The following is a 144,179-nucleotide window of genomic DNA, read 5'->3' on the forward strand; positions in this document are numbered from 1 at the left end:
GACATTGACATCCCCTAAACTCCGCTGAAGTTGTTACCTAATCTGGTAACAAAACATTCAGAAATCGACCCACAAGCTTGGAGAATGAACCTTCATCCTCATCCCACACCCAAGTACAGATATTTGCCATTATTACAAATATAGCTTCCTTTTTGTTATTCACAACAAGAGTCACTGGGAATCAGACAGTGTAAAAATTAAATAAACCAACAAAATGATTTAGAAAGGAGCATGTGTAGGCTTGCATGTGTGGGCAACCAATATTTGGGGAGACATTAGCATTAGCTGTTGTGCATTTGCCCACAATAGTAACCCCTCTGTTTGGCACTTTAAGGCTCTAAATTGTATCCATGGTATCCTTTTGGGTTTGGAGCTGGTAGTATAGTATTGCACTGGTTCAGCTGCCTTCTTCAAGCCTGGTTGCAATCAGTGTTGAGAGGTCCAACCCCTGGTCACTCCTTTGTGGGTTCCATATTCTCTCTGCTCCTTATTAACATCTACATGAAATGGGCAAGATATTGTTACCATGAAGTGGGATATTATCAGGATGCTGATGATACACAGTTTTATATCTCCATCCCCAGGGATTCAAGCTATGCTGTGACTGCCCTTTCTCAGTGCCTGGGGGCTGAATGGACCTGGAGTCTGGCAAGACAGAGTGGCTGTGGGTGCAAGAGACTTCAGGATCTAGTTGCTTATCATCTTTAGTTATGGATGGAGTTGCACTATTCCAGACAGCCCCAGTGCACAGCCGGAGGTTCTCCTGGACTCACAATTGCTGCTTGAAGAGCAAGTGGCAGTTGTGGCTAGGAGGGCCTCTGCACAACTTTGTGTTATGTGTAGTTGTGCTCTCACCTGGATTGTGAGGCTCTGCACACAGTCACTCATGCCCTAGTTATTTCAGTTGGATTACTGCAGTGCAGTTTACATAGGGAATCCCTTGGATGGTATTCAGAAACTATAGCTGGTGCAGAATACAGTGGTACACACATTTCTTGGGGCCGCTTATATAATATTGCTGTTACACAAGCTGCATTGGTTACCATTTTGCTTCTGAGTCCAATTCAAGATGTTGGTTATTACTTTAAAACCCTTCATGTCATGGGCCCAGGGGTATCTGAGGAGCTGTCTTATCCCACGGGACTAGCCTGCCCCATGCAAACCACTTGGAAGAAATCTTCTATGGATGGTGTCTGCTAAGGAATTTTGGCGGGCAGAGTCTAGGAAAAGAGCCTTTTCCACTGTGATCCCAACCCTGTGGAAAACTCTATCACCAAAGTCAAGAACTGCTCCCATCCTTTTGGCCTTCTGGAAGAGTATTAAAACTTGGCTTTGCTGATTGGCTTGGGACCCCAAGGGAGGCACTAACTGTTGGAGGTGGTTGACGACCTAAGAAGACCTTATCCCTCTACTGTCTGTCTCTTGATTCCTGGTCTTTTGCATAGTTTTTTTTTAAAAAATCTATTTATATTTTTATGATTTGCAAGCTATCCAGAGTTCCCTTATTGGGGAGATGAGTGGCATATAAATTCATTCATTCATTCATTGTTTGTTGTTTATTTAATATTGCTCTATGAAGCTGAGACTTTGCTGGGCACTTTCATTTTATCAGAGGGCCTGAAGAGAGCCCATTTTAGCCCTGACACACTTGGTAGAAATCAAATTGTGAGGAAGATTGCAGCTTTCTTTGGCTGCATGCCTGAATGCAGGACAGCAAAGGATAGAGTAGGCCAGGCCATATGAACACTAAATGAAGGAGAACACTTTGAGAGAAAGGGAGCAACATGAGCTATCAGAGATGGGATGATCGGAATTTTTGTCTAATGGCATTTAGAAAGTAGCAAGTTCCCTATTTTGGCCTCATTCTTTTCATATTTTATAAAATGTGCTCTCTGTTCTTCATCGGCATGCATGTTATTGCTCAATTGTTGCATTCCTGAGTATTGTTGTAAAAACATTCCCAGTAGGGGTGCTCAGATAATGAAATCTCCTTCCTTTGGGCAGGAGATATCACTGCCTCCCACATGTATCTTGTGACAGATCCAAAACAGAACTGTAACCCATTGGGTTATTAATAATTAAATATCCACATTTGATTTAATCTTTTCTTTGACTCTGAGCTGACTTTTGCACCTGACTTAGGTTTGTTTTGGAACGTTGCTTTGACCAAAAAAAAAGGATTAAAATAAAAATATATTATTACTATTGTTTTTTTTATATATATATAAGCATTGCTTGGACATTCTATAACTAAAATGAGCATCAAAATAAAATATGGTATCAAAACAGTGGTGGGATTCAAATATGTGAACAACCGGTTCTCTATGTGGATGCTGCTTCCAGAAGTCCATTCTGGGTCTGGGCAACAAAATATTAGCTACCGGTTCTGCCAAAGTGGTGCGAGCTGGCTAAATCCCACCACTGTACCAAGAGCAATATGAACAGAGTCCTGGTGGATCAAGCCATTTAGCCATGAATCCTATTCTCTCTCAAACAATTACTTATGAGACCAGGAATATTTCTTTCTACTGTTAGCCCATACAAACAGAATTTCACAGTATTCTTCTAGTCAGGAATATGAAGTTTCACTAAATAAGAATATGGTTATTTTACTTCTCTGTTTGTTCAGTCTCAATTGAAATAGGATAGCCATCACTATATCTTGTGGATTGTTTGAATTACAGATTGAGCCTACAGCTTATACCTCTACCCTATTGGAAAGAACTGGTTATGTGGACAGAGGAAATATGACTTTTATTCACCACCATATCTTTGCCTTCTGTGCTAGTTGTGCCCATTCCTGGATTGGCGTGCTCTACTTACTGTCACTCATGCCCTAGTCACCTCCAAACTGGATTACTATAATGTGCTCCACATGGAGCGGCCTTTGAAGAGTATTTGGAAGCTTCAGCTAGTGCAGAATGCAGTAATGTGAGCAGTTAGCCATGCTCCAAGTTACACCTCTGCTCCATAAGCTGCATTGTTTGCCAATTTTGCTTCTGGTTCCAATTCAAAGTAGTAATTTTAACCTTTAAAGTCCCTCATGGCATGGAATTGGGCTATCTAAGGCACTGTAACCAAGTAAAGCAGTCCCTTTGTTCAAATGAGAAGAATATAATATTTTTCCTTATTTAGTTAGAAAGTGGCTGAAGGGTATAAGTGAATATCTTGCCTTCTATTATGTTTTAAAGCAAATTCTTGTTCTTCAGAATGAAAGAGGACTAGTAGAAAAAGAAATGCAGGAAAAATTATGCCAGGGTCTATGTTGAACTTAGGATGGGAGCATGCTTCTCAGAAAAATCCATCAAAGGTACAAGCCCAGTACAGAACCCACCACCATCAAGATCAGAGAGGTGATTGATTGGTTAGTTGATGTGCCATCAGGTTGATGTCAACAATTAGCAACCACATAGCTAGATTTTCTTCAGGAGAAACTATCCACAACCTTCAGAGAATCCAATGGTGACTCCATCACTGCTGTAACTGACTCTGCTCACCTTGCTGCTGGTCATCATCTTTTCTTTCCTTGCATTCTTCTCAGCCAGAGGACTAAATCTTCACATAATGCATCCAAAATATAATCTGAACTTGATCATTTATGCTACAAGATTGATTTCTGCTATCATCAAGTTCCTTATTTTCTTGGGTATTCTCAGGAGTTGTCTCCAGCCTTAAAGTTCAAAAGCATCAAAACAGTATGCCGTTTCTTCACAGTCCAACTTTAACTTCCACAGAACATCCCAGGAAAAAACAATTGTCTGCACAAGTCTAATCTTTGTACTTAAAGATACATCACAGCATTTGAATATCTTTTCCAAGGCCTTCATGACTGTTTTACCAAGTGCCAATCTGTGACATATTTCTAAACTGACTGTGCCTTTCCTATTGATGGTTGATCCTAAAAGGCCAAAGTTATCTACCATTCTGATATCTTCAGTGTCAGTTCTAAAGCTGATTGCTGTCTCTGTTGTCATTTTTTTGATCTTCTTTATATTTAATCTTAGTCACATTTTTTTTTACTAGGCTTCTTGGTTTTCATTAATAGAGCTTGCAGATCAACTGCATCTTCAGTTATCAGAGTTAACAAAGAGCATAATCAAACATTTGTCCTTATAGCAAGAAGGGGTTCCCTGTTTGGAGTTAACAGAAGACAGCAAAGCAAATGACTTATCTTTCCCCAGGCAATACTTCTTTATAGCTGAATTTCAGAGAATAGATGACTAAATGTGAAGTACAATGGAACATATTCATCTCTTTGCGTGCATGCACACATGGATGTGTATACCTCCAAACTTTATAATTCCAGAGGTGACAGGTTTTCCTACCTGTGTGATTGCATTGCAGATTCATCAGACCCCTTTCATATATATATATGAAACTCAATCCAATCCAATCCAATCCAAACTCAATCTCATACTAAGAAAAAAAAATTATATCTGTTTTAATACATTTTATGGTTTCGCCCATTACTCAGGAACCAATGGTAAGGGGTTTTTTTTATCAAAAGGCCAATTATATAATTTCTAGATTAATGAAAATTGTGTGTAAAATGAATATATTATAGTAGGTAAGATTGCTTGCAAAATATATACTTTAGACAAAATTGTGTGCATGATGAAAAATGAGGACACTTTGATGTTCATGACAACGTCAATAAAACCACAAATTGATGGAAATGAAATGTGAATTTCTTAGAAGAAAGCTTGGTGAGAGAAGGGTCCAGGATATTCCATATAATTCCATGTTACCTTTTTTCTTGGCACATAAGCATATTGCCATTCCGATTTGCAGCCAGCCATCATTTTTAGTTCTTAAAAGTACAAACACAGCCTAGACAAAGTTGTTGCTATAAAGATGGCGCAAGAGGTCACTGCTTTGTAGCATACTAGTTTGCTAATTTGCTTTTATTCAAATAATGCAGAATTTTTTAAAAGTCAAGCATTACATTGCTCAACCCTGATCAATGTTTTTCATGTTCTTCGGATGAGAAACAGCTTTACTGTACTTGGAAAAGCCATACAACTTCTGTCATGGAAAACATTTTTCTTCCACATTTATCAATTCTATCTCAAATTTCATATTTTCAGTTTTCAACAAATCTGCTTTTATAGATAAATGGGTTTAAAGCATGCTGACTGTCTCCTGATCGCCTTTTTTAAAAAGTTGGTACCATTCTGGCTTCTTTTTAATGATCTTAAAGTCAATTTTACTGACAAGTCACATATTTGTAATAGAAGACCATCCATTTACATTTGCATTAAGATTCTTGAGCAAATATTCCCCAGACTCAGTGACTTATATTGTTTTAAGACTTTGAAACCCTGGGGATGATGGACCATAACTTCCATCATCCTTGACTATTAACCATGCTGGCCGGGACCACTCTTACTTGGACTGTAATAATATCTAAAAGTTTCCAGGTTCTCTGTCATTGTTTTTGAATTTCACCATTCAGGTTTTTTCCCCATAAAGATATGATTTGGGAGAATATGAGTATGATTTCTATCATTTATGCCATGAGTATAAAGCCAGCATTTCAGTAGATCAAGCATTTTCTACTACAGTATATGCTTCTACTGTATATATTAATCACTACATCTGTTTCACTGTGGTGGTTTTATTTGCCATATTTTTTGCCCTTTCATTTATTTTTTTTAGAGTTCGTGAGAGATGCATTAGCCCGTATATTCTCTTTAACAATTTCTTTATTGTTATATAACTTTTATTATTTTATCAATGTATAAAATACAAAGAAAAATAAAAGTAGGAAATCAAGGGAAGAAAAAAAGAAAGGGGGAAAGAAAATATGAGGTACAAGGGAAGAAAGAAAAAAGTGTTGACTTCAAAATCCTTTTAGCACAGTACAAGGTAACAACATTACACTCTCAACTACACATTAGGGTGTCAAACTGCCGGCCCGCAGGTCGGACACATCACATGGAAGCCGTGCCCACTCCATTGCCGGCAATGGCAAAACCAGCCGGATACATTGCGCGACATCATGTGACGTCATGCGTTTCACATGCCTGCATTAGTATATGACTAGCCATCTCTATAACAACAAATCTATCTAATTAGCAAAACCAAAGTTTCCCTTTTTTCATCACAAGAACAAAATCCAAATAAAAAACATATATTCTCCTCTTTGAATAGAACAATCAGTTTAATCGTTTCTGCTTGACCTTCCTTGCTGTTGAAATAATATGTATTTCTATTTGCACATTTGCATTATTATCTTTATAAACTGTCACCATTTATATTAACCAAATTCACCGTATTCTTTCAGATTCTTTAATCTTAAGGGAAAAATATTTTTTTTCATCCATTTAAAACACTAAGCTTTTCTTTAAAAACATTTCTAAAATTAAAACATCATTTGACAATTTCTTTGATTTGCTATACCTTCTGAACATGTTGATATTTTTTTCCTAATATATTGTCTAATGAAATGTTCAATATTTCTAAAGTAAAATAATCTTTAGACGTGGTGAAAAGATTTGCAACAAGTTGAATGGCCTAAATAATCAAAGAAAAAAGGGATTTAGAAAGGTCAACTGCTGTGTGTATTATTGTGTTTTATACTGTTTTATAATTTTTACATGATGTAAACTGGTCAGAGTTGCTACACGAGATGGACTATATAAATTGAATAAATACATTTTGTAGAGTACAAGATGCACTGTTCTGTTTGTTAATATCACATCATTCTGAAAATTAAGATTGCTATATTGATTCATAAGGAATTAGTGGCCATTAGATACCGATTACTTCCACAAGATTTCCCTTTGTTCCATTTCAATGTCTCATTGATGGAATTAAAATAATAATTATTAAAACTATTACAGCAATTACAATCCAAATAATATATTTCTCAAATGTCTGAAAAATTGGTCAGATTTCATATCAAGATTTGAAAAAGTACTGGCAAATCACAAGAAATGAAATGTTGACACTCTTATTTTTTAAATCTGTTTTCCATGGCACTCATTCCTATTTAATTCCAGGGATATTATCAAAACTAAAATGAGGCCAAGCAGAAAAAAATATTGGAAAATAATTCCCCAACGGCCCATTTTTATTTTGAATGAAGAATCGTTTTGACAAACAAGCAAGATAATTTTGATTGAAAGGATTATTTATTTGTCATTGTTTATTCAATTTTGTTAAGATAATTCAAGACATCTATCGTCTCCATTGAGCAGTATCCTTGCTGTTTGTTTATTGTAAATTGCTTGAATTGCGTTTATAAAATTTTTGCCAAAGTCCATTTCCATCAATTGTTGAAACATAAATTGCCAGGTTAAGTTGTCAAAGGCTTTTTGTGCATAAAGAAATATGAGAGCCATCTGTTTCCCTGGATGGTTTTCATAATATTCCAAAACATTCAAAATGATCCTTAAGTTATTCTTTATCTGTCTTCTAGGCAGAAAGCCATTTTGGTCTGGATGAATAAATTCAGTCAAAAATTTCTTCATTCTTTCTGCCATTATTGAAGTAAAGATTTTATAATCCACATTCAATAACGATATTGGTCTATAGTTTTTGATTTATGTAAGATCAGTATCTTCAGTATCAGTATCAGTATATTATCAAAGTAATATTAGCTTCAGTCCACGAATTTGGTATTTTTCTCTCTGAAAAAAATTTAATTGCACAATTCCTTCAATATTGGACTTTCTACATCTTGTAAAGCTATGTAAAATTCTGCAGGAAGTCCATCAGGCCCCGAAGTCTTATCCTTCTTCTGCCTTTTTATTGCCTCTGTGATCTCTATAATTGTTATCATCTCATTTAAAATATGTCGCATATTCTCTGGCACCTTTGGGAGATCAGCTCCTTTTAAATAATCTTGTATTGCCTCTTTGGAAACCACCTCCAACTTATAAAGTGTCTCATGTCCTTAGTGATTTTTTTCATTACATCGTTGTGGCAGTATACCTCGCCTTTTAAGTCTTGTAGCTTGCTTATCATTCTTTTTTCTCTTTCTTTCTTCAATCTATATGCAAGCCATCTTCCCGGTTTGTTGGCGTTTTCAAAAAAGTTCTGTTAAGATCGTTTAATCTGATGTGCCATTGCATCCATCTCAGTTAAATTTAATTTATGTTTTATTAATTCCATTTGTATCTTCAGCTTTTTCTTTTGTGGATCAATTCGCAACTTGGATTCCAATTTGATAAGTTCTTCTTTCAGCCTGGACTGTACTTGTTTCTTGTTTCTTTTTTTGTTCTTTTTAGCAACATACGTTATAGCCAGACCTCTGAAATATGCTTTAGCCATGTCCCACACATTTTGAAGGGAGGTGTCTTCTTTCTTATTTATTTTAAAGAAGAATTCCATTTCTTTTATTGCTAATTGTAGAAATTCTTTTTCTTTCAAAATAGATTTATTTAGTGACCATCTTAGTTTTTCCTGGTTCCTTTCCAAGTCATTTTGATTGGATTATGGTCTGCCCAAATATTGGGTTCTATTTTAACCTCTTGTATTATAGTCTTCAAGTCGTAGGATGTCCATATCATATCAATTCTTGACCAAGATTTATGCCTATTTGAGTAAAATGTGTATTGTGGTTTTTCTGGGTTCATCTGTCTCCATATATCTTGCATAAGCAATTCATCTTTAATTTTTAAAAAGACCTTGGGTAGGGTGTTTCCTCCTTTTCCCCCTTGTTTATGGCTTTTATAGTCCTGTGTTGTGTCAGCTATTGCATTAAAGTCTCCCAATATACAAAGATTTTGAGGATTTAAGTCCACTAGTTTATCATATAACTGTTGGTAGAACTGATCTTGCTTGTCATTGGGTGCATATATTGCAACCATCAGTATTTCTTTTTGATTCCATGTAATTTCTACCATTAATATTCTCCCCTCTTCATCAGCATAAACTTGTTTTTATGTAAGAGACTATACCTCTTTTCTTTTGAAGTGCCAGAGAGAAATAAAGTTTACCCATTTTTGGGTAAACAGACAGCTTTGATATTTAAAAAGGCACAAGACAGGGATGTCCACTATCTCCTTTGTTATTTATTCTTACATTGGAAATGATGGCTAGAAACATGAGGCAAGATATGGAAATAAAAGGTCTGGAAATAAAAGAACAGAAATATAAATTACAGGCATTTGCAGACGATCTGGTTTTTATTTTGGAGGAGCCATTGGAAACAGCTACCAAACTTTTGCACCAAACAGAAAAATTTGGAGAAGTGGCCGGCTTAAAAATAAATAGGGAAAAGACTAAGGTATTAACAAAAAATTTAACGGACAAACAGAAAACCCAATTTACAAAAAAGACAAATCTTCAAATAGCCAAAAAAGTTAAATACATAGGTATTTACTTAACATCAAAATATACAACATTAAAATAAGAGAATTATGAAAGATTATTGAAACAAATAAAAGTAGATTTGGAAAAGTGGAAAAATCTTCAATTGTCACTGTTAGGAAGAATAGCAATGGTGAAGATGAACATCTTACCGAAACTACTTTTCCTATTCCAAACAGCTCCTGCTAAACTGGGCAAGAAATTCTTTGATGATTTAAATGCAACAATATTGAGATTTATATGGCAAGGGAAGAAAGCATGAATCAAAACTAAATTGTTACAAGAAACCAAAGACAGAGGGGGTTTTGGACTTCTGGATTGGAGACTTTAATTACCAAGTAGCCATCTTGCTTTGGCTTAAAGAATGGATTATACTGAGAAATAAATGACTCCTTTATTTAGAGGGACACGATCTGCACTTGCATTTCTGTGGTATGAGAAAAATAAAGTACACAAATATTTTCAAAATCATGACATAAGGAATGTATTGCTCTCAGAGTGGGAGAGAATTAAACACAAAATCTATACTAAAATATCTGAATGGTTTTCTACAATGGAAGCGTTCGCTTACCCAAATTTAATTAACTACGACAAACTTGTTACTTATAAGGACATTTTAGATAAGGACAGAAAACTTAAAGACATGCAAAATCTCCAACAACAAGGGATCGATTTAACATGGTGGTCTTATTTGCAAATTCAAACAAGGTATGAAAAAGATGTAAAATCAATGGGATTTTACAAAGAACAGATACAACTTGATAAAATACTTTTGAAAACAGATGAAAACCTGATTAAGAAACTTTATAAATTTCTTTTAAACTGGAAGATGGAAGAAGAACAAGTAAAAGAAACAATGATAGTGTGGGCAAAAAAAATTGGATATTCTATAGACTTAGAAGATTGGCAAAAGCTTTGGGATAGAAATATTAAACTTACTAAAGCAGCTTCATACAAAGAGAATTTATATAAAATGTTTTATAGATGACATATGACACCAGTTAGACTAGCGAAAATGTTTTAAAATGTATTGAATATTTGCTGGAAATGTAAACAAAAACCAGGTACTTATTATCATGCCTGGATATGTCCTAATGCAAAGAAATTTTGGTTTAAGATCCACTTATGGCTGGAAAAAATGACTAAAATACAGATAGAATTTAAGCCAGAACTGTTTTTGTTAGGAATATTAGGACTTAATTATGGAAAAGAGAATGAATATTTAATATTACATGTATTGACAGCTGCGAGAATAGTATTTGCCCAATTTTGGAAAAATGAAAATCTATCACCTGACCAGATTATAATCACAAAAATCTTAGAATGTGTAGAAATGGATAGATTAACTTTAGAGATTAAAGAGAAAGAAGATTCAGTTTATTTTAAAACATGGGAAAAAATTTATCAATGGTTAGCAATACGATAGAACGAGAAAGGATGGTGAAGTTTAACAGGATGAATGATATTTATTAACCAAGCTTACTTTTATGATTATTGTTATTACTAGTGATTATAACTGTTTAGTATTCTATTAATTACTGTCATTTAATATTTGTGCCCGGACGATAGTCTGATTGCTAAAGCATTGAATTTTTGTTGGGGGTAACCTCACTATTGTACCTTCCCCTACCCTTATCCCAACCCCATCCCCTAAACCCTATCCAATATCCATACCGATCTTATCCTTTCCCTACCTTTATAAAACTCAATAAAACATTTATAAAAAAAGACATCTATTCAATTTTGTTAAGACAATTCAAGACACATCCCAATATAGAATCTGAAAATAATATTTGTTGGCAGCAGAGCTGGACAATCTGTGGGATTCCATAGCCACAAGCCATCTCCAGACTCTTTATTATGGTCTGTGGAGCTGTCATCCTTCCCAGGCAAACCAGACAGGAAATATGACAAGATGAACTAATTCTATTTTATTGCAAGACCACATTAACAGAATCTTGCAAGTCTGAAACTGCAAACTTCCTGCCACCACTTTTAATTGTTTGATCCAGTAGTCTTTTCTGGATCTCTTTCTCTGACCAATAAGCCATTGGAGGCTCCTGTCTCTTTGGTCTGATTGTTTCCTCTTCCCTTCTTCCCAAAGGTATCCACACATTCCATTACTTCAGCCCTAGTGACCACATTGTCTAATTTCAGTGCACAATTATAGAAAACTGTCAGAACTAAAGTTCATGATCCCTAATGAGATGATAAATTCCAAATACTGTGGATGTAGTTGAGGAAAGGATCCATTTTAATCTGCAACAATTGTTTTAGTAATGTTAACTACCTTAATGATACAATCCAAAACACAGAAATAATATAACAAAGTGCCATTAAATTGATTAGTGTTCTGTGCCGATTAATATCTGCAAAAACAAGGCAGTTATAACTTACCTGCCCTTAAGAAACACACTCTGGGGAACCCATTTTCTTCAAAAGAAACTTGTTTGATGTATTACTGATGCTTTTGAACTTTGGTGTTGGAAAATATCATGGATAGCTGAAAAAACAAACAAATGAATCATTGAATGAATCAATCCATAGTTAATCCACTAAAGGCATAAATAATGAGGCTCACATTATCATATTTTGGACATACTATGTGTGAATATCTACGTATCTGGATAATGTCCACTGTCAGAAGAAGCTACTTAATATTCTATAGATTTCCTTGCAATTTTAAGAAAGAGCTTAACATTATCACCATTGCTGTTCATTCTTCTCATGGATTCTGTCATGAAAGAACTGCAACAAGACAGCCCCTGGACCTTGCTCCATGCTGATGATGTCATGTGTGCAGCAGCCACCAAAGAACTGCAGCAATATGTACAAACATGGAACAACCATTTTAGCCAATTTGGCCTGTGTCTCAACATCAAGAAGACCTGAGCACCTCCATCATGCAAGTCAGCAATGAAGATCTAGTGAAGACCAACGCCTTCCATTACTTAGGATCCCATTTACAAAGTGACGGCAGCATTAATGTTGAAGTGTATGCAAAAGTGAACAAAGCATGGCTAGGATGGAAGCAGAACATTAAAGTCTTCTGCGGTCAATATATACCAACCTATCTAAAATTGAAGGTATATAAAATAATAATACATACCCAGTAGCTTTATATGGTGCTGAGTGCTGGCCAACCACCAAATGCACCGAACATTCTTTACATGCCATGAACATGCACCTGCTTCATTGCTGATTAGGTGTTGCCCTTCTTGATCATGTCAGCAATGGTACAGTATGGCAGCAAATGGGCATTGCACCAATACCTGAGAAAATGCAGGAGAAGTACCTATAGTGGTATGGTCACGTCCTACAAGCAGCACCTTGCCTCATTGCCTGCATTGCCTTCCACTTTAACACATATGGCAAGCACTCACATGGAAAGCCAAGGCAAAGATGGCAAGGAACAATAAATACAGAAATGAAAACTGCCCAGCTGGACCTGGATGCTCCATTTGATCATCCAAGATGGCATCCATCAATGTGAAAAGCAGTCCCTGCATCTGTGGGAACAACGCTAGGAAGATGATGATGATGATGATGATGATGATGATGATGATGGTGGTGGTGGTGGTGGTGATGTTGATGGTGATGGTGATGATGATGATTTGGGACAAATCGTTGTCTTTCAGGACAACCATGACCTCCATAGACATTTAGCTATGCACTTTGGGACGAATACTCTTTGAATGGTGGAGGAGTATGAAAGGATTTCCAGAAAAAAAATGGCAGAGTACAGGATTCATGTGACCCTGAGGGCACAGTGGCCTCAATGACTCTCAGAAAGAGTGCTAACAACCAGATGACTGCAAGAAATATAAATCCTTCCATTCTCCACTATTCAACCAGACCTAAAGAATCTTCCTGGATGAGAAGTGAAACGTCTTCTAGCAAAACAAGAAAGACCAGTTGCCTTCTGAAAGAAAGCACCTTTAGGACAACCGTGACCTGGACAACTGAGAATCACCATAGACATATGATGATGATGATGATGATGATGATGATATTAAACTCAGTGTTAAATTTCTCTCAGATACTGAAAGAAATTGTAACTGACTCTTTACATCTTTGTTCTGTACCCATAGCATCAAACTGAAGCAAGATCGGCTGTTGAAGTGTTACCTTAGTTTGAGGTTGCACTATATAATTGCACAGACTGTTGGAATTAAGACCAAACTGCTATTTTTTTTACCTTGACCAGCAAGCTGATCTCCTCTCTTCCCTGCCTTTTGCTCCAGGTCCATCCCTTAGAGCAGTGTTTCCCAAACTTGACAATTTTAAGGCATGTGGACTTCAACTCCCAGAATTCCACAGCCAGCATTGCTGGCTGTGGAATTCTGGGAGTTGAAGTCCTCATGCCTTAAAATTGTCAAGTTTGGGAAACACTGCCTTAGAGTTTTAAGAGTAAAATTAGATTATCCAAGGAACTGAATAGGAGGAGGAAGGAGTATTAGGTATGTGTTCAGAATAGAGGTAAGTTCAAACTGAGAGTTTCCTGAGAGCTTTAAAGCAAGATAGCAAGAGGTTCGGAACAATTCTATCTCTATTTATGTTACAATTATTACTAATACTGAAAGAAATGAAATCTGATTTACTCTAGCCTCTAATTTGATACGATACCCTTATTAATTAAATTATATTAATTATAGATGTTTCTGATTAATCTATAAATCACAAAAAAATCATCTGCAAAACAAACATATTCTGCCTGCCTTACAATTCCTAATAGCAAGAGGTTCTAATATCAAATTAAACAAAAAAGAGAAATAAGATTTGGCATATACTATGACATGAATTTAACTAAGTCAAAAACATTCCATAAGTAATTATATGTGATTTAGTGTTAAATAAAGCCTGTCAGAAGAAAGTCAACCCAATGAATTAAAATCTACTACCAAGAGAAGCTATCAAAACTTTGTTAAAGTTTGCTAAAATGATATACTACATGCTGAATTCTATCTATGCTGAATTAAAGGAAGCATTTCAATCAAAATGTTAATATTTTCAAAATCTCGATGGCCTCCTATAAATCTACCAGGAGACATTATTTGTGAGACTATTAAAATCCCAGCAACCTCATTTACCAACAAAATAGCATTATAACTGTAACCCATAGTAGGATCTTTACTTGGTTTTGCCTCACTGAAGCTAAGGGTAATGCTTTTTCTCCTCAAATAAAGTGCTTATTTGAATTTTTAAAAAGTTTTAAAAAGAAGGAAACATGAAGATCATTAAAAATGTATGAAATGTACCACAATAGTTGGTTTAGAGAATGTGTATGATAAAGTAAATAAGCTTCAATGTTGGAATGTTTCATGTAAATATGGATTTTAATGTTGATTGATCAATGTGAACAGAGTGGTATATGATGGCACTACAATAGGTGAGCATAAGTGGAATGTTTGGTGAGTGGTTTAACGTTTAGGAAGTAGACCACAATATCCCTTTGGTTATTTAATGTATTCATAAATAAATGTATTTTTATGGATGTGGTGATGTCAGAGGTGTGTAAATAGAGGACATGAATAAGTGTGTACTTTTATAGTGTATTGTGTTGCTGTATGTGAACTCAAAAAAATATAGCGTGTGTTAGATTGGATAATATAATAAGAAATGTACATCTGAAAATTAATATATCAAAAAGCAGGGCAGTTAAATTAGCCAGGTAGAATGGAGTGAATGATTGCAAACTATACCTAAATAGTAGAAAACTGGAACACAATGTATGTACCCTGGAGGAATAAGTACTAAAGATTGAGAAATGGCAGGGGAAATGATAAGATGTGCAAATGTTAATACAAGGTAATGAGTAGTAAGTGGTCTGTTTAAGAAAGGAAAGCTTGTTAAAACAAATGAAAATGGCTAAGCCTAAGAACTGTTTTGGCCAATTTTGCCCTGCAAAAGTGAGAGTTGGCTATGCCAGGACAAGTTGAATGCAATATGAATGGGATTCAGTGTGATAAAACAAGAAAAGTTATCATCCGAGAAAGAAGGAAATGAAGAAAATATACAAAAGAGAATGATTCAGATGACAGAAGTACATTGAGAAGGCTTCAGTATGTCAAAAGAATGAATGAAGATCAAATTGCAAAATAAATATATAAAGGAAAAATGAATGGATCAAGAAGAAGGGAAAGACTTAGTCATGATTAGATGGAGATGATCAAAAAGGAAACAAGTTGAAGAAACAAAAAGAAACTTATGAATCAGTGGAGGAAGAAAAGTTTGTTTGCAAAGACAGAAAGGTATGGCACGTTATATTGAATATGATTATATAACATTGTTTTGGCTATATTTTCATTTCTATTTCTTACATCTTTACTTTCTTTTGATTGCTACTTCTATTTTTCGTGTACTTTTCATAATGCTACCTGCCATGAAATGTGATGGGCATGTTTCCAAATCTCACTGTAGAAAAGTATACACAGCACATTGTGATAAAAGCATAAACATTGGAATATTTAATGTGATGCTTGAAATTTAAATTGTGATGCTTGAAATTTAAATTGTTTTTATTTTAATGCTCTATCCTTAATGACTGCAGATTCTTGATTAAATCTCTTTTCAAAATAACCTGTCCCTTACAGATAGAAGTGATACAGTCATTGCTCCAACAGAGAACTGTGATTCATTTGCTAAATTCTTTCAGGATAAAACTACCCATATTCTGAGATGCTACATGAATATAATCTGGTATGATGATTGAAATACCCATGTTTACCTGGGATTCATTTGAACATATGAAAATCAAGAAAGTGGATTTGATTTCCAATGATATAAAGGCCACTACCGCTGTTTTTAGACCCATCTCCCACTTGGCTCATTCAGGTGGTTCTAGGAGGTATTGATTAATGCTAGTAGGTTTTGATACCCACAATTATTTTGGAAACCCAATTTTAAGATAAAATAAAATTAAGCTTCGATCCAAGTTCTTTTCTCAACCTTTCTTTTTCATGCTGAATTTGCAACCTCTACAACTTACAACTTGCAATGAAAACCCTACTGCTAATAAAGCTACAGAATGGAAAAGAAATTCAGAGCAAATGTAAACCAGACATTTTCTGGAAATCTACTCCCCAAATGTTTATAAGAGATAGCAAAAATGGATTGCTATGACCCTTTGCCATTGATTCAGATAAAAACAAATAAAATTTCCCTTTATTCTTTTAGTTGGAGCATGGGAAAAAATATCCATGATTTCTACCAGTTTCTAGTCAGCAAAGATTTCTGCTCTGATCTAGAAAATATCTAAGTTACTGGGATATTAATTGGGTATTTTCAGAGAGTGATTTATCTGTTCCCAAATAGGTCATTGTCCAAATCATCTTCAGATGATTTAGCTTCAGGAAATACAAAAACTAGAGGTGAAAAAGAACACCCTGTCTCCATGCCTTCCCACTCTGCCAGGAACTAACCATGTGTTCTTTAAGCTCATTTGCATGTCCTGCTTGTGTTTAAATCCTCTGTTAACTGTATTCAGAGAGGGCATGAATTCACATCATCACCCTAATTGCACATGGCCAATCATCTTTCGTTTCATTGTTATGGTTTGTCTCAACATGCAGAATGGTCAATTTTGATATAGGTTTAGGGACCTTACTTATTCCTGGTCATTGCTTTTCAGGGCCATTTGCAGGAATAGAGCTGTTGCCCTCCTTCCCTCTTTCCAAGCCCTAGATCAGGGGTGTCCAACTGGCAGCCCACAGGCTGGATGCAATACACACAGGCCACGCCCACCCCAGCTCGGCAAAGGCAAAAAGCATCACTATATGTTACAAGACACGATCGAGTCTGACACCCGTGCCCTAGATCAGTGTTTCCCAAACTTGACAATTTTAAGGCATGAGGACTTCAACTCCCAGAATTCCACAGCCAGCAATGCTGGCTGTGGAATTCTGGGAGTTGAAGTCCACATGCCTTAAAATTGTCAAGTTTGGGAAACACTGCCCTAGATGATAAGATAAGCAAAGCAAAAAAGAAGGGAAATGGGTATTTGAGATGTTGGCTCTCCTGATACCAAGTAGAGCCATTTCCGCCTATAGAGTGGTAGCAGAAGAGTCCCTGTTCTGGCCCATATAGCTCTATGGCCCATATAGCTCTATGGCCCAGCTCTATGTTGGAAGGTCTGGCAGTTATTGGGTTAAATGCTAGGTATGTGGATGGGTCAGTGGGAGGAGTTCCAAAGGTCTTGGGAGACTTCCTGGACACAAGCCACATGGGAATCTCTTTGTCTGTAAGAAGCATGGGCCATAGAAGGTCTCCCCATAAACATAAAGATGGTGTGAAGAGCAATAACATTTTCTTACCTAAGGAAAGGATCTGAAAGATGAACAAACATGTATTTCCAGCAGCACCAATCTCAACGTGAACGCAAGTAATCTTTCTCATTAAAATACATTTGTTTATTATAAGATCGTTTCTTTTGAGTTAACTATCTGACTGGATTTGAAATATAACGCTTCAAATTTGGGTCAGAATAGTCCCATTCCCTTCCTTTTCTTTTATAGTGAAAGGAAAGTAGGGTTTTCAAAGTAAGGCCATGACAGCTTTACCAGAAAGGAGGCTGCTTTCAGTGGTCTTAACAAACACCATCTTACCAGGCTTAGGTGGTTGGAGCACCATAGAAATTGGAAGCTGGTCAGCTTTGCTTTAAGCCAATATAGTTTTTGGCTGATTCCCAATGAGGAGCAGCATAAAAGTGCGAAAGAAGACCATTGAATTCTACCAGACTTAATTTCAATCGTTCAGACGTAGAAAATGAATTGTAATGAACAGGATTAGACAAAGAATTAAAGAGTTATCCTCAGTTTGGGGTACCGGCAGAGATTCATCAAAAATTCCAAAATTATTACAACAGATTCAAGCTGGCATGGTGGGAAAAATTATAAAACATATATTCAAGGATTACATTTGTGCATTTTGTTCCCTGGTTCTTCTCCCCAGAGGATAAAAATATGTGTCCCCCTCCCCAGTTCCAAGTGATTAGGAGCAGTAGCAATAGGAGTAACATTTAGACTTATATACTGCTTCACAGTGCTTTACAGCACTTTCTGACCAGTTTTCAAGGTCAGCATATTTCCCCCAACAAATTGGCTCCTCAATTTACCGACTTCGGAAGGATGGAAGACTGAGTCAACCTTGAGCCCATCAGGATCGAACTTCAGACTGTGGGCAGAGTTTGCCTGCAATACTGCATTCTAATCACTGTGCCACAGGCTCCAGTAAGTTAGTAGAATCTGTGGAGAAAGAAAGTAGAAGAGACAACAGTGTTCTTCCCCTCTTTGATTTTAACTTTACATTCTTTGCTATGACTTGAACATCTGAAGTTGGCAGTAATAATTAAATGTTTCCCAGTTGTAACCTCTTGCTCTTTCCAAACTGAACAAGGGAAAGCTAGAAGGACCTACAGAACTATCTATCATGGAGGATAGAGCTATCAATAGACATCAATCACAATGGCAATAGATTCATTTAGGACTAGTGTGATGCTATGAAACATTAATGCCTTCCTGTCCTTGTTGGCTACAAGGAACACAATGATTATTTTAATTGGGTGTTGTTTTTAATCCAAGATGTCTCTTCTTACTCTTATAAAATACAGTAGATGGCAAGATCCTGCTGCTATCACAAAATGTGGTTTGTCCCTTTAGCAGTGCAATATTTTAAATGGCAATCATGTTTTCTGTTTTAGCTTTATTTCGTGGCAAACTAATTGGGAATATTCTTTTTCAAGAGAAGTACATTTTCTCTCTGTTTTGGATTTGCAAAGAGCACCACTGGGCAAACTTCCCCATTTCTGTTGGGGAAGTTGTGACCTTAGTGAGCAGAACAACAATGCAACATGGATGGAGACAAGATGTACTTGTAGATTTTCCTGGGATATGGGGGAGACTTTTGCAGATTTTTTTGCTTTATTCTAAAATACCTTAGGTCTGCTTTGAAGAGTGAATTCCACTTTTTGTGTGTTTCCTGCTTCAAAATGGCAGAACATTGTGTTTCCAAATTTCAACAAAAAATATCAAATGGTCTCCAAGCACTACAAAAAAACTAGGACCGTATGCATCCCTCAAATTATAGGATGCTCTCCCCTGCAAAAACTTAATTACCCATATTTTGTAATATTAGGGATGTAAAATACATGTATGGATACTTCTTTGCAAATGAAATTGTGCATGGCCAATTTCATTTAACCAGGCATCCTGATTATTCTGCTCCAATCTTTTGAAAGATGTCCTGCTTTTCTTTGCGGATTGCTTCCCAGGGATATTGCAATTAAGCTCCAACTACTGGAAAACGCCTTTTCAAGATTCACTCTTCCCTCCTGAGTAGCTCTGCCTTGGATCTAAGGAAAATAGTGCAGCTCTTCTTCTACAGATATATGGAAATCCAATAGCTTTGGGTTAATATTAGCAATATTGTGTTGTGTGAGGTAACAGAGAGAATATTGAAGGTTCTCAATCTCTCTTTTACTTTCTCCTTTTACTACTGCAATTATTACTTCACAAGCTGGCAATTGATATACTGTATGCTGATCTATAATATTCTAACAGTATTTAAGATGTTCTTTTCATTGTTATGGTAAAACAATATTTTAATCTGCTAGGTAAATATTTAGACAAGTCATTTTTTAATTCTGATTGGAGGGCCTTTATTTTTTTTAAAAAAAATTGACCATAAAAGCATAGTGATATTGCACAATTATCTTTGGAATGAATAGTTTTGACCTATTTTGGATGGTGGGGAGTTTCCTGAGAGTAAAATCAATCAAAATCAAGTTTTATTCAGTCACAGATCAGCAGACTGAGGGTTAAAAAAATCTCTCTGACTGCCTAGAATCCTTGGACAATAGATTACCCTCTCTTTCCCCTCCCCCCATTAACATTTCAACATAGTTTATTTACTAAAGTGAAAATAATAAATATAAAGGAATTAAAATAGGGCTTTGATTTGTATGTCCAGGGCAACTTGGCTGGGAAGGGGACCGTGATCACATTAACTGTAACCAGGATCCCTGAATAGGATCACATCATATTATACTCGTGTCAGAAGCACCTAGGTACTTCTACGTTGAAAGATTAGCCAGTGACATCACTGTTGCCTGGGGGAAGCCCAGTTGAGGACTCCTTTCATGTCCCCAGCAGCAGCTGGAGCCAAGGATGAGAGCTCTCCCTGCCCCATAGCAACACTTGGGTCTCAAACACAGGCTTGTTAACTTCCCACCCAGCATCCTAACTACAGTCCTGGCCACTGTGCTCCTTTCCTGAAAAGGATGTAAGATTGGATTACTAAAGTCTCTGAGCAGCCTTAGTTAATGTTTTTTACTGTTTTGCCCAAATCAAAACTTGTGCCATAATATAAATCATATTTTTAACTTTGTTACAAAGAAAGCTTGTAACAATGAATTAAAAATATTACCAACATTTTATTGCACATTTTTCATCTCTCAAGATAATACTGTTTTCACATTTAAATGATTAGTAAGTGACCAGAGGAATGTGTCTGAATCATAACTTTTGATTAATGAAGTGATTTATGTATGGAGCAGCTGCAAATGTCTTTAAATATAATAAAATCTGAAATCATGTCAGGTTCCTCTTTTTTGAAATACATTTTATTTTCTTTCAGTGCACAGTGAAAACAGAATGGCCAAATTAACTATTTGCAAAATGGAATCTGAATAGCTTGGCTACATTTAGATAAAGTTAATGTAGTCATGGTATTCAGGTTCCATTTTGCAGATACAGATGGTCCTTGACTTACGACCACAATTGAGTCTAAAATTTATGTCATTAAGTGAGACATTTTTGTTTAGTGAGTCTTGCCCCATTTTATGACCTTTTTTGGCACAGTTGTTAGAATAGAATAGAATAGAATAGAATAGAATAGAATAGAATAGAATAGAATAGAATCTTTATTGTCACTTTAAATATACACTAATCAGCATGCTTTAAAATGAAATTTCATTGCATTCAGCTCTCAAAAAAATACCATTTTGCATATACACGCATACAGTCTAGTTTGAATGTATACATACACATGGCAAAAAAAAAAAAGAATCCTGAGAATTTTCAAGACGTATGGCATAAGAAACAAATCTGTTACAGAATCTAGTAGTTCTGCTACTAGTCCGGCCATGAAGTGGGTGGGTGAGGTCTCTAAGAATGCTTCAAGCACTAAGTAAGTAAGTAAGCAAGCAAGTAAGTGCTTATAAGCAGCATCTACCAGGAAGCGAGCTTCCTATGATCTTCTCGGCTGTCCTTACCATTCTCTGTATGGACCTTCTATCTGAGTCACTGCTACCATCAAACCAAATAGTGATGCAATTGTTAAAACACTCTCAATTGTGCCTCTGTAAAAAAATGGCCAGGACAGAAGGAGAAAGATGTGCTCTCCTCATCCGATACAAGAAATGCAAATGCTGGTTTGCATGCTTGACTAAAGTTGATGTGTGAGAGACCAATTCAGATTGTTAGTTATCTGCACCCCCAGGTACTTAATACTATTGGCCACCTCCTCAGCTGCAGCCTTGATACAAAGTGGAGTATGACTGTGCCGGCTCTTTCTAAAATCAACAATAATCTCCTTTGTTTTATTAACATTCAAAACCAGGTTGCTTTTATTGCACCAGTCCACCAAAGCCTTCACCATCTCCTTATGAGAATCTTCATTATCATCCTGGATAAGACCCACCACTACCTTATCATCCGCATACCTCAAATAGGATTCATAGCAGACTTGGCAAGCAGACATTAAGAATAATTGCATATTACTTCTCAACCTTTCGGTCAATGGCATCTGCAGGGCTGGTAAAAAATGTCAAAAATGGCAGTCCCCAAAGAACGGGGGTTGAGAAAGAAGGACTGGCCCACAGCCACCAGATGGCTTTATGCCTCATTGTCTCCTTATTTCTAGCCACTACACCACACTGGCTTTTCATATACTTGGGGACATTATCAAATAATGTGTTTTTATTCATAAATATGTTGTGGCCCTGCATAATTTCTATAATTGAAAGAGGGAGGACTTTTTTTTCTTCCTTTCTTCTTTAGCTGCTGAAATAGATTTTGGCTTGCAGGCTAGAGAGGATCAATGAAAATTCTCCCCTTCCACCCATTAAGAACAATTGCTGAATAAGACATTACAGCAGTGTTTCCCAAACTTGACAATTTTAAGGCATGTGGACTTCAACTCCCAGAATTCCACAGCCAGCGTTGCTGGCTGTGGAATTCTGGGAGTTGAAGTCCTCATGCCTTAAAATTGTCAAGTTTGGGAAACACTGCATTACAGTATGCAAGTCACTGACATAAACTCAATCAGCCCAGTGGCTTTGAATTTTTTTTACTAAAACACCATTCTTGAAAAATGGGAAATAGACTACAGCACTTCTATTTTTTTTTTTTAAAAAAAAAAAAGAGTGGTGATTTAATATAATGTTGATGATGATGATTGGAAACATATTTTGAAGATTAAAAGAAATTTGAGAAAGTTCACAGATTAATGAAATTAAAACAAAGTATATTTCGGAAGGGTGTTTTTTTTTAAGTGAATCATATGAATAGCCAAGTGCAGTAATAAAGTAAATGAAATCTGAGAAAATCCAAGTTGACACATTTTTCTTGTATTTATTCATCTCTCTCTGTACTCTCCCCAGAATTAAAGGTGCTGAAACATGCTCATATCACGTTAAATTATAGTAAAAATTAGGAAAAGAATGCCAAAGAAAATGAATTCATCCTATCCAGAACAATATAATTACAATGATCAATTCTGAAGAAATGTTAAAGTTGGCTTCAGCTGCTTCACTAACTATGCTGGTAGGAACAACAGTTCTATAATTAAAAAAATTCTTTTATGTCTGTTAGTTAACCCATTAACTTAACTATTTCTGGGCTAACTTGAAATTTTTGAAGAATTATTCCAACAATCCCTGGGACTTCTTTTAAATATAAAATATGCAGCCAGTTTTGGTCACCATACTACAAAAAAGATATTGAGCTTTGGAAAAAGTTCAGAGAAGAGCAACTAAGATGATCAAAAGCCTGGAGACTAAAACAGGCAGGACTTGGGTTTGGCTAGTCTAAAGAAAAGAAAAAACAGGGGTGACATGATAGCAATATTCCAGTATTTGAGGGGTAGCCTCAAAGAAGAGGGGGTCAGTTTATTCACCAGAGGGCAGGACAAGAAACAATGGTTGGAAACTGACCAAAAAGAGAAGCAACTTAGAATTAAGGAGAAACTTCCTAACAGTGAGGAACAGTGGAACAGCTTGCCTTCAGAAATCGTGGGCGCTCCATCACAGGAGATTTTTAAGAAGAGACTAGACAGTCATTTATCTGAGATGGTATAGGTTCTCCTGCTTGAGCAGGGGGCTGGACTAGAAGACCTCCAAGGTCCCTTCAAGTTCTATTCTATTCTATTCTATTCTATTCTATTCTATTCTATTCTATTCTATTCTATTCTATTCTATTCTATTCTTTAAATCATTTTACAGGCAAAAAGGAACTTTCTTTTTACTAAATATTAATTCTATTATAAGTTAAAACAGTCAAAAATCATGTCAAAGATTACAAAGCTACCATAGCGTGGTGTCACTTTCAAGTAACAATGTCAAAAGCTTGTAAAGTACCCTGACAAACAAGTTGTATCTGCATCATACAGAGATAAGAACTATCAAGCAGTTCCTTTTAAATGAACTAAATTGGTTTCAACATGAATTCTTCTTTTAATCCAACATTTAATTAATTGTTCATTGATCATGTTTGTATACTGTATAAACAATATTATTTTCTTGCCCAAGTTGTTATATACATTTTTGTCCAACATTTTATCAGCATATATTTTCTTGAGCTAGTTTTACATTGCTTCAGTCATACAGTACATCTAATATCTGTGCAAAGTAAATTCTAATACATATTCAGTTTCTTAGTTGGTCTTGAGTGGCTGCTTTAAACCAGATGACTATGTAATACAACAGGTATATATACTGTATAATAGATTGTCAAGACCAGGATCCTGGTTGATATCAGCTACTACTGGAAAAGCTTTAGAGTTATGTATTCAATGTTTTAGCTCAGACTGCGTTCAAAAGCAAATCAGGCTGATTCCTTTTTTTAAAAAAATGACCAGAAAATAAAACGAACAGCCCATTCCAACTGTAGTTACATGTAAATAAATCTTCATGTTATTCGCTCAAAGATCCCCTTTTGGTCAGACACTGTTTGATGAGCAAGAAATACAATGTACCATCATGCAACCACAGGCAAATGACTTTGCTCACAATTGCAATGGGTGCATCTCCTCACCTTCCTCTGGATCACTCAGCACAAAATAGGGGTTCTACATTGCCAGTCAAGCCAATAGGCACTGCTCTTATCACTGGCCCTGACAATGCATCAAGCATACTACCCTGAATTGAGATTGATGCACTTAAGTTATCAAGGAGACTCTCATGACGGAATGGAGGCTCTAAATCAGTGGTTCTCAACTTTTTTAATGCCGCGACCCCCAACTGGTCGTAAGTCGAGGACTACTCAACCGGTCGTAAGTCGAGGACTACTCAACAGGTGCAGCACCGTTTGCAGAATGGGACTTTTGGCGGGCTCAGCAGGGCAGAGACAGCCTGGACAATTTTGAAAGCCAATAGAATTAGACTCTATTCAAGAGAGTCTATTCTATTGGCTTTCAGAATAAAAGGGAGTAGCACAGCTAAGGAAAAGGGGGAAAAAATGGCAGACTGCGTTGTTTGGCGACCCCCGTGAAATGGTCGTTCGACCCCAAATGGGGTCCCAACCCACAGGTTGAGAACCACTGCTCTAAATTGTGGTAGGAGAGCAGCTTTCACTGGATGGGCCAACCCTTCCTCATGGCTATGGCTTAAACTTCACTTGAGCAAACTTCTACAATTAAGAGTTCTCTTATCCTTGGACCAATATGGTCTGGTAAGCATGAATGTCTTCACCTTTTGCAAGATCCTAATGCCAAGTTGGGCTGTTTTCCTCAGAGTCCAACTTCTCTTGGAGAAGGAATTTTCTAAGAAAAAAATCAAGAGTGAAATTGGGTTCACAGTGACTATCTCTGCACGTGAGAAATTCATTATAAAGAAGAGTGACTCGTGCAAATCCTGCCTCAAGTATCCTCACTTCTGTGGGTTAAAGGAACACACAGTTAAATATCTTACCATCCCACACATAGCTATTTGGTATTTGAGCAGCTGCACCATTGTTTATCATCCCAAATCTATTGCTGACACATCATGGTTTGCAAAACAAAAAGATAAGATCCATATTTTCTATGACCCAATTTTTAAGTAGATCATGTTCCTTTAGTTGTACATGTGAGGCTGGTCATCATTCTAGCTCAATTTATTAGATGCAGTCTCATCTGCTTTAATTGTCTTCTCTGCCACAGCCATCCACCATACCATTGTTAAACTATTCTGGAGAACTGTGAGGTTTTAGAGCAGGAGCGTCAAACTGCCGGCCCACAGGCCAGTTACATCATATGGAGGCTGCACCCACCCCAGCTCCGGCAATGCAAAAAAAGTCATGATACATCGTGACATGTCACGTGATGCAGCGAGTTTGATACCCGTGCTTTAGAGCAAAGCAATGTGGCTGTAAGAGTTTATTTTGATATCCCTCCATTTTTTTCCATAGGTCAATGGTAACCTAATACCTGCTTCGTAGATTCCTAACCAAATTCTTTGTGTATCCCACTTCTGAACTAATGTGATATTTCATGTTCCAGACAAGGGGATCCAGTCAACCAGTTGTAAGTGACTGAAGGCAAAACACAGCAATGGAGATAACATCAATTTATTCACACCTGCCCCTTCAACGACAAAGCTGTAACTTAAGCATAGATTCCCTTGATACTTCAGTCCGTCAGCTAAGGCACCTTGGTTGAGTAGGCTGACATCCTTTGATCTTTTGCTTTTAAAGATGCAAACCTGGAATGCCAGCATCATAGTTTCAGCTTCACTTTACTGTTATCAGCCTTCCTCTGCATTCCTGTTTGAATCAGTGGACGGGATCTCTTTCAAGGCCAGGTCTCATGGACAGGCTGGGGAAGTTCTGCAGCACAGTTTCTTCCATCCTTCACTTTTTCTCCCCATCATCTCATCTCATCTCATCCCATCATATTTCCTCCTTCCTTCCTTCCTTCCTTCCTTCCTTCCTTCCTTCCTTCCTTCCTTCCTTCCTTCCTTCCTTTTCCTCACCTAAAAAAACCTCTCCCCTTTTCAGTTTTTAAGCACTCACTCTGAACATTCTTAACGTCTGGTGATATGGCTTATTTGCAAGGAAGTTAAGGTTTTTCCTTTACCAGAACTGTACCAAAAAAACCCCAAAGATTTTGCACTAATGTCATTGTGTTTACTCATACTCCTGTCCCATAGTATCTTTATGTTCTAATCTAGGATATTTCTTCCTAAATTTTTAAAACAGAAAAGTGATACTTCTACAAGGGATATTTCCGCTACCATAATACAACATAACTTTTAGGTTTAAAGGTTTATCTCCAAAATATTCTTATCTGCTTATGTTAATTCCAAGCTGCTTATAAGAGATTATTAGGAATCTGAGAAAATAGCAGAAAGAACCTTAAACAGAACTTAGCAGCAGACGGGATAAGACACCATCAGTAACTTATCTCATAAATGGCAAGTTAGTCCAAGTTACCAAAAAAAAGGTCATACATTAAATAAATAAACAAAAGAAAGTATGAGGAAGACATTCAAACAGTTCTAACAGACTTCACCTTAATGAGCTTGGTAGTTAAAGAGGGATGACAATTTCAGTTGTAGTTTTCAAGATTCTGTAGTTTTCAGGATTAATGTTTCCAACGGTTGCATTAAAGTTTTATGCTAAAGTCTCTGTAATTCTTGTTTCCTTCCTTGATTGCGGCCAGCTATAAAGATTTTAACTTTGCTATACCCGGACTTGGATTCTAAACATTTGATTCTGAGGACTGTTCTTACTGGTGGTAATGAGTAGTAGATAATTTTTGACTAATGTTTCTCTCTTTGCAAGTCCCCTCCTTCCCAATTTGGCCTGATGAAGCAACTGTTCCATTTTCAGAAAATGGAAATCAACATGTTTTGTTTTTTTTCTGTCTACAGGATCAGAACTCATTACAGGTGGCCACACAAAATTTTGGATAAATTCCTACAGCTGTACTACAATTAAAAAAAAAAAAAAACTTCTTAGTTTCTGTAGAACTGAATTGTCAGCTATTTTGCAGCACAAAATTAACTTACCAATATGCAATTTCTAAATGAAGAACATGAGGCCACACATTAATTTGAAAAGATGTGTATTTTTTAGAACAGCAGTCTGATTAAATGTGCCAATTTCTCTGATTCATCTCTGGCTAATACTGGGGTTGCAAACAAACAGGACCCCACCCTGCTTATTTCTCTGTGTCCCAGGGGTCAAGAATATGTATTCTTACCAAAAGCACTTCCAAGTGCAACTTTTTTTTCCTGCAGATCAGTGATTGCTGGTCTTCTTTGGTTAATCCATTTACAGTCATAAGCTGGCTGTGCTTTAGGAGCCGTTACAGCTGTGTTGGACACTAAAGTCCAAAGCATGAATCAGATGAATAACCGCATTCCATATTATCTTCATTCCCATCTTTTTTCACTTCTTCTCAAATGCCAGTTTTTAAAATTGCCAAGTTTTGGCCCAGAAGTTTAAGAATCGGTGACACCATTGTCCTTCTTGTGGGTGCAAAGTGAAGGATTCCTGTCAGAAGAAGCTGAGCTGATTTCCGTCATTGCTTCAAGAATACACACGCAGGCACTGTGCCAAGCTATTATAGAGGGACAAGAGTCCTAACAACATTTTCCCCATCAAGTCCGTGGTCTCCCCCTGGTCCATGAAACTCTGGCTCTCATTCTTTGACCAAGTGAAGAATAGGAAGATCAGGCCAAAAAAATGTATCTGATATGAAAATTCCCAAGTACAGTTTTACATATTGACTGAAAAATTCAAAGGCATTTGCCAGTTATCTGCTGGCATTTTTTCCAGAATGTTAATTTGCAAGACCTGCCTGGAAAGACATATCCATGAAAAGTATTATTTTTGATTGTTGTTTAGGCTTCGTGTACAATTTTTTAATTCAAGTGCAGTGAACATATTTGCATGCGTGACATGAACCTGAAATGTATTATAGAAACAAACTAAATATCATTTATTAAATCTTTAAGATTCTATTATGCATTGGATGCAAACATTCCCATTCAGAGAGGAGGCAAACTTAGTCAAGCATAAAAGAGGTTCATTGCATGTATTCTGTGCCTGACTATCCTTGAATCCAACTATATATCAACATCGATAGGTATGTCATAAAACATTTTAAGGATGTCATCGTAAAGGAATAAGTCACTAGTTGAGGTGGCTTCTATAGAAATTAAATAAATGAATAAAATTCCTTCCGTTGGGCTTTTTCAGACTAAGAAGTAAAGGGATTTAAGATGCAGAGCAATAGGAAAGATTCTCAGCATTCTCTTTAGTTTATCCTATACAACAATATGATAAATTCAAGAAAATGAAATTCTAATGAAGTTCACCAGTATCTTGAGAATGAGGTCAAGAAACAGAAATCTTTTTCATCCAGTTTATGGAAACTGGAAAAGACATTTTGATCCAGAATTAATTTATCGATGTCCATCTCACTTTATGACTAGAATATATATTTTACAGGGAATATTATTTTGGCTAAATTATGGAACCTCAGGGATTCATGAGCCATTATTGGATTTAAATGTGCTCAGGTCATATGAGTCTTGCAAGCCGAAAGTATTAAATCTAAAAGGGTTCCATACTATCAGTAATAGCATGTTGCTATGATTGGCTATTTTTGCTGACACATTTTTATGTAAGCAGTGCTTACAGTGGGAGTCAAGGTCAATTGCAACCAAGCAATCAATCATATAAAAAGAAATAGGAAGAGAGAACTGATGGAATTCCATTAAGGATGAGTAATCCAGCATTTCCAAGTAAATCTGAGCTAAATCATCCACCCTCCAATTTATCCCTCTAAAAGGGGAGAACAATTTGGTGATTTTCCTGGGAGTGAGCCATTTATATATATATAAAATCACTTTATCTGGAATGCAAGGTAGCCATGGAACACAATGATCACTAGCCAAAGTGGGCCTCTATGGCCAAGAGTCCATAAGCTCCCAGTCTTTCCTTGGCAAATCTTGTTTTTCCTGCCTCCCACCCAACCTAAATTCGGTGATATAGTTTTTCAGTATTTTTTTTAAAGCAAACTGCGTTCTCTGCTACGATAAATATTTAAAACAAACCAATCAACAACACACACACTCTTACCCTGAAAGTGGGAGAGTGCAGAAGAAAGAAATTATCTTCTTCAATTGGCCCTACCTTCTCCAGTGACATCACCTAATCACCATTGTAGCCTTGTGGCCCACAAAGGTCCTTTTTTTCTTAGCGTTAGAATTGAGTTAGGAGAACTCAAGGGAGGATGGGTGCCCATATTATTAAAATAGTTGCAGCATTGTTTATAAGCACTGGAAACCCTACAAAAATATAGCATACTGTCAAGTCGGAAGGATGGGATTGAACTTGCTTGATCTCATCAACTCTCTGAGGGAAGTATTTCTCTTCTTCTACATAGTTGCCCTGATCCTCATGGACATACACTAGAATGTAACTGCTGCCATCATCATCATCATCATCATCATCATCATCCTCACAAATAAAGCCATAAAGATAACATCCTTAGCATGATACTAAGGATCTCATTGCTGGGCTAATTTTCCCTTGCAGGAAGGTAAGAATCTTTCATTAGATCCTTTATTTGATTAGGTATTCTTCCACCTTGTCATCTGAAGAAAAGTAGCGTATTCAATTGCACTAAGGCTTGGAAACTCCAGGTCATAAATCTCTGGAAGTAGGAATCTCACCTACTCAGCTATCATAAGATATGATCAGAACCGTAGTTCAGCACAAGATAAGGTTGCTGCTTCAATCACTCATTGTCTTGCTCTCTGGGTTCTTGTTTGAGCGAGATGGCCCCGAAGGCTGGCTGTTTTCTGGGATCAGTCAGTACATTTTCTAAACTAGCCAACAAAACTCACTCTGCTTATCAATGCTGTACCTATTCTAGAAGGTCCCCTTCCCCATCTTTTATGTGGCTTCCCATCATTACTCGTATTCCTCTTACAATATGTGGGTCAGAGAGAGGAATCTTTTATACGTTGGATATTGCTGAACTACAGTTCCCAGCAGCACCAGTCAAATGACCATCTGGGAAGCCTATAGGAAGCTGTAGTTCAGCAACATCTTCAAGGACCACCTAGTTCTCCTAGTGATCCTGCTTGTTGTATTTGGAAAACAAACAGAAATACGGTACTGTGCGTATAAATACCAGATCTTATTACAAAGGAAAAAAAAGTTAAATCCCACATTCCACATTCATTTTTTCCCCATCTGCAGGCAGCAAAAACTCCCAAAACACCTCCACTTCAGCAGTTTAGAGTCTTCATCTCCTATCTGAACATGCACAGGCTAAAAAGCCTTGCAGACTCAGGCACTCCAGATGTGTTATGTATCTACTTCATTTTGGCTGCTCCTTCTGCAAGGCCAAAAGAAATATTAATCACTTGATTTCATGTGAAAGGGATGGGACCTCCTCTCAGATTTCAGAAAGGGGCTGGCAAGTAGAGGAAGCCAAAGCTTTCCCTATTTAAGGGCAAGACACAGGAATGCATGTGGCCGAGTTCTCTGCAGGCCCAGTGGTTGATCAGGGCAGGAAGCAATTGATGGTGATCTTTTGATTTTTTTTTCCTCCCCCCTTTTTTCTCCCTCTCATTCTCTTTTGCACATAGAGTCTCATGTTTGAAATTATTTAAACATGATGAGCTGTGTGCAGAGAGCCGTTTTGTTCTTCTTTACTGTGTCACAATTCTCCGTCATTTTGGCACAACAACAAGAGGGTAAGTAATCCCACTTATTGAGAATTGTCATATATTCCCTTCTGTGCAACTTTGCCAGATATTGAGCATTTATCAAGTTACTTTCCCCCCTCCTTTGCTTTGATCTGGGTTAGGATCCTGCATTTGAAGTAAGAAAGCTAACCTTTAAAAAGGAATTTTTAGGGGCTTAACCATATTCTGTGCCTTTTTCTAAACTCTCTCTCTCTTGATGTTTCTAGACTCATTTTGTCTAACCAGCACTGGAAACATGTTACTCTTCTTTTCTTTTTGCTTTTTGAGTGCAGAGTTCAGGAAAGTCTGAACTTCATTTGCAATGTAAAAGAAGGATTGTATTTAGGGTGGGGTTTGTAAGAAATACTGCTTTGGGGTCTTGCTGGCATATGTTTCTTTTTAAATATAGGCTTGTATATAAAGTCGTTTATACCATTTAAGAAAATTATTTTGTGAACTAGGATGGTTGGCTGAGCTCTGGGGAAAGATTTTTCCAGATGTGGATATGAGTGTGTTCTTTTGAGATATAAATGGGAGAGGAATATATAACATCTCAAACTTCATTCCATCACTCATCAGAGAATTATTTCAAGCCCATTGCTCTCCTAACAGTAAATAACCTTAGGCTATGCATGCTTCCTGGAGAGTAAGTCTGATTCTGAACAGTCAAAGGATTTGCAGGAAACGATCACTTGGAAGCACATTAATTGAAATTCAGGATATTTTAATAAGGGACATTTTTGGAACCTGGTGTGTGTGATGGTGATGTGCACTGTGTTGAATTGCCAGAATTGTTGAACTGTATGATCTGTATCTTGGATGCACAGCTGTACTGATACAATTAATTAATAACAAGCTTTACATCATAATTTACCCCAACCAAATGTACTCACATAGTTGATATGTATATCGGAAATTAGATGTTTCTTCATCAGTTTATCTAATAGACAAGCCTTTCTTACAAATGATCCTATGAAAACAAGGATATTCTATGTATTTATAAAAAAAAGCCTCAAGGAAATGAACCTTTTCATTCATTCATTCATTCATCACAATTGATTTAGTGAGTAAGGAGAAAGGGCAATCGTTTTCTGTAAAGTTGCTTTATATAATTGATTCTGTATGTTTGATTTAAACTATACTGACATTGCTTGTAGGAATTTTCTAGATTTTGTCTGTTTTCCACATTCCACTGGCTCCAGTTGCTTATCTCCAGCAGATTTAAGGAATATGAAGCATTTATGGCTACGCATTTAGTGCATTCAAACAGATGCAGTACTTGTTTCTTGTTGTAACATGCATTTTAGATAGATATAACAAAGAAGTCAAACGCATGTTCAGAAATACTTCTGTGTTCTACTGTGTTACATTTTCTGTTATCACTATTTGGTAGACTCTGTAAAATTCAAGAAAAAGAAAGAGAAAGTGAGAGAATACAAAATCACGTAACATTAACCTGAATTTTTTAAAGCCTGCAAATGACAGAGAATGCTGGAATGGCTTATGTTTCCCTCCCTCCCCCCCTCCCCTTCCATTCACTTGTGTCAGATTCTTGGAGACTGCTTGAACAAGTCCCTGCAGTTTTTTTGGCATGGTTTATCAAAAGTGGTTTGTCATGGCCTCCTTCCTAGGTTGAAAGAAAGTGACTGGCCCAAAGTCAGCCAGCTAGTTTTGTGCCAAAGGTGCCTAAACTAGAACTCAGTCTCTTGGTTCCCCTTAATTTTACACCATGTTTACCTACACAGTTTTAAAACAGGAGAGATTTCCAGAAATCTATATTACTTTTTTTCTTTTATTTTTTCTTTTAACATTTTACCAACGAACATGGGTGTGTTATAGATGACTTCCTTCCCTCCTTCCTTCCTTTCTTCCTTCCTTTCTTCCTTCCTTCCTCCCTTCCTTTCTCCCTCCCTCCCTCCCTCCCAGAATAAAAGTTATTCAGATTGGTGCAAGCTATAACCCATAGATGAAACAAAACAGTAACCATCTGGGAAATTAATATTTACATACATAGGAAAATATTTTCTAGATATGGTAAATTGTTCTGTATTTGCTGAAAGTAATATTTAAATAGGAAGGAAGGAAGGAAGGAAGGGAGGGAGGGAGGGAGGGAGGGAGGGAGGGAGGAAGGAAGGAAGGAAGGAAGGAAGGAAGGAAGGAAGGAAGGAAGGAAGGAAGGAAGGAAGGAAGGAAGGAAGGAAGGAAGGGAGATTATTATTGTTAAAGTGTGCCAAAATATTCTGGTAAAGAAGCTGGTGATTGTACACTGAGCATCAAATAATCACACTGTAAAACTCAATTATGAATTCCTTTTTTGCTATAATGGCTAGAAAAGGAGAATGAGGACAGATTTGTATCATAATTATGTTAAGCATTGAAGTCAATGTGGATAAAACTTCACTATAGTGCACTTTTAGTATACGCTGACTGTTTAGGTGTCCTATACTAAAGTCAGAGAACTTATGGCTGTTCAGAACTTGTGGCCCAGAGTTTCTCCCCATTGGTCACGTTGGGGGGGGGGAGTTAATTCAGCATCATTTGGAGGACCACCAGTTCCCTCTCTCTGCCCTGGACCTATGTTAATGCAATTCATCTTACAGTAGAGTTCTGATTTCTTTTTTTTCTTCCTGATTCCTAGTTATGAATATTAGAAAATATTTTAGTATGCCATGGGTCTTTCTTCCTTGCAAACATCATTCAGTTCTCTGAGTATTAATTTATGTCCTTTTGAATTAAGTATTTTCTCTTAGTACTCCACAATCTGACTTCATCTCCTGGAAGGGCTGGAGATAATGAAAGGCTGTGGATAATAATGCTCCTATTTATTTTTTGTTTTTATGATTGGTGTGTCATACTATCTGATCCCCATCTTATATTACTAGAAATTATTAACATTTCCATTATTAGAGAAATCCATAAGGTCTTTACTCAAGTGCATAACCCTTCTTAAGTTGATGAATAAATGACTTTATAACTTGTTTTCCTTGCTACCTCATAAGAATTTGAAAGAACAATCACTACAAGTCTTAACCAAAATTAAGACTTAAGGTTTTCACATTTATTTGTTGGATTGTAGCCATGATAAATGGGCACTGGGATTTGTTGCACTCTTGCCTCTTCATGTTTTATTCCTAAGTTTTCATGTATAATGAAAACATGAAGTGATTTGAAATGGATTATATACAAAGGCTTTGCTTTCAAAATGATGCATTTTCATGTAAAAACATTCTAAACAGAATGAACAGCTTGAGGAATGCCAGCAGTTTTGTGTGTTTTTTCTAAAAGGGAGACAATCAGATCTGGAACATACCGAGCATGTAGAAGCATAATACAAGTACAGTCTTTAGGAAAGCAATCTGTTAAAATAACTTTTAACATTAAACTAGAAATGTTTTTTCTCCATTTATTGACTTGTCCTTCCAAATAGGTCCCACTATATAAGAGGAAAGTTCAAATTTGATAACCTTGTGGTATTAACCAAGCATATAGTTCTCTTTGGGGTTAAAAACAGCAGATTCCATTCCATTCTTCTCAGGTTTATTAAACTGAGATGTTGAAACTGGGATCTATCCATGTTGAAACAGCAACCTCACACAGTGTAGATAATGTATGAATCAACTTTAGATGTCCACCCTCCAAGTATCAACTGCAATGAGGTTTTTGGCCAAAGAAAAAGACTATAAAACGATATTCTGGTTTTCCAATTACAGTGTATGTTTTGTGCTTACTGTGCAAAAAGCAAACCCTGCTTACATTTCCTGGCATTTGAACATTAATTTGAAATTAGTGGATTGCAAGATAAGCCAAGCCAAAATTTCCAGTCAGGATGCATGTAAATGGCAGAAAAGATGCAGCATGAAATGGAATTATGGGTTATGTTACAGAATATTTTGACAAGACTAATTCATACCCTTACTGTTGAGCTCAGCTAATTCCATTCTTCCCCAAAGGACTGGGGAAGATATCCCTCTAAACCAGGGATGTCCAAAATTTTGACTTGCCTGGGTGATATTGAGTGAAGACATATTGTCTTGGGCCAAATATAAAATATATAATATAATTAATGTATATAAATAAAACAATATGGGGTGGGTAGATCTTATGGGGCCACATTTCTAGCTATCTAGAGCTGCATGTGGCCCAGAGGCTGTGCATTGGACATTGCTGCTCTAAACCATAGTTTATTGAAATTATATTAAACAACCCATAGTTTAGAAGGCACAATAGCTTGGTGCACAGAACCCACTAAGCAAATACTAAACACATTACATTATGACTTAATATAATGTGTACACACACATACACACACACACACACACACACATACATCAGAGCTTATTTGTAGTGACAATTAAGAATGGGGTCCTATCTCTGCAGAGACATGGATGAGGTTAGGATATGCCCCTCTCAAAGTAAACAAATAACTAAAATGAATTGTTTTAACATGATCCTTCCATACCTAGTTTTCATGTTGTGAAATAGTTCTGACCAAGAAGTAAGACTTGCCCCAACTCTTTTGAACTTTCAGAAAGTAGCTGAAGTGAAATACCTCTAGCAGAACCTTTTTTAACTAATTAGTTGGGATATTATTGTTCAGACATGATCCTGTGCCTATATAACCTTTGTTTGGCTTTAGCTTCCATGTTACATTTCAATGTTACACTTGAAATAGTTGTTGCCTCTGCCAATCTGCTTATGTTACATTCCAAAGTAGTCAAAAGGTTTTCATAGAAGTTGTCTGGATGTCATTCACCACTTTCTTTCTATAAAACCTTACTGAAACTATACCTCCAGTTTCAGTTTAACTCTTAATGGTCAAAGTTAAATAAAGCCAGGAGAAAGGAACAATGTTCAGATGTATGGTGTGTGTTTCTTCATCACCACATCAATTAAGGCTCAATGTGCTTTCACTTTTAGGATGTTGGTTTTCCGGGGGTCAAGAATAGGCAACTGGCAGGCCCTGAGCCCTCTTTGATTGCAAATCCTAAAAGTTGATGGCTGTTTTGAGACAAGCAACCAGCAAAAACTTTCATGTGGATTATAAAATAGGCTTCACCCAGTTACTGAAGGTTGGTTGGGGTAGAGAAATCTCTTAAAATCTATTCCAAGAGGAGGCAGGGGAATCCTGGCCTTCCCCAATTGGATCCACCAGTTTCTAACTCACGCTCTCTCACTTTGGTCTGGGAACATTAAGTGAGTTCATTCCTTAGCTATCAAAAAGTTGCCACCATGGCTGTCCAACCCTGTTTAAACTGTTGTAGAATATAAACTTCATAGGGTACTTAATTTGCAATTCCCTGGAATTAAGGAAAGTCCAAATCTTAATTAAGTTTTAAGAACTCCACGTCCTTTAAGTGAGTAGGTGTTACTGAAGTTAGGCCAGTTCCATAAGCCTGAGGAGACTTGTGGTTTGATGAAAGCTAAATGGTTACCTCTGCCTTGTCTGCACTTTCCATGTGTGTGTTTTGACTTCAGACCAAGAGTCATCAAATGATTTCTGGGGGGGGGAGGGGAGCAGAACTGCAGAGATGAGGATGGAGGGAGGAGAAACACTGCTTTACTCCAGGGAGAAAGGAACAAAGATGATGTTTCTTTTTCTCAGTGTTATGTCACTGACTTTTAACAATGTTGAATTGATGCCATTTGCCAAGAAAGTCAAAAGCAGTCAACTTTAATCACTGCCATTTGAATTCAGTGGTTAATGCTGAACATGAAAAACAATCGGTCTGGGATTTTTATTTTTTATGAGTCCCACTTGTGGGGTCACTCAAGATTTTTATTCTAATCTAGATCAGCCTCCCTCAAGTTAATGTTGGTCTTTGGCCATGGTGGAATTTCTGGGAGTTGCAGTCACAAGACATTTGAAGAGCACCACATTTCAGGAAGATTTATTTAGATCATTGATGTATTCATGACCCAAGTTAGGGCATGTAACTTGTACAATGCTGACACAAGTCAGGAGCCCCACAACCACAGTTTGCAAGGTGGGAATAGAATGGTGAATATGAAAAAAATACCTCTAAACAGATGGTGCTAGAAATATTTTTTTTAAGACAGTTGTAAGTAGCTCTTGGCAAAGTTTTGAATCTCTGGGGACCCAATCTGGATAATACATCAATCTTTAAGCATTGCTGTTCAGGCTGCAAATTCTTGATCCCTGCAAAATATAATTTAACAACCCCTACTTCTCCAACTTGTTTGTGTTTGAGCTGGCTGGTTTGTGCCAGCTATAAACCAATGTGAAAGATGGAAAGCTCCTGGGGCCAAAGTGTCACCAAGTGACTCTGAGCAGAATACAGGCAAGTTTAGATGACAGGGCTCAATAACAAGGCCTTTTAAGACTTAGGTTCACCGTCTCCTTATCCAGAGTAGGCTCATTCTGTCTGAGAGATCTGTGAAGAACTGGAAGGACTTAGGCATTGCAGCCATACAGTCTCTTCCAAACAAGACCTGAAAAACCTATTATGGTCAACTGGGTTCATTTCCAAATGTGTGTGACTATGATTGATTGAGTGAGTGAGGGAGGGAGGGAGGGAGGGAGGGAGGGAGGGAGTGAATTGCTATGCTGATCAATGAATGATAATTTCGATCTAGGTAAAAAAACCCACTCACTTATTCCTCCTCGTGATCCTATTAAATGGCCTTTTGTACTTTTTCAAACCAGCTAATAATAAATTTCTTTACATATATTTTACTTAAAAGACTTTGAACAACTATTTTATCTAATGAAACCTCTTGACCTATTTTTACAATCTTTGATGCTGCCATTTTGAACATTGAGTGTAACAGTGTGATGAGCCAGTGTAGTTTCTTCCATATCTATGGGAAATCAATTCAAGATGATAGATAGATAGATAGATAGATAGATAGATAGATAGATAGATAGATAGATAGATAGATAGATAGATAGATAGATAGGCAGGCAGGCAGGCAGGCAGGCAGGCAGGCAGGCAGGCAGGCAGGCAGGCAGGCAGGCAGACAGACAGGCAGACAGGCAGGAAGAGAGAGAGAAAAAGAAAAATCAAAGTTACTAGAAAATCCTCTCAATATTTTTCATTATAAGATATAGATTTTTTTTCTTTTAATAGATCTGCTTCACTTATCACATTTTGTTGCCTTCATTATTAAGCAATTGTTCCAAGAAAGTTGGGTGAAAGTTAGATTTCGCAAAAATTTTGCAAGCTCGGCTATTCTAAGGGATCATGATAAAATTAAGCAGGGCTTCTAAATTAGTTTTTCCTCCACATTTGACTCTCTTCCTCTCTAACCCTCCTCCTAAAAGTGGATGTACTGGATTAAAACTGACTCTAAAATGACTGAAATTAAATTTGAATTAATTACATATAATTAAGAAGCTTACTCCTTTTGCATATTTTTTTCTTCTTCTGCTAAGATAAAAACTGCCATTCACCAGCAACTGAACAAATACAGATATAATCTCATAATGTAATTCACTTCTTTCTCTCCTAAAAGAATACTGCTAATAAAAAAGTTTATTTTACTTGTTTTAAACACCTGTTCTATAGAACAGTTCTCCCATTGTATCTGTAAATAAATCTGACATCTTCTGCATTCTACATCTAGCTTAAAAAAAAAGTAAGGTCAATTGTTTACATGTCATAATTCTTTCCAGATTTTTTTTTTTTTTTTAAAAAGCTATATTTAGCTCCATGTATATTGCTAACATCCAGTTAGCTCCATTTTCCAAGTTTTGTAAACTTTGCCTGTTTCATATTAGGATGACAATGGAAAACATTAAACTTTTCTTTCAACAACAGTCACTTGTTAGTTTATTTTGGACATGCATCAACCAATGGGGATTTTGGCTGCATTTATTGAAATACAACGAAGGAGATGCCTTTCGCATTAGCTAACAATCTACACTTCCATTTTCCAACATTTCATGCGGAATGAGTCCTATAATACTGTTTGGATATATCTAACAGAGAACCAATTGGTGCGGTGGTTAAGACACCAGGCTAAAAACCAGGAGACTGTGAGTTCTAGCCTCATCTAAGGCACAAAACCTCTGGGTGACCTTGGATAAGTCGCTCATTTCCTCAGCCTGGAAAGCATGCAAGAGCAAACCACTTCTGAAATCTTTGCCAAGAAAACCGTAGGGACAGGTCCAGGCAATCACCAGGAATCACCAATAATTCAAAGGCAGGCACACGTACAGACAAATACTGTCTCATTATTTTCTCCTTAGATGTGTAAACAGTTATCTCCATAAAACAGATAATGTCATCCTGCTAGAAGATTACAGGTGTTTACAAATACATTTTCCTGCTATTATATTTCAATGTTTCTCTGGTTAGTTGCAATGGTGCATCTCAAAGGGATCCTTGCCAGGTGCATGGGGGGGGGCAAGGCGGGGCAGGGAGGAAAACAAATCAAGTTGACAGTCCTGACCTTACCCTTGAAGCCACATGCCTTTAAAATATGGATTAAAAAGCAGCCAGGTTTGAATTACACAGTCAAAGCTCTTAACACAAAAAAATTGAAAAAGAATGAAAAGAAAGAAAGCAATACAAAGGGCTAAAGGGGTCACAGCTATTACACTGATTCTTTTGACCTCTCCATGGAGGATCTTATGCACTGCCCAGCATAGAGCTAATTAAACTGTCTCACATCAGGCACAAATAGCATCCAAAAGGGAGGGAAACTTTGCAAGGGAAGAAAAATCAAAACATTATCCTCAAAATAATGGGGATAGCATAGTATATTCAGGGGTAGGCCACCTTGGCTCTTTTATAACTTGTGGACTTCAGCTCCCAGAATTCCTGAGCCAGCCATGCTGGCTCAGGAATTCTGGGAGTTGAAGTCCATGAGTCATAAAAGAGCCAAGGTTGCCTACCCCTGGTATATTATACTATACAATATAGTATTCTTCTAGGAACACTGGACCACACTCTTTTTCTGAATATTTCCATATCTTCTGGGTTTGGGAGCTGAGCATTTTTTTATTTTTTATTTTAGATTTGTGTTATTAGTATATAAACATTTCTATAGCTTGTATCTCTATATTGCCAAGTTTCTGGTGATCATGAAGAGTTCCTGATCAGTTGAAGACCAACCCTAGAAATCAACAGAAAAGGCTGATTCGGGATATTCAGAAGGCATGAACTATTAATGTTCATGTCTTAAGAGAGATTGTTTAACTTTAGAATCTTTAGTTTCTTGATTGTGAAAAGAAAACTTAAGGAACAAATCTCTATATGATACATTTTGGCAGTACTAAAGATGTCAGTGCATCATTTGACCAATTTACTTGAAGAAGTCATGAAATACCATGCTATATTAAATGGGGTTCAACATTGTTTCTTTGATGTCTTTGTTGTGGCATGTAGTTTAGGGTAATCAACAAATAAAAAAACCTGAAGTGTAATTTTCAACAGTATTAAATGTAATGGAGAAACTCTTTAGGAAAGCGTTTGAAATACTTTTCTTGCTAGTACTGTCTGCTCTCAAAGTGTGGTGGTTCTAATGTGAAGAATTTAAAAAAAATGCATCTCGTCTTTTAGGAAAGCAACAGAGTTAGTGTGGCAGAATATCTGTGAACAGAAGATTCTAGGTTCAAATCCTGCCATTTCCAGTTTTAGAAGAAGGAGATAGGCTGGGATCCTAATAAAGGTCTCTTACATGGAGATAAAAATACTGGATTGTGAGGGCAGATAGATCCGTGAGTATTCCACTTGGACCAGAAGCCAAGTTAAGACATTGTGCACACATATATAGGCCAGGCAGCTGAGATCAGCCTTCAAAACAGCCTTACAATTCCTCAAAAGGATGGTGCTATTTTAAAGCTTCAAAAAGTAATCCTTCACTCCCCTAATATATTTTGCAAAATCCCTTTCTTTAATGCTTTGCATAGCCCTAAGGAACATGACTATATATATATATATATATATATATATATATATATATATATATATATATATATCTTTGGTTATTCGGGTTTTCTCCCACGTAAAAATGCTCCCACGTAAAAATGCTCCTTGAAGCACGAAGCTGAAAACACCAGCCTGAAGATGACGAATGGGACTTCATCGAAATGTTGCCAAGATACTTCCATTTACGCGGGGGAGAAAACCCGAATAACCAAAGACCTACATACAAAACCCGCGAAAACCTCAGAATATATATATATATATATATATATATATATATATAATTATATATAATATATATATATAATATATATATATATATAGGTCTTTGGTTGTTCGGTTGGACAACCGAAGATGTTGGACCAGGGAAGATGTTGGTTCCTCTTTTTTGACTGAGTTCTTATGTTCTTCAATGCGTGCACTTATTTAAGCCACACCTTAAAGCCACAGGACATGAAATTGACTTTAAAAATACCAGAACCATTGCCAAAAGTGAACATTTTAATAACAGAATAATCAGAGAAGCCATCGAGATAGAAAAACGCCCACACAGCATGAACAAGCGAGATGATACCTCCCGCCTACCAGCCATTTGGAAACCCGCCCTTATTGACAAACGACTCCCTAACACAAAAAATGATACCAGACCCACACTCACAAAAACCACACAGGATGTCACCACCACACATCCACGCAAAAAACAAACCCAAAGCCACACCGATGATGAGGCACGACCACAAACCAGAAGCCAGACCACAGCTGCATCATTAGCCACTTTAAACCCCTCCAATCCATACATGAAGCAAACTGACACCCTCCATGAAAATGAGGCACGACCACAAACGTGAAGCCAAAAAATAGCAAGGCAGCCCAAAATCTTAAACCCCTCTGCAACTCAGACTAACCTGAGCACAACCAAACAGAACACTCCCCCAGCCAATCAGAGCACAGCCAACCCCCCAGCCAATCAGAGCACAGCCAACCCCCCAGCCAATCAGAGCACAGCCACGCCCCTAACCAATCAGAACACACCTCCACCCAATCAGAACACAGCCAAGCTCCCACCCAATCAGTTCATACCCCCACTGGCAGTTAAAAGGAAGAAACAGCTAAGACCACACATTGCTGCTCGAAGCACGAAGCTGAAAACACCAGCCTGAAGATGACGAATGGGACTTCGTCGAAACGTCGCCAAGACACTTCCAATTTTACGCGGGAGAAAACCCGAACAACCAAAGACCTACATACAAACACCCGCGAAAACCCTCAGAAAACAAATATATATATATATATATATATATATATATATATATATATATATATATATATATATATATATATATGTAGGTCTTTGGCTGTTCGGGTTTTCTCCCGCGTAAAATTGGAAGTGTCTTGGTGACGTTTCGACGAAGTCCCATTCGTCATCTTCAGGCTGGTGTTTTCAGCTTCGTGCTTTGAGCAGCAATGTGTGGTCTTAGCTGTTTCTTCACCAGCCTGAAGATGACGAATGGGACTTCGTTGAAACGTCGCCAAGACAGTTCCAATTTTACGCGGGAGAAAACCCGAACAAAGACATATATATATATATATATATATATATATATATATATATATATATATATAAAGTAGCTTTTTCCTGACTGGCCAGCAATGTATATTTACGTTCTAATCCTGCTTTCCACATAGCATTCACTTTCACCTAGTTCTCCATTAAGGGATACCATAATAAATATGTGAAGGTTTATGGGTCAGCTAATATGTCCAAGCTCAGGAAATGACTATATACTTCATTTTATTTTGTAAACAATAATTTTAGATTACTAGAGAGAGCCGTGGTTAGAATGCAATATTGCAGGCTAATTCTGCTGATGGCCAGGAATTCAATCCTGACTGGCTGAAAATTGACTCAGCCTTCCATCTTCCAAAGTTGGTAAAATGAGGACCCAAATTGCTGGGGGAAATATGTTGACTCTGTAAACTACTTAGGGAGGACTGTAAAGCGGTATATAAGTCTAAGTGCTATTGCTATTGTTATATAGCAGACATAATTACCTGAGTTTTTTCACTGATATATGTGGAATCATTAGGACCATTTATACATTAGCCAGAATTAGTCTTGGGTCACTGATAAAGTAGTATTGTGGCAGTCCGAGGAATGAATTTCTTCCCTATCTGAAGATATAGAGATAGACAATGGTATGGAATAAAGTAAAGCAGCTCCATAAAACTCCACTCCATAAAAATGTGTAAGTTTTTTCTTCTTGGCAGAGAAAAATATCATTCCCCCACTCTTCAGATATTTCCTATAGTTTTTCCTGCTGATTGGAAAATGTATCTGGCCAAACCAGACATCAAGTAGGTCGTATTTCTTACATGAGCCTTCAGATTTGAGTTTCTAGAGCCCCAAGTTGGAAAAACATAAATCAATTCAGATTGGAAAGATATATCCCACATTACACCGGCAATTTTCTTCCAAACTTTCTTTCCTCTGTAACTTCTGAAAAAATTCCCCCAAATATATTTCTGGAGCATCCCCAGACAAGATTTAGACATTGCTCAGGAGAAAGAAGGAGAGTTTTTCATCCCAGGGGCTGCCAGCCAGCCAGAATGCAATGCAGAACCGTACAAACATGCTTGCCTGGCTGCACTGAATCCAATCTCACGTAGTCCAATATTTTGGTTTGAGCAATGATCGTAAGATATTCCTGGGAAATTGACAAGCAGAAATGTAAAATAGAGCTTCCTTATACACTTCTTCCTAGATTTGGCATTCACTGATCAACTACCTCTAAGTATGGTTTAGGAGGCTAACCTTTACAGTTGCATGTGATGAGGGTAATTAAGCGAGACAGTTTTGCTTAATGACCCCCTACCCTCTGCTTTCCCTAATGCGGTCATTAAATGAATGTCCTGGACTCCCAAGGCCTCCCCCAATCACTGAGGCACCCCATCTCTGCTTCCTGCTCCTTGTGGTCCCCCTCCATCCTTGGCTTTCTTCCCATCCAGCTACTCAGCCACCCAAGGAAGCCACCTGCCCTGGTAGCATCTGCAATAGTAACATGTTCTGCCCAGATTTAGGTTCCCTTAGGTGGCTGAAGGAAATAGGCCAAGATTTCCAGGGATCCAATGGGATGTGGGGGATAGGTGGGGGGCAGATCATAAGTAGCTTTGAGGGGAGGGTGTTGTAACTTCAAACGGTTGTTAAGTGACCAGTCACACATCAAGGGCTACCTATACTAAAGCGCCTAATATTATTATTACCTTTTAAAGTAATTCTGAATCATTCTTTTGGTTTTTGGCAAATGAAGGAAAGGCTCAGTTTGTTTTCTAAGGGAATTCCATTACTACTGTAGCAATGTTGAATGCACTTGTGCATCCTGATCTCCTCAGATATGCATGTATATCTCACTAAAAAGTTGCTCTGTCTGGCATTTTATTGCCAATTTTTACAAATCTGCTTCCTTGGGGTGGTGTTCTATTAACGTTTCTGTATTTTTCCTAAACTGCAAAGTGGAGGCAGGTAGAAAATAATCATTTGGCTTAATGTATAGTCCTCTGGTAATCAGTCCAATCAATTTGTCAAGTTTTCAAGCAATCAGGTGTCATCTGAAAGATACATGTTCTTTCTTAGTGTAAAAAATAACCATGATTGCCGTCCTGACATTCATAGTTGCGTGAGAGTATTTACTTGACTTCATCAAGGTTAATTACAGGTAAACAAGCATAGGGCTGGTGATTCAGAGTGCTGAAATTGAGTCTATTTATTCCAGACAATACAATGCATCAGAATCTCCAGGTCCCAGTGATCACAGACTAATGATTCAAGCCACCTTCACATATTGGAAATGCATATAAATGCGAGAATTGCACTGCCATAGCAGGCTGTGGATATCTATGCTTGTTTCAGCCGCAGAAGGAAACCATTGTTTTCACAAGTAGGCTCCTGTTCACATGGAGAGATCCCTCCCAAGGTGTACTTCAAAAGCAAATTGATTAGGAAACAATCCACATTTACCCCCACATCACTCCTCCGCAATGTTTATTGCAATTGCTTGAAGTGTTGGGAAAAAGCTGAGAAAAGAAATTGTCTCACTTGCATGATACACTTTCCTTGAATCAAACCATAGAGTAGAAGGACTTGGACTTTCTACTTGTAGAAAGTCTAAGCTTCATCAGAGTGACTGATTGGAGGAAGGAGATATTTTCACAGATTCCTCCCACCTCATTCCTCTGGGCCCACCTCTTCAGTAAAACTGTTCCAGTGGGTTGGGTGACCCTGTGGAAGGTTATGAAAGGCAATGCTGGGGAGAAGTAGAAAATTGTTCTTCCTTTTTGGAGTGGAGTGCCTCCTGACCTGAACTTCACCCATGGAAAATTTGAATAACTCTGCATGTTCTTATGTTCTCAGACGTCTTTGTTGGTCCTTGGGCACCACTATAATCACTATAAAATGTATGTTGATGTTAAGTATCCTTTGGATAAGAGCCTAGGGCCACCTTTTTTGTTTCTTTCCCATAAAAGACAAATTTCTTTTTTATGTCATTAGCCTTTCAAACTTTTTGTAAGCACTAATTATTTCATTTGCTTTTACAAGCATGAAGCTAAGCAGTATGAGAGTTGGAAGGATATAATTCTGTGAGCAGCCTACTAGAAAACTGATGTTGCTCATATTCAGTCTAAATAATAAATCAAGCATAGAGCTGCATAACAATATCTTTAGATATATGTTACTGAAAGCATCATTTGTGACTTCCATAGAACAAGTTTCTGGCACAAATACTTGACGAATTGTTCTCAAAACAAGAAAGATCTAATGTGTATAAAATGAATTCTGGATCATGCCCATAACTAAAATGTGTGAAGAACCAATTTAGTGTTAAGATTAAACTGTTTATTACTTTCACTTTTACATTTTGATCAGCAGAAAGTGTTTCTTAAATAATTCAATTATTTAATTTATTTGTTCTTCTTTACCTTTGTGACCAGTCAGTGCTAGGTAAAAATGCTTTTTTTAAACTAACAAAATAAACAGATTCTGCATCATGATTGTGTTGTTCTTATGCTGACAGATTAAGTATGATAAATCAGAATCAGAAGATTTCAGTCAACCATGCTGGGAAAAATAACCCCTTGCCATAATTTCCCATATGGAAGTAAATTTCACTGAAATCAACAGAATTTCTAGTTGAAATGTTTATCCAAGTGCTGGGCAGAAATCCAAGTGCCAGGATTTGTTTGAATTCTGGTATGCAGGCATAGCCTAACCATAATGGAAAGAATGATGTACAGCTGTGGAGGAAATGCCAGGAAGAAAATCTGAGATGTAAAATGCTTTATTAGAAATCTTGCAAACACCCTACAATGATTTCTAAAAGATGAAACTTCCTTCTCAGTAAACATAGGTAGAATTTTAAAATAAACTCCCCAGAGATCCCAAGTTCTGTCTTTTAACCTCAGCAAACCTTACTAAACTGGCGTGCATCTAATCAGGAATATCACAACAGCCTTTTGGGTCAAAGGCTAGCTGACCCAACCTCCTGTATCTTGCAGGTGCCAATCATACTCTATATGCAGATGCCCAAGAGGGCAAGATCTATTATTGGTCCCATTATTACTGTCTTGTGATATTTATTTATTTATCATATTTGCATGCTGCCCAACTCCAGCAACTCTGTAGAGATATGCTGGGTATAATTTAGAGACATCAGGACTAGGAATCCTTGCAAATTCTTATCTAAGTTACTGGTTATCATGACATTTTATAATGTGCATTTCTTGGCTATTTATTCATTGTGTAAAATATCTCATTTTGATCAGTCTACTAGTTATATTAATGAAGCTTAGAGTAATCCAAAATGAAACATTTGAAACAGATCTTAAATAAGCATTTACTCTACTTTCATCTATTCTTTCTGATCCTTAATTCTTACACAGAGGCTACAGAAGGCTTTAAGAATATTGATTAATCTAATCAGCATCAGGCTGAGGGGTTGCAGATAGCATATTCACCTACAGTTCTAAACTTGTGCTTATATTCTAGCAAAAATAACCACTGAAAGTTTTGGGCTTGCTATGCCATGAGTTTTTAATCAAGCCATTTAAAATATATTTTAAAAAAGATTTAAAATTTGAGATTTGATCATTAGAGATTTGTGCTTCTGTCAAATTATGCTCCATCTTGGCATTGAGGAAAAGAGATAGATAATTTAATAAAGATACTAGGTAAAGTTAATCTCTGATTATTCTTCCCACTTACTTGATATCCCAGGTCTTAGTCGTGATTGAATCAAGATAATTATATATATATATATATATATAAATGGGATATGGGAATCTGTAAATGTCCAAGAAAGGACATTAAGATGGATCAGAGGATAACTTACCCAAGTATATCAGAGGCAGAATTAACACTGCAATATTGCAGCACCTGTTTGATTCTTGTTCCTCCCTTTCTGGATGCCAGAGGGTTCCATTAACATACAGTCCATGCATAGGGAATAGTATTAGTCCATGTATTCTCCCACCTCTTTTTCATATTCATTACCACAGTTAAATTAAGTTGGTGGGCCAGCCATAAATATCCTGACTTCCATTTTGCCTTGCCCTCTTATGCTGTCTTCAGCTTTCCAAAAGATTCTACCCCAAGCAAGGTACTAACTACAGTTCCAAATAATACCAGAATTTGTGAGTCACTTTGGAAGAACTAGTTTTTCTGTCTTTTGTTAAACTGAAAGATTCTAGGAAATACAAATTGAAGCCAGACAGAAGAGTGTCTGGTAGGTGCCAAAAGAGACTCCACATTGACTAGTCAGTACTTAACTGATAAGTTCAATAAAATGAGAATGACTTCTTGCCTGTTTTCTGACAGCTACTGTGATTTGCTGAATTTTTTGTTGTGTCTAAAATTTCTCATTTGCTAGCTATCACTTTCACTTATCTGTTGGCAGCTCAGAAGGATGAAAAATCCTATCATGTATAAGTTACCTATAGAATGGTAAAGAAGCATCTATGTGTCATTACCTCTTCATGTCTCCTACTAAGTCAGTATGAACAAAATGTTTCCAGTTTCCTGCACTCAGCACTTATCTAATTGCCCCCAAATTGAAAACACTCTGTATTTTTGGCTCAGCAATTCAGTGAGTTCATTTTCAGAGTATGCACTGCTCTGTTTTGACTCTTAATATGGAACAAATGCATTAGTTTTACTTGTAAACATTGCCATAATAACTAACATAGGTCTTACGCGGCAAACTCTGAAGACTCATATATATTAATCTGGTTGTTTTGCTTCATACATTAAAAATTCCGCCATTAATAATACACACACTTCCAAGATTCAATGGCAACTGACGTAAATTCATGGGCAAATTTGAGATAGTTTCCAGATATCCCAAAACTATAGATCCCTCTGTCCACACAATTCAGCTAATTTACAAGTCCTCCTACCTCACATATGGTACATAAAATAATACTGATGCTTGCCAAAGAAAACATACTTAACTTATTTAAGCTTCAATGCCACTCAATTCCAAATAGCTTTGACTATAATAAGCAACAAAAACATTACAATGAAATTGTAATACTAAAAATAACTGCCCCTAACTGTTTCAGGACCCCCTAATCGTCATTGTCCTATAAAGCTGTGGCTTCATGATTTTTTTGGAAACCAAGAAAACGTTGGACAAGCTTATCAGTGGACAAGCTATTCCACAAAAAGGCAGCACTAAGAAGGCTCAACTGTGGAGGGCATTATCTTGAGTGGGGAACTTTTAACATGTTTTATTTGCCACCTCATACCAGACAGACAAGTTCAACCAGAGAAGACTTCTTGAAGCTCTCTAAGCCAGGCACGCTGGCTGAGGAATTCTGGGAGTTAAAGTCCACAAGTCATAAAAGGGCCAAGTTTGAAGACCCCTGCTCTAAGCTTTGAGCCTTCAGAGTTGACTACAGCACCTTCAACTGTACCCAGAATTCTGTTTAGTTACTCTACTCTACACAGAGAAGTATTTGATGAGGCAGCATATTTTTCCTCCAGCTTTTACCCAAACCACTTCCATTTTTCCTTCCAAAAAGGAAAAACATTGAAGGAGACCCTAGGGATCAGTGTGTGACTTTCCAAGACTTGATGCAAAAGCTTTGGCTAAGATCAAATCTAGTATCTGTTCTTATCAGTTTCATGCTTCATAAGTCCTTTATTTTCCTGCTCCTTCCTGCTGATATCCCAGTTGTTGCTACTTATTTCAATTATCTTGTTTTTGCAAAGCCCAGCAGCTGGTAGGTACTCTAGCTTCCAAACAGACATAAGCAAATCTAAGAGTAATTGCAGTACCTTAAATGGAAACCCCCTGATTGGTATGGAACCTGTCAGCTGCCTTTGGCTGCTCCCCAGAAACTCCCTTTTAATGGAAAACTTCCAGACTCTGATTTTCCATCTTAGGGTTTTTGATCTTTTTTGAACTGGGCAGGCCTTCAGATAGAGAAATGCAAGGCAGATGTGTGATTTCTCTGCATGAAATTGTCAAATTGATTTTGATCCAGTCATTTCCCTCGAGATCAATGTGGTGGTATTTGGGAAAAACCTGGGAAACAGAGTAAAGAGATGTGCCTAGGGAACGGTCAGATAAGAAAGACTATAGCCCACAGCTGCACAGTGGAAAGAACAAGAGGCTCTCTAGGGATCCTCCTTATGTTCACCGGATGTAAAAGTGAGGGCAAAGGTAAGATTCTATTCATGTAGTCTTACAGTAAAGTAGAATTCATTTATCTGGTCATGTTTCCAGGAACAACATTGCTGTTGTTTCATTAATGAACAAGCTAAAATATGGCTTCTCAAAGACAAACGTCGCTTTGTCCCACTGTAAATATTTTGTCACACTGTAAAATTCCTTTAGTGGCATACATAAAAGTGTTGGCACTAAATCAAACATTACTCATCAGGCAGGAAAGTATATTTCAGTTCTGATTTCCTTTTGTTTGATGCAAGGACAGCAAATCTTCCCTGGAGAAAACTGTCATTAAATCTTCTGAAAACTTAGGAAATGCAATTTTAATATGCTACATAATTCTTCTGATGCTAAAAAAAAGCAAAAAACCACCCTCCCCCTTCTTTATGTTTTGTGAAATGTCTTCCAGATGTTCAATAAGATATAATTTATTTATACAAATGCTGGCAAGCAATTCCCATCATTATTTAAAAAGAAAATTATATGCAGTACAACAACTTGGGTGATACGCACTGTGCCAGGAATAAAGCCATTCATCCTTGATTTCTCCAAAATTTCCAAGTTAGAGCACACAAGGGCTCTGCTCCAGGCCCCAAACTGGAAATTATGACCCTGAGATAAATTAGTATAAATATACCAGACTCCATACTGGTTTGTGGACAATGATTTTTTTTTATTTGTTTTGTTGATATTTATACTTCCCTCCGTAGGTGACTTGTACCATCTAGGTCGGATGATGAGAAAATGACTAAACATGTGTCCTGACATTACAGTGCAGGATCTACCCCTCATTTGTGTATGATATGGTGACACAAGTGTGAAAAGGATGGAATTTCACAAAGATAGTACACATTTTATTATCTGCTCCCCCACTCACCCTATCCGTATGCCTGGGCCAGGGGTAGGCAACCTTGGCTTTTTTATGACTTGTGGACTTCAACTCCCAGAATTCCTGAGCCAGCATGGCTCAGCTTGGAAACCTCTCCCTTTCCCCTCAGCATGGCTGGCTTAGGAATTCTGGGAGCTGAAGTCCACGAGTCATAAACGAGCCAAGGTTGCTTACCCCTGGCCTGGGCTGTCTCTTTCCTTATACTGTGCAATAATCATGGTTGATAAATCAAGTCTGCAGGAAGAACCCATCACCAGTTAGGCTCCTGATTCCTTCCTTCACTCCCTCTGGGAATCTACTAAATCAGTCTCAGTAGGAAACTTAGATGGCCATCCAGATCTTGCTGATCTACAACTTCTAGAAGCCCACCAACATGGTTAATAGGAAGGGAAATTTGTAGTTAATGAGAAGAGATTTGTAGTTCGATAACATGAAAAAAGTTCCTCATCTCTCATGGTTCATCTTTACAACCTGAAGAATTTCTAGATTTCTGATCCCACAGCCATTCCTCACAGAATTTATCAGCCTCTGATTTAATCCTTCTTCCATTGGTGCATAATAAGGTAGCCATTAAATACCAAGTAGTTTCCTGTTATCTGAATACACTTTGAAGTTGCTACCCTCTTGAGGTGACAAGTCTGGAAACTCAAACAGGAAACTCAGGCTGCAGGATTGACTACCCATTGTTTTAAAAACTTTGTTAGCTTACTTTGTATCCAGTAAAGAACTTTAGATATATATAATAGACAGGCCATTATGTGATACTGCATCAACATAAAGATGCACATTTTAACCTAGCAGGGGTTTGTTTCTTCAATTGTCAAATTAATCAAGATGGAAGATTCTCCTGGAAAAAAAAGTACTCAATAAGTTACTTCTGCTAAAAGTTTCAAAGATTTGTAGATCAGCACTTCCAGTTAAGTTCTTAACTAATTTAACAATATCCAGCCAGTTTGAAGCAAAGCTGTAAGTCATTACAACCAGATGTTTCTACAATGTTGCTCTCTATCTAGTCAATACTGCCACCTCCTGGGCAGTAAGAGAATGACATAAAGTATTATTGGATTCCTTCTTTTTCAGTAACAGTAATTTTTATTTAACTTTTTTTTAGTTGACAGAAATAAATACATTCTCTGAGTCTGAAGGTCTGATTCTTCCAACTGTTTATTACTTCAACATTCCTAAAGCTTTTATATCTAGGCTCCACAAAAATCTAAGAGCATTAGAATTAGAGTTTTCTATATCTACTGCTGTCATCCCAAAGATGCTTTTCCATGAGGCAACTGGACTTTCTTGTTTTTTCTTTGAAAATATTTGCTTCTCATCCAAGAAGCTTCTTCAGTTCTGACTAGATGGTGGGGAATGGAAAGGTTTATAGTCCTTGCAGACAGATGCTCATTTGCATTCTTTTAGGAAGTCGTTAATGCTACCTGGAGGCTTATCTGTGTCTTTAGGGTCATCTGAATAGTGCAAATGGGTGTGGAGCCTTCTTGGAACTGTTGAAAGGACTATGTTGTAGACTGGAGATGGAAGATGTCATATCCCTCCTCCTCTGTTGAGAGAGGGCTGTTCAATTTTGACATAGATGGCCTCTTTGAAACACCTACAAAGAAAAACAAGAAAATCCAGTTGCCTCATGAAAAAGCATCTTTGGGATAACTATGACCTGGATGACTGAGAATCTCCATAGACATTACTGCTGTCGTCTGACATTTGTCTGGATTTTATATAGGCCAGTTCTGGTAACATTATTTTCTTCCTTACCACCATGAAAAGAACTGGCAATATTTGTATGATCACAGGACCTAACTTTGTTTGGAGAATCTTGTTTATTTCAGACCTATTTTTAAATAAGGATTTAGGAAGTATTCCTTATTTCCATGCCCCTTTTAACTTTTTATATTAAAATTCTACCTACTGAGTTCCAGTGACTTCTGTTATGGGAGCCAATGTAGTTTTGAGCTGCATCAACAGAGGGTCCTCCTCATGGCTTAGCTTTTCTTTTCTTTCTTTTTCATCTCTCCTGTTATTATTTTTTTCCTCTCATTCCCTTTTACAATAAAAAATGGAAGTTATGAAAGACTACTTTAGTCATTTTCTGATTGGGGTCAAGTGTTCAAGTTCAATATTCCCTCTGCCAGATAACTTGGACTATAATAGAATTTAATCATAAATTTTTAAGTGCTCCCTTGCTGATCACAGAGAAAATAATCTGTTGTTCTTATTTTAAAGGTCATAAAATTGTTGGAATAAGTTAAATATAAATCTTGGACCTTATATATTAACTATAGTGACAATAAAGGGTATATGTTGGATATAAGTATAATTAAATGTTAATCTAAGAAGTTATATTTTATACTACTTTCATTCTTCAGTGAACATCTACATTTTAGTGTTAAGACATTTTATTAACTCAAGCTCTGCGTCTTTAACCACTGAGCCATCATGCCCCTTATTAGCATTTTTAACAATGTCAAAATGACTAAAATGATTTGTGTCAAGATGGTTGAGCTGAAGCCCTTTTATCTTTCCTGAGGAGTCACACACAAGATTAGTGCACTATTTTTGTGTAAAAGTATTAAAGGAATAGTGTTAAAATCTGTGCATATGCATGTAGGTCAGTATTCATAGCTTTTCCCAGGCAAGGTTATAAATTTGATTTTTGATATTTAATCTTTCAAACATCTTTTTTTATATTTGATCTTCTCAGCTGTGTAATAGCTTTGTTATCTGATCATTTCCAGCAGCAAAGGTCAGGCAAAGCTTATGATGAGGCAGCCATTGCAATCCACCTCAGATAAAGTTTATTTATTTTGTGGATGTTTTTATGGTTTTCGTGCTTTTGTTTTATAATTTTAGAATTGTAAGCTGTCTAGCTGTCTATCATCTATCATCTATCTACCTAATTTAGAGACCACCCATCTAACTGATAGAACAACATTTGGAATACTGCAGCCAATTTTGGTCACCATATCACAAAAAATATGTTGAGAGTTTGGAAAAAATTCAGAGAAGAGCAACTAAGAGGATCAAAGGCCTGGAGACTAAAACATACAAAGAATGGCTGTGGGACTTGGGTTTGGCTAGTCTAAAGAAAGAAGAAATAGGGGAGACATGATCTCAGTATTCCAGTATAGGGAAGGCTGCCACAAAGAAGAAGGGGGTCACTTTGTTCACCAGAGCACCAGAGGGCAAGTGCTGATCAAAGAGAGAAGCAACCTGGAATTAAGGAGAAACTTCCTGGCAGTGAGGACAATCAACCAATGGCATAGCTTGCCTCCAGAAATCGTGGGCGCTCCATCACTGGAGATTTTTAAGTAGAGATTAGACCAGTGGTTCTCAACCTGTGGGTCGGGACCCCATTTGGGGTTGAACAACCATTTCATGGGGGTCGCCAAACAAGGCTGTCCGCCATTTTTTCCCCTTTTCTTTGGCCACATCCCTGGCACTCGGTGATGTATAAGTGATTGGGGGGGGTCACCACAACATGGGGAACTGTATTATGGGGTCGCGGCATTAGAAAGGTTGAGAACCACTGGATTAGACAATCACCAGTCTGAGATTGTATAGGTTCTCCTGCCTGAGCAAGGGGCTGGACTAGAAGACCTCCAAGGTCCCTTCCAGTTCTATTCTATTCTATTCTATTCTATTCTATTCTATTCTATTCTATGGGTGGTGTGAATCTTGAATGATCTGGTTCTATTGAGCTAATGGTATGTGTGCCACTTTCATAATAGCACACAATAAGATAAGCAAGTCTAGCTCCAGACAAACCTTCATCTTCTCTAGGAGTATAATTACTACCAGGGAGCCTGGCTGGCTCTCATAGCAATGACTAATAAAATCTCCCTAGAATCAAGCTGAATTCCTGGTGACTTCATACATGCTCATGTAGTTTTCTTGGCAATGTGGTAAACATGATTTGCCTTTGCCTACTTCCAATCCCTTTTTGTATTCCCCAGTGTATCCCACAGCTCTGGCATTCTCTGGTGGTCTATCTTCCAAGTACTAACCAGGCCCAGGCCTATTTCTTCTTCCAAGCCCAGGGTCAGCCAGGAGCTGCCACTAGCTTGAGCATTATAAAAAACAATGTATTTAATTTTATTCTCAGGGACTGATAGGTTGAACACATTATAAATAGAGCATTTAGCAATGTCATAATTATAATTTGCTTGTGTTATATTAGGACTTGCTGTTATTTTTTTTTACTTTGATCAATTTAGTGAACACCAAGTACTAATATTTCCCCTTTCTTCCTTTTTCCCCCCCTCTCCTATCTATGTTTTTTCTAGTTGAGTTCGGAGAATGCAGTCACCTTGGCCAACTGTATGCTGACCGAGATGTGTGGAAACCAGAACCATGTCAAATTTGTGTGTGCGACTCAGGGTCTGTTCTTTGTGATGACATTCGTTGTATAGAGGAAGAGTTACCATGCGCAAATCCAGAGATTCCATTTGGAGAATGTTGCCCTGTTTGTCCAACAGCAACAGACTCACCTGTAAGTTCGACATTTGGATTTAATGCTATTTTCATACCGTTTCATATCAACATTGATTCTGCCTCAGCGCTTAGATGTAAAAAGGGTTCCATTCTCTTGGTTTCACAAGGTATACTCAACTTTAAGAGTCAAATCTTTGGGGTTTGGACAAGGACCTGCTGAAGCAGAGTGCTATTGTTTTTGAGTTTACCTTCCCCAAATATTTTGGTGCTATTTACAAAGGATTTGGTCACTGGTTTAAAGAATGAGATATTAATGTTGGAAAGGGCTAAATAATCTGAGCTATAGGATAACAAAATCCCAGGGTACTTTCTTTTCCATAGGTCTACATTCTATTATCTGTCAGGGAACAAATATTGTCAATAGGAAGAGTTACAACAAAAAGGGTTGCTCTTCCCCTTTCTGTTGTTCTCCCCCTCCCTGTCTCTCCCCATCCCAACATCCTTATCTTTATCTCTGTCTCTCTTCCAGTTAAGCAGGTCGCCAAGGGCGGGACACATTGATTTTGCCAAAAATCTGAGCTGCTGGGACACTTTTCAGATTAGACCAACATCTGCATATAATCTGTTTAAAGGCTGCAGGTTACCCATCCCTGCTCTAAACCACTCCTCACACTCCAGCAGACCGTTTCATGGGGGCCCAGGAAGGTTCACATCCTTCCTTTTTGTATATAACAGAGACCTCTGTCCTTCCTGGGGCGATAGAAGAGAATTTAAAAGTGCCAAAACATCCTGCAGAATATTGTTTTTGCAATCCTTTCCAATCAGGGATCAAGTAAGGAAGTCTCACAGCAATCTCCCAAGAATTGCTCTTCCCACTTTCCCAATGGAAAGATGCTGCTAATGGTTAAGCATTTCAGATCTGGCCTGGACTTGTTATTTAGTTGAATGCCTGGCAAAGATTATGAGTATTTGCTTCCAGCCAAAAGACGTGGATCCAAAGAACACTAAACTCAGTCCCAAGAGAAGGCCCAGCTTGTCCGCAAGTAATTTGCCAAGAGTGAAATTCAACTGGAACTCTCCCATAATGCCTGGATGGTTGGAAAGAAGTTCACACAGAGCACTTGGTTTCTGCTAGTTAAATATGTTCAAAATGTTTGAGTCAGACTTGAGTCAAGATGGAAACTTTTGTAAAATGGAGTATCTCTGTCCATTTTAGGTTTACATGCATACTTTTAACCTTTTACATGCATATTTTTAAATGGAAATTATTTCTTAACTACTATCTCTTTCTTTTATATATCCAGATGTCCCATTGTTTCTTTCCTCACAAAAGTTTGAAAGTCCTGTGGTAACTTTATTCAACTAATAAAATAAAAGTGCTATGCTCAGGTTAACATAAATGGGAATAGGTTTCATTGAATATATGCATCTTACTTCTCAATAAATATATAGAGAATTGAACTATAAAGAGCTCCCCAACCAAGTCTTTCTCTTTTTTAAAGTTTCAGTATAAAATAAAAATACAGAAAAAAGTTAGAAAACCAAGAAAAAAGAAAGTGAAAAAAGCAAAAGTGAGGGAGAAAAAAGTGATGGTTTTTTCAGCACAGCAAAATAAAAAAGCTCAAGCTTTTGTTTTATATTTCACAATATTTCAAACTATTTCTGTAACAAAATTATCAAAACCTAAACTCAAAGTTTTATCCTTTTTATTTCTGAAGAAAATCATTTCCAAATACAAACAAAACTAGGTAATTTGTTCTCTTTAATTAAAACAATTAAAACAATCAGTTTTGCCATTTCTACTAATTTCGTCATCTTTACCATCCATTTTTTCACTGTGGGAAGTAGTATGTCTTTTCATCTTTGTGCATATAAGATTGTCAACATATATAATAACAAAGTCCCTTTTTCTTTTCAAGTGTCAATTTTATATTTATTTGAATGATCTTCTGAATTAAAGTAAAAATCTGGTCCCCGTATTTTTTTTCTTTTTCTTTTGTTTTGTCAGAAGTCCACCAAATATGGTTAAAAGAAATACTTCTTTTGTGGGTGCATTTCCAACATATATTTAAAACTCTTTTATACATTTTTGACAATTAACAACCAGTGTTTCTCAACCTTGCAATTTTTAAGAATCCCAGAATGCCTCAGTTACTGCCCCAACTGTCCATTGCCCAGAGGAATGGATTTCAATTCCCAGAATCCTCAGCAGAGGGAATATAGAAATGGAAGGCTATCACATTTCATAGTGTCCAGTTTGAAGGAAGTCCACATTCTTCAGAAAAGACATTATAAATTAGATTTCACTTGTTAACTTCTATAAATTGACATAATACACTGTTGTTTGTCATTCTTTGCATATGTTCATGAATTTTTCACATAAAAGTGCCCTGAAAGAAGTATAATGCTGTTTATAAAAGTGCCGGTTCACTGTATAATCAATCTTTCATTTGAATGCAAATAATGGAAGTCCACGTGTGAGGAAGACTTTTACAAAGTTTTTTAACAGGCCTGTGTCAGTGGGTAGAGGAAAAGCTTCAAACTACACATAAATGGCTGAGGCCATTTCTCTTCCCATCAGTGCCTATGAGAAAGCATCACACTAAGACAATGGGAGAAAATAACATTTTAGCTGCCCAGCTACTCATAAGGGAGAGTTCTGGATGTCTAGCCTCTGATTAAAGACACTGTGGGTGATACCAAACCTTTAACCAAGGCCATGCCTGCTTGGTAAAGCTGACAACAGCTTCATATATTCCAGGGGCCACGTTAGTTCGTGTGTGCTATATTAGTAATTTCTGGATTAAGACAGCAAAGTCTGCCTTGACTTTTTGGTATGAACTCACTCTGCATGCACATAGACTGTGGACATGTCTGCAAAATTATGGATTTGGACAGTTTTCACATATATAAGACCGCTTGTGTGTAGATCTATAGCAGGATTGGCAATTGCAATCTTGCTACATATGTAGGACTTCAACCTGAAGAGAGAAGAGAGCAGTGCATGCAGTCTGGCCCTTAGCCTCCTAGCTTCCCACTCACCCTAATCTCCAGATATTCAGCCAAGGATCTGGAATGAAGATTAATTCATGGTTGCTTGAACTTGAGTATAGCTTTTCACACAATTGGTGATCTTTATAAATCAGGGTCCTGGATCACATGGAAAGTTTTAACTTTTCCTCATGCAAATACACTCAAGTTCAAATCACCTTCAGACCTCCAGTCATGTGTTGTTGGGGAAAGAACAGATTGGGACTGTGTGTATTGCCTTATGCTCTCTTCACTCTTTTGCTATAAATTATTCAGATCAAGATAAGGAAATTAAAATAAAAGCTTAGACATTTTCAACTTGATTAAGTATGGGTAAACTCTCACCCCTTAGGATCCATCAGGTATACCACAATCTGCTCTCCCAGAGGTTGTGTATGGGGGAATAGTTTTCTCTTGTTCTGTGCACCAGATACCCAACCAAACTATTACAAATTATTCCTGAACTTCTAGAAAATGACATTCCATACTCATGGATTATATTGGAGTTGAAACATATATTTCACCCAAAATGCTATCAATCCCAGTGGCCAAAGCAATGGAAATATTGAGCAGAAAGTGAGAAGGAAAAGGAAAGTCAGCACAAAATTGAAAAAGATGATAACCTTCAATACCGGTTCATTATATTCCTGGGATTAAATTTACATTCTTTATAAAATACAAATTTCTAAGGTAATGTAATATTAGTAGCTGGCAACAGCTATTGAGTTTGTAAGCCATACATGAAACCTATGGTCTTCCCTATGTGGGTGTATTCCAAATCTCATCATGCCCAGCCACCATGGCCAAATGATTGGCATGATGGGAGGTGTAGCCCATGAGGGGTCCTTGAGTTTGCTTGTTTTCTTACAAATGTTTCATTACCCAGACTAGGTAACAGCATGAGGAGTAGCCCAGTTCTGGAGGGTGAGACTTATCCCTGCTTACCCTCAGTCATGTACCAATATATCCATACGATTTCACTCATTTGTTTACATCTTTTGCTTTATTTGAAATTCTAGTTGATTGTTTCAGTTTGCATTTATTTTATATTTAATGCTCAGTCTGACAGTGTTTTGTTTTCCTTTCTAGCCTGATGGAACACGAGTCCAGGGCCCCCAAGGCCCCAGGGGAGAACCCGTAAGTTCAATTAATGTGTTCCTTTGCTTGAACATTGAAATGTTTGAAAATACAATAAGGATGGATAGCTCAATTTACTCTGTTTAGGCAAGATATATTTGTAACATTCCATTAAAACAACATGCATTCGGTTTTTTAGGATTTTTTTTTTTTCATCCCAGAAAATGCATGTTTCAATATGTGTTTCAATCCAATATGCTCATTTGTCTGGGCATTTTGGTCCCTACTTGTATTTTAACAATACAAGAAGGCTAAGTTTTATTTGCCCAACTATCAGTTTGTTGTGAAGAATTTTTCCATATCATGCTATCTTTGTCACACGGCATTTTCTTAGATGGTTTGATGTGAAATAAGGCAATTGGTATGGCCATAAAATAAACTGCAGTTGAAGTAGAAGGTTTGATAAAAGAATATACCAATTCCAAAGACAGAAGTTAATGACATGCCTCTCTTTTCTACTCTATGCTACTCAAGGAATTGTAATTTAAAGGAAGCACTACTCTTGATCTTTCATTGCAGCCAGTACATCTCTGTTGCAAGATTGTAACCATCATGGTGCAAGTTACCCAGTTTTCTGTCTCTCCTGATAACATAAAGTTTGAATTACCACTACACTGTAAGCTGATACCATTCACCATGAAATCATTTTTTCTATGATTCTTAAATTGTCTTGGGTGGAGGATGCTTTTGGCCTTCCTTACAGTCCTGAAGAAGAATGCTTTTATAGGCCCCAGTTTATTGGTCCCATTGAGTACATTAACTGAGCCAAGCACTGATTCTACTTCTTCACCAGACCCTCTTGAGAAAGAGCTAGATGTCATCAGCATTCAGTTGACATTTATTCTAAACTCTAAATGTTATCAGATCAAGGAAAAGTCTCCTAGCGCCACCTGATTTGTTGATCAGGTATGAGTAGAATGACTTTAAGGTTGTTCTGCAGAGAGTAAAGAAGTAGATGGAAACAGAAAGGCTCCATTGTCTAGGCAGAGGGGCACTTTTTAAGTCCAGAATGTCCAGGTAATATTAGGAAGTAGCTCAGGAATATACCTGCCTAATTTACTGACCTATCTGGAGGAGGAGGACAAGATGCAGCACAATCATACTTGAATGATGTATTATCAATTTTAATAAAAAAGTTTTAGCCATCTTGAGGAACTGAATTCAGTCCACTTAATGCTGCTGTCCAGACTAATCTGAACAACATCTTTGGAAGGACACTATAGTGTTTCTCAACCTGTGGTCCATGGACCTCTGGGGGTGTGTGTGACGTTGGCCATGGTCTGTGGCCACAAAAGTTATTTAAAGGGGGTCTATAGTGAAGAAAAGGTTGAGAATCACTGCCCTGTAGCATTGATATCAAAGTTGCTGAAACTTTCAGGATAATTAACAGGATTACACTCCTCCTTTACCATTCCCAATAAGATCACCCAAATGACCAAGGCAATTCCAGTGCCAAAACCAATCCTAAACCCAATTGAAATATATCCAGAAAATAAGTGGATCTAATTAGCCAGCACGTATGATCCAGTACGTATGACAGGGCAGCTGTAGCATCCTATTATTAAAATGATTGCATCAATCCACTGTCAAGGATCCTAGCTCCCCAATTACCTATAGTTAATATAATTACTGTATATTGCTGGGTGTGTTTGCACATATGCATATAAATAGGACTTCAGTATCACAAAGCTCCTTTTGTTTTAGCATTCCATGCATTGCCTAAATAAGAAACCATTTGAGTATTTGTGCACGATATTCATTTTTTCCCACTTTTCTCCTAAAATTATATTTAGGGCACACCTGGTACTCCTGGAAGAAATGGATCCCCTGGTACCCCTGGCCTGCCAGGAGACCCTGGTCAACCTGGCCCCCCTGGAGTCTGCCAAAATTGCCCAAGTTTTACTGGAAATGTAAGTAACATTCTCTCCATCATCTTTTCTTTTGCTAGTGTGTAAAAGTTAATATGCAATGTTTAGCATGCCACTGGTTCAGAAGCACAAAGGGTTTTAAGAAGAATTAGATCGAAGTTTCTCAATCTCAGCAACCTTAAGATGCTGAACTCCCCAGCCAGCATGGCATGGAGAATAATTAGATGAATTATTTTTACAGAAACCCTGCAAAAATTGATATGGACAAGGCAAGAATCATTCTGGATGGCAAAATCTAAATGTTACAGTACATGTTTGCAGTACGTAACTTGGCAACCAGGTTTATTCTCACACGATCTGTAATAATACCATATGTTAACGATAATTGTCTGTAGTTTACTGAAGAGCTAGTTAATATATGATACAAATAACTTTCCAAATTTATGAAGAGGTTGAAAGAGGTGTTCACAGCAAATCTAAATTAAAGGAGATTGTCAAAGAGATATTGCTGTGGCGAATTGGAGAAGCAGTCAATCTGCATGAACCCTGTACTTCCAACCTTGGGAGATCCATGCTTTTGGCCCCTCAGTGATTGCGTGACAGTGGATGATTACTGTTGAAATTCAGAATGCATGAAGTCAGTGGTGGGATTCAAATATGTGAACAACAGGTTCTCTGTGTGGATGCCACTTCCGGAAGTCCATTCTGGGCCTGGGCAACAAAAAAATTAGCTACTGGTTTTGCCAAAGTGGTGTGAACTGGCTAGTGCCCTTACAATAAACTGTGGTTCCTAGACTTCCGTTTTCTTGTCTGTTGACAAGCCCATTTAAAAATGGTAATTGTCTAGCTGTTTCTTCCTCCATGGTGAACTGTATGTCTGGGAAGATGGAGTTCAGTATGGTAACTTTAGGCATAAACAACCAATGAATGGGAGAGGAATTAATTAGCAACTTACCTCAGTCTATGTTGTAAAAGGTTTAGGAAGATTTTAAAATATTGAAATAGAACCGACCTGAATGAACTCACTAATAAATGGGTGGGAATTCCTATTGCAATTTCCAGCATTCTGTATCCCACCACAATTCTTACATTAAAACTCCATGCTGAGGTTCATATGACTTTTGCTTTCTAGAACATGTCCTATGTTACAGAGCTTGACACAGACTGAGTTCTTGGAAAAATTCTACCTCTCCCGATGACTTTCTCTAAACTGGTATCCTGTAGACCTTTCCAGCCAATCAACTTTTCACATTTCTTCTCATTGTACATTTGGACCTCCTCAAACATTGAAATTATTTTTCTCAACAAAGCTTGATCTCATTCCTGGAGGAATGTGAGTGGAAAACTTTGGTCATCCCGATGCAACAATTTCCAGCATCCCCAACCACTGTGTCTAATGGTGGCGATGCTTTGGTTCAGCAATAACTAGAATTATTGCTCATGGATTTTCCACCCGTTGTTCTGTCACTTCTGTCACTTTCCAAGCTGTTGGGATGTAAGGTGATGGGGTTATGTTCCCTAATATAAGCCCTTAAAATAATTGGGGTTTGATTTACCCACCAGCACATGAAGGTGTGGCCTACGATTCCAGACCAATGGAATATCTGATTAAGGGATGGGTATATGTATAAATGTTCCCAGTGTATCAATTGCTGACCTATTCATTTATAACAACTACTTCTCTTTTCAATTTGTTTTCTGCTGCAGAACTTTTCTCCTCAGTATGACTATGATGTCAAGGCTGGACCAGGCCCAGGCGTTATAACTGTAAGATAGTAGCACGATCTTTATGCTACTTAAATGGCTTTTGAAAAAATGTTTTTTCTTTTCTTGCACAGGTTATCTAGCAAACAAATACTGATTTCTGATTGCCTAAAACCAGACTGGATTAAAGCAGTGTTTTCCTTCGGAATCCTGATTAGAAACATGTTGAAACCTCTTATCAAACCAGAGGCTTCCTTGATATTGCTGCCTCACACTTTTGTTTCTTTTCCTTTCTACATTTTACAGCACCCCTCAACTATTTTCATCACCTCCTTTTTTTTTTTGTTCCTGCAATTGTTCCTTTTGTGTTTCTGACAATGTTTGCTCTTCCAATTCTTTTTGTCTAGATGTTTCTCCTCCTTTTTTTCCCCTACAACAGTTTTCCAGGCTATTAATTGTACAGTGTTTGCTATTTCCAGAATGCAGATATCAGTGGGTAATAAATCAACTTGCTAATTGTTTAGCATTCTTTTCACATAGATGAGCTTCTTCTGAAGTTTTAAATTTGCAGCCTCTCTTAATAAATATACGTAGATCAATAATTCCACATGATGTTCCAAAATAAAGCTATGCTCTAACTCGGTTGCAAATGCAGCATCAAGATTAAATGAGGCAATTTGGGATTTGTTAAAAATTCAGTTAACTTGGGATGGTGCTGTTTCTTACATGTTGGTCAATCCAGTCCCAGGCTTTGAGTTGGATTGGGATGTTATAGAGGGCAAAGGGAAGGATCGTGCGAAGGAGTTTTGATTTTTAGAAAAATCGCACAACTCGTCTTCAGATAAATGCCTAAAAAGTAGAGAGATCGTAAGTTTATATCAATGGGCTTTAGGTGCCTACAGTTTTCCATGGTGGTACATTTTAGTCACCTGGGCCTTGAGTAAGCTGCTGAGTTTTTCTACAAAAATAGAAAGCAGCATATAAAAACATTAAAGAAAGCAAACATCAGGACAAAACCTAACTCTGTGTGTGTGTGAGAGTGTGTGTGTGTGTGTGTGTGTGTGTGTGTGTGTGTGTGTGTGTGTGATATCTGCATAATCTGTGAAAAGGGCAACTCACACTGGGCTATTAAAAGTGCTCTCAACAGACTTTCCTGATTGTCTACTTCTCTCCTATGTTGTCCATTTACTGCTGTGTTGTGAATCATGAAATGTATTTGTCTTCTGTTCCTCACAGAGTTTTTCTACTTTCAGTCCATCCATTTATCCATCCATCCATCCGTCTGTCCATCCATCATAATTCATTCATCTGTTTCAAGTTGCTCATCATTTTTTCCTTCTCACAGCTTCTGTTGTTTGTAATCTGCTGCTGGCTTTTACATCTGAGATGTATGAACCAAAAATGCCTTCTTCTTTCATGTCTTTGGGTCCTAAGAGTTCCTGGTTTTTCCTGGAAGGGGGTTTGGGGAATGCATGGCCGGAAGGACCACGGCAACTAGATGCCTTCCAGATATGTTGGATATATAACTTCAGGATGGCAGTGAAGTTATTGAATTTGATATTAAATATCATTGGTAAGCATCTAGCAGAAGAAGACATCTAAGTCATCATATACTACCAGAGGGACTGTACTTAAAAAGAAAAAAAAAATCAGTGCCCCAATATTGAGTCCTCTTTATATTTTCTATAGCATTGTTTTAATGGATCCAAGAATGTGTGATTGCAATCAGAGGTCGTTTCCCTGCATTTCCCCCTTTATAAATCACTTCCATTGGGATTAATGGAGCTGTTTGCAAAATCTCTCACTACCTGAGTTGTTGGGCATATAGGACTCTGCATGGGTATATCAGTCCTGTACATCAGGGGTCTCCAACCTTGGCAAATTTGTGGACTTCAACTCCCAGAATTCCTCAGCCAGCTATGGCTGGTGAGGAATTCTGGGAGTTGAATTCCACAAGTCTTACAGTTGTCAAGTTTGGGGAACCCTGCCATAGATGGTTCAACAGAGTTATACCAAAATTCTGGGACAAGCAATGACTCTTTAATATTTCATTGCTTACCAAGATACAATTGCACACTTCCTGCTTAACAAGAACATATGATAGCCCGAATGAGTTATAAAGCCACCTTATGAAATGAAACCACAATAGCAGTTCACTGGAAGAAATATTTCTATGCTCACACATCTCTTATGTCACTTCTTTATTTATTATTTTTAACTAAGCTGTAATTCATAGAAATTATTTCTAGCTCTCAAAAATATATATTTCTTGTACATTAATTTAAGAAGCCAACAGGTTTTAATCTTTTTTCCCCCTGAAACAATTATAAATAATGAATTATCTTTTAGTAGACTACCTTAAAATATAACTACGTAAGCATTTGGTGACAAGATGTAGGTTTAGGGCTAAATATCATGTATCTGGCATACACATCCCAATTTCCATAAAAATTGCATGCTTTCAATAAAGGTGAAGAGAGTTGGATATTTATTTAATGAACAAGAGTGAACATCTTGCAATCTTATTCAGCAAACTATACAGCAACCTTGGATATGCATTTTTAAAACAAGATAAAGAGAAATAATATGTAGAGAAAACAAAATGGCTAGGTTACTACTCTTTAGAGAGGGAGAGAGAGAGAGATGTCAAATAATTCATGTACCTTTTTCCTAGCGCTCAAAGTTCATAGCCTTATACCTTTCCCAAGTTTTCCCATGAGACAAGCACAGTCCCCAGCTGAGGAACTGATAACTCTATTCAGTTCAATCCGGGATGTGGTACCCATGTCTCACTTCCCAGAATCCATAATTAATCACAGGCAGTGCACAAATGAACTTGGCTTACTAAACAGAATGTTTATCTTATCCTAATGACTGGTGCTGCCTTGTTCATTGCTTTGTGTGTAGTGACTTATTTTTGCCTAACACCAGCCTAGGAAGTGAAACAAATTGAAACTGAACTGAACACTGATTTAATACTAGCATGGTTCAAGTTAATGCATTTCCACTTTTTGCATAACTAGCTTTTGTTACAGTATACACACCGTCCTTTGCACTCTATTTCATTAGAGAATTAAATTTTCATTTTATCTACAATTCATTGTATTATTTTTCAATCTTCCCCATAGGGTGGTACTGGCTTTCCTGGCCCACCGGGTCCTAGTGGTCCTCCTGGTCCTGTTGGTCAGCCAGGTTCACCTGTAAGTATTTGTCATTTCTTTTTCTGCTTCCAGTTATATTTTATACTGTTGGTTAGTTGTGCTAACCATAAGGGCAAAAATGTGCATTAAACTCTAAGGAGCATAGTTTGAGCATGGCAAAGAACAATTAAAAAAAAGTCTGTAGCCTTCTCCTATTTAACAGGGTTGCCAATACATTTTCTTAAAGGATGTCTTCTAGCATAGCTATTAAAGCACCACCCTTTTCCAGAAATAATGCAGAAAAATACAATACAAGGTTTGAGATTTTAAAAAATGTCTGATCTTCCAAGTTTTCAAAAATGCTTAATACCAAGTTGCAAATGATCTTTTCCTCAACTGAGCTGTGTCAAAGGAGGAACTCTTTGTGATAGAGGGCTAGAAAACAGCACTACACAAATTAGTAAACATTGATCCATTGACCTCCTTAACAGAGAAGTAAAGTAGATGCATTGGCTTCCATTTTTAAATGAAGTCCTCTCTACTAAATTTAAGCTTAGGAATGTTGAGTATTTAAAACAAAACAAGGTATTACATCTGGCTCACTGCCAAACTATAGACTTTATTTTAAGACAAGCAGAATTGAGGGGGGGGACTACCTTTGAATCAATCTTGACTCCTAGCAAATGCCTGAACAACTTTCTGAAGTTTTCTTGGCAAGATTTCAGAAGGATTCGCCTGCTTGCTAGGCCCAAGAGAAAGTGAGTGGCCCAAGCTGTCTTTTTTGTGCATAAGCCAGGACTCCTGGTTTCTAGCCTGTTGCTACATCAAACTGGATCTCATCATATTCAATTCCAATATAGTAAGAAGGATTTTAATGCAGCCTACAAGACAGGGATATCAGAGGAAGGTTGATTGCATAGTTGTGGCTACTATCTTGAGTTTTACTGCTCCCCCTGTGGACACTACTGCCATAGAAGGAGGAAGGAGGACAAAAGAAGCATAGAAAACCAACATTCATTTATGTAGTGCTTTATACAAAAAGCAATTACTTATAAATTAAATTATTAATAATTAATAATCCAGAAGCGGTGAATGCTCCAACACTGGAAGTTTTTAAGAAGAGACTGGACAGCCATTTGTGTGAAATGGTATAGGGTTTCATACCTGAGCAGGGGGTTGGACTAGATGACCTCCAAGGTCCCAACTTTTTATTTATTATTATTATTATTATTGTTATTTAATTAAATGAAAATGAAATAGAATAAATTTCTATGGATTCATAGAATGGATTCATCTGGTCCATTTCCCTCTAGTTCCTAAGGATCTAATTAATCAAATAGTGAAAATTTGTTCCATCTGATTATGGATCTAATGAAAGCAACTCACCTTTTCTTCATTAGGGACCTCATGGATACCAAGGTCAACCTGGTGAACCTGGACAAGCTGGAGCTCCTGTAAGTATCAATATTCATTTCTGCAGATCTCATACTATACAGTATATTATATTGTGAGATAGGCTTGTTTGTGTTACAAGTTATCCAGTCTGAAAAGTAGTTTGCTTTGTGAGTTAATGAAATCATATGCCTCTTTGATTGTTGTGTTGTTTAGAGGTCATGGACAATCACATACACATATACACAAATGTGTTTTAAAGCTACAGTTGTGTGTTTACCAGGAAACTTTCTAACAACATGCAAGAGCTTTTTAGAGCTAGAGTTTTAGAGGTAGTCTAGAGTGAAAGCAGAAGTGGCTTACAACGGATTGGATCTAAATGTGATAGGGCAAATGTGATAGGATTGGATCTAAATGTGATTGTAAACTTAATGATTCCAGGAAAGAATGGAATGAGCAGCTAGTTCCATCCTCTCTACAATCATGTTTCTGAAAATATGTCCTGGTAGATTAGAGGGTTTTCCAAAAGGCTGAGTACAACTGGAAGGATAATTTGGTGAAAATCCATTCCTCCATAAGGAGAAGATTCTGTGGATATCAACTTTTTATCTGGAGCGGATCAGATCAGGAATAAACCAAGTTACTATCTTTTTTTAGAAAATGTAACATATGTGCTTTTAAATATATGTCCCCTTAAGAAAAGGAATCATTATGTAACAGAATAGTGTGTTATTCTATACTTAATTAAATGGAACTATAATCAAACAAAGGTTACTCCCCAGCAGGGCCCGCAGCATTGTGATGCTAAACTTCCTTCATATTCAGTGGCTAAACCAATTTATTTTCAAGAATCTGAACTCACTAGAACCACATGAATTTATTTCCAGTATCTGGCTATTGCAAAGGTAGCTTCTCTTCTGAGATAGTTTAATTCTTCACGGCTTATGGGTATGCCATGAATACCATTAATGGGTATTCTTGCTTCACTCTACCACCTAAACCACAGGCTAGACCTGAATTCCTCTTTTAAGAGGAATAGCTGTTTAAAAATCTGCATTTTTCAGATCTCTCCTCACAGGAGCACCTGGATTTTTTTTTTTTTTTTTTTTTTTGCAGACAGCCAGACAAATAAATGCAATGTAAAATAAGGTTGAGAATAGAGAGTGGGACTCGGAGTGGGGGGGGGGGAATCTTTTGTTAATAAGGCATGTTACAACTCATGCTGGGTCAGTAATTTTGACTCCTGCTCACCATTTCTCAAGAAAGAAGTGAAGGTGTCTGCATGAACACACTGTGTTTTGTTCCATAATTTCATTTGCCAAATCCTCAAAAACAGTTTGATCACTTTTCAGATTTGGGGGAGTGAAGCAGGTAGAAGTATAGAAAGATTATATCCTTGAAATACTACCAAAGCCTATTCTGTTGCATAAATATCAAAATATTTAGCATGCTTATAAAATCACATATCTATTTTGATATTGTTGAAAGAGAAAGTGATGTATAAAATCAGCAAACTCAATCACCTGGTAATGGCCTAGCAACACACAAAAAGTACTTCCCTCAGAACTGATTTCTTCTGTGAGAAATTTTATTTCTTTGTCACCATATATTTTTATAATTTTGAGGAGGGGGATGTGCCTTCAAATCAGTATTTGCCATTGTCTTCTTCCTAGAACTGATAGAAAATTACTGACACCAGTCATTCTCTGTCTAGTCTAGAACTCACAGTCACCTCTTTCTGGCCTGGTGCTTTAACCACTACACCAAACTAGCTTTCACATTTATTTATTTTTTTACCAAAAGAACCCCACCAAAAGGAAAGGATCTGTTTATCTTTGGCTTTTGTTTAACACATATAATCAATAGCAGGGAGGAAATGACCTTTGATGTTCTTTTACTTTCCAGGGTGCTCCTGGCCCCCCAGGAATGATTGGACCCCCTGGACCTTCTGGAAAAGATGTAAGTTTTTGATGATCAACACATGAATAAAGAGATCTTTTGCCATGTCTCTCTACAGACACACATACACAGTATAAATGGCATGGTTACAGTTATGCAAACCCTCTCCCTCCGACTTTAATGTTTTCTTTGGGCCACCACACACTTCAACATAGATGGTTGCCTAATGCATAAAAGCAGGTTTTGAGGAAAAAAAGGAAGACTGGGGGGAAAAGGAAGGAGGAGGAAAACCACACAATAACAGAAGAATTCTACTCATAATGCAGGATCCAAATAATTCTGATTTTTTTCACAATCAGGATTTGGCATCTTGATTTTAGATAGATAGATAGTTCTACCCAATTGACCAAACCTCTTTTATATATCTACAGTACACTGAAGGGGAAATCAATTAGTTTCCATCCTGTGAGGCAGTATGTTAAATGTTTAATGTTTTTTTTTCAAAAATAATGTTTCTTTAAAGGTTGTTCTAAATTATTATACTGTAAATTTTTTGAATTGGTTGTATCCTAGCCTTTAGACAGTTTCTTCCATGAAAAGCAGATTAAAGATTTAATGGCTAGATTTAGTTAGAGACATAACTAAAGAGATAAGGCCTGCTGGTTAATAAGCAGCTGCAGTGCTTATTAACCAAGGTAGCCTAATATTTGTGCCTTAGCAAAGACATATTTTTGAAATGGTGTTTCTCATTTGTTTGTTTCTGCTGTTCCTAAGGAAACACCCTTATATTTTCCAAGTTCCAGTTATTCTAAATTAGATTCCGAATTGCTTTTCATAATTGGAAGGGCTCTATTCATTCATGAAGTTCTCAGAATTAGGATAGGCTTCTGCTGACAGAAGAATAAACAGTGATTTTTTTAAAGCAATTTTCCTCAGAGCTTCTTATTTAGATCATATCATTCTATGGGGATAGAGGAAAAATGTAAAAAAGAACATTCCACTAATTCTGTAGAATGTTTTATGAATAGAATCCTAAGTGCATTGCAATGAAATCAAACCAACTAAATCAATATCATCTCATTAGGAAATAGAGAATACTTCAGTTGAGCAAATACCCTACATATAGACATATATTTCTGGCTAATCTTTGTGTGTTCTGTCATCTGTGAATGCATTTCGTTTGCTTTCACTACTCACACATCAACTCATAGCAATCTAGAATACTTCCCATTCCATCATACATAAAACTGCTAGATGATGCAATGGTCAGTTTTCTGACTAAAAAGGGCTCAGGAGATAGTTGTATAAACAACCACTTGTAAGTTATTTCATTATCAGTCGAATGACCTGCCACTGAAATTGCCTATGCACTGAAAGCTACTAAAAAAAAGAAATCAAGAAAGGTTTTCCCTGGATATCTACTGAAGATATCTTGGCTGTGGGGAGGAAATATTCCAGTTGCACTAATTCTTGTAAGCCCAGCCAGCAGTAGCTCCACAATATATAGCCAAAGCTTCTTTTCGCTATTATGTGGTCTTATTTTCTAATTTCGTCTCAGAGTGACTATAGAGTATGTGTGTGGGTGTCTAGATGTAGTAATTGTATATTGTGTCTTTAGGGAGAACCTGGAAGACCTGGAAGACCTGGAGAACGTGGATTACCCGGCCTTCCTGTAAGTAAACACATTTTTTTTTCTTTTAGGATATGTTGGAAACTAACCCTAAAAGGGGCTAAGCCTTTTGAAAAACTCCAATGTATATTTGGATGTTTGTAACCCTCCTCACTCCATTTCAATCACTTGTATAATGTAATTATGTAATTGTGCTCCCTACTGCATCCTTCAGTCCCCGCCATTATCAAATTCAGCCCTATATTGTAGGAAGAAGTCACGACTCCCTACTGTTTCATAACGTGGGGTTAATGGGAACTGGCGTGTTTTGACATCCTTCTCCACCCAGGCATAGCCCCATCTGCCGTTCCCTCCCCAGTAAAGAAATGAACAAATAAGTACAAAAATGCTTTCCTACCTGTATGACATGACAATGAGGTTATAAATAAGATATTTTGTTTTGTTTCTTAAATTCACTCAGCCATATCCAAATCCCCTATGTTCTTGCTTCACTTATAAGATTTATGTTTGTTTATCAATGATATTGATTGCTATTGCTAGTTCTATAGCTATGAGAAAGTTGTAGGTTTTATTCCCAGTTGTAAAAATAGCCATGCTGTTATAATCTTTCTGTGTCTACAGCTTTCTTCTTCACCCATATAGCTTCTCTGTCATTTCATCAGGTAGAAAATGAAAACCTAACTGAGGGTGCCACAGTGACATCTGAAAGTTGTAAACCAAAAGCAATCAATCAAATTAAACATTAATGACAGCAGATGATGCAGAGGACAAATAACATGAAATCACATCTTGACAACTGCTTATCAAAGAACAAAATCATTAAAAAATGTCAACTAATTTGAATTTTTCAAGTATCACAATAAAGCCCTTAATAAACATGGAGGATCCATTAAAATTCAGTTTTGGGAAAAGAGCAATTTTTTTCTGCAGTCAAAGCTGGAGAATATTGCTTTTAGATCTACTGAAAACAGTCTTGGTATGTCCACTAAATACATGGACTCCTTGTAATTGAATATTCAGAAATAATCCATTCCTAGGGTTAGGTTTTTGAAATATTTATGTATCTTTTATATTCTGAACTATTGGAATCTTTCCTCCTTTTGGCTTTCTCTAGTTTGATTCACTAGATAATTCCTCAGGTTTAAGCCATGCTTAAACTCTTAGCCTATTTCCTGATCATCATAAACTTCCAATGCAATTCTTCTCATCTTATTATATTCTCTCTCTCTCTCTCTCTCTCTCTCTCTCTCCCTCCCTCCCTCCCTCCCTCTCCCTCTCCCTCCCACTCTCTCTTTCTCTCTCTCTCTCTCTCTCTCCACCCCCCCTCTCTCTCAATTTAGGGCCACAAAGGGCCTTCTGGAATGCCTGGAATGCCTGGAATGAAAGGTCATAGGGTAAGTGTTCAACATAAAATATTCTATTTTAAAAAATTAGGGAATTATATCAACACAGCTAACTCTGGCTCAGGCTTCTTCAACTCAATGCTCTTCAGATTAGGTTGATTAAAGCACTTTCTATAGAATTCTGGTGGGCATTTTATCAGAGTTGAGGTACAACCCATCAGAATGACACCATGTTGGATAAAACTTACAATAGCTGATGAAACAGGCATGTTACGGTCAGAAACTTTTCTAAAGTAATTGCTGAAGCCAATGAAATGGGTTGGGAGAGGATAAATCAGTGTACATAGTAAAATTAGGGGTCATTGCTAATAGATAGAGCTAGCGAGGCATATCAACATTCCAGGTGTTCAGTATTTTGATTTATAAAATTTCATATTTTTAAAATGTTATGTTATTATATATTTTATACATAATATTATTATATATTATATATTAATCTATTATATATTATTATATATTATATATTTTCTAAATTTATGTTATTCATGTACTTATGTACTTATTTGTAAATATTAATATTTATTATTATTAATAATAATGTTATTTACATATTATCTCTTTTTTTTCTTGCATAAAGGGTTTTGATGGAAGAGATGGTTCCAAAGGTGATGCAGGTGCTCCTGGTCTAAAGGTACCATTTATATTTATTACTTGTGCAGAAGAAGACAGCTTTATTCAGATAAAATTCTTCTTTAGAAGATGTTAAACAGTTCAATCTCTTGGGCTTCTCAGAATATTTATCAACAGAACTGAATCTGAATTTTTCTTTTCCTGGTAATGGCTCTCCCATTATATTCATGCCTCACTTGCCATGACATCTGAAATGGGGCGGGGTTTCTACCTCTGAGGTCAAAACTTTTCTTCCAGTATCAGACACCTAAATCTGATTTACCCTGAAATATCAGGATTATAATCTAAGTTCAGTTCACAAAATTTATAAATATATGACTTTTTTTTTACATTTCCTTTTGCCCATTTATCTTCTCTGATCATCAATTTTTCTGAAGGCTTCCTTATACCCATGTGTGAACAGTGAGAAAAAAGTACTTAGAGATAAGGGTTAGGATTCCCCTCCTTCCCCCTTCCCCCACTTCTCAAAGTATAGTAACCATGTTCCATCCCAAAAAGTCGATTTAAAAGAGATAAATGAAATATTTCTTCACTTAGAACATATTTAACAAGATGATGGACAACTCTGAAAACAAGACTAATTAAACTGATCCACTAGGGATTGCTAATCAGAATGGCCATATAGTACCTCTAATCATAATTTTACTCTGCTTTTGGCTGCTAGTTGCTGGAAATCTTATGTTCTTCTTAAATTGAGTTTGATAGAGAAGTACCACTGCATATTGAGCTGTCCTAAAAAAAATCATGTACATATCATTTTTTTTCTTCTCATGCAATTACTCTATAGACAGATGCAGTAATGTCATTCTCATTATTTGATGAAGCATAATAGGTTATCTTCAATTAATTTGTCTCTTCACTGCCCACCACAATGTTCCCAAAAAGATCACTCAGTTAGGAAATTGGTAGTCTGCTTGTTTATTCATCTATAAAATTTTCATGCCACATTTTCATTGATAAAAATTATCTCTGTAAGGAGAATTATACAATATGTATAATTTCAGCTGGTGCAAACTGACCTTTCTTCTTGGTACTGAACTGGTCTGATCCAGAAAGAGATTCAAATATGGAAATTTGCTTTAGAGTACTTAAGTTCTTGCTTAATTAGGAATAGAAATGTTCATTATTGGCCAAGTGTGACTGGAATTTCTTTCCAGTGCATATGCTCTCAGTTACATACAAACAACAAAGTGGTAAGTCAAAGATCATAAATCATAAGACACAATCACAAATCATAAGATACAAACAACAAGAGATAAATTACAAGCTACCAATAGGAGAAGATAGTAGGAAAGTTGAGAAGATGAGAAAGATGAATTTAGAGCAATGATGTAAAGGTGACTTGCTCAAATGTGGAATGATAAAGACGATGTTTTGACCAATATTCCCTTTATCACATAGGGTGAAAATGGCCTTCCCGGAGAAAATGGATCCCCAGGACCAATGGTAACTTTCTGAACAATATTGTGGAAAGTCTGTGGGAGAAAACAACAACAACAGAATTATTATCAATCTGTGATCCATTTACTCATCCATATGGAGAAAGATCTATAGAACTCTGTGATCATCTATTAGGTAGTAAGTGATAAAGAGACAGGTTTTATATTTTTACTCTGATTGGAGACATTTATCACATATTTAGTAGCAAGTAAGCCTAGCAATAATAAAAGTATGGCTGAGCTGAATTTTCAAATAATTTTTCAGGATACCCATTAGTGATGCCAATCCTAGGGATAAGATCACAGACACCTGAGGCAATTATAGGTATCTTGATCATGCATTTGCCTAATTCATATATATAGCCAGAATGGCAATGTGAAGCATGAAGCAGGCCCCATTTTACCTTACTGCACTTTCTGATTTTAAATTAATCTTTCTTGCCTAAATCACTTTTCTGATTTGAAGAAGTATAGAAAAGAACTATTTAAAAATGAGAGGGGTGGGGGAAACCATGTTATATATGAAACATCCCTGATTTCCTCAAATGCCTAATTTGACCCATGGTTGATCTTATGATTCATCTGTTATGTTTCTTTAATGAAAGTTTTACAGTGGTGAATGGGCTTTAGATTGCCCTTCCTTCTCTAAAAGGCTTGTATGTTTCTTAGGGACCCAGAGGTCTGCCTGGTGAAAGAGGACGAGCTGGGCCTCCAGGAACTTCAGTAAGTAGTTGGGTGAAAGTTTAATATAAACTCTTATTATCATTGCCAATTTTGATTCTCTGGTATAGATTAGCAATGGACTCTAAGAATCCTGGATGGGACAAGATAATAGAAGTCAAATTTGGTCTATTATCTTTGGTTTCTGTGGTTTGCTCTAGCAAAATCAGTCTTTTTGAAGACATTTTACAATTCACTTCAAGGGCACCACTTTGCCATTTCTGATTCTATTATTTTCTAGCAGTGTGTTGTCCATATTTATAGTTTGGTGTATAAAAACTGGGAATTTTTGGTTTGCTATTTTTGGCTCTTATATGTTCCTCCTTTGCCCCATATTTGGCCTGCATGCTCCAGATCAAAAAGCCTACCAAAATATAACCCCAGTTGAGGAAATTTAGTGGTAAGACATGGAATCCTTTTCACTGAACAGTTCTTTTTAGATCTGAAAAAAAATGCAATTAGCTAATGAATATATAATTAGATGACATAGAGTTTTCCCCCATATCTGTATATTTTAGTACATATGTTTAAGGTGTTAGGGTTCCATATTTGATTGTCAAAGAATTGTAATGCCGATAAATAAAAAAGTTCAGGGAAGTTGTGAAAGGTTATAGCTTATTCATTCTTGTAAGCTTTGTGATATTGCTGAGTTATTTTTTAAAACACTACAAGCACCATTTGTTTGTTTCTAATCAATTCCTGTGTATTTTCAGGGTGGTCGTGGTAATGATGGTAGTCCTGGAGCAGCTGGCCAACCTGTAAGTATATTCCTTCTTTCTCAGGTATTCCCCATTCCTTCCTTTTCTGATTTTCCCATACTGAAATTCTTGACTGAAATACAAATTATGGTCCTTGGATCCCCAAAATTCCATTTGAAACTTTATACTTGTTATATTTTATACCATAACAATAAGCCAAGCTAAGGTTGAATTGGGCTGAGAAAGAGTGACTGGCCCAAAGTTGGCTTTCATGTCTAAGGCGAAACAAGAACTAACAGTCGCCTGATTTCTAACCTGGTACCTTAACTGGCTCTCAAATAATATTTAAAATAAAACAATGTTTTAAAATATTATTCCTCCTACCTTTCCATTAAAAATGTCAAGGTGGCAAGCTCTTGAGACCTGGACAGTAGATAAATTTTTTATAATAGATAAATAGATTTATAATACACTAAAATGTGCAAATAAAGCAGAGAAAATGTCAGAGATGAAGTTTTCAACTTAGAAAATCCAATGCTTTTGAAAAAAGAACCCTGTAATAAATTAGCAGATAATTAGAATTTGGATGGAAGTTCAAGAACTTTGTCATTGGTCACCTTATCTTAGAGGCTCCACAAGTCACTCTAAGAACAATAAGTCATGTAACTAGAGCAGTGGTTCTCAACCTTTTTAATGCCGCGACCCCCAACCGGTCGTAAGTCAAGGACTACTCAACTGGAGCAGCACCGTTTGCAGAATGGGACTTTTGGCGGGCTCAGCAGGGCAGAGACAGCCTGGACAATTCCTATTGGCTTTTGAAAGCCAATAGAATTAGACTCTATTCAAGAGAGTCTATTTTATTGCCTTTCAAAAGCCAATAGAATAAAAGGGAGTAGCACAGCTAAGGAAAAGGGGGGAAAATGGCGGACTGTGTTGTTTGGTGACCCCCGTGAAGTGGTCGTTTGACCCCAAATGGGGTCCCGACCCACAAGTTGAGAACCACTGATCTAGAGATACATTTTCCCCCACACAGAGTCCCAGGTGTGTTATACATGTCTGTTTCACAACACAATTTTATACTGGTTGTCTCAATTACAAGAGCCTTTTTTTCCCCTTGTTCGAATATGATGTAATACAAAACAACATTTGTTTTTTTTTTTACAGAAATCACTGGGTTTTTTTTTCAAGTAATCATATCTCTCTTCTTTTTTCTTCAGGGTCCACCAGGCCCTCCTGGACCTTCAGGATTTCCTGGTACTCCAGGTTTTAAGGTATTTTACTACTGCGTGTACAAAAAGAGATTGAACTGACGCTCTGAAAAAAAGACATTTCATATATTAGCCTGTGTTTTATGTATATTCCTTTGAAAGGAGGGAAGGAAGCCACTGTTACGGTGGAATATTGACGTGCACTGCTGATGCTGATACCCCCTTAATTCTTTCTGCCCTCTGCTATTCTACCCTCTGCTAGATACCATTCTATGCACAGGGCACCAGCAAGAATATTTGAGATTTCATTGGGATAATGCTTCTTCTAAGGAATATTCATTAGCACATTGCCAATTCCTCCCTCCCACAAACCTACCATCATCACCTCAATAAAGTTGTCCAGTTCTGACATATTGTTAATTTGATTGGTCTAACTCTTCTGCTTCACAGGGTGAAACAGGTCCTCCTGGTTCTGCAGGCTCTAGCGGACCTCCTGGACCAAAAGGAGATGCCGGTCCTCCTGGCCAATCTGGGGGTGCTGGCCCTCCTGTAAGTATATGTTCCTTATAAAATGATGCGTTAAGTCTAATTAGATTTTAGTAAAGTGTATTTTAATAACATCATAGTATTTCAAAAATACATGACCTAATAAAAGCTATCATCTTTTGTCAATAGGGTCCTGGAGGACGTGATGGAAATCCTGGTGCCAAAGGTCCTCCAGTAAGTGTCCCAGGCAGAGTGGTATATGCCACTGCATTTTCCTAAGTAACGTGCCTGTTGGCTCAAATCATTCAATGGTATCTTTCTGAGCACATGTTGGTTTTATCCAGGGTGCTGCTGGAATTCCTGGTGCTCCTGGCCTAAGTGGAGCTCGTGGTCCTCCTGGTCCTTCTGGTGTTAATGGAATCCCTGGACAAAGAGGTCCATCTGTAAGTCATCAGCATGCTATTTTTTTATGTCATGATTACATGAAAAACAGATTCAGTTATACACAAAATGTGCAATATCTTTTGACAGAAGGACAGGATTTGGGTAGAGTGAAATAATTCCCGGGTTTCAAATTTTTTCATCTTTTCAATATGTGGAGATTGTCAACCTTTTCTTCGTGTTATGCTAGTTTGAGAATCTAAAGCAAGGGATAACCAGGAGTTGCAAATATTAGACAGTAAGAAAATATTTTAAGAGAATGACATGCCGAGTAAGAATTTATAACATTTATAGCTGATCTTGGAGAGGAGGAGCAATATATATGTCTGCTCATTTATATATTGAAGCAATAAACGTGCAAACGTGGACCAGATATTGACCCTGAAACACCTCAATTTAATAAAGGAGATGACTTAGATCTAGAGATGGTCTTCAAGTAAGAGTGCTCCCTTGTGTATCTTCCTCCCTGTATCATTCAAAAGGGTCTTATGTTTCCTCCTATGTGGAGTATTCTGCTTCCAATCTTCTATCAGGAGAAATATTCCAGAATAGCATGGAGTAAAGGAATAAAATCAGAACAAGGATCCAGAGAGGAAGTAGGATTCTATCCAGGCCTCAGCAAGCTAGCTACAGACTTCAAAACCTGAATCTAGCAAAAGAGTTTCTATTTCTTTCACTAGCTAAAAATAATATAGGATGGTCTGCTATATTGGCAATATAGAACAACAACCAAAGAATGTTGCATGTTTTTTTTATCTTTAGATTATAAATACACATTGCTGTTACAGGCTATACATTCATTCTAATATCTGTCTCAAAACATCTTACATATTTGTACGGTTAGCCCAGGGGTAGGCAACCTTGGCTCTTTTATGACTCATGACTTCAACTCCCAGAATTCCTGAGCCAGCCATGCTGGCTCAGGAATTCTGGGAGTTGAAGTCCACAAGTCATAAAAGAGCCAAGGTTGCCTACCCCTGGATTAGCCTATCATCTTCATCCCCATACTGAGAAATCTATCAGTGCTTGCAGAAGAATTCACAGCATAACAGTATTGATGCATTTTCTCATTGTGCTCAAGATTCTTTGAATCCAATTCTAAATAAACTCTTGTCTTTGGTTGTAAGCAAGGTTCTAATCTACTACCAAGGTCTGTGCTTGATGAGACTGAACAAATCAGATTTGACAAGACAATTCATCAGTCTTGTGTTCTTTTTAGGGTGAACCTGGTAAAAATGGTGCAAAAGGAGAACCAGGAGCAAGAGGCGAACGGGTAAGTATTGGTTTATATAGCTGTAGAATATCTGGGTGGGACTGCCCTGCCCTTTTTACTAAAATAGAATAAACCTCAATTTGAAAAACTGCATTGTTCTGGTAAAAGTTTATCTGAAATGTCAATTAACTGTTTGATGCATTTTGTTGCAAGGGTGAAAATGGCACCCCTGGTGGTGCTGGTCCTCCTGGAGAAGAAGGCAAGGCAGGAGCACCTGGTCAACCTGGCACTAATGGTGTACCTGGAGCTGCAGGAGAAAGGGCAAGTATTCTACCCACTTGGTTTTAGACAGGAACACAAGGCAACTCATGATGGTCAACACTCCTTTCCCAGATACATTTGTGTCTAAAACAAATCAAAGCAGTGATATTATGCACTATTTGTGTGCATCAGTTGTGACTAAATTGCTAATGAAATCAATGGGATTAACTCAGAGGAATCAGAATTAAAAGCAGAATAATTATTGTCCCCCAGAAAAAAAGCAATGAGATTGTTAATGCTAATAGAGAAAACTCTCTTCATTATCATTATTATTTTCTTCCCCTACACTCTAGAAGCAAAATTTCAGTTTGTTAACAAGGGTATAATCTTCAGTTATTCTAGCCATTAGATCCCAGAATAATCATCCATAAGAACACAAATCAAAATATGCATTGGCTTCTCAACTTCATTAGCTTTGGAAATTCATCATGAGTTCTTTTCATTTTGGACTCCAAAATAAAAGTATCCGTGTTTGTATTTTTCAGGGTTCCCCAGGATTCCGCGGTCCTGCTGGTGCTAATGGAGCTCCAGGTGAAAAGGTGAAGAATATCAAAAACTTAGAGTTTTTGGTTTCTAAACAAATTTACTATTTTTTGCTCAGATCATAGTATGATTTGTTTCCCTCTTTCCTTCACACCCTTGTATGATCGTTTTGTCCCATGTCATTTAAGGGGCCACCTGGTGAGCGAGGTGGTCCAGGCAGTACCGGTCCAAGAGGAGTTCCTGGAGAACCAGGACGGGATGGCAGCCCTGGCCTGCCAGGAATGAGAGTAAGTAGAAATCTCCTGGGTGTAGAATACAATGAGACATTATTTGGAAAGATGCTACAAGAACAAAAGGCCAATACACTCCCTTATTAATGATCAGACACCATATTTCCAGATTGTAAATACTTGTTACATTTAATGGAAACATCTCAAAACCAGTTCTGAGATACAGTTATATCTAAAAGATATCTGGCTTTCTTCATAGTTAATAGTTCACTGTTCCCTTAAGAATGCAACTCTAGAAAGATTGAGGTATAGCTCTCAGAGAATTTGAGAGGCTGGGAAGGAAAGGGCATTAAATATAGGACCAGGCCATAGTCTTTTGAAATGGTTTTAATTTGAGTTAAATGTCAGTGCATAGTCAGTTGGTTTAATTAATAGCTCATTCATTATTTTTGGTAACAAAGGTCCCCATATACAGTATTTCTAAAAGGCAAAATCTTTTAAAGGATAGGATAAATTGTGAAGCCCTGCTATATAGATTTTTGAAGCTTGTAAAGAACTGTACCTCACTGCGGTAATGTAGTGAGAAAATGGTCATACCACTTCTTTCTTTTTGCTGTTGTAGGAAGAAAAAAAAAATCTAATGCCAGGAAGAACATATATAACCTAGCTTGGTCCTTTCTGTGCTAGATGTCCAGATTTATTTAATAATTTATTTATTTATTTTACTTGCTTAACTTTTTTTCCCATAAACTTAAGATGGCTAGAAATGGTCAGGAAAGCTTTTTTCTTCCATCATTGTGAACTTGATGCTTGAAAAAAAAAAACCTTATCTAAATAAAGTTTTTATTAATATTACAGTAAAGAAATAACTGTAATATTCCTGACTTACAGTAACTATCTTATTTATATTCCTACTTTATAGTATTAGCACCAGTTATTTCTGAGTGTATGGATGCCTTTCTTGATTTCTCTAATTAAAGTATCTGAAACTACTTTTTCCAACCAGTTCCCTTTATCCCCATTTTGTATTTTTAATTCCTAGTCACATAATAAAGTAGGGTTAGAAAAGCTATTGCTTTTAACATGCACTTATTACATAATAATTATTATTTTATTATTATTTTCTTTCTTAGGGCTTAACAGGAAGTCCAGGTGGTCCAGGAGCAGATGGAAAACCAGGCCCTTCTGTACGTCACTATATTCTGTTGTTTTTATCTGATGCTACTTTTGTTACTGTGCCTTGCCTTGATGTCACTTTACGACAGGGGTGTCAAACTGCCAGCCCACAGGCTAGATGCATCATGAGGAAACTGCACCCACCCCATTGCTGGCAATGGGGAAAAAGTTCCAATACGTCGTGTGTCGTCACGTGACGTTGCGAGTTTTACATGTCTGCTTTATGAGCATGAATTGAGTTGCTTACTTCATGTCTTGGGGAATTATTTACAAGCATTTCATTGACTATTTTATTTAATGGCTCTGAAAGCCTTTTTACATAATCCAACATCCAATATTACCAAAAGTGCATTAATTTCTGCTTCTGAAAAAAAAAATCAATTATATTTGAAGTGACCAAATACAATAGCATCCATCCATCCATCCATTTCTTCATTTGTTTCTTTGATATGCCGCACATTTGTGAAAAGGTCAATATAAAAACTTATTAAAATTAATAAATCTTAAATAAGAACTAAAAACCAAAGGGATGGATTGCAGGGGAGAAGGATTTTCTCTTTTACCCCATCAACCATCTCCAATGAAAAGTCCCTGCATCAGGGCATCAAACCTACTGGCAAATCCATGTTTTAAAGGGTGGGGGCAGATCTGATCTCCAGCAGCAGAATGTTTTACAGCAGGGGTGTGAAACTGAGAGCCCATGGGCCGGATGTGTCATGTGGAAGCTGCATCCACCCCAGCTTCAACAAGAGGAAAAAAGTCACGATACATCGCGACACATCACATGAGGCGGCGAGTTTGATACCCCTATTCTACAAGGCAGGGGTCACAATGAAAAAGTCTGTTCTCTTTGACCCCACAAGGACTGAAATTCCTTGACCGACAAGATCTGTATCAATTTCTTTCTGCTACACTGAATGGGACAGGGTCGATTCCATTGTTTAAACATGTTTATGAATATTTAATCTTAGTGATATTCCAGTGTTTTCTTATATTTCTTCCTCTCTTCACCTCTATGACTTTCAGGGATCACCAGGAGAATCAGGGCGGAGTGGTCCCCCAGGCCCAGCAGGTCCACGAGGTCAACCAGGTGTGATGGGCTTCCCTGGTCCAAAAGGCAATGAGGTTAGTATAACCTCATTGTTATCCAGACCACCCTTGGATCCAGGATGACATTGTTTTATTTCTCTTTGAGATGTCAACTCTTTGTTTATCCAAAGTAAACCTGAACAAGGAAATAAGCTCTGAAGAGTGTATGAAACTAATAAGAAAAATATCCAAACATGTTACTATCAGCAAGTTAAATTGAAGCTGCCTTTCAACTCTATAATTTTTGATGTATAATAATTGGTAAGATATTAAACTGCAATATTTTATATTTTTAGGGTTCACCAGGTAAAAATGGGGAAAGAGGATCTTCTGGACCACCTGGTGGACCGGTCAGTAAATAATTTATTTCACTCTTTCACATTTATACACCCACATATACGATTCTATTGACCTTGTAAACTAATCACTGTTCCATTATTTAACAGGGGCTACCTGGAAAGGATGGTGAATCAGGAGCACAGGGACCCCCAGGACCTGCTGTAAGTAATAGGAACATAAAAGTTATGTATTAATACTAACTTACTATATCTTACATTAATAAACTATATTACTAAAGAGTAATGGATGCAAGCAATGAATGATAATTTTGCATTAACGTATTACTCATTATATTGTTTACAGTGATGGGAAGAATTACATGAGCCCATTCTTTGATCACAGGATCTGTTATTGGAAAGCAATACTTTTCAAAGTACTGGGTTAGCCTAAATCCTTGAAAATTAGATTGAGTGGAATGGAGCACTGACTATTGTAACTCTACAATATTACATTAATTTGTGTTTTCTGTATTATGGTTTAATTAATATTGCATTGACTGGTGTGCCTTTAGGGCTTTTGAAAGTTTCCTATCCAGGAACAGAAACTTATTTCTGCTCAGGACAAATGAGCTAAGGAAGGGGTTATTGGTGGGATGGAAAACCATGAATGATGTTCTTCTTTTTCTAGGGAGGTCCTGGTGAAAGAGGAGAGCAAGGAGCAACAGGCCCACCCGGATTTCAGGTATGCTGATATTCTTCAATGTGTGCTTTCTAAATAATGCATTCAAACCGGAATCAAGAAATTGGTGAAGAAAAGTAGAAATTTAAGGTTGGCTGATTTCATCCACCAAATTATTTCATGTTTTATTATTTATTTATTTAACGTATATGATAGTTCACAATAAAAAGTGGTAACACTGAATGCTATAATCACAACGATGACATAAGTGATGTTAACGGCTTGACTACGATGTGCTATTTCAAATTTTGAATAAAACGTCAAGTATAATAAATCTCTATTTCTGATATTTTTAAATGCAATCTTTAAAGCAGGGAGGAATATGTATTAAACAATAATTGCATTTCCCCTAGGGTCTACCTGGTCCTTCAGGAGCTCCCGGAGAGAGTGGGAAACCAGGAGATCCAGTAAGTTGTCCTTTCATCTCTCCCAAATATGAGTAAAAAGGATAGGTAATGCAACTTAATGTGGAGAGCAATATAAATTATGATCCTAGAATTATGACCTTGTTCTGAAACATTCTTTCTTTTCCACAAAAACTAATCTCTATAACTTTACCCCAAAATTCAGCTTTAAAGAAAGTTCATTACTTATTATTTAGATGTAATTCCAGCTATTTTTACAATAAAGTCTTACAGAAATCAAAGATATATTTCCAAAGCTTTTCTGTCTCTCTCTCTCTCTCTCTCTCTCTCTCTCTCTCTCTCTCTCTCTCTCTCTCTCTCTCTCTCTCTCTCTCTCTCTCTTTTTTTTTTTTTTCTTCTCCTCCTTCAGAAGTGGCTATTATTTGAGCTAAACTCAGTGGAACTTATAATACATTGGAAGATAAATGTTGAGTCATTGACATCTCAGGTGGAATTTTTTGGCTGCAGCTTGAATATTAATGAAGATGTCACCCTTTAAAACATATAAATAATAATCAAATTGCTTTTGTTTCACAACAGGGCCCAAAAGGTGAAAATGGAGTTCCAGGACTTCCAGGAGGAAAGGTAAATTTGGTACTAATCTGGTCACATAAAAAAATGTGAACACAAAGAACTGAAACAAAACTAAATGGTTTTATTTCTATTAGGGTGAAAATGGCATCCCAGGTGAACGAGGCACACCGGGACCTGCAGGTCCCCCTGGAGCTAGAGGTGGTCCAGGCCCTGCTGGCCCTGAAGGTGGAAAAGTAAGTTGAAATTATAGCACTTTGTATATATCCTAAATCAGGGGTAGACAACCTTGGCTCTTTTATGACTTGTGGACTTCAACTCAGGAATTCTGGGAATTGAAGTCCACGAGTCATAAAAGAGCCAAGGTTGACTACCCCTGTCCTAAATTATGCTCCAGGTACTTTTTTTTCCAGGTGTCTTAATAATTGATTTGGAAACTATGATTTTAGGGCCCTGGTGGTCCAACTGGTCCTCCTGGTGGTATGGGGCCTCCAGGATTGCAAGGAATGCCAGGAGAGAGAGGAGCTTCTGGAAATCCTGGACCCAAGGGAGAAAAGGTATGTTCTTTTATATTTCCCTTAATAGCCAGATAATACCATCCAAAATTATGAAGAGCAGCTAAACTAAGACTTACTATCAAGCATTAGGAAGCTTAACTAAGTTGATCTAAACTTTTGAGATTTTTATTTTATTTATTTATTTATGAGACTTATATACCGCTTTAAGTGCGAGCACTCTCTAAGCGGTGTACACCAGTAAGCAATGTATATATATATATATATATATATATATATATATATATATATATATATATACATTGCCCCCAACAATCTGGGTCCCCATTTTACCTACCTCGGAAGGATGGAAGGCTGAGTCAACCTTGAGCCGGGAAGATTTGAATCACTGACCTGCTGAACACAGTCAGCTAAAGTGGCCTGCAGTACTGCACTCTAACTGCTGCGCCACCTCGGCTCATCATACTTATTTATAAAACCTGATGCCGGGCAATATGTATAAGTACTAAACTAGATCTCCAGGTTGCATAAAGTCCATCTCCTGTATGTTGAGAAGAGTAACTCCAACTGAAGTTACTGAATTAAGGGAAGAATGCTTAGAATAGGGCTAGCGAATAATTAGGTTCACATACTTCAGAAGTATAAGTTGTTAATACTTTAGTCTTTGTCCACTGAGTCAATGTCCTGCTTCATGTCTCCCTGATGATTGTATTTATTTAATGCTCTTTATTATATAATTTTAAATAAAGACTTAAACATTGCTTTTGGGGGGGGGGGTTGGGAAAAGCTTATCAACCTAACTGCATGGTACAACAGCTTGCTGTTGGTTAGCTTATTCGCAACGTATCTGCTCTTTTCTTTCATTTGGATAGGGAGAGCCTGGAGGCAGAGGAGGAGATGGTGTACCTGGTAAAGATGGATTACGAGTAAGTAGAATCTGCCATTTGTTTGCTTCGACTAATTAATAACAGAACCAAATTGGTTCCAGTAGAGCATATAGCTTTTTTAAGGTTTTGCATTTAATATGATAGCCTGGATATTTTTAGGCATGCCAAGGGCTTCTAATCCTGAGGAGAAGTTTAGAAAATGTAGTTGATTGATTGGTTGCATCTATTTCCAGATTATTTATAGCAATTCCTTCCTTATCTAACCAAGATTAAGGGAGAGGCACAACAAAACCCTTATCTCTAGAGATGCTTGAGTCTGAAAATTCAGTTTCTGCCTCAACTCTTGGTGAACATAGCCTTCCAAAAAGGCACATGTATTTTATAGTAATTTTCAGTAGCTCTTCTCTTAAAGGGTGCAATTTTGTAACTATTTTAATAAACATTTTTCTACAGCAATACAAATAAAATTAAAAATAATCTAGTTGACCTAACTTTTCTCAGATCTACCAAGATTCTTTGAAGAGGCAGATGGGTTTATGAATTCTCCAGGACTATCACTCGGATGAGAGTAGTTTCTTGACGAGAATACAGTGAACAGAATGAAAAGAAGTAGAATAAACCTATAGGCGAGCATGTAGAAAATGGATGGACTGAGCTACAGTGATGATGGATGTAACATTAAAAGAACTGAAGGACTAGGTTAGGGGCATATTTTCATAGGGAAAATCTAGCTATGTGATTGCTAAGAGCATTAAATTGACCGCACATATTCCAATCAATAACCAATCAATCATATACAAGTTTATTCTAAGGCTCTTTTAAAGTTTAGCTTTTCCTCATCTTTCAAAGAGCTAGAATTAGAGTTCCTGAAACATATGTGTGTCGGGGAGGGGGGGGGGAAATACAGAAATATTTGCTAACCAAAACAGATTTTGTTGTTATTTCATTGAATTTATGCAATGGCAAATTGATTAACACAGGTTAAAGAACATCATGAGGCTCTATATCTGGTTCATTTTAAAATTCTTACGAATGTTCTCTCTGCCTAGCAAGTTCAGCATAAGAGGAGACAGATTGGATTAGGAAGGCAAAACTGAAATAAGCAGAAATTTTCAGTGCAGGGAACAGTATTCTGAATGCTTTTGCATTGCAGTACTTGTTGATTGATGACCCCATGCTTCCACTGATTCTTACTTTTAACATTGTAGGGGCCTGTAGGATCCATTGGGCCACCTGGTCCATCTGGCCAACCTGGTGATAAGGTATACATTTCATTCATATTTTAATGTAAATTAAATTCATTTTGAAGAAAAAGATTCTGAAATAAAAGCTTTCTTTCTTTCTTTCTTTCTTTCTTTTCTAGGGAGAACCTGGACCTGCTGGACCCCATGGCCCATCAGGTCCCCGTGGTGGACCGGTAAGAAAATCTTTCAAATACACAATCTAATTATGTTTGTAGGTGTTTTGTCCTTTTCCTAAAAATTTTCATACAAAGGTTTTTTTTTTTAATTTGAATACATTAATCTTATTTGGTCTGCAGCATTCTGGAAGGTTATATTGCTTTCATGATAAGAGTAACATGCTAGAATACTCTTGTTCTTTTCAACTTATCTAGAAATTATATTTACATTTAAAACATTAATACACTTCATATTATAGATAATTTAGAGCAAATATCTATAATTAAGAATATTTATTCAGATCTCCAAAGTTGAATCTTCAGTTAACAGCATAAAATTTTTCATAACTAATATTAATTAGAAAACAAGAGTTTCAAGCTCTTACTCCCCTTCTTCCTAAGATTGTTTGGGATGATACACTGTCACTGTTCCATTAAAATCCTCAAAGAGGAAATGGACAAGTAAACACATAAATAAAAATAAGATAGAAAGTGAAAAGGGAAGTCATCAACAGGGGAATTAGGAGCAGGGATAGACTGCAAGCATCTGGCTTATATCCTAAGTCAGCGGCCTCCAGCCTTTCCGGGATGGTTTCATACACACACGCACATGCAGACTCACCCACCACTTCCACAGCCCGGTTCCAAATGGCCTGCTGCTCTTAGTTGCCAATTTTGCTTTCACAAGAATTAGAAAAGTCAAATGCAGCTTTCATTGGATTAGTAGAGGCTCACAGACCTGTACTGATCCTCTTTGATGCTGCCTGCAAAGCCAAATGGTGCAATGCATCTCTGGACCAGAATGGAGGTTCCAGCCACTGGGTTGAGATAGCTCTCTGAAGCACTCTGGAGGGAATTAGCAGTTCTTTACAAAGTCCCTGTATTCAAAAGTGCAGGAATCTCCCACTTCATCTGAAAAATTCACACAATAGCAAAGTGCTTTGAATAACTTTATGGTAAAGTTTTTGGTGGAAAAGTCAAAAAGAAGTATGTTAGAGATTGGCCAAGATATATAAAAATATGAATCCGGATTGTTGGAAATGCAAAAACAAAGAGGGAACATTTTATCACATGTGGTGGCAATGCCCCAAAGCAAAGATTTATTGGGAGCAGATAAGGAGATGGATACAGGAAATAACAAAAGAACGAATCAAACTTAAACCCGAATTATTCTTATTAGGTATAATTAACCCAAAGATGGAAAAACAACTTCAACGCATCATTGTACATATAATAACAGCGGCACGCATTGCATATGCACAATGCTGGAAAGGGGAAAAATACCAACAAATAATATAATTATTTACAAGATACTAGAATGCGCTGAGATGTACAAACTTACTCTGGAAATCAAAGACAAAGAAGCTACAGAATTTTATGATATATGGGACAAGTGTTACAACTAGTTAGAATTGAGGAATAAAAAAGTATGAGAAGTGATGTAAATAATTGTGAATAAATGTAAGAGATATAGGACACAGTACTGCTAAGGAAAAAATGTATTTTGTATTTTGTTTTTTGTAATGTGAAAAAGGAAAAATAATTTTTAAAAAAAGAAATACATATTATCATAAGCAAGGGAAGATAGCTGAGTGAGGCAAAGAATGGTGTTAGCAGAGTGAAATTACTTCCCTTGTAGGGTTAGTTATGCTTCTTCTATATTCCTTTGTCACCTGCAGGGTGATCGTGGAGAACATGGGCCACCTGGTCCTGCTGGCTTCCCTGGAGCTCCTGTAAGTATGAAGAAATTCTAGCATAAAGGCTGGGACAGATTTGTTCTACAGGTTTGAGATGAGATGAACTAAAGTAAATAAATAGCAGAGCAACTCATAGCAAATATTAACCAGCATGTTTAGTTTCCAAGGAAATCAGGAGAAAGAAAAGTGGAATGTCCCATATGTGGAAATGGTTGCCTGGATTAAGTTTTATCAGGCAGCTGATAAGATGCTGTCTTTTGTTCCAAGCCTGTTGGTCTATTAGTATTTCAGGAAGATTTGCCTTACTTCCACTTCTACTAAGTCTTAGTAAGTATCCTTAAATATTACGGTTTAACACTTGCAATAACTAATCTTTATACAGGGGCAAAATGGAGAGCCTGGTGGAAAAGGAGAGAGAGGTCTTCCTGGTGAACGAGGTGAATCTGGACCCCCAGGAATTGCAGGTCCATCAGGAGGTCCTGGTGCACAAGTAAGTCTGCTGTAACCTATATATTCTATGTATTCTCTACTGTTTTTGAAACTTGATTTATCCTGTATCTTTTGTAAGAGAAGCCATCTAATATATTGATTCCATTGAAATTCATATACTGATTGGTCTGTTCTTTTCTTTAGTATGATGATGCTAATTCTCATATCTTATCTAGGGTCCAGCTGGTTCAGCAGGACCAAAAGGAGAACGTGGGGGTCCAGGTCCTGCAGTAAGTATTGTTTTTTAAACTAGCCTATGTTTAGTAAACTGGTTGATTTTTGCATCCAAACTCTTAGGGCTTCTAAATGACACCATGGTCTAAACAACACTCTAATTTCTTTAAGAAGAAACATAATAAAGTAAAAAAAAATGTCCTTTTAATATGGTGTGTTCCAGTTCACCTGACATTGCAGTTCCAAAATGTTCTCAGCAGTCCAGCAGTGATCCATGGACTTACTACATTTCCATTTGAGCCAACTACATGTCCATACATTTGTTTTTTTTCCCCAGATAGCTACATAAAGGACAGATTTGTTTAGGCTAGAGCTAGGAAAAGCGCACTCTGACAGCTACTTGTAGCCTATCAGTTTTTCATGAGATCCATTATTTAGAGTCATGTTACAACAAGTACAAAACATGTAATTGCCTTTTAACCAAATTGTTAGCTGCAAACAGTCTACTTAAAGAGCCAGTTTGGTGTAGTGTAGGTACCTGGCTAGAGACTGGAAGTTCTAGCCCCACCATGGGCGCCAAGCAAACTAGGTAGCCTTGGGCCAGTCGCTCTCTCTCAGCCCAAGGAAAGAAGATAATGGGAAATCACTTCTGAAAAGCCTTGACAAGAAAACTGCAAGGACTAGGCAGTCATCAGGAGTCAAGACTGACCCAGACGCAAAAGATATATAAGTGGTGTATTTATTGTATGTGATAAAGGGTATACCAGTTTCCTGAATTTGATTTTTCCATCTCCTGTTGAGCAGTAGATCAGTGTTTCCCAAACTTGACAATTTTAAGGCATGTGGACTTCAACTTCCAGAATTCCACAGCCAGCATTGCTGGCTGTGGAATTCTGGGAGTTGAAGTCCTCATGCCTTAAAATTGTCAAGTTTGGGAAACACTGCAGTAGATGATAACTTGTTAATGTCATCTATACTCGTTTGTTTCAGGGTTCACCTGGCTTTCCTGGCTCTCGAGGCTTACCCGGTCCTCCTGGTAACAGCGTAAGGATTACTACAATTTTTAACACTTACTGCTCTTCTCTGCTTTCAGATTCTTTTCTCTGCTCCAGTATTGTAGCTGAAAATAAGCAGAGAAATCAAACTGTACAACAATTCCAATTGCATATTCAGTCACGGGGGCTGTGCTTCGATCACAGATGTTCCATTTACAAATTGAAAGACCTCTTAAGCATATCTCTGGTGGACAATACTTAACCCAGACTACTTCATGCCCATGATTGCTAACTGAAAGTCTTTCAAGGAATACCCCTTTTCCAAAATATATCTTCCCTTCTTTTCTAAAAAAAAAAAAAAAAAAAAGTAAGCAACAATGCTCCATCTTGAGTATGGTTTGTAGAAATGGAAAGCTAGAACAATCACATTGGAGTTTGAAGGATTTAGCTAGTCCAAGAGCAGGATCAATGGAGGAGTTGCAATGCAGTCATGGAATTGAATAAGGTCTCATGGAGATGCAACTCAGGCATCAACCATGGAAGCCAGTCTTTCTGCTTGTTCAATTCATGATGGCAAAAGCAGCAGTGCTGGCTACTCCTGCCCTACCCAAAGTAATAAGTGGGATAGGGGACTATGTTATGTTCTGTGGGCCGCAGGTCAGGTAACGCTGGCCATCACCGATGCAACTATAGCATCCTCATTTCCATCAGGGTGACTTTTTAGAAAAAGTGTAGTAAGCATGCAAACTGGGGGAAAAATCAATTTGGCCTACACCTATCAGATATTTCTTTTGGTCTTTGATCTTGAATTTCTTTGCTATATTTAAAAGCATGCAATTATGGATATGCTCATTTTTTATTGGTAGTGGATCTGAGGTACTTAAGAAGTTCAGTTGTTGTCCTTTATGCCTATATCATACATTCTCCATGTTCTGATGTCCTGGTAGTCTTAACTCAAGAACTGCCCCTTATTCCTCTCTCTCAAATATCACATTCTAGGGAGCGTCAGGACCACCTGGCAATGCCGGCCCACCAGGCAAAGATGGACATTCTGGCCCACCTGGTTCTACTGGCCCACCTGGTCCCCCAGGTGGTTCAGGTCCAAAAGGTGAGCCAGGTGCACCAGGAGAAAAGGGCACACCAGGAGCAAAAGGATCAGACGTAAGTACATTCTTTGAAAATTTGCATGTTTTTTTTAAAAAAAATAATATTTCAGAAATGATGACAGTATCTTCCTAAATACTTCAGCTCTGCAAATCCTGAACAGCATCACACCCAACTGTATTGCATTAGGCAAATGGTTAGGCAAACATTATAAATAAGTCCAGCAATTTAAAAAACCATCACATTAGATCATGTGTACAGAAAAAATGTTATCAATATCATATTTGCTTGTTAGATTTTCCAGGGTTGTATAGAAATTTGAAGTTGTTGTTCAGTTTCACACATCTCTGACTAAAGCACCTCTTTGAAGTCAAAAGCCAAATCAAACTCCCCTTTTCAAGGGCCAGATGAAAACAGTGCTCCCATTTCAGTCCTATTACTGAAGGGGATTTCTGCACATATCCCTGCTCCACCAGACTGAAATGGTCAGCAGAATCAGGTTGCCAGGCTTTGGTGCTGCTAAATGTCTTAATTTTCTGGATGGTGGCTCACCTTAAATTAGATAGCTGCAGGAGTTTGGATTGAAGCCATGCCTTGATGTGGCACAGAGCTGCTTCGCAGCTCTATTATAATGAAAGGATTATTTTTCTTTATTTGTTTCTAATATTCCTAACTTTAGTCAGATCCCATTTATGAGAACGAGACGACCTAAAATAACCCTGTATAAAGAAAGGATGGAATCCTTTATGCTCAAATTATCTTGAGCATATTGTCAGAATACCAGTCAAATGTAATTTGTATGATCAGGCCTGCCAAGTCTGTTCATACAGTGTATATGTAAAGAATGGTTTGAAAGTCTGAATGGAGTTAGAAAGCTATAATCCAATTCACAATAATAATAGCAATCATGTGACAATTGAAAACTGTGTGGATTGTGTAAGGGTTTGAGCTGATTTATAGAACATCTAAAAGGAAAGAGGGAAAATAATATTGCAAAAACCTCACCTATTCAAAAGAGGGCTGGAAGTAACTTATATTTTTCTTGATTTCTGTTTCTTTTTCTATTGTTTGCTGTTTCTTGCTCTTTTTTGTTTTGTTTTAGCTTTTTTTCTTTCTTTTTTCCTTTCAGTTTGTTATTTAATATATGGAAAATAATAATAATAATACAATAATTACATATGTGCATGTAGATATGGATATATTGATATATCTTCTCAAAATGTAGACCTCCAGCTTCATTCAAGCATGCCTCTTTGCTTTACACCCCCAACTCCACTGATATGCAGTTAATTATGGTCTTGATTGATCTCCCCCAGGGTATACCAGGTCCTGCAGGAAATACCGGCATACCTGGACAGCGTGGTATTGTTGGATTGCCAGGAACAAGGGGACCATCAGGCTCTCCCGGCCCGGCTGGTCCCAAGGTGAGTCCTGATCCAAAAGATTTCATGGAAGAAGTATTCAGCTGAAGGTCAGATTGTTTGGTTGGGGGCTTGAACTGGTATGTGCACGTGAGAGGGGGAGAAAATTGGGGGGCAGTATTTTTTTAATTGTTTTGCTGAGATACTTACCATCAGAGCAACAACACCTTCTGCTAATTTTGTTGCCATCATTATATCGGGGGGGGGGGGGAGAGAAATGCTGTTTTCCAAGGGGGGGGGGGAAATACCTCCTGGCAATGCTTGGAAAAATGGCCTTCATCTTTCGAAACTAAACCAGAAATTTTTTTCCCCATAATTCCACAGCATCATCTCCTACATTAATGTTCATTCATTCATGGATACTGCTGTGCCCCCCAAATTCATATTAATGTGCCACTACTTGTTAAAGCTCCAGAGAATCCTCTCTGTCCCCAGCTTGCTTCCTTGTATAATTAACCTAAGACACGGTTGCCTAATTGTGAGTAGGAAAGTATCAATAATTTTGGGAATTGATGGAATTTTGAGAGCTACATTTTGTCTGTATTATTATAAGGGGAAAAGTCTTTCATTTTCTATGATCCACTAAACAAAGGTACAATTTGAACACTATACCTGTAGGCATATATTACTTGTGGTTATCATTTATGTTAGCTGCTTTTTCAAAGGCTAGGCATGCATTTTACAAAATCTGAACATGTCCACACATAATCAGTTTCTTTCTTATTCCAATGTAGGGTGAAGATGGCAAACCAGGAAGTAATGGTAGTCCAGGGGAACGAGGATCTCCAGGGCCAGGAGGTTCTCCTGGACTTAGTGGGGCACCAGGAGAACCAGGCAGAGATGTAATCATATTTTTAATTTAATTGTATTCCTGTGATAGATGCTTGAAGCAAATAGAACGGTCAAATGATGTAACTCCCAAAATGAGAAAAATGGACCTCATGCAGATATTTTGTCCAGACATGTAATCTAATCCAGTGGTTCTTAACCTTTTTGAATGAATCGCCCCCCTTGAGCCAATGAGGAAGTTGTCATCGCCCCCCTCCCCCAACATAACCGCTCAATCACAACATAGGAAATAATTCTTCAGTTTACGCAAACACTTTTTTTGTTTTCTTTAAAATTGTCATCAGGACAATTTTAAATAATTGTCATCAGGACAATGCAAATAATTTATTTCCAGTCTTTTCCCCATATCTCCCATATTCTGACCAACGGTGCGCCACTGTATGGGTAGAGGCTGCTGCGCAACGCGCATGAAGATAAGCGACACATATTCACATATATACAGTGTTCTGTACTGAAGCTAGCTGGAGGAACATTTGAAAACACAATTCAATCCACTAATAGCAAGCGATCTGATGTTTTTGTATGACAGATATACAGTGATTCACTGTACGAAAAAGTCTCAAAAGTGTCCCCAAAACTTCTTGCTCCATTGCCCCCTTTTTGTTCCTTCGCCCCCCTAAAAAACGAAATTGCCCCTGGGGAGGTGATATCACCCAGGTTAAGAACTACTGATCTAATCAACTTAACATAGTGTGAAAGTGAAAGCGGTTTACACAAGGAACTACACCACTTAATTTCCATATCCTCGATTATCATACATAAGAACTAAATCCCGCATGATTTGAGGATGAAATTTGCAGAAGGTTTGAGAAAGCTGGTAGGTCTTTTCCTGGTGGAGATATGCACTGGTCAAGATGATCCATTACTAAGCTGATTATGTGTAAATGATTGCCTTGAAAAACATTTTTTGAGTTAATATTATTCTATTTGCAATACACTGTATCTGTTTGACCTTTTATATATACAATCATCACTTGATACTGCCTTAAACTAGAAGATTGTAGGTGAACCAACAGTCTTATAAATGCAATAGCCACATGATTGACAAGCTCTTTGCAACACTGCTAAGGTTAAGGGATCAATATTGTGAGAAGAAAATCTACTCCTGAGTTAATACTTCTTAAAAGTTTTGTTTTTTTTCTTCCTATTCCTTTGCCCACCTCCCCCCCCCCAAATCTAAATACTTATTATTCTGTATTTGTAAGGGTAATCCTGGATCAGATGGGCTCCCAGGTCGTGATGGATCCCCAGGACCAAAGGTGAGATTCAATGATATTATCATTTGATTGTGGTTGTGTCTGCTGAATCTTTATATATCTTTTTTATATATCTGTGCATTTATTTAATATTTCATGTAATAAAGCTTCATTTTCTTTTAATTTCAGGGTGATCGTGGTGAAAATGGTCCTGCTGGTGTACCTGGATCTCCAGGTCATATGGGGCCCCCAGGTAATGCTGGTGCGCCTGGAAAAACTGGTGAAAGAGGACATTCGGTAAGGATGAAAGTTATGCTGAATCCTACATTTTTTTACCTGTGCAGTAGTACATTAGCAAAAAGTTAAGAATAAGCCACTTATTATTCAGTTTCAACCAATGCTACACTTTTTATGTTGCAAAAGCCCAAGAGAAATTTAATATATTAATACTCTAGAGATGGAATTCTCTTTGAAAGAACCCGATCAAAGGTGGTATACGTCCTGTAGATTCTACAACAGCTGCAAACATCTGGGATTTGATAGTGGGAGGGGAGATCTGATTGAGCCCTGCAATCAGGGATTTTCAAAGGTTTTTAAATCAGTTAAATAATTAAGATACTCCATTTATTTTGAATTCTGTTTCCATACTAGTCCAGGGATGGGAAATATGTGATCCTCCTAATGTTGTTGAACTGCAGTTCCCAACATCCTTGCCATTGGTCATGTTGGCTTCAGTAAGCCATTCGATAAACTAGATCACAACCTACTGCTTGACAAGATAGAAAAATGTGGGTTAGCCAGCATCACTACCAGATGGATTTGTAACTGGCTGACCAATTGCACTCAATGTGTAGTCCTTAATGGAACTGTATCTACATGGAGGTTTTAGGCCCAGCACTCTTCAATATCTTCATCAATGATTTAGACAAGGGGATAGAAGGGGAACTCATCAAATTTATAGACAACACCAAACTGGCAGGAATACCCAATAGTCCAGAAGTTAGGCTCAAGATACAGAAGGATCTTGACAAACTTGAACACTGGGCCCTATCTAACAAATTATTAAATTTAATGGTTAGAAAAATAAAGTTCTATATTTAGGCAAGATATATATATATATATATATAGAATAGGTGGTACCTGGCTCAATAGTAGTAACTGTGAGACTGATCTTGGACTCCTAGTGGGCAATTGCTTAAATATGAGCCACCAGTGTGCTGCAGCTACCAATAAAGGCAACATAGTCTTAGACTGCATCAAGAGAGGTATAGAATCAAAATCATATGAAGTGTTAATATCACTTTATAATGCATTGGTAAGGCCACTCTTCAAATATTGCATCCAGTTTTAGTTACCAAAATATAAAAAAGATGTTGAGATTCTAGAAAGAGTTCAGAGAAGAGCAATAAAGATGATTAGGGGACTGGAGGCTAGAATATACAAGAACGGTTGCAGGATTTGTGTATATCTATTTTAATAAAAAGAAGGACTAGGGGTGATATGATAGCAGTGCTCCAATATCTGAGGAATGCAACAAACAGGAAGGGCGTCAACCTATTCTCCAAAGCACCTGAAGGCAGGACAAGAAGCAATGGATAGAAACTGATCAAGGAGAGAAGCAACCTAGAACTAAGGAGAAATTTCCTGACAGTCAGAACAATTTATCAGTAGAACAACTTAACTTCCAGAAGTTTTGGAAGTTTTTAAAAAGAGATTGGACAACCATTTGTCTGAAATGGTATAGGACTTCCTGCCTGAGCAGGGGGTTGGACTAGAAGACCTCCAAGAGCCCTTCCAATTTTGTTATTCTGTTTCATGGCAGATAAGCAGCATGGAGTTTTAAACTGGTCAGGATTCAAGGCAGCATATTTGGAGAACCGCCTGTTTCCCTATTCTTACTTACTTTTAAGTTTGCAGAACAAGATTTCTTTTATCTAATAATTGGAAAGTAGCTTCTTAAACCATTTCCAGTCAGAAAGGTCAAAATGGTCTGAGTGCTTTTGTGAAAAGTTGAGGGATTTCAATTATTACGGAAGGCCAACTTTCAGGTAATAATTGTATATTTATATGCAGTAGTATATTTGGGATCCTCATGGCAATTATTCATTTTATTGTGTCACAATGTATCTCTCTATTGGTACGGAATTATGCATGCCATTTTAATTTACATTTGTTTTTGTTTTCGTGTTAGGGTCCTTCTGGTCCTGCTGGTCCAGCTGGTCCAGCCGGTGCTCGTGGTGCTCCTGTAAGTCCTCGCTTCAGAATATCATTTCATTGTATGCTTCAGCTAGTTTTCTTTCATCTGAGATGCATTTTTAAAACTCATCCACACTATGTTTTTTAAAGGGCCCTGCTGGTCCACGTGGTGATAAAGGTGAAGCTGGCGAACGGGGTAGCAATGGACTCAAGGGTCACCGAGGACTTCCTGGTGGCCCAGGATCCCCTGGTCCAGTGGTAAGTTTGGCAGCTTTTGTTGACTTCCCTCAGAAAGAGAAAAAAGATGGGACTAGAAGAAGCCATCCTAAGATGAAGTGTCACTGTGAGAATAGCACCACTGTATTTTAAAATGGCTGCATCTCATTCTTTACTGTCTATTTCCATCTTAAGATGTAATGTTCTTAAGTTTTAAGAATAGGCATGCACTCCCAATGCGAAGATCCTTCCAGCACAATTGGTTCTTCTTCTTCTTCTTCTTCTTCTTCTTCTTCTTCTTCTTCTTCTTCTTCTTCTTCTTCTTCTTCTTCTTCTTCTTCTTCTTCTTCTTCTTCTTCTTCTTCTTCTTCTTCTTCTTCTTGACCATTGCTCCTTGCTCTCCTGCCTTTTTCAGTTGTGGATGGAGAGACAGCAGTGAAGGACACTACTTGCTTCACTCACCTGGGGTTTTCTTTACAAGTAAATGGGGCCCAAGGGAAGGCAAACCATTAGGTAAATGTATATGGAGATTCTCAACCATCCAGGTCATGGTTGTCCCAAGGTTGCTTTTTCAAAAGGCAAGTGGACTTTGTTTTTCCTTGAAGATGTTTCACATCTGAAAAACTGAAGAAGCTTCTTGGATGAGAAGCGAAATGCTTCAAGGAAAAACAAAGTCCAATTGCCTTTTGAAAAAGCAACTTTGGGGAAACCATTAGGTAGGAGAGATAGAAACAAGAACGACATGGACCTATTTAGATAGGGATCCCATTTGCCCAATTCTCTCACAGAACCTGGAGCTAGAGAAAGCCAGTCATTCTGGACCACCTCGCAATTGCAGAAAATAGTATCTGATGCTACTTTTTCAGAAGAGATTATTAGTTTAACTTTCATGGACCATCTTTAGAAGATCAATGTTTCTTTTCCATAAGTGTAAAGATAAAAACTTTTTCTGATTATCCCCAAATCCTTGGGAATCATGTAGAGATGAAAAGAAATTACTACAAATGCAATTTTCTGACCCATAAATGCTCAGTAATTTAAGAAAGAGTTTTGGGCTTCAGTTCAACAACCTTAGCATTGCTGAAGTCACAATAGTTGAAAAACATTTAAATGAGCAATCACAACACCCACTAACTTGTAATATATAAAACTTCAGAGGTTGCTGACTGTTGCTGATAACAATAGCATTTAATAGAAATATAGCCACTTATATTTATTAAAAGTGCTTCATATACATAACAGAAGTCTGAAAAAATAATGGTTTGCACCAATTAATGTGAGTTTATGTGAAGTGAAAAATTCATAATGGGAATGTACTTACTTATGGCCTAGTTTCGTAGTCTCGATTAATTTCTAATCCAGAATTTGTGCCCAACAGTAATGTTTCTATGAAACTTATCCTATTGTCTTCCTAGATCATATACTGATTTTCCTTTTCAGTTGAAGGTTCCGTTTACTTATTCTTATCTGCTTTTTAAAATACGTGGTTTAGATTGATGGCAATTATCAAACTTTATAATGAATACAGCAATCTCTATTTCATTCTTACCTTCGTAGGGTCCACTGGGTCCCCCAGGGCAAAGTGGAAGCCCAGGACCTGCAGGTGCTAGAGTAAGTATCTTCTGTATCTTCTTAATCCATGCTTAAATTATGTCTAGCTATTTAAAGAAATGTGATACAACTTTATAGTAATGCTTTACAACACATGAATGACACAGATATTTGATTTCTGATATGGTTTAGGGGCCTCCTGGACCAAGTGGCCCACCTGGCAAAGATGGGAGAGTTGGTTATGCAGGCCCCATTGGCCCTCCAGGTCCTCGTGGGAACAGAGGCGAAAGTGGACAAGCGGTAAGATAAACTAAGTTTCCACTCTAAGTTTCCACCTTGGATTTCAGAAGGGAAGATGTCCATGCATTGACATGATAGGAATGTCAGGACACTTAACACAGGACAGGAGAAACAAATCAGTCATATGCTGCCCACTCCCCAGAAGGTCAAAGCTGTACTTCAAAGGATCTGCATAAAAATGCTTCAATAAGAGCAAATTTGCTACAGTCTATCTGGCATATATAGCATGCACACTTAGCACATTCCCACATATATAGTCCTTAACTAGTCACTTAGATCATTTAGTGACTGATCTAAATGACCAGTCTGTTAATTATAACCAACCTAGATTCAAAGTCCAATGGTTGACCCCACTTCACGATCATGTGACCAAGTGACTTCAAGGACTTGGCAACACAGCCATGTTTACAGTCATTTGCAGCCCCCCCCCATAGTCATGTGATTGCAGTTTACAATGATTTGATCAAAACCCAGCACTTTCAGTTTTCACCAAATAGCAACCCATGATTTTAATGAACGTACCATTCACTTAAAAAAGCCCTGCAAAAAAGTCATAAAATCGAATCAGGCACATAAGTGACCTGTTTTATCACTGCCATCATAGCAGACTCCATTATGGTTTTACGTCAAAGACAACCTGTATTGGCAAAACCTTTTTGCCAATAAGATTTTGATCTAAATATTTTTGTAAAATATAGGCAAACCCAAGTTACCAACATATAAGTATTAGAATATCCAGACATTGAAGCACATAGGTCCAGTTAACACTGAAAGGAATAGATATCTCTTCATTAGGCTTCATTGTACTTGATTCAGACTCATCATTCACCTTGTCTTCAAATTTGAATAGCAATATATTGATATAGTGAGTTGATTAATTCACCTTGCTTGTAAATAGAATGGCTATTATTATCCTAAATGTTAGTAATTTCCACTGGACAACAAACACTAAGCAAATTACATACCTGCATATACAGTTACACATCTTTATTAAAAGAAGGAAGAGTCAAAATATCTGATTAATACATATGTATCATCTTACATTGTGGGAGTGCGATGGTTCAGTGGGCTGAATAGCCGACAGCCCAGGTTTGAGACCTGACCACCACACAATGGGGTGAGCTCCCATTACTCCCCCCATCTCCTGCCAACCTAACAGTTTGAAAGCATACAGGTGTGAGTAGATAAATAGGTACTGCTTTGGCAAGAAAGGTTACTGCATTCCATATTTTCATGCTGGCCACCCGATGATGGAAACATCTCTCAGATAATACAGGGTCTCTAGGCTGAGAATCGGAGATGAGCACCATCCCCTTGAATTGGTCACAACTGGACAGGGGAAAACTTTAAACTTTTGATCAGCTTACAGTGAACATGAAAAAAAAAAGAGTAACACCCAGTCTATGGGGTCTAATATATATTAGGTTTTGGAGAAAAATAAATAAATGTGTGTATAACATTTTAACATTATTTCTCTTAATGCATCCTCATGGATGGAGATTTGATGGGCAATTTTATTTGTTGTATCTGAAAGGGTCCACCCGGTCACGGTGGGCCTCCTGGGCCTCCTGGTCAACCTGGAGCACCTGGTCCATGCTGCAATGGTGGTCCTAATGGTGATGGTAAAGGATTCAGCTACTATGGAGATCAGCCATCTGAGGGCAAAATTGACATGGGAGAGGTTTTAGCTTCACTGAAATCAGTCAACAGCCAGATCGAAAACATCATTAGCCCTGATGGTTCACGAAAGAATCCTGCCCGTAACTGCAGAGATCTGAAGTTCTGCCATCCTGAACTTCCAAGTGGTATGTTCCATTCCTTTCTTATCTTTGTTAGCAAGCAATATGGGATCCTCAAGAAATAGGATGCTTTCTGTTCTTTTTTCTAGGAATACAGATATATGATTTGCTATATAAAGTCACGTGTTCTTTAACTATTCACAAAAAAATATGATAAAACTCTTCAGTCTACCAAAAGAAAACGTTGAATATTCTTGGGAAATGTAAACAAAAAAGAAATTGTCTTTGGGTGTTACCATTTACTTAATTTGTACTTTAAAACGCTAAAGAAATGTGTTTATGCAGATAGCTTTAAAATAACAGGCAAAGAGTGGAGTCTATATTAGAGAGGATTGCCTTTTTCCCAAAATGCCAACCATTTAAGTGGAGTCTATCATCATCAAGCTGAGCTAAATAATGTTTTTTATTTGCTTGCTTACTTGCTTGCTTCACTTTTCTTTTTGTAGGAGAGTATTGGATCGATCCTAACCAAGGTTGCAAACTGGATGCCATCAAAGTATTCTGCAACATGGAAACTGGGGAAACATGCCTCAGTGCCAATCCCTCAAGTGTTCCAAAGAAGAACTGGTGGACAAGCCCAGGTCCCGAAAAGAAGCACAATTGGTTTGGAGAGTCTATGAATGGAGGTTTCCAGGTAAACACTGCATTGTTTGATACTTGATGAAAGTGTTTATAGTTCTCAAACTCTGAGCAAGAAGCAACACTGAATGAAAGACCTATGTCAAACAGCCGCCAATCCTTTTGTGTTTTCACCACAGTTCAGCTATGGAGATCCAGATCTTCCAGAAGAAGTTGCAGATGTTCAGCTGGCATTCCTCAGAATCCTTTCAAGCCGAGCCTCTCAAAACATCACCTACCATTGCAAAAACAGCATTGCCTATATGGATGAAGCCAGCGGGAATGTGAAGAGAGCACTCAAGTTCATGAGTTCTACTGATAGTGAAATCAAGGCAGAAGGAAACAACAAATTCACATACACAGTTCTGGAAGATGGCTGTACTGTAAGTAAACAAAATGCCCCCAAATGCAAAGGCATTTTTTAAAACAAAAGAGAGAGTGAGAGAGAGAGAGAGAGAGGGAGGGAGCGAGGGAGGGAGGGAGGGAGGGAGGGAGGGAGAGAGAGACAGAGAGAGAGACAGAGAGAGAGACAGACAGACAGACAGACAGACAGACAGAGACATTCAGTACTTTTGGTCATTACAGAAAGTCGAATATGTATACTTAACATACAAAACAATTGTAAAAAAATAGAATTTTCAAATGCCCTTATCTTCATATCTTCACTATGTTTGTGTTGATTTGAATGCCCAAAACTACATTTATGTACTGTTTATGAGTTTTCCACTCTGCCACATATGTCAAGAGGATGCAAGTTTAGTTAGAAATATATGATGGCTACAGATGACACATGTATTTGGTTCCCACCGAAATCAGTGGGAACAATACATTTCCATGACTCATTTAGATCACCTTATTTTTATCTGGATGTAATCTGTCACAAGTATAAAAGTTTTTTCATGGAATTCTTTAGAGGTGGAAAAATTGAAATATCAGAACTGGAACAGCAAAGTAATATTTTAATATAGCACCTGCAAGAAGCAGCTGAAAGCTATTTACTCTTCTCCATCCACATCAATGAAAAGAAGTCCTTTAGAGATTTCATTTTTAAATCTATTGAATGGGGGGGGGGGATGTGAGATATCAAAATTATTCTTTCCTCATTTCCTTTGGTTACATTTGCTAGTAAAAAAAAAACCAGAAAGTTACTGGGCTTCTCAGTTCTGAAATCAGCGTATGCACAAGAGCAAGTATAACGGCTCTACCTAACTATATTTTAACATAGCTGTTGCTTTTTTACATTTCACAGAAACATACTGACGAATGGGGTAAAACCGTCTTTGAATACATAACACGCAAGACGATGAGGTTGCCGATAATAGATATTGCACCTTTCGACATTGGCGCTCCCAATCAACAATTTGGTGTGGACATTGGCCCAGTTTGCTTCTTATAAATCATGAGTAATGCTCATTCTGAACCCTAGAAAGCAAATTCACACTCCATCTTTGCTCTTGTTTTAACTTTGGCAACTATTAGAGTCAAATCAACAGTACCCCAGTTATTTATTTGCAAAAATTCTGGAAAGAGGGGGGAGAAAAAAAACAAGATAAATTCACATAAAGGGTTACCATTTTCTTATTTTGCTCTCACACAGAATACAACAAAAATGTCTTTTGCTCTTTTTCTTTTCACCAAACTCCCATGTTCAACAACACTCTCATGGTGCTACATTGCAACTTCAACACTCAGTAACTCAAGACTGTAATTTTAGTTGAATGCTTGCCCCAACCAATCAAGCATTGACGGATTCCAGCATCCAAGTTTACCTTCCATTATAAGATGCAGTTCATAAAGCTAGAGAGAATTCCCTGTTTCAACTACCTCAACATGGACAGAAACTGGGATTAGTTTGATGATTCCCATCAAGAAAGCAGAAAGAAAAATATGTTGGGACCAAGGAATACATCTGGTCTTTTTTTGTTTGTTAGTTTGTTCCTTTGCCAGATTGAGCTGAACAGAGTATAGTCCATCAGAAGAAAAGAATGCCCTAATACCAACAGACTTGTGTTATTTTATTTCTGGACTGCATTGCATGTTTTAAGGGTGCTCCGATACTTTCCTGTCATTGCTGGTCAAGACCACTAAAATTAGGGAAGTGTTTAAAAGATAAATATGATGGTGCTAGTTGTGTATGTTTTAAATCTGCAAGCCAGGTTTTATTGACTTGCCTTGAAACACCGAAACTTGACAACAGTCATAGATGTCTCTTGTTGGATGTCATATGGTTGGTAGGCCATTTCTGAAGGGCTTTTCTTCCTTCACTCTGTAAAAGTCAATAAAGATGCAGAATCATGAGCTTCTCTTGTCACATTCACACATGTATAGTGTTGAAGGTTAACCATCTTTGTAAGCTTTTATACGGTTGTTGGTCTTTTCTTTACAGAGACACATAATAAAATATTGTAATAAAATTTTGTGGCGTCCTTTCTGTGTTGTCTTATTCTTCTGGAGGTTTCATAGATAAGCTTTAATGTCATTTACTCACTGAGAAAAAAATGCAGGGTTTTCCCAGCTGAAGAGCCATCTGATTCGGCTCTTTTTCAGTTCCATTGAGCTGAGGAGTTCCAGGCATGGCTTAATTTTTCTTCTCATCCACATGGCCAGGCAGACCAAGTAACTTTATTGTAAATAATTGGCAATTATAGATATGGAGAAGTTCTGCCCATAGCAACACACAAGAAACCTGCCTTGTATAGATCAGTCTCAGGTTGAAATCCCAAGCCTCTCCCTCCTATCTTTTCCAGTCAATGGGTTTTGTCCTCTTTTTTTTCAACCTTGAAACTCTATCCCATGTAGATTTGATGACTTTTTCTAGCATGAGAGTCAGGGGCTTTCAGCCCATCAACTTCATCTTTTACATAAAGTTGCTCTGCAGACTTTCTTCATTTCACTTTGTATAGCTATATTATAGAGACTATAAAAAATTTGGGTAACTATTAACTATAGCAGGAAATATAGTTAAATATAGCAGGAAAGACACACATGGCCATCAAGATTTTTCCAGTCCAAATTCAACAACCTTGTTTCTTATAATGTTCAATCTGTTTCTCCCATTGCTCTCCTTATTTTGCCATCTCCTGCTCATCACCCCATCTAAAAACTCAAACAAGCCACATTTTCACTTTCTTCCATGCTGTCTGTTTTTCTTATTCTCTTTCAAGTTTGTTCTGTTCCTCCCTTTCTCACTCTCAGCATAGCTTGATAAAGCAAAAAGTAAAATTATAACTATAAGATGGTTATAAGATTAACCATTTCCACCATGTATAAAAAATGGAACCATGCAAAATCAGGTCCAGGTCTTTAGAGGAAGAATGGAAAACAAAGAACTGCCAACCGTATTTAATAATATTACCCCTCTGATGGCACTACTTCCTCTTTTTTGCCACCGTGATAAAGACTTACCAAAACCTCATTTTACTTTTTGGTTTTAAAGGAAAAGTTATCTATTTATTTATCTATTTTTCCTTTTATAATATCAGGTAGCTGTATTAACGTAATTCCAAACTACAAATACATGGGGGAAAAGATGAAGAAATAGAGAAAATACAAAAAAAAAAATCTACTACCATGTAAATAAAAAGTTAGGTACTGTACATGTGAAAATTTGTCATATACTACACCAGATTATAATCTATTGTTATTAAAGTAACTCAGAAAATTCAATCAAATTTGACACAATTGTGCATCCTAAGCTCATTTTACTTTTTTGCTGAAAATCAGGGCGTATGCCCCTCTGGGTTTCCATTTCACCTCACTTTCCATTTAGAACTGTATCTCATGGACTTTCCAAAGAGTGATTCTTAAAGAAAAAGAATTTAAGGAAAGAATGGAGAAAGAGATGCACCTTTTCTTTCAAGCGAATGACAATGAGGATACATCCTTGCAGAACATTTGGGACATGGCAAAAGCAAACATGAGGGGTGTAGCAATTTTGTACATGGCCAAGAGAAACAAAGAGAAAAAACAACATAGGATGAGGCTCGAGGAAGAATACAAAAAGGCTGAAACACAATTTCAGAGAGATCCTGAAAACAAAGGATTGAAAAACAAAATGGATTTAATTAAACATAAACTATGTATAGAGGATTCAAAAAAGTTAACACAAAAATTACAGGCAGCTAAGCAAAATAACTTTGAACATGCGAATAAACTGAGAAGATGGTTAGCGTATAAACTAAGAAGGCAGAAAGAGAAGCAATGGATTATTAATTTGGAAGATGAGAAAGGAGAGATTCAGGGGGAGGAGACTATAAAAAGGGGAATCACCCAAAGATACTATGAAAAACTATATAAGAGAAATGAGGGGGAAAATGCAGAAAGGATAATAGAATACTTAGAGAAGGCAGACATACCAAAGATTCCGGAGGAAATAAAATCTATGTTAAATGAGGAAATAAGAATGGCTGAAATAATCAGGGCTATAAATAAACAAAAGATCAATAAGGCGACTGGCCCAGATGGAATACCAGCGGAACTATATAAAGAACAACAAAGTGCACTCAATCAATACCTACTAGAAGTTTTTAATGCTGTATTAACCAATGTTAAAATACCTAAGTCCTGGTCAGAGGCAAATATAATATTGATTCCAAAAGAAGAAGCGGAAAAAACACAGATACAAAATTATAGACCTATATCATTATTGAATTCTGACTATAAAATGTTTGCCTCAATAATGGTGGAGAGATTCAAAAAGTACCTAATTGATTTCATACATTCGGATCAAAATGGGTTTTTACCAAACAAACAGACTAAGTGGAATATAAGAACAATCTTAGACATTCTCGAATAGTGATCGTCAAGTGGCACTTCTGTTCCTTGATGCACAGAAGGCTTTTGACAATGTCAATTGGCAATTTATGATCCAACAATTAAAATTAATGGATGTTGGTGAAAATTTTTTAAATGTGAAAACCGCAATATATTCTGAACAAAAGGCCCAGATCATAATAAATGGAGAGGCCACTGATAAATTCAACATACAGAAAGGTACAAGACAAGGATGCCCTTTCTCGCCATTGTTATTTATATATACATTAGAAATTCTTGCTAGAGTAGTAAGACAAGAAGAGCAGATTAAAGGATTTAAGATTAAGAAAGAAACATACAAACTTCAAGCTTATGCAGACGACTTAGCATTTATATTAGAAGACCCAGAACAACCAGGGCAGAAACTATTCGAAATATTGGAAGAGTATGGGGACCTAGCAAGTTTGAAAATAAATAGAAACAAAACAAAGATTATAACAAAAAACATGACTAACATACAAAAAGGAAACCTCAAGGCAAAATTAGGTATACAAGTAGTTTCCGAATTAAAATATCTAGGGATAGTTATTTCAGCATGCTGCTCATCAATTAAAGAAGACAATTATAGCAAATTGATAAAGAATATAAAAGTAGATTTAGACCGTTGGGAAAATTTGCATCTTTCATTACTTGGGAGAATTGCTGCAGTGAAAATGAACATCTTACTTAAAATGATATTCCTGTTTCAGAATATCCCAATTCAATTAGACAAGAAATTTTTCAAGGAGCTGAATAAATTAATCTTAGAATTTGTGTGGTCCGGTAAGAAGGCAAGAATAAAATTAAAGGCATTACAGGATGCCAAAGAAAGGGGAGGTTTAGGTTTCCCAGATTGGGAGCTATATTACCAAGCAGCGGCCCTAACATGGATTAGAGACTGGATAACCTTAGAAAATAAAAGATGTTTACATTTAGAGGGGTATGACCTCCAGCAGGGTTGGCATGCTCACATATGGATGGGGCAAAGCAGAAACCACCAATATTTTTTAAGACATAAGGTTTGGCAAGAATTAATAAAAAGCTGGAATATAGTTAAATGTCAATATTACACAAAAATTCCGGCTTGGTTATCACCATTGGAGGCAGTCACATATCCCAATTTGTATAGGAAAGAGAAGGCTATTATATATAAAGACATCATAACAGAAGAAGGTTATTTAAAGCAAAAACAAGAGCTAAAACAACAAGGAATAGACATGGAGTAGTGGTCTTATCTCCAAATATAAGCAAGATACATGAAGGATAAGCAAGAATGGGGTATTAACAGACAAGATACGGGGTTAGATAAAATACTGCTAGGCCCGGAGAAAAAACAAATAAAGAATATTTATAAACACCTGTTGGAACATAAGCTATATGAGGAGCAGGTTAAAGAAACAATGGTGACATGGGCAATAGATCTAGGATATAATATAAATATGGATCAATGGCAGCAAGTATGGGAGCGAAATAACAAAATCACATTGGCGACATCATATAAAGAAAACCTGTATAAGATGGTTTACAGATGGCATCTCCCTCCGGCCAGATTAGCCAAAATGTATAACGGATATTCTTCTATGTGTTGGAAATGTAAAAAAGAAAAGGGCACCTTTTTTCATGTATGGTGGACATGTAGAGAAGCACAGGTGTATTGGCATTTGGTCTGGGAATGGGCAATAGAAATGACTAGGCAAAACATTCTATACAAACCTGAGGCATTACTATTAGGAATACTAGAGAAAAATGTAAATAAAGAGGACACATATTTAATTATTCACGTGGTTATGGCGGCAAGGATACTATTTGCTCAAAAGTGGAAAGCAGTGGAAGTATCGAGTGAGGAGGTACTAATAAAGAAAATTATGTATTGCGCAGAATTAGATAGGATAACTGAAAGATTAAAAAATCAGGAAGAAACAGAATTTTATCGAATATGGAATAAATTTTATAGATGGAGGGGAAAAAATGGAGGTCACAAATAAAAAGATAAGTTAAGATAGAGACCAGAAATGTATACTTTGTATATAGATATATTATATATAATTAGTGTACAATATGGACTGAGATGTCAGTCAAAGACGATTTACCATGTTCAATGTTTTTAATCCTTTTTTTTCTTTGTACTCAATAAAAACTTATTTTAAAAAAAAGAACTTTATCTCATGAAGATAGCTCGTGCAAGTGTAAACATAGCTGATCTGAAAATGCTTCCCAGTTTTTCTCTCCAATTCATGTGCTGTGAAGTTCCTTTAGGTCATTTAAACATTTTTGTCAGAAGCCATGAACAAGGATGGAAACACCATTAGAATCATGTTCTTCACTTTTGCCCAGAAGAAATTGTCCTCCTCACTCTAGGATTATTGCTGAACCCAACATACATGAGATCAATGTCATTTTGCCCTTCCTCTTATAGTTACAAAAGGGTTATTAGAAACCACAAGAGAATAAAGTGCCTCTTTCATGAAAACTCCATCCTTCTTGGAGTCCCCCTTTCAAAGCAAATTATATTTTCTTTAAGTTAGTCTTATTTCATACTTCAACCCATTTAAAACTTTTCGGTAATGGAGAATTGCTTTGACTGCTAGAAGTTTACGTATGCAAAACGTAAACTATCAAACATCTAACATGCAATCAGAATGAACAATAGTTTCACTTACTTTCATAATCCATTGAATTTCATAATCAGGGTTTACATCCATTCTTAGATTGCAATATTATTCTATATAGATCTAGTGCTGTGTATAGAATATAATGGAAATTTACATTTATTGGGCATCTGACCTTTCCATTGTTGCACTAAAAATATCCTTATTTGAACAGACAGGTTCTGTTATATCTAATTGTGTCCTATGTTTCTTGCGATAGTATTAAATCACATCACTGTTAAAGGACCCTTATTTTTTAAAAAAAAATTAAAAAGATACAATACAAATTTGGCCAGTTGCACCAACTTTAAACCATGAAAATTGATTACTTTGCATCACAGCTGGACACTGATGAGGCATGGTACTTTAAGAATTTCACCTAAATAAACATTTTAAAAGAGCTCCGATTAATTCTGTAACTATAAGGTGCTGAAGAACTTTGCATCTCCCATGTCTTTGAAGTATGGGAGGGACCATTTTTGGGGCCCATTTTCACTAGTAATTTCAGCTCTAGCTTTAGAGATGTTCAAATGCTTTACCAAATGCAGGCTTTACTGTATATGTATATACATATGCATATGCATATGTAGGGCTTTTTTCTCATGGAACACACAGAACGGCGTTCCAGCACCTTTTTTCAATGGAATTTGTGAAACTAACAAAAGTTCAGTCAGACCTTCCAACTTCTTGCAAAAAAAAAAAAAAAAAAAAGATCTCACAAGGAATTGGAAGGTCTGACTGAACTTTTTTTAGTCCCACAAACTCCGTTTTCCTGCAGCAGAAGAGAAACACGCCAGAGCTGGAAAGCAGGTTAGCAAAGAAATGCTTTCGGGAAGAGGGAGGAGCTGCGCCGGGAGGAGAAGCGGCAGGAAATGGAGCTGCCATTTCCACAAGGGAGAAGGGAGATGTGGAGCAATGCAGGGCAGCAAGCAAGTGCTGTGCTCTGCTTTGCATCCCTGTGCAGAGTTGCTGTGTTCTCTGTTCTCCGTGAGATAGGCAACAAAGGACTGGCAGTGGGAGGTGGCAGGGGAGGCTTGTACCACCCAGTCACGGTGCAAACCATGGGAGAGTTGCCAGAGAAGAAGGAGGCAGCAGCTGCACCCGGGCAGGTGATCTGCGGGGCAAAACTTAAAGAAAGTCCCTCCAGCAGCGTCACTCCCCCCTTGCTCCAAAATGGCAGAGGGGGACCGGGCCTACCCCGCCCATCCCATCCACCTTAGCATGGCAATCTGGCTCGGGAGGGGAGTGAAAGGTTGCAGATCAAGGAATGGCCTGGCCGGGGGGGGCTGAATTCCGGCACCTTTTTTCTTACAAAAAAAGCACTGTGTATATGTATTGCCCCTTTAGTAAGACTGTAAATAGGGTAGGGTGGTCCTCCTCTGAATAACTTCTTTTTGTATATATAGATATTTTATTAAGTTTTTATAGTTACAAATCTTTAGTGCTTAATAAATAACGTGTTGTCTGGGTCCACATATTTGACATTAATAGTAATACAACTTCCATTCCTATTCTCTGCTCCATTCTTCTAGCCATTTATAAAAATTATCCCATTTTGAAAATATTTTGAATCTTCTTTCCCTTTCATTTTCAATGTAAGCCTATCTATTTCCGCACAATCCAAGATTTTCCTAATGCTGTCTTCTTCCAATGGTATTTCTTCATTTTTCCAATACTGTGCAAATGCAGTTCTCACTGCTGTTAATATATGTAATATTAAATATATACATTTTTGTCATAGTTCTCTGTGCCTTTTTAATCTTAAAATTCTCTGTGAAATCTCCATTTACAATCACTTTAACCGTTTGTCTATGATAAATTGTTTTGATTATATTTATAAAGTTTTCTCCAAAATCCATATAGTTTAATTGTTGTACCATAAATTGCCAATTAACATTATCAAAAGCTTTTTGTGCATCTAGGAAAATTTGTTTCCCTGGATGCATTTCTTAATATTCCAAAGTATCTAAAATCATTCTTAGGTTGTTCTTTATTTGTCTCTTTGATAAAAATCCATTTTGGTCTGGATGTATAAATTCAATCAAAAATCTCTTCGGTCTTTCTGCTATTATTGAAGCAAAAATTTTATAATCCACATTTAATAGAGATATTGGTCTCTAATTCTTTATCTGAATCAAATCTGAATCTTCTTTTAGTATTAAAGTAATATTGACTTCTGTCCGTGTATTTTGTAGTTTCACCTCTACTAATACTTTATTACATACTTCTTGCATCAATGGACTTAGTATATCTTGTAGGCTTTTATAAAATTCTGCAGGTAGCCCATCTAGGCCTCGTGTCTTACCATTTTTTTGTCTTTTTATAGCTTCTATCAGCTCCATCATTGTTATTTTTCCATTTAACATATTTTTAAAATTCACTGGAGTTTTTGGTAAGTTAGCATTTTCTATATATTGCCTTATTTTTTGCTGAGTAATTTCTTCTATATCATAAAGTGTTTCATAAAACTATTTATTTATTTTATTGCATCATTTTGGCATTATAAATCGCCTCTCACATCTTGCAGTTTGTTTATCTGTTTTTTCTCTTTTTTTCAATTTATAGACTAACCATCTACCTGGCTTATTAGCATTTTCAAAAAAAGTTTTGTTTTGCTTTTTTAATTTGTTGGACCATTTCTTCAGCTTCTAATTTAACTTCTATAAAGGTTGGAGCAGCATGCCAAATTTCACAAGTAATCATTGTCTATGTCCACCATAATTCTGGGATTAAGCTGAATCGAAATAAGGGAAGAGTCTGAAAGAAGAGTTTCATCAATATATCATTAAGATACTGTCCTTCATGTGCAAACTAAACTGCAGTGATTTTTAATGTGGGTTACACATCTGAGAAAGAAAAAAAAAGAACTGACAGAGGAATTTAATTCAGCAGATCATTGACTGGTTTGGACACTAAATCCTCACTATCCACTTTCTAAATCCAAAGCTAGGTGGCCCTAGCAAATTCTGTAATGAATGCTGAATTTGAAAAGCTGCCACTAACATCTCCAAATTCCATAGGCCTACAATTGCCATCTTTGCCACATCAAGCCCTGGCTCCACATTTGCTCACAGTTGGTAACATTTTAAAGTTATAAACCAGTACATCAAACAAGTGAACTTTAAGAAACATGGAGTATTTGGGGGAATCAAGAGTTTGTTGACCGATCTACAGGGAATCTGATCTTTGCTGGAATTATTCACCTTTTTGTAGAGATAGGGGCCAGGTAGAGGTCGTGAGCAGCAAACTGCCCCTCCAAAGCCTGTGTGCCTCTTCTCTCTACATTATCTCATCCCTTCACATCACCATGGCAATGTGGGAAAATACCCCTGGCTGGTACAATGACCTAACCTGCCTGATATCAGCTAGCTTACACCAACAGGATGTTACAGCCAACTGCTCCCTGTTTTGGGCCTTTGGCTTTCTATCCTTAAGGATTGGTAAGGAGTTTAACCAATGAAATGCTATTGCTATGCTATAGCCATGTTAAACTTTTGCTGCTTGGAAAACTATATAAAAAGAATAAACGCTGCGAAGGCGGTCAGCCATATTTGCACCCTGCAATGACTGAGCACTGATTACTACACCTTTTTGCATGGGTTAAAAATTGTAGGAAAAACTAGCTCATGGGGCTTAGATGAACCAACCAGAGTATCACTCCTACCTGGTGAGGGTCACCCATGTTTATTTCTTTGACCTCCAGCTGAAGCACCTGTGTTGTTTATGCCCAAAGGGAAGAGAATCTTGAATCAAAGAAGCTTCCATTTTCTTTTCTGAAAGTTCCTCTGCTTTTTTTTTTTTTTGCTTTATATCTCACCTTTCATTCAGAAGCTCCAGGTAGTATCACTAGTGTTCCCTCATCTCATTTTTTTCCCCATTCAACCCTCAAAAAACCCAAAACTGTGATGCAGGTTAAGCTGACAAGGGTGACTGTTCCATGGTTTCTGTGGCTGACCATGGACTGGAATTTAGGTCTCTCTGCTTCTAAACCAATGCTGTAACCTGTAGACCACATTGATCCCATCACAGGTGCTTATATCGTAACCATATCTTAATTCTTTATCCCATGTTCCATCTGAGAAAAGGTATGGAAGAGGAAAAGAAGCTTAATTACAAGAAATTGAATGTGATGAAAAAAAGTTATGCATTTCTCAGTAGATTCTCCCATTGAAGGCATGTTTAAATCTTCCCAATTTTCTTTGATGTCTCCTACACAGGAAAGAAGATCAAATTGGATGAGTTACAGCCTTTGTTTTGCAGCTGCTTTCAGCACTAGATCTTTTGCATTATACAGGAGGCTACCTGGGAACTCTTATTGTTTTGTTTTGTTTTGTTTTTTCTTCACTCTATAAGGAATGACAGGGCAGGAAAGTATGACCAAGTGGCTTTTGCATTAGCATGGAACAGCTGTGTGCTCTTACTATTCCATAATTATAAAAGAAATAATGCAGGGAATTCAGTGTTGCATTTGTGGTCATAAAATCAGTATCTTTTCATAAAGAACCTCAGATCAACTTAATCCCAGGTAGAAATCCTAATATTATCCTGAATTCTTAGTTGCTGGATTGTTACATCACATCAAATTATAATGTGTACATCACATCAAATTATAATGTGGCTTATTTAAAATTTTATTTTAGCATATTGTGCTAACCTTGCCACTGTAACACATGGTTAACTGCCTGGCATGGTGTAAAATCCAGTCACCTATGGGTTATTCAATAAACTATGGTTGTGCTAAGACATGTCTTGTAAACTCAGATTTATGATATAATTAGGTTGAAGTACAGACACCATGAACCTTCAAACTTTCCAGTTCACAGTATGCAGTTGTCCTAGTATCTATACTGACATGCCAGAACTGCTCATGGATGAACAATCATTTCCTTTGATTCTACCATAATTTAAGCATTGTTATCTAGTTTGGGAAAAGCCCATATGGTTTCCCTGAAATATATGCTGTGATTTAAACTGAAACACTGGTTTTATCACAATACTTTATTCAACAACATGGATAAATCTTAAATTTCAAAGTTCTAAAGCCAGACTTGTCAAATCCTAAGCTTCCAGGTATGTGTTTGATGGAAATCATCTTGAATCTTTTAAATACTACTACAAACACTTGTCACTCAAAATTCCCTTTAATATTTAATTTATTAAGTTCTTTGGGTGCTACATTTTGAATTTACAGATGACATAGCAAACACACACTCTACCATGCACAATCCACACACACACAGGATCTTGTTGCCTTTCCTTAGAAATAGATTAAATTGTCAGAAGGACTCTACACAAAGGAAGCCATTACTCAACATGAAACTTGTATTTAATTAAATGCTTTGCAAAGATACATGAATAAAGCTATGCGTATGGCTTTTCTTTTGTGGGTGTGGGTGTATGTGTTTATTTAGAAAAACAAACAAACAAGAAACAGGAGAACATAGGTCTTCAACAAAGAAGCCAACTGAAGAACTAGTCTTGTTGCCACATGCTCCATGGAAAGAAAAATACGGTGATGAACACCCCGTTCTGTAGATCATAAAACCATAAGAGGAAAAACGCAATGTATAAGAATTTTTCCCAGACACCAAAAATATAGTATTTAAATTCTATTAAAAAAAAGAAAAGGTTGATGACAATAAATTTATTTTGCAGGATTGTACAGAAACCATTTTAGCACCATTCCCTTTTTCATAAAGAAAACATTTTAATAATTATTATTACTTCATTATTACTGTATATTGCCCTGTGTATCTCCATTCTTGGAATTATAACAGAAGCATAGCACCTTGTTGTATCTAGAATTAACACTAGATTATTAAATGCATCCCAGCTTCTAGAGATGAGGTAGCTCATGCTAAGAAATGATGGACCATTGGTTTGTCCTAATAAATCAAGACATGCAATGTCACAATTTCTGATGATGCATGACCAGTTATTGAATGAAACATTTCTCTTAACCACAGTAAAACTCTAATATTTATGTTAATACCTGATTTGGGATTAATACATGGGAATAAATGACACACACATAAAAGTGGACAATACACTTGAAGAAGTTGTAGCAGCCTTCCATAATATCTGTGTTGTGTCCACTCCAACTATCAGAATTCTTAATAATGACCCTGCTGACTTGGGAATTCTCGGAGTGGAAACAAACTTACTTAGAAGATGCTCAGATAGAGAAAGGCTACATTACGGGAATTCTGATGTTACCTGAAGTCATTTAGAAATTTCAGCTTTGACCACATGCAAAATGTAATAATCTACAGTTTATTACTTTCAAGGAATAATTGTTCACTAGAAGTTTGCTGCTCATTAAGTCAACAACTAATCCTCTCATCAAACAAAATCTTTAAGTGTTGATTCTGAAACTTATTTTGGAAAATAATTTGGGGGAATTATAAATATATTGAGTGAGATAACATACTCTTGAGCTCTGGGAACCTTACAATTAAAACATTAAAAACATAAACATTATCTTCTTCAATTTTTCCCAACCTATTGTCCAGATGTTTAGTTTCCCTGCTGATTGCTGAATTAAAGGATTTAACATCCAACACACCTGGAGTGCATCATGTTGAGGAAGACTGATTCATTTTCATCATCTGCTATGACTGATTGCAGAAACACATTTTTAGGGAGTGGCTTCAATTATATGAATAATGATCTTCCTCAAGAATGTAGAATGTAGTCTTCTAGTATCTACTGCCTGGCAAACTTATACCTACTTATCCAGGAACAAAGTCCACTGAACTCAGTGGGAGTTGCTTCTAAATAGACAGTACAAGATCATTTTGTTGTTGTTGCAATCTATGGATTTTTGACACCATTTTCATTTCCAAGTTCCCAATAATCTATCTGAAGCTGACCCTTGGATCCTTCTCACCATTTCTGGTCTTGAAACCATGAGCTACTTCTGAACCAGTCTCTGGTCTATCTGATCAGGCAGCAAAATATGATATTCAAACAATGCCCCAACACTTTTGAATTTCATGTGGTCTGCATTTCTCCATATTATAATGGTTTCTTGGGAAAGGGCTATGCAGTGTCCCTCTGTTGTATTTTAAAGTAAGATAATAACATTTTGTTAAGATGTCACAGTAGCTGAACCTCGATTGGAAAATACTGGATGAGTTCAGAACTGGGGTGATGCCACCAAAGGGAAGCCACTCTTCAAAACATCTGTATATCAAAAGGGAAATTGTTTCAACTGTGATTTGAAATTCACAACTGCTGAGCTGGAAATAAAGTGGTTCAGTTGACAAACAGAATAATATGGGTTCATACAGATGCCACAACATTTTAAACACAGGGCCAGGACTGACCGTGGAGGTACCCTATGGTGCTGCATTGATGGACTGGTAATTTTGACATGGTGAACGTCTGAATCTTTTACTTATTTCCTACTGCTGTTCACCATATTTCTATTATATGAATTGCTCTTTTTAATGATGAGCAGAACCTCCAAAAATCAGGATTACCTTTTCTAATTAAGAAACAAAGATTAGTTTTGAATTGTTTTAGATACATGTGTGGTCACTTGTCATTTTAAAATAGGATTTACTTCATTAAAATATTGACTTAGGCAGTGAGACTGAAGATTTGTAAGTAAAATAAATACACTAAAGAAGGCCAGGGAGTTAGAAAGAACTATTATATACAATGCTGACTGCAATATCAGCCGTAACTTCAAGAGTCTCAGGATTAACTTCACTCAGTCTAAGTTCTTGCGTTCTGTTGCTGCTGCTGTCATCCCCAATGCTTTTGAAAAGATAAACCCATTTATTTATTTACTTAAGTATTTACTTATTTGCTTCTTTACTTTTTTACACAAAACAAACTCGTCCAATCTCTATTCCAAATTCTTGGTCTGTGCCTCCAACATCTACTGGGGCAATATCAATGATAGGTAACCGTGCCACATTCTGTGTTTTGTATTCAAAGACTGTACTGCCCACATTCCCATTGTGTTTCTGGAAGAACAAATCAAAAGAGAAAAAGAAAAACAAGATTATCAGTTGGATTCTTTGAATATCGAGAAGAAAACCACAGCAAGCTAATTATTACATTCTATACAAGATCTCATTAATAAACATCATTCTAGTTCAGATCCTTTGTATATACAGTGATTTGGTAGGTGCAACCCTGCTTTTACTTTGGTTAATAGGTAGATAACTATCAGTTAGTTGATTCTGTACAATAGAATAGTACTACAATCCTTTCTCTGGATACCACAACAATAAATCAAGATGTTTCCTCTCACTTTTGGCCCTGATACCCAGCATCTACATAGGACCTTTCTACTTACTCAAGCAGCAAATTATAAAGAGAAATCAGCTCTGGAACCACCATTCTTTTCCAGCCACTTCTATTGCTATACATTAATTTGGAATTCAGAGCTGTGATAATTTTTTTCCTCATGAGAAACAATTGAATAGCCACATGCAAGCACACACACACTCCAAATATTCAGTTTATGCCCCAACATTAATTCGTTGCTAAAAAGACTTACAGAGCAGGTGTCAGAAATGACAGTGTATCTAAAACGGTTATTTCCCTCAGCTCGGATATCATGGTCATTGGCTCCCTTCAGCACCACAGCCTTCTTTAGGTTTTTAGTTTGGTCATCCATGTAACCTATACTGTTTTTGCAATGATAGGTGATATTCTGAGAGGCCTCTTTGGAAAGTAAGCGCAGGAAAGTCATTTGTGTGATCACTGTGTTGGGTGATTGATTATCGCCATAAACGAACTACAAATGAAGAAAGAAGGAGGCATTATTATTTTTTTTTACAATTTCTTCTTCAGATAGGCTGGCACTTCAACCTTGTCAGATATTCCTGCATCTTCCTTTAATAGCTTGTTGTAGATTTGGACAGGCTCAACTATAGAAACAAATGACCCAATATGAGTTTTAGAAAGAAGGCAATGTGTTTTCCCTTCCTTGTTGCCTTATCAGGGAAAGTAAAAATCTTTATATTTATAGTAGGGCTATGCAAAGTTCTTCCCATATTGGGAACTATCTATTCTCTCTAAACCCGAAGCAATGGATCAGATTCAGTTGCCTAGAGGGTCCCTTCCATTATATCAGGAGTAGGGAACCTTGACTCTTTTATGACTTGTGGACTTCAATACCCAGAATTCCTGAACCAGCCATGCTGGTTCCCTACCCCTGCACTATACAATGCTCTATGTCAGTAAATTAGTTTCTTGCCTTTTTAGTCCAGTGCTCCAGGAACCAGAATATTGAAATCTCCTTAGATATTAAAATTACATGTGTTTTAACTGACTAGTTAAATTAAATAAACCAAAACTAAAGCTGAAGAAAACTCATTCTAGTCCAGTGTACAGTGTTTTCATTAATTAATGCATTAAGATGAAGAGCAGTAAACAAATAATTGAAGAGATAATATAAATATTATAACTAAACAAATTAATAACTAAAGGCTTGACTAGACTACCAGGTTGATTTGTCACCAGTTGAGACAAACAACAACTTTAGAGGGCAAGAATGGATATGTTGCCCAATGCTCACTCCCACACACACTGGGAAGCCCCCCCCCCAATTGTTCTGTTCTCTTTTCAAATAGTCCTGTCTGGTTTGCTGACTGAGCTTTGCTTTCCTCTACACCAGTGTTCCACAATGCTGGCAACTTGAAGATGTGTGGACTTCACTTTTTGAACTCTTCATATCTTCAAGTGACCAACATTGAGAAACACGGTTCTAAGACAACCTCTGTATTTTGATTGACTTTCATTTCATTTTCTCTGTTATTCCTAAATCAAGTCCATGGCAGCTTCTGTTACAGCAATCTATCTTTCCTAGCATGGTAGCTATAACAACTGCCTAACAGACAAACAAACCCAGTTTGAAGTGCAGAAGGAATTAGATGGGTTTTATTTTTTTGTTTTTTGTAATTACTATTTTTTTCCTCTAAATCTCTGTACTCTTCTATTGTGCTTTTTTTTAACTAAAAAGAAATCACATTCTCACCAGGGTTCATACAATTTATAACCACTATGCTGATGAAAAGATCTCTTCTAACAGCCAAAGATTGTGTGAAGAAAAAGGTAGGAAAATGCAAGTAGGATTTTTTTTATTTTAAAGCTGCTAATTATACCTCCAAAAATATGCGTGTTTTAATGCTTTTAACTTTATAGATATAGATATATTTTAAAGCTATTTGTGTCTTGATGTACACATACTGTATGTATGTATTTTGATGCTTTTAATTTTGTACACATGAATTTAATTTAAATATGTGTATTTCTGTATGTACCCCAATTATTTATTTAATTACTGAAGTGAATTATAAGGAAATATTTAATTCCCTTTCGATTTAAAGGTATGAAGCATCCATTATGGGTATCTTTCCAACTGAAATGTCACCAAAATTAAGTCTGTTGTAGCAGAGGCAGAATGTAATTGAGAGAACCTGCCAGCGTATATCTCAACATAATTATTGGCTCAATCATTGGATAATAATATATATACCTGGGAAACAGCATATTAAAAATATATAAATAGGAAAGCTGCAGTAAAAATTAATATATGGCAAAATTGAAAACATAGATGCATGCACATACTGTACATGTATATAAAAGAAACCGCACGGTAAGTTTTATGGTAATGGGAAATGCATATGACAGCAATTGCTGAAACGTGGGTGGGATAGAATTAGCAAAAACATGGCTGCATGTTGTAATAAGGAAGTCCAGGATTAGACTAAGCTGCATATGTTTATTCCAAAATAATAACTGAAATAAATACCAAGAAAATTCAAATTAGTTACCTGTGAACCTCTGTTCATATCAAGTCCATACCATATTGGTTTTAGATCAGATGATCTACTTGTCCACCACGTCTTACGTGGAATAATAGCTGGATTTGCAGCTATACATGATTCTCCTGTTTCCATGTTGCAGAATGCTTTGATTGCATCTTCTACACAGCCCTGATTAGGGTCAATCCAGTATTCTCCTGTGAAAGCAAAACAAGAAATCTTAAAAGTATAACAAGCCAATTTTTGCTTCTCTGTATTACAGTCCAATTTCAATTAAGGACAAAGCATAACTTCAATGTACTTTCCTTCCTATTCAAGTTTAAAACTGCAATCATGTGCACATCTAATAATAAATAAACATGCATATGCTCAAGCAATGTATTTGAATTTGATATCAATTGTTCAAGGATCAAGGGCTGTGATGATGTAGCAAAAAGGTAAAAGAGGAGGTATTGGAAGAGTACTTGATAGTCTGCAGAAAATTGGTGTCCCAAAATAGCTAAACTAATATTCAAATTCTTAATTTTTGTTGTCCAATATTTCAAACTTGGGCTAATTTAAACTGCATTTGTAACATTACAGCCTTTTCAGTTCCTGACAGTTCCTGACAGTTAGAACCTCCAGAAGCGGTGAATGCTCCAACACTGGAAGTTTTTAAGAAGAGACTGGATAGCCATTTGTCCGAAATGGTATAGGGTTTCCTGCCTGAGCAGGGGGTTGGACTAGATGACCTCCAAGATCCCTTCCAACTTTATTATTATTATAATTATAATTATGTCTGTATCAACCCTAATATTATCTTTCTTTATTCATAATTAAATAATTTCCCTTACATTTAAGACTTGGGCAAGTAAGACTAGAATTGACTTAATTAACTGACAAATCCATCATTTTTGGCCTATTTTTCTTAATTTGTGCTGATAACTCTTACAACAATTCTTTTCCTTGGAAACATTTATTACATATCAAATAATATTAGTGCATATTTGGACAATCTGAATAAGATTTCTTATATATTTCATCTTTTATGACTGCCTCCTTTATAGTACTTATGTTCTGGCTATCTTGTATCAGGCTCATTAAATTTTAATTCCTTTACTCTGGTGAGGATAAAATAAAAATACAAAGGGAAGACAAAGAGGATGTGAAAATAAGACCAACCTATGAATGGAGGGGATCTAATCATGTAATCCAATCCTCCGCTCAATGTTGGAATCTACAACTGCACATTCCTGACAGATGGTTACCCAGCCTCTGTTTAAACAAGTCCAGCAACTTAAGGCAGCCTATTCCATTATTCAACAATAAGGAACTATTACTATTAGATATATTTTGTTGATCGTGTCCGACTGAAATCTTTTCTTATAACTTAAATTTACTTGCATTTATTGCTTTTTATCACCTGGAACAATTTGGACAATTCTAGTCTGTCTTCTGTATGACACCTCTTCAGATACTAGAATAGAGCTGTCACGGACTTCTGGTTTTGTGCAGTAGCACGGCAGCCAAGGGATCATAGGGCTCTGCTCCCTACAGCTGATTTCTGCCTGCCAGGGGACTCTAAATGGGCCTGAAGTTGCCCCGTAGAGGCAACACAGAAGGGAAGAAGTCCCGTTGATTGCAGAGAGATGGCAGTTGATCCGATCGGTTTGGGAAAAGCCCTCCAGAAACCGGAAGGAGAAGAGACTAGCTCAACTTCCAAGTCTAGCCCAAGCTACAAGAAACCGAAGTCCAAAAGTATTACTCCAAGCTGACTGTAAACAACGTGTTTAGAACTGGGTAAGAACAGCAATTTTATCTCTTCTATTTGGAAATTGATTTCCTGGGGAAAAAAACCCAAGAAGCAAAAAGCCTCCAAAAGTGAGAAGGAGGGGGACTTTTGCCCCACCCTCCTGCAGACGGAAGTGGCAAATTTAACCTTTCAGGGGGAATAGAAATATATTGAAATAAAAAGAATATAAATCTTAATTTGGATAAGTTTGAAATCGGTGGAATCTGTTAAGATTTTCCTTTTATATCATCAAAACAGAATAAGTGTTTATTACTGAAAGAACTGAGGCTGACATCTAGTGGTGGATGAAAATATTACAACAGCTGCTCAACTACAGAGACTGGCAATATCTTAATAACAAAGAACAGCTGTGATTTAAAAAAAGGAAACATCTTGGGCTTTCTATAAAGTGAGAATTATAAACTCTAAAAAAAAAGAATTGACCTTTCTGGATTACAAATACTAACTCAACTGTGACTCTAAAGCCATCTGCAGAGAAAGGAAAACCCTGATTTTTGGCTATTATAGAAAACCAGAGATCTGTAGAAAGAATATACCAAGAAAAAACAAATACTTTCCAGAAGAGATCTGTGCTATGTTGCATGTAATCCAAACAACAATAATCTCAAACCACAAATTAAACATAACCTTGAAAACATAAATAAACACATCTCCAATTTAACTTTGTTGTTAGTTGCGAAGTCATGTCCGACCCATCGCAACCCCATGGACAACGTTCCTTCAGGCCTTCCTGTCCTCCACCATCTTCTGGAGTCCATTTAAGCTCATACCTCTGCTTCAGTGACTCCATCCAGCCACCTCATTCTCTGTCATCCCCTTCCTCTATTGCCCTCAATCTTTCCCAGAATTTAACTTTACAACATAAAAATTCTCAGAAAATAAAAATAGAGAGTGAGCAGAGAAAACAGACAACTGATTACAAGACTGAGGAGAGAGATATCAAGATGGAATTTAACAGTACTAGGAAATACGACTTAACCCAGATGGAAAAAAATCTACAGGGAACTCTGGACATAGAAAAGACAAACTATACTTTAAAATTACAAAATAAGTTTGAGGACAAGAAAAAAGATTTGATAGAATGGATTTTGCCAGGAGAACAACGAGATCTTGAGAGAGAAAAAATAATAAATAAAATCAAGAAAGACAAAAAGGAAAAGATTTTCAATGAATACAAAGGGGCAAAACCTTCCTATAAAAACATCTTACCTGTTTTGCCCTTTGTACCTGCAATAACATTTATAAGTTTATGGAAAGACTCTTTGATTCTTCAAAGCATATTGAACAAGAAAGATGTTGGGCAAAAAAAAAAAAGGCTAAAGTGAGAATCAAGAAATTAGATGATGGGAATTATAAGAGGGAGTATTTAAAAATTAAACATTTGTTTGAATATGGTTAAAGAAATAGAAAGATTTTGAATATAAATGAAGATTAATTTAAGAGGGATGAGCCCCTAAAGCAATATAGTATGCCTTCTTTCTTTTTTCTTTTGTGTTTGTTTGTTTTTGTTTTGTTTTTTTTTGACATGAGAAATATAAAAATGTTGGGATGGTTTATATAAAAGAAATGTTTTCTCTGTTTTGCTTTTTTTTTCTTTTTGCTCTTATTTTCTTTTAAGATATGAGAAATGTAAAAATGTGATGGCTTGTATGAGAAAAAAGATTTAAATACTTAAGTGTAACTAATTGTGAGAAAATCTTAACCAGTAAGAATGTTTTGAATACTGTGGGGGAAACAAATTTAAATAAGAATGTAAACAGGATTTATGATGAGGCAATCAAGATGATCAATGAAAAGAAGCTTCATACTGATGTGGTTATTATTTGGAGAAACATGAGAAAAATGTTTATATTTAATTGTCATTTAAATAAGAACTACTAATTTAAGGTTGGCTAAAGAGTATATTATTGGAAGAAGAGGAAATCAAGTAAAGTTATTATATTGACTATAGAATTATAGAAATTAATTGGTATTGTTTTTTAAACACTAACCCAAACAACACAATGTTTAGCAGATATTAAGGCATATGTTAAAAATCAATAAAACATATTTTAAAAAGAGAGAGAAAGAGAGAGCTGTCACATTCCCCTCAATCTTCTCTTTTCTGGCTAACAATTCTTCCAACTATTCCTCATAATGTAGTCCTTCTAGGCCCTGGTTATATTTGCCTTCCAGAAATATGTATAACACATTTGAAGACTGTTTGTTTAAAATAAAAACAAAGAAAAATACACCTACCACTCTTTTTGGATGGATGACATGATCTTAAATCATCACAAGTACGGGCTGGGTGCTTCTTAGATCCATCAGGGCTGCGCATTGTTTCGATCTGGCTACTCAATGACTTCAGTGTGGCATGGACTCCTGGATCTGTTTTATTGCTGTCATCTGGAGCAGCTTCATCTTCAGTGAACTCTGGTAGTGGGTCTGGTAGACCATCATCATAATGTCCCATAATGTCACCAATTGCAGCAGTAAGATGTCCGGGGGGACCTGGTGGGCCTGGAGGACCGGGATCACCAGGAGGACCCTACACACAAAAAGCAGTAATATAGGATTGTAATATCTGGGACACAAAATTACAAGAACTGGATAGTAGTTCCAATCATTACAACTAGAGTTACTGGTTAACATAGGCAGCTATACAAGATAGATAGATAGATAGATAGATAGATAGATAGATAGATAGATAGATAGATAGATAGATAGACAGACAGACAGACAGACAGACAGACAGACAGACAGACAGACAGATGGTTAGCTGAAGGAATGTGTCCCTTTAGCTACCCAATTTGCAACAATAAATTCAGTGGCAAAGGAATACATTGTTTCAGTAATAGAATATTGTAGTTCGAATTGATTAATACCTGTACATAGATTAAGAATGATTATTTGGAACACCATTCCCCAATAAGATTGTAAGTAATTGATACAGCCAAGGCTTAAACTCATTGAACTAACACTTTTATGTATTTTTTCTTCTAGAATAAGCAGAGTCACCCTTTTTCCCCTTATTTTTTATTCTTGAACAGTGGCAATAGTGAAACATTTTTGTAGTATAGGTAGTCCTCGATTTACGACCACAATGGAGCCCAAAATTTATGTTGCTAAGTGAGACATTTGTTAAGTGAGTTTTGCCCCATTTTATGAATTTTCTTACTGTATTTGTTAAGTGAATCACTGCAGTTTTTAAGTGAGTAACATGGTTGTTAAGTAAAGCTGGCTTACCACATTGACTTTGCTTGTCAGAAGGTCACCAAAGGGGATCACATGACCCCAGGACACCATAACTATGATAAATATGAACCAGTTACCAAGAGTCTGAATTTTGATCATGTGACCATGGGGATGCAACATTAGTGTGAAAAATGGTCATAAGTTACTTTTTTCAGTGTTGTAACTCCGAATGGTCACTAAATGAACTGTTGTAAGTCGAGGACCACCTGTACTGTCATGAAAACCACATAAATGTCCATATGAAATCATCAAGCATCAAACATAATTTGAAGTAGAGTTTACTCTTTTATTTTAAGTTTAGAGGATCTAATCTTGATAGGATAGGAGGCACAGAAGAGCTTTTTGGTCCTTTATTGGCTGATGTGATTTGGATCTAGATTTTTTCTATTACCCTTGTCATCATTTAAAAGTGATCCATTAAGCAAGCAAATTGGTGGTGCAAATGACAAGGACAAAAAAGCTGATCTGGGTTGCTTCCTAAAACAAGGCACAAATGGTCAGATGCGTGCCTCAATCCAGATTAGGTGCCCTGCATTTATAAAGAAGATGTGGTTTCTTCCAAAATGGCGTGCAGTTTGACTCATACAAGCTTATAGGTTATTCAATGGAAATAACTGTTCCTCTCTCTGACTGAACCAATTCCCCATTATTTACCTCAGGTCCTGCTTCTCCTAAAGTTCCTCTTACACCAGGAGGCCCAACTGGTCCATGTGGCCCAGGATTTCCTTCTTTACCTAAAGGTCCAACTGGACCTGGGGGACCCTATATTAAAAGCAAAAGTTCATATTTATCATGTCAATAAGGACACATAAATAATTTCCTTCCTTTTCAACTAAATGATACCTCTGGCCTTTCTCAACTTTCCACAAGATAACTGCAAATTGGCTCTGCTAATGCTCACAATGCATGAATGAATCAAAAGCTCCAACTGCATATTATTTACTAGTTATTATTTAATCTCAGTAACCAATTGCTGAGTCTGATTGTTTTTCTTCTTCTCCCTCCCCTCCATTTCCCTTCAATATTGTACCTTTTTTGATAACTGTATATAAATTGCTCTTGACATTTTTGGGGAAGATGATAAAAAGAGACATGGGATAAAAATGCGAACTCAGTGGTTCTCAACCTGTGGGTCGGGACCCCATTTGGGGTCGAACGACCATTTCATGGGGTTCGCCAAACAACGCAGTCCGCCATTTTTCTCCCTTTTCCTTAGCTGTGCTACTCCCTTTTATTCTATTGGTTTTTGAAAGCCAATAGAATAGACTCTCTTGAATAGAGTTTAATTTTATTGGCTTTCAAAAGCCAATAGGAATTGTCCAGGCTGTCTCTGCCCTGCTGAGCCCGCCAAAAGTCCCATTCTGCGAACGGTGCTTCACCAGTTGAGTAGTCCTCGACTTACGACCGGTTGAGTAGTCCTCGACTTACAACCGGGTGGGGGTCGCAGCATTAAAAAGGTTGAGAACCACTGTGCTAACTGAATGATGCTAAAATGCTAATTTGGTGGGGAGCCACAAAAATGAATGAGGTAACACATGTTACTGATTAAGAATGAAAAGAATAAGAATAGGCTTTCTTACAGGTCTTTGTTAGTTGAATCCAGAGGCATCCTTTGTGGCATCTGAGTCTGCTAACTTCATTTCTTTTAGATATTGTCTCCCAGAGGAGGCAGTTCTAATTGACCAGCTGAAATGCTTAGATAGCAAAAGTATTCTTCTCTTTTTCAATTCTTCTCATAGGCTGAGAACCTATGAGACCATTTCAGCCATATTGTCTCAGTTTTTTTTTTAATGATGAGACTGAATAAATACCAAATAAGCAGGCCTAGAGCCCTACTCCCCTTGTTTAAGTTATTTTAAAAGAATTGCACTACAGTCTGTGACCATTACCTTCCCAAAGACTTCCTATTATAATTATCAGGTGTTTCTTGTGGGCACTCCACAGAGCTCCTAGAAAAAAATGTGAATCGTGACATAAAATTGCTCCCAAGAAGCCATGGCAGGGAGAAGCTTCCTTGTTGCTGGGCTATTCAAACATTACAATAAAGTTGCCTTTCCCCTAGCGCAGAGGTGTTAAACTCGCCACGTCACATGATGTGTTGTGACGTATCGTGACTTTTTTCCCCTTGCCAGAGCTGGGATGGGTGTGGCTTCCATGTGAAGCATCTGGCCTGCGGGCCAGCAGTTTGACATTCCTGTCCTAAGGTAAAAGATGCAGGTGGGTAAGTTGGACTATGCTCAAACTGCCCTTTTTAACAGCTGCTTCCACTAACTATATTAAATCGCTGTGTTTAGCTTTATTTGGGGGGGAAGAGAGATTTGAAACTTGAAAACCTAGATACCACTAAACCCCTGTCCAGTTTTATGTTACTTTAATGTGGCAGAATCTGTTTTCTGAAATTTCCAATGACAATTTAGTAGAAATCTGGGAGGGGGTTGCTGTTTTTTCTTTTAATTTCCTCAGTTTAATCATTTATTTTGGTAAGCTCCAATGGAAACATACTGAGGTTTTCTTTACATATGCACACAACACACACACAGAGAGAGAGAGAGATTCACCCATGTGCACACATTCATTTTTGCACTTTTTGTCTCTCCCTTTTCAGGGAAAACTGCTGATATCAAAAGTTCACAGTCTTCATTGAGTATCCATCAACATCTTAATCCAGTTTAAATTTATATCTCAACCGTTGAACCCAAGAAACTCAGAAACTGATTTTTTTTCCCCCATTATGTATTCTTTAGAAAGCCTATTCTGGTTGCTGATTCATAAACTGGAGCTGTTGGTTGAAGAAGCCTTACCTGATATCTAATTTGATGCCTTTTGGCACAAAGAGAAAATGGTTACCCAGTATTTTAGATTTTGATTCATTCACTTTTTATTCTTCTAAGAAGTTATAGTCAATCATAGGTTAAAGCTTCTTAAAAATTATAATGACACTGATAAAATCCACAATGTTCAAATTTTTAAACATCCTAGCCAGCCAATGTAAGCAATAAAAGCATTGATAAAATTAAAATCAGAGCAATATTAAGATTTTAGTTGTTTATATTGTAAGTTGGCCCTTTAAAATTTGCCTGAGTTCTGTGCAAAACTGGAAAGACATAAGGAGTTGGGAAAGGACATAATATGAATAAAAAATGAAGAACACTGAGGTCTGTGTGTAGGAAAAGATAACTAAAGGCCATTAGAAAAGTACGCATTAATGTGCACCAAAGTTGCCATTAGTTGATACCAGCAAATTAGATATTGCTTTTGAAGCTTAAAAATCTTGAGGGATAGAACCTTTTTTGGACTGAAAGCTAAATCTTTGTCAAGTTAGCATCTTTGCCAAATACTAGATTATATTTAGAAATCCATACACAAAAGAACTAAGGACGGTAAATGACCTCAAGCACAACCTTGTTTAATAAAAAAAAAATTTGCAATCCCTATCCAAATTAATTGTACTCTGAAATCAACAAACACCATCTGTACAACAGCAAACTTAAACTGGGGGGGAGGGGATTTAATTGTTTCCATATTATACTTAACATCTGGTTTACTCACTCTTGGGCCAAATGGGCCTGGAATCCCAGCACTGCCTTGTTCACCAGTAGGTCCCTGCAAAACACAGTGTGGATGGTCTACATTTTCTCAAGTTACATCTTATCTTTAAAGAAGAAGATACGGTGGTTTTGAATACATCAATCTTGAGTATCCAATGATGACCTATTATTCTTTACTTTAACATCTCAGCATTTCTGATTCGTAACATAATGACTTGAAGATAGCCAAAAAAAAAAAGTTGCATGAAGTTCTAAAATCATAGACAATTAGTCCTATGATTAAGATTACATTAGAGCCAAGACAGCCAAGCTTGGCCTCCAATCACTGCAAGAAAATGTAGTTTTGAGTTTTGGTTCCCAGGATTACTAACCACCTTGAAAAATCAGAGCCCTAAATTAGAGGGAGAGGGAAGGCAACGTAATAAGACTCTTTCCTATAAATCCTCATTCTCCCTATCAGCAATATTTTCCAATAAATCTCTTGTCAACAGCAAAATGATTTTGAAGACACTCCAGATTTCAGGAGAGACTGGATCACAATGAAAGCAAAAGAAAAATCAAGCAATCATTTCCATTGTGTTATATAATGTATTGCAGCTTGCATACATTTGTTCTAGCTGATAAAAAAGTCACTCAGCATTTTTCCTATGGCAGAAACCTCCAGAAAATCTTTTAAAGGATTTAAAATAAATAGCTAGTTAAAAGGAACTGATTTTTTTTCCTTTTCCTCTCCAGCTAAATACACCATTCTGAGGATGGAGAGAGGCAATTAGTCAAGGTTAATATTTTTTTTATGAGCCGTGGTGGCACAGTGGTTAAAATGCAGTATTGCAGGCTAATTCTGCTGACTGCCAACTTCCAGCATTTTGGCAGTTCAAGTCTCACCAGCTCAAGGTTGACACAGCCTTCCATCCTTCCGAGGTCGGTCCAAGAACCCGGATTATTGGGGGTGATATGCTGATTTTGTAAACCGCTTAGAGAGGGCTGTAAAGTACTGTGGTATATAAGTCTAAGTGCTATTGCTATTGCTACAGCCTTTTTTTTTACAAGGCAGCCATTGGAGCTTTTGTGATGTGAGATTCTAAAAGTTGAAGGAGTGCATCACCCAGAAAAGGAGTGTTCCACCACAATAAATAAGGAAGCAGAAATAGCTCAAAGTGCAATATGATCTATTCACAAAAACGGTAGTTGCCCGTGGACAACTGGAATAAGAGTAAAAGAAACATATAGATAATGTCTTACTGGAGGTCCAGGGAGACCTTGCAGGCCAGTGAAACCTCGATGACCTTTCTGTCCCCTGTCACCTCGATCACCATTGTCGCCTTTGTCACCACGGGGACCTTGGGGGCCCTTAAATTAGAAAAATAAAACAAAATAAAATAAAAAATAAAACATAAAGGTACAATCCAGCTAAAACTAAGCCCATTTCTATGCTTTTCAAATCAGGCATTAGCAATATACTCCATTTCCCATTGACATCAGTGAAATAAGACCGCATACTTTCAGCTCCCTAAATGAATATCCATAACCCCTATACACTCTCTACACAGTTGCAACATAATTTATTTTTTACTACATTGCATATCAATCACGTGTGTGTGTGTGTGTGTGTGTGTGTGTGTATGTGTGTGTGTGTGTGGGTGAATTGTATATATTGAATAGTGCGAAGCTGTTCAAAATGCAGATTGATAGTAGTGAGAAGATGTATGTTTAGACAATTTCCACCTATAATTGTGGGTTTTTCCTCTTGGCTTTAATTTCCTGCAACTGTTTATGATCTATATAAATACATTTGGAAAATTTAAATTTTGCAATGAAGAATATTTGAGACTATCTTCTACCTGGAACTAGATACAGTGCAGTTGAATCTACTATGAGTAGATTTTATTTTATTATTTTTATTTATTTATTTATTTATTTATTTATTCTTTAGTTATTAATTTATTTTTCATAAGCTTCAGTTAGATTGAGCTCTAAAATACAGATATACAAAACTTGCACTTATTTTTAACCAAAAATACAACTATTTTTTAAACAATTAAGATTTCCATTTAAAAAAACCGTAGAGAACATACGGGCAAACCTCGTTTTCCAGCACGGCCAGGGGGACCTACTGGGCCTCGTGAACCCTGCAATGAAATGAAAAGATGGTTTCATTTATGATTGCATTTATATGCTTGGAAGAGAGTTTCTTACAGTCTTTCTGTTATGGAACCTCTGAGGGTCTATTGAAACCTTAGCAGAAAAATGCATAAAATAAACTGCATAGATATAATTTGCAAAAGAAACTAATTGTGCTCAAATGTCGTGATCAAAGTATGAATCATTGTAAAAGTTTTATATAATGAGATTTACTGAACAAACATTTTTGGAGACTCAGAGCCATATGTTCCTTTGTTGCTTATAACAGAATGAAAAACTAAATTTCTGCTAGAAGTTAATGAAAATAAAGTTTATTATTTATTAAACATATTTATATTGCTGCTCATCTCACAAAATGTAACTCTGGGTGGCATATAACCAACAATTATGACAATGCCATTATATGTTAAAAAACACTTTTAAAAAAATTTAAAAAGTAAGATTGTAGGAGAACTTCAATTTAAACACAATATAACCATCGTACAGGATCCCTGTGAGATCCCAAGATTGATGGAGTTGTAAATTTTTTCTCATCTGAGTTTAGAGATCCCTGAAATTTATCCGCAGAAGGGATCCATAGAACCTAGATTAAGAACTTGTGCCTTAGAGCATTCATTCATTTATCATTTTAACTACACAGCTCTTTTCCATAAGATCTTCATAAAGGACTCACAGTAGAGCTTGGAAAAAGGCATGTCCGGGCCATATAGGACAGAGGTCCCCAACCTTTTGGGCATCAGAGACCAGTTACGTGGAGAGAGGTTTTTCTACGGACCAGAGGGAGAGTGGTTTTGTGTGTTGCTTGCATCCTGTGGATGGGGCTTTCCTTGTTTGTGCGGACCGGTTGCTGGCATGCCGCGACCCAGTACTGGTTCATGGACTGGGGGTTGGGGACCCCTGATCTAGGAAATTACAGCAGCAAATCTACTAGCCAATAAAATGTTACTTAACTCAGAAATGTTAATAGATATTCATCAGCCACCTCATTTCATGGCCAGAATTCATCTTTCATCACATATGTTTTAAGAAGGGTAAACGATAATGGAAATTTGATTGTATGATCAAGACTATATGAAATGAAAATAATAAGGGAACAACTATACTTACTGGTTCACCTCTTTGTCCCGAATCCCCTGGAGAGCCAACTGGCCCTGGAGTGCCAGGAATACCCTGAGAACCAGGAAATCCTGCAGGTCCAGGTTCACCACGATCACCCTACAATAAATACCATTCCAGTTCTACAATCAGATATAGATCATTTCCAAGTGCATATCTTTATATAGACAAAATGATGCATCTTGTACCATTGTACTATTATTACTAAACTGCTACTATATACTACAACTATCTATATACAGCTGGGATAGATCAGCAGAAAGCCATGAGATAAAAACCATATCTGCAAAATAGTCCAATAAGGATTGAGCATGTTTAGTGTGTGTTGGAGAAAAAGTATCTGGAACATCAGAAGAAAGGGATGAAGGAACATGGAAAAGAGAATTGCTGCCAGTTACATTTCTGAAGAGGCACAAACTTTGCATGGTTTTTACACACCTCATAGAATAATTTGCCCTCACATATAAGAGCCAGTCCTCTCTAATGAGTGTTTATGAAGAAAAATTTGATTCTGGGAAAAAGAATTTAGGGATATTAGATTTTGGTTTCTAAACCTATCAATTATTGCTATTACAATGCATGTTGATTGGTACTGTCTTGTTATTTTAGGTTTCAAGTTTTTCTGTCTACACCACTCTGAGGCACTGGGAGTGGAGAGGCATAGAACTTTTAATAACAATAAAGGTAATAACAACAACAGCAAAAACAACATTTTATTGTAGGCTTCCCTATGCTAATTGAGCTTAGCTTCCAACATATTATATGCCACATGGTGAATTATAATCTTTTTGCTCCTGTCTTTACTAAAATTATACTCATGAAGACCCAAAACAAATAGACTATAGACACATTTATACTTCTGTTGTAAAACTGGATCTGCTTTAAAACATCCATCCTTATTAAGAGTTTTGACTGTGATTTTTCTCAAAGATTGAAGTATAAAGTGTGACATAAAACTCCAGATCAACAAGAAAACAACAGCTTTATTCATTGAACTTTCAAACTCACTCACCCTTTCACCAACAGCTCCATCTCGTCCAGGTGTGCCATCATTACCAGCAGGACCCTAGGTTGAATGAGAAGTGGAGAAGTGGATGAAGTGTGACACCAGATTTGTCCTAAAATAATATTTTATATATGGGATTGCCTTTGTAAAAGGCTTGGAAATTACAAAATAATCACAGACATATAAAAGGAAACTCCAATTGTCGAAATTAAGGTAGGTTGATAATATCTTACTAAGAATAATATTCATATTGCTATTTCATGAAAATGCAGCAATAATTTTTAACTGCATTTTTGAAACTACTAAAACCAACTAGATTACAATACAAATAGAGAATGGCTTATAATAAATTGCCATTTTTAAAACAGTTATACTGGCCTCTTGTTCAAGCTCCTAAACTTTATAGCCTAGGACTGAATGGACAACCAATATCCTTCAACTGAATTTAGAAGCTCAAATGGAGAAGATTAGTTAAAAGCTTCAATAACATCTCTATGATTTTTTTTCCTTCAGCCAAAATTGCCAGAAAGATGGGGAGAAGCAACATGTCAAAGAAAAAGAATAGATGATAACAGCCACTTTTAGCTCTTCCCTACTATTTCCTTTAGTTCTACTAACATGGAGGACTCTAACCCAGGGGTCTTCAAACTTGGCCCTTTTATGACTTGTGGACTTCAACTCCCAGAATTCCTCAGCCAGGCACGCTGGCTGAGGAATTCTGGGAGTTGAAGTCCACAAGTCATAAAAGGGCCAAGTTTGAAGACCCTTGCTCTAATAGATTACCCTCCCCCATTACTTCTACAGAAAAACCTTCAGTAGAAAAACTTGTCCACACCTGGAATTGATTCCCTTAATGATCAATGTGATAAAAATATATTTTTGTTGAAAGAATATCAGTTCTGGAAATGTATTTATTCACAGCAGTTACATTAATCCATAATGCTAGTAATGTATTCTTATGTCAAAACTGCCTTTGAAAAAAAACCACTTACTTCTGGCCCTGCTTCACCCACCGGTCCATGAGCACCTGGAGGACCAATAGGCCCAGAAGGACCCTTGTCCCCTGTTGGTCCAGTTGGACCTTGTTTTCCAGGAGTTCCCTGGCATGAAAAGAGAGACCACGTCAATGATTAAAAACCATGGAAGATTGTTATGTATAGCAAAACAATCAGACATCAGAAGAGCCGAGGTGGCGCAGCAGTTAGAGTGCAGTACTGCAGGCCACTTTAGCTGATTGTGTTCAGCAGGTCAGCGGTTCAAATCTCACCGGCTCAAGGTTGACTCAGCCTTCCATCCTTCCGGGGTAGGTAAAATGAGGACCCAGATTGTTGGGGGCAATGCAAATATATATATACATTGCTTACTGGGGTACACCGCTTAGAGAGTGCTTGCACTTAAAGCGGTATATAAGTCTCATAAATAAATAAATGGGAGTCAATCATAGCTCCATTCTTACAGATGTAAAACAGAATAACAGAATAACACAGTTGGAAGGAACCTTGGGGGTCTTCTAGGCCAACCCCCCCTGCTCAAGACGGAGACCTATACCACGCCAGGCAAGTGGCCGTCCAGTCTCTTCTTAAAAGCCTCCAGTGATGAAGCACCCACAACTTCTGAAGGCAAAATGTTCTACTGGTTAATTGTCCTCCCTGTTAGGAAGTTCCTCCTTGGTTCTAGGTTGCTTCTCTCCTTGGTTAGTTTCCATCCATTGTTTGTTGTTTTGTCTTCTGGTGCTTTGGAAAAATAGGCTGACCCCGTCTTCTTTGTAACAGACCCTCAAATACTGAAATACTGCTATTATGTCACACACACACCCCGGTCCTTCTTTTCACTAGAGTTGAGCAGAGTTGAGTGCTTAGTCAAAAATGCCAGTTGTGGCAATACTCACTGCAGAGCCTGGCAGGCCAGGCATGCCCCTCTCTCCACGCTGGCCTGGCATTCCCACAATGCCCCTCTGCCCAGTAGTTCCAGACGGACCTGGGGGGCCATCAGGACCCTGGAATACACAAGTAACAAATTGGCTTACTTAGCAACCCCCTAACATGTATACTCAACCAGGGTGTCATAGTTTAGCATTTGAGCTAATCAAGAAGTAGCAAAGAGAAGAAAATCTGATGTCGCTGAAAGCTTCAGCTGTAATGTAGGTTTTTTGTTCCCTTGCTCTAAAAGAAGTGATTTAAGAGGGGGAAAAAAATGAAGAGAATGGCTCAGTGACCCTTAGCATTTTGAGTTGAAATCAAGGCTTCCCTCTGCTCTTCCTCAAATATCAGGGCTACCATGTCTCGACTGCAAAAATCCAGACAACCATCTAGAGCAGGGGTTCTCAACCTTGGCAACTGTAAGACTTGTGGACTTCAACTCCCAGAATTGGCTGAGGAATTCTGGGAGTTGAAGTCCACACGTCTTAAAGTTGCCAAGGTTGAGAACCCCTGATCTAGAGAGCAGCAAAGAAATACAAGCTCTAATGCTCTGTTGCTCTCTGGGACCTATCCAGAGGTTTTTTGGTCAGATATAGTAACCCACCCAGCACTTGTGGGTTACAATAACGAAAATTATTTTCTTTAGCTTTAACACAAAGTCCCCCTTTAAAAAAAAAAAGCCTGGGGGACACATGGATTAGGATGGATTAGAATTAGGACAGTTTCTTTATTTCGTTTGCAAGCATAAGTTTTTCCCTACTTCCCAGTCCCTCCCTCTACTTACATGTTGTCCATCATCTCCCGAATCTCCTTTGTCTCCAGGGCCGCCAGATGGTCCTGCTGGGCCTCTATCTCCTACTCGCCCATGAGCACCAGGATCTCCACGAACACCTGGAGGACCTTCTTTGCCTGGTTCTCCAAGAGGCCCAACTGGACCAGGAGCTCCCTGAAAAAAATAAGCTTCTGTTAGAAACAGAGAAGTCAGTGATATTATTTCTTTTCTTTATTGCATTTACAGCATACTCCTGCTCCAGAGCATAGCTAGGATGCTTCCTATTTGATCAGTAGTCTTCCATTCTTATGATGATCACTTCCAGACCTGATTCGAGCCTCAGAACAATGTATTATACATTTCTAAGTTTTCTTCATCTTGCTTTTCCAGGAAATAATCATGTTGCCTGTATTACATATACTGAAAATGTAATAGAGTGACATTAGATTATTGTTGAATACTCCTTAATTATTAAGTACAGCTCTGTCCATGGCCCCAACATTCACATAAATAATTTTAATCTTATTTTTTTAATTTGGATTTCAATATTACTGTTCCTTATCTCTTTGTCAAAATATTCTCCAGCGGGTCAAAGACCACAATAAAGACTCAGTTACTTAATACTCAGTAGAAGAATACACATAGGGCACTTATTTTTTCCTTTAAATGCAAGATAATCCTTAAAAGTTTTAGAGTTCCAATAATCTTTTTGTACAGTCTTAAGCCAGGTGATAGAATTCATCCAATCTCTAAATATAGTGTTTCATGCTCTCCAAGTAGAATTTCCTTCCAAATGAAATAGCACATTTGCAATATCTATCTTGCAAGAAATGTATTGTGCAGTATTATCTCTAGCCATAAACTAGAGTGTGTAACATCTTTATTGATATTAATATCATCTTTCCCCTTAAAAAGAGAGTTAAAAATCTGCAAGTTGTTGGTCACAGTGTTGCAACTGAAACTCCATTCCAGTTGTGACACCATGTTCATCAACTTGCAGGTATTTACTCACCATCTCTGGATGCTCATGTTTCTACCCTTTTAGTCTTATGATGATCCTGCCTTGAGTGAGGGACAATGACTTGGTCCAGTGGTTAAATTTTTCTTCACCATGGACCCCCTTTAAATATCTTTTGTGGCCATGGACTATGACCACAGACCAAGACTTAACTCGAGATTTAAATCATAACATTTCTTCATGGACCCCATGTGATGACATTGTGGCCTCCCAGGGGTCCAGAGACCACAGGTTAAGAGCACCAGCAGAGCTATAGTGGAAAAACCTTCTTCATATAATTAATAATCTGCTATAACAGAGATCATCAACCTTTTCATGCTGGTGGCCCAGAGGGAAAGGGAGCAGCTGGGATATTTGCACCTATATGCATGCGCAGAAACAGGGCCACACGCACCCACATGGTGCTAGGGGTCCATTTGCGCATGCACACAGGTGCTAACTGCTGTGATGACCCAGGGCCCCGAACGGAGACAAAGCAATCAGCTGGCCAGAGCAATAGTCTTTTTAATCACTGCCAATGTTCACCCAACAGCCCTCACATATGCTGGCATGAGTTCAAACAAAACAGCCAGGGAAGTTTACACTGTTCTTAAAACAAGACAGATAACAAGCAAACTTATAATCCTTTTAACTCTCAGCTTGCCTGTGAACTGCGAACTGCAAACTGCAGACTGCAAGGAGAGATCAGCAGGAAGCAAACTGGTCCAAAATACAAAGTTTTCAGATCACGTCAGAACAATCTCAAGATCCCACGTTTGTTCCCGGCAAATGCCCCACCCCACAGCATCTCCTTAAATCCTAATCCCCAGGTGTGCCTTGTGGAGTGGGGTGGGACGCTCTCCTCCCTAGCAAGTGAGCCTGCCTCCATTGTTCTCTCCTCCTCTCTTCTCTCCTTGCTCTAGGATCAGGTGGGGAGGGGCCTTGCTCCTCGCCTGAATTCTGCCTTCCCTGTTCCAAACCTGAAGGGCCCTGGCCTGCCTCAGCCTGCTCCTCCCCACAGTCCTCTGAAGGCACAGACACCCCCTCCTGGACCTCAGCAGGGAACTCCATGTCTTCCTCAGAGTCAGGCTCGGACGGAGGCATGACAACTGCCACCAGCTCTGAATGCATGTGCAAACGGGGCCGTGGGTGCCAGCCAAGTGGGGATCAATGCATACACACACGTGCGTGCACTGGCACACGTATGTGCACTATCCCATGGCCCTTCCGGCATGGCCCATAGGTTGGGGACCCCTGTGCTATAACACACTGACATATTATCTCAAGGGCTGGAAACTTATGATCCTGAATCTCAGTTCCCAGCCTCCCCCCTTTTTTGTCATTGATGAATGGGAGTTGTAGGAGAATACATTTTCTGCCTCTGCCTATTTTAACGCAAAATGGGACACAAATGATATTTAAAAATAATTTGATCTTCCCTATGTTTGTATTGTTTTACAATATTTGTTTTTTTAATAAAATAATTACTGTAATGTATCTAATTAAATGTCTAACGTACTGTAGGTCCTGGGGGTCCAACTCTTCCAGCAGATCCAGGAAAACCTGTAGCACCCTAGAAATAAACAAACATACTTGGGACCCAGCAAACATTATGTATTATGTTGACAAGCATTCTTTATGGTATATTGTATTAAACATCACGTTTGAAATATACTAAGGTGCTAAGAAAGTCATAAACATCCCAATCAAAATAAAAGCTAGAACTTTACTCATAGGAACTTTACTCAATCAACTTACAGGGGGTCCTTTTGTACCACGGCCTCCTTTGAGTCCAGGAACCCCAGGGGGGCCCTGAATGGGAATAAGAAAAAGAAGATTAATATTCAGCTGACCCCCCAAAATGATAGGAAGCAGAGTTTTATTTCAAGGAGATTTTTACTTACTGGTGGACCATGAGATCCTGAAAGACCTTGAGGTCCTGGGGATCCAGCATCTCCTTTCTGCCCAGGCTCCCCAGGTTCACCTTTGACACCAGGTTGACCATCAGGACCCTAGAAACATTCAGAGAAATGACCAATCCAGTTCTTTCATCTATTCCAAGCCTATGTTATGAATATTATTTTTAAGTGATAAAAATGTTATTTTTTAAAAAAGGCCTAGCATACACCTTGTGTTTAAGAATGTTGCAACATAGTTCAACGCCTCCTTCTCTGAAATCACAGGTTCAAAAAAAAAAAAAAAAAAAGTTCAAAGAAGCTGCACACCTGAGGGCCAGCAAATCCCACTGGGCCAGTTGGGCCATTTTCACCACGGGAGCCCTAGCAGAAAAAAAGAGAGAAAGAAAATGGGTTCCAAAAGAATGTTAAAAATATACATTTGAGGACACAAGATGCCATTTTTTACAATGTAACTTCAGCAGTTCATGATTTGTTCTGGTAAAAAGTAAGCTGACTATATGCTAGGTACATCTCCAGAATATGTTTCGCAGAAGCAACTAATGGCATCAGTAAACACACACCCATAGACATATACAGATGATCTAATTAATATATTTAAATGTTTTAATGACCGCTACCATCTAACTGGATTCTATAAATGCTGGAACAGGAAATCTGTTTCTTCCCAAGAATATATGGTATGTAGAATTATGATGCTTTAATATATAATTTAATTGACGCAAACGATCCAATAATTTTTAAATACACTTATATTCAAAATGGGTTGTTCTGTTATAAATTCATAGGCAGCCTTTTTTTTCAATTATCAGTTTTATGGAAAGAGAAGAGAGAAAGTGAGAAAGAATCAATGGAAAATAGAAAAAGCAGTGAAAAAAATGCCATTATGCATAACAATACCAATATCCAACTTATCAAAATACAGACAATAAGATTCTTTACTTACAGGATTTCCACGAGAGCCGGCAGGGCCAACTAAACCTCGAGGACCAGGTTCACCCTTAAATTAAAAAAAAAGGCTATGAGATATTATCATACATAGTCCTGAAAAGTTATACTATAACATAATAAGCCCCCTGCATAGTTGATAGTTCCACTAACTGTTTTACCTTTTCACCAGCCGGACCTGCAGGGCCATTTGGGCCTAATGGACCTGGGAGTCCCTAGGAGACAATCATAATTCCAGTAAGACAAGCAATCTTTCATGGTTTGTACAAGCTCTTATTTATTTTTTCCTTTCTTCAGAAAAGGAAGCCAAGCTGGTCCACTGATATTTATAAGGTTAGACATATACTAGAGTAAGAGCTAAAAACCCTAATAAATCAGAACAAAACTTTATTTGGAATGGAATTTGGTGCCTTCAAGCATTTACAGCAGACGTGTCAAACTCGTGATGTCACGTGATGTTGTGCAATGTATTGGGACTGTTTTGCTATTGCCAGCAATGGAGTGGGTGCGGCTTCCAGGTGACGCATCCGGCCCTCGGGCCGGCAGTTTGACACCCCTGATTTATAGCATATGAGCTCCTCCCACAAATTAATTCTGGTTTACTAACACTTGATAGCAAAAACATGCTGCAATGCACTATTAGTTATAAACTCTCATTAAGACCCAGCACTATTAGCAGAAAAAGAGAACTTTCCACTTACTCTGGCCCCATCATTGCCGGCTGTGCCTTCACCTCCTTTTTCTCCTATGCTACCCTGAAAAAAGCATAAGGCAAACTCAAGTCCTTAACAAATAATTGTATAAAGAAGTAAGGTTGTGTAGAAAACAAAAAATTCCTCCTACAGGAAAGAGAAGCCACAGATATTTCTAAAAACCTTACCCGATCACCCTTGGGGCCAGGTGTTCCAGCCAGGCCTCTCTCTCCAGGCATTCCCTGAAGACCAGGAGGTCCCTGATCCCCAGATGCTCCTGAGGGCCCTGGATTACCCTGAAAGAAAATGAAAAAGAAGTTAAAGGGCAGGACAAAATTTTGAGGGAGGAAACCAATTTGTGGGCCTCTCTGTCTCTCTATTGGACAGACCCTCCTTGTATTTTCTAGGTGGGTGCATTTCCCCATGTCTAGAACATATGAATGTCATGTTAGGATGTGCCATAAGGAATCACATTTCTCCTAAATTGAAAAATAGCTCAGATTTCTTCAACTTGTGAGCCATCAAAATGCAGCTCATCAGCCAGAAATGGCAATGCAATGGTGTTATATACAGTACTGGCCAAAATTGTGGAAACCTTTTGGGAAAAGTGTATTTTTGAGGTTTGATGGCTAATAACACCCCTTTTTTGGGGGGAGTAGTACCATAAAATTATATATCAGTGGAAAGATAATTTAACCAAGAATGTAATGCCACAGAGTTTGTTCAATTATCTGTACTGTATTCTATGAAAAGTTATAGCCAAATAACCAGAAAAAGGAAGCACAACTTGTTTAGGTTGATATCAGGTAGCTTTCCTTCATCTGATTGTAGCCAATGAGCATGAGCGTTTAGAGAGCCAATCAGGTGTCATCTTATTTGGGCAATGAGCCAATCAGATCACAGTAGGATTTAGTTATTCATGTCATGTATTGAAGTTGAGAGGAGGAGATTTGTCAGTGTGTTATGTGATCGCTATCAAGTTGGTTGGGGGTTTTTTTGGGTTCTTTCATTTAGTGAGCTTGTAAAACATAATAAAATTAAAGTAATGGTGCAAAGAGTTGACTAGTTGCCCAGAAAGTGATGTAAAATAGTTTTATTAAGTGAACAAGGCTACAGTTATAAAGAAATTAGAAGAAAAATTGGTGGAAACTTAACCAAAAGTGGCATTTCTACTGTACACTTTTCCCAAAAGGTTTCCACAATTTTGGCCACTACTGTAAACTGTGGATCAACAAATGCTTTGTTGTGTGAATGTGGTTGTTCAACAGAGCTATTTCAGAATAGGTTTTATGAGATCTCAATTAGATCTGTCTCCTAAAAGGTGTCAAAAATGTTGTGAGTTCACCTAATTCAGAATCACAAACCTGGTTGTTGTTGTTTTGTCAAGGTGTGTATAAATGTGAGCTCTTTCCCTTCATTTTAGCTCTTTTATTATCAAAATAAAATCGGGAGCAAATGTTAAGTAAAATAAATCCATATGAAAAGGATTGTAATACATCAAAATACCATCACTTATATAATCTCACTGATATATTCTTTAGAGAAACTCTGCTCTGATTAATGTATGTTCTCCATACTAGTAAATAAGCAAGAACCCCTAGTTCTGCTTTATTCCTCTTTTTATTCCTCTTAATTTATTTTAAATTAAAAGTCAATGCCTCTCTGCCTTCTGGCAACTGGATTTATCTCTTTTCTGCAATGCAAGCTTCATATTATGATTAAACTAAAACAATTTCTCCAGGACTAGCAGAGCTTAACCGCTAAATAGCATAATTGCGTGGCCTGAATGTAGTTGGATCTTTCTTGCTTTGTAAATCTTTTACAAAGAGAAAAGGAGTGAAACCAGTCTTGGCATTATCCCAGCTTGATTACTGAATTCATTTGATCTACACATATGCTAAGTACTATTTTCTACTGTATATATGTTAAAAGGAACATGTCAACCAGCTTAAAATAAAGTTAATGAGGTCCACAAGAGCCGTAACCTGTACAAAATTGATTTATTGTTAACTACTGATTTGTTCCTTGTATGGGCATCCACCTAGAAATTCCAGCTTTGTTGACTAGTCTGAGAAGGTAGAAAACATTCCAGAGAAAGACAATGGCAAACAACTTTTGTAACATTGTCAAAAAAAAACAACACACACACACACCTTCATGGAATCAGTTGTCAAGAGTCAAGTTCATTTTAAGAACGTCCATACCTCTCTTTTACTACTTGATTAGATGAACACTACTTTAAGCATTCTTCTGCATCATCCACTCTCTCTATATGGAGACAAATGGTGTGTGCAGATATGCATGCCCACTTATAGTATATATGGACGCTGTTTACCTTTGGACCATCAGGACCTTGACCACCAGCCATTCCCTTTTCCCCCTGAAGGCCAGGTGATCCTGGGTTTCCCCTTTCACCAGGATGGCCACGCTCTCCCTGGAAATAGCATTTAAAATAATTTAGTGCTTGTAAATGCAATACTTGATGCTTCCATCAAACAAGAAATTACTCATTCCATATATATTAGAAATGAATTTTATTTAAAAAAAGGTGAAAGATGAACCTGCTGACATTGGCAATATTTTTTTTTTTTTACAGAATATTACAAACTGCCCTTCCTCTTTAAGGGATAGTGATCTGATGGCCTTTATATATTTTGAATTTCAACTTGAACTCAGCCAAAATGGCGAGCCAAGTTATGGATCAAAATACTGGAGAGCAGCAGGTTGCCTGGAGATGCTATCTTTGCAGAGTTTTGTACAATGATCTCACATATCATATAAACCTTAGTAGTTTCTCTTAATTGCTATAAGTTTTATAGGTGTTGTTACTCATTAAAACTTCAACATATCGCATGATTGTAGATAACTGCTGGGGTGTCCTCTGATGAACTTTCATCTCTGGAGCTAAGTGGGTCTGCATCAAACTAGTACCTAAATGGCAAGCACTTAAAAATTACATATGCAATGCGATGTACACAACACTGAAATATGTAAAGCACTAACGCAGTGGTTCTCAACCTTTTTAATGCTGCGACCCCCAACCGGTCATAAGTCGAGGACTACTCAACCGGTCGTAAGTCGAGGACAACTGGTGCAGCACCATTTGCAGAATGGGACTTTGGTGGGCTCAGCAGGGCAGAGACAGCATGGACAATTCCTATTGGCTTTTGAAAGCCAATAGAATTAGACTCTATTCAAGAGAGTCTATTCTATTGGCTTTCAAAAGCCAATAGAATAAAAGGGAGTAGCACAGCTAAGGAAAAGGGGGGGAAAATGGCGGATTGCGTTGTTTGGTGACCCCCGGGAAATGGTCGTTCGACCCCAAATGGGGTCCCGACCCACAGGTTGAGAACCACTGCACTAAAGCGTGCTGGCGCAGTGGTTAGAATGCAGTGTTGCAGGCTGACTCACTGTTCACTGCCAGGAATTCGATTTTCAGTCTTTCACCCTTCCTAAGTCAGTAAAATGAGGACCCAGATTGTTGGGGGCAATTTGCTGGCTCTGTAAACCACTTAGAAAGGGCTGTAAAGCTCTCTGAAGTGGTATATAAGTCTAAGTATTATTGCTATAAGCTAAGCATACTGAATAATAAACAGAAACAAACTGCTAACACAAGGGGTTCTAGAATCTGAGATAGAATGGAGTACCCCTGGGATGAAAAAGCAAAGATTCAAAATAATTCAGACAAATGGACTCAAAGCCTACGCAATTTAACATTGCACAGGGACTTTTTTTTTCCTTCTTCCTATCAGAGCACTGGGGAGAATGTGTATATTATAATGAATTCAAACTGTAATATTTACAACTTGCCCTTTAGGGATTTCTGCAACTCACTATTATAATATGCATGATTGTTTTTCTTGTAAAAATAATTTTAAAAATACTCTGAAAATTTACTCTGAAAAGTCATCATTAAGAAATCAAACTTACCCTTGGACCTAAGTGACCTAGA

The 144,179-nt window shown here is 37.3% G+C and overlaps 2 protein-coding genes across 3 annotated transcripts in view; one reads left to right on the forward strand and one right to left on the reverse strand.

The window, feature by feature from the left end:
• The first annotated feature begins 31,046 nt into the window (after positions 1-31,046).
• On the forward strand, positions 31,047-104,330 carry COL3A1 (collagen type III alpha 1 chain). Its single transcript, XM_039363711.1, has 51 exons — positions 31,047-31,288; positions 55,074-55,279; positions 59,341-59,388; positions 61,182-61,298; positions 62,964-63,023; positions 66,089-66,160; positions 67,501-67,554; positions 69,398-69,451; positions 71,010-71,063; positions 72,362-72,415; positions 73,002-73,055; positions 74,456-74,500; positions 75,163-75,216; positions 75,927-75,971; positions 77,129-77,182; positions 77,570-77,668; positions 77,795-77,839; positions 77,950-78,048; positions 79,266-79,319; positions 79,473-79,580; positions 80,066-80,119; positions 80,252-80,350; positions 81,427-81,480; positions 82,496-82,594; positions 82,855-82,908; positions 83,005-83,058; positions 83,525-83,578; positions 83,929-83,982; positions 84,520-84,564; positions 84,648-84,746; positions 84,960-85,067; positions 85,898-85,951; positions 87,121-87,174; positions 87,276-87,329; positions 88,991-89,044; positions 89,391-89,498; positions 89,674-89,727; positions 90,662-90,715; positions 91,666-91,827; positions 93,087-93,194; positions 93,926-94,033; positions 95,246-95,299; positions 95,426-95,533; positions 97,428-97,481; positions 97,583-97,690; positions 99,206-99,259; positions 99,392-99,499; positions 101,034-101,304; positions 101,745-101,932; positions 102,057-102,299; positions 103,166-104,330. The coding sequence occupies exons 1-51, from the start codon at positions 31,207-31,209 to the stop codon at positions 103,310-103,312; spliced, it is 4,377 nt and encodes a 1,458-aa protein (XP_039219645.1). The 5' UTR covers positions 31,047-31,206; the 3' UTR covers positions 103,313-104,330.
• Positions 104,331-114,500: 10,170 nt separating this feature from the next.
• The window catches only part of COL5A2 (collagen type V alpha 2 chain), a 96,129-nt gene continuing 66,450 nt past the window's right edge, over positions 114,501-144,179 (reverse strand). Inside the window, exons 31-54 of one of the 2 annotated variants that reach the window (XM_039363713.1) lie at positions 144,158-144,179; positions 142,563-142,661; positions 140,416-140,523; positions 140,237-140,290; positions 139,697-139,750; positions 139,534-139,587; positions 138,897-138,950; positions 138,576-138,683; positions 138,430-138,483; positions 138,191-138,244; positions 135,687-135,848; positions 134,872-134,979; positions 133,976-134,083; positions 132,990-133,043; positions 131,969-132,076; positions 130,795-130,848; positions 129,962-130,069; positions 128,721-128,774; positions 125,826-125,933; positions 124,173-124,464; positions 120,152-120,339; positions 117,871-118,110; positions 117,181-117,331; positions 114,501-114,884 (exon numbers count right to left, since the gene is read on the reverse strand). The exon at positions 144,158-144,179 is cut by the window's right edge and continues 23 nt beyond it. In XM_039363713.1, the coding sequence (XP_039219647.1) occupies positions 117,185-117,331; positions 117,871-118,110; positions 120,152-120,339; positions 124,173-124,464; positions 125,826-125,933; positions 128,721-128,774; positions 129,962-130,069; positions 130,795-130,848; positions 131,969-132,076; positions 132,990-133,043; positions 133,976-134,083; positions 134,872-134,979; positions 135,687-135,848; positions 138,191-138,244; positions 138,430-138,483; positions 138,576-138,683; positions 138,897-138,950; positions 139,534-139,587; positions 139,697-139,750; positions 140,237-140,290; positions 140,416-140,523; positions 142,563-142,661; positions 144,158-144,179 (2,392 nt within the window). In that variant the 3' untranslated portion in view covers positions 114,501-114,884; positions 117,181-117,184. Of the gene's footprint in view, positions 114,885-117,164; positions 117,332-117,870; positions 118,111-120,151; positions 120,340-124,172; positions 124,465-125,825; positions 125,934-128,720; positions 128,775-129,961; positions 130,070-130,794; positions 130,849-131,968; positions 132,077-132,989; positions 133,044-133,975; positions 134,084-134,871; positions 134,980-135,686; positions 135,849-138,190; positions 138,245-138,429; positions 138,484-138,575; positions 138,684-138,896; positions 138,951-139,533; positions 139,588-139,696; positions 139,751-140,236; positions 140,291-140,415; positions 140,524-142,562; positions 142,662-144,157 lie in introns of both variants that reach the window. The other variant, XM_039363712.1, reaches the window with a different exon arrangement.

This window comes from Crotalus tigris, unplaced genomic scaffold, assembly GCF_016545835.1.
Source record: "Crotalus tigris isolate CLP2741 ecotype Arizona unplaced genomic scaffold, ASM1654583v1 scf7180000019570.252052, whole genome shotgun sequence".
Lineage (NCBI taxonomy): Eukaryota > Metazoa > Chordata > Lepidosauria > Squamata > Viperidae > Crotalus > Crotalus tigris.

Coding starts and splice junctions, on each gene's coding strand:
- COL3A1 (XM_039363711.1), top strand. CDS start 31,207: ATGATGAGCTGTGTGCAGAGAGCCGTTTTGTTCTTCTTTACTGTGTCA. Junction 71,064..72,361: donor GTGGATTACCCGGCCTTCCT/GTAAGTAAACAC, acceptor CTCTCAATTTAG/GGCCACAAAGGGCCTTCTGG. Junction 85,952..87,120: donor CTGGTAAAGATGGATTACGA/GTAAGTAGAATC, acceptor TTAACATTGTAG/GGGCCTGTAGGATCCATTGG.